The sequence below is a fragment of the Vicugna pacos genome, chromosome 2 (genome assembly GCF_048564905.1).
Source record: "Vicugna pacos chromosome 2, VicPac4, whole genome shotgun sequence".
NCBI lineage: Eukaryota > Metazoa > Chordata > Mammalia > Artiodactyla > Camelidae > Vicugna > Vicugna pacos.
The window spans coordinates 77,794,557-77,921,468 of record NC_132988.1 but is presented as its reverse complement, the minus strand read 5'-3'; the positions used below and the strand labels follow the sequence as shown (position 1 = coordinate 77,921,468).

Here is a 126,912-nt window from a genome sequence, read left to right as displayed (position 1 = left end):
ATTTCCACCCAGTACATGGGTTCTTTCCCTCTTAAGTATTGTGAGCCTCTCACTTCTGCCCCTGCCTTTTTTAATGCTACTGGTTTGAAGTCTCCTGGAGGGCCAAGACCTTTGTTATCATCTTTATATGCCACACAGCACCTACCACAGTTTACTGCACAAAGTAAGAACCTCTGTGAAAAGTGAATACTACTCAAATTAATAATTTAAAGATTCTCTTTAAACACAACTTAAATATTGCCTCTCCCTGCTCCATTTTCAGATCCACAGCTCAAATGTAAATGACTGGTTAAACTGGAAAGAAATAATTAGCAATATTTATAAGTACTGAACTGATTTAGTCAGTTTTCCTCACCTGTCTGAGAGGCATCCATTGGAAACTTTTCAAATAGATCTATCGTCTAAGTTCTTTGTGCCTTAACATTTTAGACCATGTATAATATGGACACACCTCAGAGATATTGTGGGTTCAGTTCCAGAATACCACAAAAAAGTGATTATTGCAGTAAAGTGAGTCACATTAATTTTTTTGGTTTCCCAGTACATATAAAGTTATGTTTGGACTCCCGGGCTACACTGCACAGATTCCATTTGTTACAGCTAAAAAGGCTGTAAAAGAGCAGCTGGCCCACCTGCTGGCTGCTTGTGCGCAGCCACTGAAGTGTGCTCCAGAGGTCCATGGTCCAGTCTTCAGTGTTTTAAAAATCCAGAAACCCAGGTTTTATTAGTTTCCCCAAGTGAATAAGGCTGTAAGAGAGCCCTGATTCTTCATAACCGATTTATAAGAGGCTGATTAATAATCCCAATTTAAAATATTAATTTAAGATTAGAGCTAGCATGTTAGTGGGGTACTTTTGCAGAAACTCGAATGCCTATATCTGCAGCCCAGGACCATCTCCCTCGCCCCCAGTCAGTGTCTCTCCAGGCCCATTCAATCGAAAGGCTGTACCAAGGGTAATGATGGGAGATGTGTCCTAAAATATATTAAAGTGGAGAGAAATTGAAACAGTTCAGCTCTAGAGAAGAAGAGAAATGTAGATTAGTGAGGAAAGAGTGGAGAATAAAAAGATTCAAAATACATTTAAGAACTTCATATATAATCAACATGTTTTTTAGGGTTTTTTTTTTAAATCATTCTTTTTTTCTTCCAGTTTTATTGAGATATAATTGACATACAACACTGTATACTTTTGGGGGGAGGGGGGAGATAAATAGATGTATTTGGCTCAATTTAAAGCAGGCTTTCACTAAGATTGATGTTTGGTTTCCTTCCATCTGTATTGTGAAACCAAGGTCTTGGTCTTTAATTTTTGTTCTTGGGTTTTTTCTCAGCATGGTCACTGGGGAGTAGGAAGGGAGTTTTGCATGAATTAGTCCAGTTCTTCATATAGCTCTGAAGTTCACCTTTCAAGACTCCTGCAGCAAGAGGAAGCCTTCAGAAACTGGAACGACCTTGGAAAGTTGCGTTCATCCATCACTTGGGCCCTAGCAGGTGCAGTCCAGAATGACCTCAAGGGGGCTTCAACTTTTATAGTCAACAGGCTGCACTTTAGTTGTTCCAGCCTGTGCAGACACACTAAATCAAAATTAAGTATTAACGATGGCGGCGTCTGTGCCATTCTGCTGGGGAAACTAAAATGCAGAGAAACGAGGCTCTAACAGCTGTCAGTAATTGGGTCACTGCCTTCTCCTGTGCCCTGGCTTCCTCGATTTACTCCAGCACCTACTATCATTTACGGCCCTGCTGCCAAAAAGGCTCGCCTTTGCCAAGATATTGGGCTGGAGGAACATGAGTTCTTGCAGGAGAGGCTAAAAGTCCTTGAGACAGGCACAGAAGAAGGACATGAGTGAGGTGAAGGAAGAGGTGAGGACTCTGCGATGCCTCACTCAGAGGTACCACGTGTAGAACAAGCTCGCAGGGGCTGCATCTGCCCTCCTGTTACTAACGCAGCGTGTATTTTAGGTGGAGGCTGACTTGTGAGGTGACCTTTTTATCTTCTCCTTCAGAATGAGCATATTCCAGCAGGTGCTACCAAAACTTCTTGTCAATTCAGCAGAGAAGGAGTTCTTCCCATTATTTAGTCCAAATGCGTAATTGGTGTATTAATTCTTAATGGCTAGTGGTCCCACTCATCCATAGTAGTCAGCTGGATTCCTCTATCTGATACAGACGGCTAAACGGGCTAAGACCAGGCGTCCCATCCCAGATTTCCCCTCTTCCACAGTGAACTTCAGTGATCTCTGTTGAATAAGAAAGTTGAATTTCGCTCTTGGAAACAGACGCCCTGGCTGGTCTCTGCTCAAATTGTAGGGAAATGGTTCCAATGATTCCAAGACATTCTCACAAACTTTCTAATCTCCTCTTCATTCTGCTAAAAACCCTTTTCTCTTTCTTAAAGAAATCTATTTGTTCTTCCCATAAAAGTCTTTTCTCCGCCCTCCCTTTCTTTTACTAGTTGAGATACAAATTCTAACCACCCTTTTGTGTTATCCATTGCTGAGCCCTCCCAAGTATATGCAAATAAACGCTGTCTTTTCTCTTGTTAATTTGTCTTCTGTCAGTCACATTCGCAGTCCTTCAGGTACTGAACCTAAGAGGGTAGAGGAAAAGTTTTTCCTTTCCAACCAGCCAATGAGAGGCACTGGCAGAAGATAGGGCAGCACATCTGGCTCTGTCTCCTTCAAGTTTCCAGCTTCTGCGAGATGGTTCCTTGTGGCCTCAGCTCCTCGGGCGGCCTCGTGTGCGGTTAGTTCCCACAGAAGGTGGAGGTCCTGGCTCCTGGACTCCTGCCTTCCCCCAGGGACCACCTCCTTCCTGGATCTCTCTAGCCCTGCAGGCAATAGCAGCTTTCCATTGTTGCTCTATATGGCTTGCCTCTGTGTCATTTGACTTTTCCACACTTTTGTGTTAGTTGTCTACATCATATTGCCTCAACTGAACTGTTTGGGATGGGCTCTGTTTTCCAAACTGCACCCTCTCTGATAAAACAGTCACAGCATGGCCCTCCTCACCACCTGCAGGGCCTTTCCACTGTCAGCCATCCTTAAACTCTTCGCAGGAACAGGAATCAATGTTTTAAGGACAGTAAGAACTCAAGAAGCATGGACTGGCTGGCAAAGGAAGTAACAACTGAGCTGTCTGGCCATGATGTGTGTCCATAGCCATGAGTAAGGAAAAACACAGAGAAGAAAGATGGAGTCCAGAGGGCTAAAGGGAAATATTGGGGCCAGCTTCCAGAATCTGAACACTGCTGAAAATCTTCCTCCGATCCTACTGTGGAAACTAGAAGGGTATCAATTTAGGAAAGATGTCAATCACAGAGTTTGGTACCTGCTGAATTGCTTTACACAACTTATACTTTCTATTGAGGGTCACCTGTGCGCTGCAGAGGATGTAAAGGTGAGTCTGACAGGATCCGATCCTTAGGAAACATGTAGCTTAGTAGCAGAGAGAAGGCATCCTCGTAAATAACTATAACAAAAGTGATTAAGGGGTGGATCTTAAGAGCAGAGGTAGAAGCTCAGTGTTGAGGGAGATTAGAAGAGGATGTTAAGACCATTTCCCTGATCCATTTGGGGGAAAAAGGAAAGCATGGAGAGTGTGCAAGTGCTGTGTGCCACTTGCTTGCTGAATTCCCAAACATGGCTTGGACGACTGACATAAACAAAGAACTCAGAATATGGCTTCAGGCATGGCTAGATCCAGGACTCAAATTTTCTTCCCCAGAAAAAAACCTGTCTCTTTTTATCTTAATTCTGCTTCCCTCCCCCTACCCCCACAATTGCTTCCATTCTCAGTCAGGCTTATTCTCACAGCTAAGTAAAACCAACCAAAAAAGAATTCCTCTTTCATGCTTTTCATGGCAGCTAGAAGGATGAGCGATCGAACATATCCAAGGCCTACAAGACAACCCCTAATGCTACAATGGTTTGGGTCATAACCCCCTCCCTGGCCTGACTGAGAACGATAATCAAAGTGTTGTTATTAAATTTAGAAGAAAAAAAAAGGAGGCTGGCTGCTGGGCTGGTACAGAGATGTCTTCCACTTAGAGGACTGGGTCTAAGTTCATCTGAGAATGGCAGTGTTCTGTCCATGCATCAGCAAACATCACTGCAACATGCATCAGACAGCAGACTACATCAGGCAAGGCTCATGTAGTGAGAACAGAAGGCTTACGGACATCCCAGACCAGTTGAGGCTCAACTATCTGTTTGGGTTGTGTGTCTTGACAATTTGTCTAGGCTAGTACCTTTCAGTGGTGGGTGGTTCTAGTCCCCATGCCACCCGGGACGTTTTTAGCTGTCATTGGTTGTGTGTGGGGGATGTCCTACTGGCATCTAGTGGGTAGAGACCAGGGATGCTGCTAAACATCCTACAGAGCACAGCACAGTTCCCACCAGGAAGAATTATCTGTTCCCAAAAATGTTAATAGTCACACTCAAAAAATCCTGGTCTAGGCAATCAGAAAAGAGTATGTTTCTGCTGTTTTGCCAAAAAGGGAAAACTGTAATCTTGACATTTGCTGAATATTTTTTTGTTGTTGTTCATTATCTGACACAAATTAAGTGAGTTGGTAATTACCCCACAGTATGTATGAGGGTGAATAAGAGGCTTAATTCTTGTCAGAAAGACCCTCCCTACCACCATTTTAGAATTTCTTTCTCTGTCTCTTTCAAACATATGTAAATCTTTTAAATGGCTAAATAAGCTTCTTGCTGGTCTCACAAAGACCTGGGAGCCATCTCTATGAAATTTTTCATCAAGGAAGACAGCATCGTCTCTCCCACTTTCCCAGGAGGAGACAGGCCTCGCGGTCATCTGCCCCCCAAACCCCGACTGCACCTTGCAAAGCCGACCTGCCGCTGGGACGGCACCCTCTCTGCTGTGAGTAATGAGGTGGCTTCCTGTCTCCGCCACCTCTTAGCGGGTAGACTGACATGCACTCCACATCCTACTTCATGCTATTCACTGATCCAATTGTTTCCTTTTTCTTCTTTGTAAAGAGGTTTTCTGGGTTGTGAAGAGACTTTTGTTTTTAATTCTGTTTCTCCACCAAATGCCAGTTGGTGAGAGTGGTTAAAGGGCAAACTGTCAGAGACACGCATTGCTCCGTGGTTTTCTGATAAGGGTATTTCACGCCAATTTGTTGTTACTTTCCTTTCATCTTGATTCACTTCACGATTAAATTCTCTGTTGGTTAAATGTTCTTATAACCTGTCCTTAACAAAATTATCATAAACATTAACATTGTTTTCAGATAACTTGTATGAGATCTTAAAAATCACTTTTGGTTGATAATAATGTGCCCATGTTGGTTCATTGATTGTACCAAATATGCCACACTGATGAGGGATGTTGAGGGCAGGGGAGTATATATGTGTGAGGGGGGAGGGCTATGTGCCAACTCTCCATATTTTCTGCTCATTTCTGCTGTGAACCTGAAACTGCTCTAAAAGAATAAAATCTATTTTAAAAAATCTCCTTTGTTCCAAAAGGAAGTTTTGCTGTTTCACATTCCTTCAAACAAATCATTCTATTCCTTTCAAAATTTTTCCTTTCTTTTACTAATAGGAGCTATACTTAATAAAAATAATTCCCATAGCTGGGCTCTAGTGATTAGCTTGTGTATTTTTGTGAAAAATAAAATGAAATAAAACGATCTCTGGCTTCAGGTTTGGAAACCAAATGTTGAACCTCTGCATAGATTGCAAAATCCCAGAGGAAACAGCTTTGCCTTCTGCTACCTGCATAACCATCCAAAGAACAAGGAGTGCTGAATGTGCAAGAAATACTTAAAAGAAATGTCAAATCTGGATAGAAGGTAGAACAAAAATAAAAAAAAAAAAACAACAAAATCCCTAGCTAACAAAAGTGGTCTCAAGGACATGGACTATCTTCTATTTCTAATTACTTACTTTTGTTTTTTAAATATTTATTGTGGAGAAAAGAGCTTTTTTTTTTATTATAATACTAACATTCACTGCTGAAAATTTAGGAAATAAAGAAAAACCAAAATAAGGAAATTTATAAGTGGTCTCCTCCAGAAATAACTCATGCTGACACTTCGGTATGTATTCTTTTCTTCTTCCTGTGCAAATATCTACATTTTAATAATGTAACTGAATATGCTGCCCATTAGTCCTGTGGAAGAGAGAGAGGGGTCACTGTGGACATCTGGGATTCACACACGCTCCAGCAGTTGCTAGAATCGGATGACAGCAGTAATGATCACGCCTTTTTTGGGCAGAATCACCCATCCTTGTTAAGATAATGTGCTGGGATGTTTACATTGGTACAAAGTCAAGCCACACAGCCACAAATGAAAAAAAAAAATAGCTCTCTTTTCCAAAGCCTTTATAGAGAAGGAAAAACTTTTCCCCCTCCTCACTTATGTTTAATGCCTGGGACCTGTGAACTAAATTGACCGAAGAGTAACAGGAGAAAAAGTTTTACTGGTATACCCACAGAAGCCAAGAAAAGAAGCATATGGCTAGTTAACTGGTTAAAATTGGAGGCTTACATGTCTAACAGCTTCTATGGGAAGAATAAATGCATTTCTTTAGGACAGACAAATGGATTTTTAGGAGAATAAATGTGAGATGAGAAAGTTTGTAATAATGTTTGTTTAGGCAGGTACAGTGGCCTGTCCGTCCTCTTCATGGTCATGAAACACCCCTTGAGAGGGGATGTGTGGTAGATTTACTCTTAGTCTCTCTCCTGGGAGTGGAAACCACCCCAAAGAGATTTTATGGCAGCCTCATTTCTCAAAAGTTTCTGCTCTTGGTCAGATAAGGGAGCTCTGAGAAGGCTTTTTCTCTACATCTGTTGAATCTCAAATGTCTTCAGCTTAAAATACTCTTTAGACCAACTCAGGGCTCTGAGCAGGTCCCCACACCTTCAAAAAGGGAAAATCAATAACATGGTGGATGCCAATACTTTGTGAATCATGGCACTGGGCTGGGTCCACAGGTTGGTTCTGATTAATCCCATTCTACAAAACGTCAACTAGAGGCTCAGAGAAGTTAGACCATGGACCCAATCATCTGAGCGAAATTGTATTAGAGGATCTTTGAACCATTCTTCTTTTATTCAACAAATATTTGGTGACTGAATCCTATGTGGCAGGTTTTATACAGGCACTGAGGATGCAGATAATAAGTTGCTCCTGCCTTCAAGGCACTGCAGCATAAGGGGAAGTCAGAGCAGAGTGCTGACTGCTGTGCAAGGAACAAACAGGTGCTGCGCTAGGGACGGGTACTGTGCACACAGGTAGAGGCAGGTGCTGGAGAGACACGGAGGAGGAACATCTGCATCAGCCAGCTGGCTGTCAGCCTTCTGGCTGAATCCGGCCCTCACATATATCTTGACCTATACAATTGTTATGGATTGAACTGTGTCCTCTAAAAAGATGTGCTGAAGTCTTAACTGTAGCACCTCACAATGTGACCTTCTCTGGAAATAGGCTGTTGCAGAAGTAACTAGTTACGATGAGGTGATAGTGGAGGAGGCTGGGCCCTACGTCCTGTGTCACTGATGTCCTCATAAGAAGATGATGTGAAGATACAGGGCGAGAATGTCACGGTGGAGGCAGAGATGGGAGTCATGCGTCCTCAAGCCAAGGATGGCCCAGCTACTCCTTGAGTTCAGACTTCTAGCCCCAGAAATGTGAGAACACATTTCTGTTGGTTTAAGCCACGCAGTTGTGGCCCTGTGTTCCACAGCCCTAGGCAACAAATACAACAGTGCAATATCTAAGAAAGTCATTTGATGACGGTGGTGGTGATGCTTCTTTCCCATACTGGGTCTCCTCTTTGCATGGAAGGAGGGAGCTCTGAAATTCCAACGCTCCTGACTATCTGATCTTCTCCACCCCTCCCTCACTCTTCCCCAGCCAAGGAGGAGTAAATTGCAATTGCTGAGTCTGGGATAAGGAGCAGGGCTGGGGTCCTAGGTCCCTTGGCTCAGTTTCCTCTTTGAATGACTCTGCCCTCAGGGCAACTCTCTCCTGTTCAGATCTTCTGGACTATGAATGGTTTCGGGCTGACCTCCCTTTGGGGGTGGGTCTTTGGGTGGGTTCTCCAGAAACAGAACTGGAGGTGTGCAATTGCTTTATTGGGGGAGAGCTCTCAAGAGACGCAGGGCAGGAGAGGGGAATAGAATGAGGCAAGCACGTGGTCTCCACTGGAGCCCGGCTCGGTCTAATCCCACGGAGAAGCTTGGGAGCACAGACTGCAACACAGAATTAGTTCTTTTGAGGCTGTTTGTTCCATCGTTCATCAGTCAGTCACTGGACAACTCAGGGACGGGCAAGAGCATGGGAGAGCCTCCAGGGCAGACCAGGGCAGCACCGCTGTGGCCGTGGGCCATTCTCTAGCAAAGGCAGCAAGTGTGGGACGTTATCAGCCCCCACTCCCAGAAACTAAGGGATTGGATCACACACACACACACACACACACACACACACACACACACATATCCCGGCCACCTCAGAGACAGGAGGAAGGAAAAAGGGCACCACCATTAGAAGAATGACAGCCATTGAGGATACAACAGAAACTGGTTAGAACCTACTAAGCCCAAATGGCAGAAGATCTGACTTCCAGAGGGTATCTCTCTAAATAAACCTGTTTTCACTTTACTATGGCTCGCTCTTGAATTCTTTCCTGCAAGAAGCCAAGGACCCTCACTTGGTGGAGCACGTCCCCTGGGACTCACTTGAAACCTGGGACATGACCATCCTCTCACATCATGTTTTCGGGCGGCAGCTCCACTCCAGGGAGCCTGCTGTGGTCCTGCGCTGCTTCTGTCTGGGTAGGCAAACGTGTGTATCTGGGGGAAATAATCGGGAAGAACCACAACCAGGAGCAGCCCCTTCCCCCTGAGGTGCCTTCTAGTGAAAGAGTCGAACAAAGTGTTCTCTGCAATGGAGGTGACGCAAGGGTCTAGCCTGTCATCACCGAGCTGATCACAGAGTGGATTTTGAGCTTGATGGGGCAATCAGTCGGTAACTGGCACACACACTAAGACCACATTTGGACACTAAACCTTCCTTGGCTTTTCTTCTTTTCCTCCATTCTTTTTGAGTGTTTATAAGACTTATCCCCAGATTCACCTCGCTCTTTTGCTCCGGCTGGTAGGGCTAGGCTGGCTGGGTGCGTGCTGCAGTCCTCACACCGCCAGGAGGCTCTGAGCCGCTGACGGGGACAGAAGTGGCACGACGAACAGTATAAGAAAACCCATTTTGTGCAGCCCTGAAAGCCGGGCCCTTTGGAGGTGCTGGAAGGAATAGGGCTGAAGCCAACAGACAAATGCTGCCAGACACCTGTCCTAGAGTGATGCCTGCTTGAACTGTACTGAGGAAAACAATGGCGCTCTGATTGTTGGGTTTGGTCTCAAAGGCCATGCTGCTGGTGACTTTTCTGGAGTCTATTTGTTTGTTTGTTTAGTTATTTAATGAAGGTACTGGGGATTAAACCCAGGAACTTGTGCATGCTAAGCACGCACCCTGCCACCAAGCTGTACCCACCGCCCTGGAGTCCGTTTTAAGGGTGTCAAAGTAGACACCCTTAAAAGGTCTCTTTTGGCCTTAAACAAAACCAAAGGTCATAAATGTTGATGATGCAAACATGGTAGTAATACTTTCTCATAAAAATATATTCATATTAATTTTTATTTATACTAAAATAGATTTGAAAATAGATATTCAGAAAGTTAGCAAAAGAAAATAGAATAACATTATATTCTCCAAATAATGTCTTTTTCATTGTCATAAAGAGAACACAGTGTTATTATTATCACCCGAAGATACAGAGGGGACCGTGCAAAGCACCAGATAAGGTTTTTTTCCATTCTCTTATCTGTGTTGGTTGACCTCCAAAGTCAATTCCAAGTGATGTGCTCAGCCTGAACTTACGACTTTAGAGCTGAGTGAAGCTGACAGGCACAGAGCTCATTATACTCCTCAACCTTGCAAACAGAAGACCCCAAACTGCTCACTGGTAACATATACTTCCTATTCCTATATGTTAGGAAATAGATTTATATTACCTGGCTTGCTGGATTTTTTTAATGTTTTAATTGTGCATTTACATGTATCAGAAAAGCTATTCATTTTTTCCAATGATCAATAGAAAAATGTACTAAAATTCAGCAAATGGGATGATTTTAGAAATTATTATTCTTATATTCTTCCATTTCTGGGACCATTACCATTTAGAAGATTACTGGTAATTAGTGAAAACCATAATATATTATATTTAGTGAAAGACGTCACTGACCTCATTCTATGTATTTATGTCTACTTTTGTGAATGAAACAAATGCTTTTAAATATTTGTTGCTTTGATGATACAGGTAAGTCTAGTGAGTAGATTGGGGAACATTGTGGAGTCTTTGAATATCAGCGCTTCATAAAATGGCCCGTTCTTAGTCTTCTTCCTGTTCGACTTCTTTGAAATCCCTGATTCTGTCAATCCATCCCGTGCTCTTGTTTATTCTTGGGCTCCATAAAGATGCTGATTCTCTTCTCTGTGCACTACTTCGTATTTTCTGTTTGTGCCTCTTTCCCCTTTGAGCTGGTATACACCAGACAGTCCCCACTCTCTCCTCGTCACTATGATCCTCGGATCGAAACACAACTTACTAGTTGTAGTTTCCAAATTCCTGCCCCCAAATTACTTTTCCCCAAAGGTTTCCATAAACACCCAGTGAAACTCTCCTCTCCGTCTACAAGCCTGCAGCTGGGGCTCTTAGATAATGACGACACATCAGAAAACCTGGGCTCAAACCCCAGATTTACTCCCTCCTTGTGTGAGCTTGAGGTTGTCACCTTACTTCTCTGAACCTCAGTTTCCTACAACGGAGATTCCTACCCTGTCTTGTGTGAAGGTCACATGAGATTATTCACATAAAAGCACACTGTAAAAGAATAACTGTTCCTCATCAAGATTTTACCAAAATGCAGGTATTTTTGAGGATAATTTATACTTACTGTTTCATTTGATTCTAGCAACTCTGTAAGTATATATTCTTATTTCACAAACTGAGAGAAACTGGAGCTTAGAATGCTTAAGTATTTCACTCAAGGCTGCAAAGCTAGTACCAGGGCTGAGATGAAAACTTGTGCTTCGTTCCAAAGCCCACCCCCAGCAACAGTGTTCTTGGTTGCAGGTGACAGAAACTGACACTACTACGACAGAAGGACAGTGGGGGTAAACAGTATTGGCTTGAGGCCTGAGGACTAGACTTGGAAAATTAGCTAGAGCCAAGGCAGTTCCAGGGAATAAAAAAGAAAGTACATGAAGTCATCTTTGAGCCATGACAGTTGGGAGGGACACTGTGACACCCGACACTGCTGCCATCTCAACAGAACATCACTGCAGTTGCCAAGAACAATGGCTGGTTCCAGATTCAAAGCCCCAGATGAGCATCAGGTTGAGGGAGCCTGGAACAACACGGCCCCATCCTGGTTACAGAGGGGTGGGAGGGGTGTCCTCCCATTTCCTCTCCCCCATCAGAGGGCGGGCACTGTGACACGGCAGGCAGGGACTCCTGCACACGCCCCTGCCCCACCCCACACACACTCACACACTCCCTTTCCTTCCCCCCTCCTCTGAGAAGGTGAAGTGTTTTCTCTCTTGTCCGAAGCTAATATCTTCCACTTTCTCCATCTCTCCTCTGATGTCCACCTCTCCTCTCTGCTTGTTTTCACTCCCCTCACAAAGGAATTCAAATCCGTCTGGTCCCTACTGAGGAGATCCTCACGATGGAGCTGCCGGTTTCCACCATAAATTCATGATTACCAACTTCAAATGGGCTCAGCCCTGCCCAGAAATCAGACTACATTTCTCTGACCAACTCCCTCTTCCATTCAATAGAACAGCTCTTTCAAACCTCCATACTGGTCAGAACTCTGAAAGATGTAAGGATCCATCGTCCTCCAGGATGATGAGAAAAATACACCTTACCTGTCTCAGATGCAAAGGGCAAATGATTTCATCAGCCCCCAAAGCTAGAAGTGAAGCCAAATGGAGTCTGAAATATCATATGATATCCTTTTATGTGGAATCTAAAAAAAATAATACAAGTGAACTTATTTACAAAACAGAAGCAGACTCACAGACATAGAAAAGAAACTTACTGTTACCAAAGTGGGAGGGAGGGAGTGATAAGCCAGGAGTTTAGGATTAGCAGATACACATTACTGTATATAAAATAGATAAACAACAAGGCCCTACTGTCTAGCACAGGGAACTATATTCAATACCTTGTAGTAACCTATAATGGAAAAGAATCAAAATACATTATATATATTACATATATATATATATATATAATATATATATATATATCTGAATCACTTTGCTGTACATCAGTAACTAACACAACATTGTAAATCAACTACGCCTCAGAAAAAAAAAAAAAAAAAAAGAATCTGGACCCTGGGGGACAGCAGAGGAGACCAGAGCAAGGAGGGAAGTAGATTTGCAAGTGAGCATCCTACGCCACCTCCAGGCAGACTGAGGGACGACCCAAGTGAAAACATAAAGAAATGTTTTACCATTCATGCTGGTGATGGTCTGAACCTACATGGGTCTTGGGAGCAAAGCAAGAGAGTTACATAAAAGATACAACTTTATAAAGGAGACATCATCACATATCAAATGAATAAAGAAAAGCATATTCAGAAGGTGATGTTGAGATAATTTAAAATTTAGAGAAATAAAAAAATTTAGAGAAATAAAAATGATTTAGGTTCTCATTTGAGTATCACCAAAATAAGCTCAAGGTACTTTAACTTATATAAATAGAACAAAAATTAAGAAGCTGTAACTGAAGAATTAAAGGAAAGATGGGCTAATTGACTACATTAAAAAAATTTTTAACTTGTACGTTAAAATAAAGTTAGATTCGGGAAAAGTGTATTTGTTATGAGAAATGCTGGGGGCAAAATAATTTAGTTGGCAAAGGATTTGTAATGGGATGAATTGTGTTCCCATAAACTCATATGTTGAAGCCCCAACCACCCAGCACCTCAGAATATGACTGTATTTGGAGACGGGGCCTTTAAAGAGGTAGTTAAGGTAAAATGAGGCTGTTAGGATGGCTCTCAATCCAGTATGAGCAGTCGCCCGATCAGAAGAGGAGATGAAGACACAGACACACAGGGGACCACCTGAAGGCACAGGGCGAGGACAGCCGTCCACAAGCCAAGGAGAGAAGCCTCCATAGAAACCAGCCTGTCAACACCTTGACCTCAGACTTCTAATCTCCAGGACAGCGAGAAAATACATTTCTGTGTTTAAGCCACCCAGTCTGTGGGACTTTTTCACGACAGCCCTAGCAAACAAATGGAGACGTATGCAGATCTTTTACAGAAGAGAATGCAGTTCATAAACTAAAGTACCCAAAGCCAGAATGGAAATTCTTACGAAAGAGATGACATTTGAGTTTGGTCCTTAAAAAATGAAGAACTGCTGACACCCAATGTGCTTGTAATCATTATTTGGAGTTGGTCTGCTTGTTTTTAGAGAAAAACACTTCATCTGTTGCCAAAAATGAGTAAATCTGAAACCCCAAACTTAAAGCTGTAGTTTTTTTTATCAGTGAAATAAGCACAAGCAATAAACTAATTGAAGCCTTCTTCAAACAGGAATGTGTGTCAGATGCAGCCTCAAAGCTGTCTGTATTGCTTTGATAGGGTTCTGTGGCGAGCTAATCTTAGGGGAACAGATGACAAAGCAGATTAGGTGCATTGAATCTATTTGCATTGAATCCCTGTTGCTGTAGCGCTTTTGCCATGGTCAGTTCCGTCTCACACGGATGGATACGGTGCACAGCCGTGCAAGGGCATCCTGACTCCCTTGTGCGCCCTTGAAAGCTGCAGAGGTGGGAAAACCAAAACCACGCTTTGCTTCCCAGACTGCCTTGCAGCTAGGGTCCTAGACATGAAGCAGATGACACCGTAAGACGCAGGCACACCTCTGCGGCTCCTTACTACCTGCGTGACCTGGAGGTGCTTACTCTCTCTGTCTTTTTTTTGTGACAGGTTTAGGATCAATTTTTGTTATATTCATAAATATAAACGGGACAGACTGAAAACTGTCAGATTGTCTTTTTAATGCAGTTGTAATTATTTATTAGAGACTTAAAAAATTTTTTTAAGTGAAGTTGATTTATAATGTTAGTTTCAGGTGTACAGTAAAGTGATTCAGTTATACATATACAGAAATATACGTTTTTTCTTTTCAGATTCTTTTCCATTATATGTTATGTTATGACAGGAACTTGAACATAGTTTCCTCTGCTACACAGTAGGTCCTTGTTATTTATCTATTTTATACATGGTAATGGTGCTTGCTCTCTGTTTACCTCCGGTTCCTTTTCTGTAAAACAAGGAATAATAATAGCATCTACCTCATAGAGTTGTTATGAGAATGAAGTGAGTTAAATTATATAAATTCCTTAGCCTGGCACATGGTTACTTTCAATCGATGTTAGCTTAATTATAATCTTTGTTGTTGTTACTTCGCAGGCAGAAGCGAGGTAAAGGCCATCTTCCTGCTATGAAGCTATCTTCCTCTGGCAAGAACCACCCGCCAGTCCTGCAATACGTTTTTGAGACTCCTCGCAGAGGCCCAGCCTAGTCCCTGCAGCTTGTAAGTGCTTAATTATCTTTTTAGAAATCCCTTTCTGCATAGGATATGTGAAATGGTATCTGTTTCCCACAACTGAATCCTGAGGAATCCACCCACGGGAGCCCCTTCAGTCTCCCATTGTCCATTTACAGTTGTGGAAATGAACGGGAAAACCGGCTTAGGAGAAGGTTGCACAGAGCTGTGTCAGTTGTGGCTAAGTCCAGGCTGGAACCCAGGTGTCCTGCTCAGGGCTCTTCTGTAGATCAGACTCAAGGAGGGTGGCCTGTCTAGACCAGATCAGCCAGCTGATCCTGGTGATCTCGCCCCGCCTCCTCATAGAGCCGACATCAGAGAAGGGGGAGGGAGGGAACTTACACTTACTGACGTTCCCTGTGTGTAGGACACTCCTCTAGAGGCAAGGGACCGATCTTATTCCTCTTGTATCCCCAGTACTGGCACAGTCTGTCTATCACATGCCTGTCAAATGTCTGTTAAAAGATCTGAACTGAGCTGTTTTACAGAACTCACACATCTCCACTGGAAAGTAAACGTTTCTGAGGAAATCAAGGGAAAAATGCCAATGTGCTTATGTCTCTGCATGTTCACTTGGGTGTTTTAGGTTGAGCTTACTGTGTGCTTTATTTGGTTTTAGCTGGGAATGAAAATCCTAACACAGTAGAATCTGATAAAACTGTTTCGACCACGGCACCTCTTTCATTTAAGATTGCATTACTTTTCTCCTAAATAAGTTCAGTTAAAAAAAAATTCAGATTCTGTGACTACTAACTAGTAAGTGTCCTTTTGTTCTTAGTCAAAGTTCTTGGGGGGCAGGGTGGAGGATAGTTCAGTGGTACAGCGTATGACCAAGGTCGTGGATTCAATCCCCAGTCCTCCATTAAAAAAAAAATCTAATTACCTACCCCTGCCAAAATAACCCAAAAAACAAAACTAGAAAAAAAAAAACTCATCCTCATACTTTTCGTGGGGGTGTATAACTCAGCAGTACAGCATATGCTTAGCATGCACAAGGTCATGGGTTCAATCCCCAGTACCTCCATTTAAAAAAATATTAAAGTTCTTTGGGTTACAAGTAAGAGAAACACAAGCAAAGTAAACATAAACTGAATAAGAGGGTTTATTATAAAATGCAAGGTCACTCCATAGATTGCAAGGACAGGATGTGCCGTCAGGTTCACAAAACATGGAACCAGGAGCCAGAAAGCTCTCAGATAGCTGCTCTGTCTCTCTCCCAGGCTATCTAAGGTGTATCTACCTTTGCTTTCTCAGTACACCTACTTCTCTGTCTCATCTCTCTGTCTCTGTGTCTGTCTCAGTGCCTCTCTGCAGACAGGCCCCTTAGGCTCTACAGGTGTGTGATGCAGGATGGCTGCCCCACAGCAGTAGCTTCAAATCCCTGTTCAGAGGGCCTCCCACTTGCAGACCAGGGGTCACCCTCCTGGATCTCTAAGTCTTAATTTCCCAGAAAGGAATGACTAAGTTCAGATTGCATTCCCATCCTTGATCAGTCAATCAACTGTGGCAGGAAAGCATGGGCATCACAGAGTAGGAATTTACTGCACAGAATCAACTTTGCAGACAGATGGGAGTAAGCAAACACACCATAGTATATGCCTGACAATATCCCAGGGAACAAAGATTTTGTAACTTTAGTGTGAAATTGATATAACTCTTAAACTGCCTGCATATAGGAGTATCCATGCTCCACATTTAAAAAATTATACTCTTTGTATATGAATGTGTAATCACTTGCAGCAACTTAAAATTACCCACATTAACTCTGTGGCTTTAGTATTTCCCTTATACAAGCGGTATGACATGGCTACTCTGAGAATAGTTATCAAAGTAACTAGAAAGTTAACTAATGAGATAATTAAAAATAGAATCCTAGATGTTGCTGGGTGGCTAAATCATGCTCGGCATGCAAATTAGGCCATTTGGAAGGGACATCCATTTATTTCGGCCACCAGGGCACCATTTAAGGAATTATTGTTCTGGTTAGTGTGGGTAAATAAGACACTAGTGACTGAAAAATTTGAAGCTGTTTCTAAAAGCTCTAATTTGCACCCAGGGAATACCAAGAAGAATCTGGGTGGAATAAACAGCCAGATAAATAATGCAAAACAGAATCTGGGCAAAAGTGTAAGTCATATTTGAGAGCTCAGGTACTGATGCGAAGATTTAAAGTGCGCTTTGTAGGACGATGACCACAGCAAATTGATTGACACGGGGCTTTGACATTGGGCTGTCAGGATCTAGGGCATGAGCTTCCACAGAGGGCTGAGTCCCAAGACGGCAAATAGGAGGTTTGGAAGGAGGAGCAGGCCCCTGTCCTCACTGGGTTCCTGGCACCTCCTCTCTATACAACCTGCTCTCACCACTTCCCTAAAGCAAGGTTCATCCACTGTGGCAGTATAGACTATCAACACAATTTTTGTTTAATGTCCTCATGGGTAGTTTCTAAGCACAGAAAGTTATTTTATTTCTAAAAATGAGTATTTCCATTATTTAAAACCTGATTATTTCTTAAGCTTTGAAGAAGTCACAGTTTTTAAAACATAATTCTCTTTACAAATCTAGGCAATTTTAACATTCACCTTAAAGGTAGATTTTTAAAAGGAGTTCCCTTAAATATTTCCAATGACATTTATACTTTTAACATATTTGATTTACCCTTCGAGTACTGCTTAAACAAATAAAACCAGTAAAACCCTCCCATATTCTTAGGTACGTTAAAATCTAATAAATTAAACTTATAACAACTCAACTTAAAATCAGGAGCTGAATCCATTTCTCAGACATTTAACTGAGAAATATCAACCTAAAAATATTATGAAAATAGGCCAAATTCTCTTAAATATCTAAATATCAAATATGCACAGTTTCTTTAGCCCAAAGACTGCGGGGAGCCGATCGTGACGGAGGGCTGCCGAGCACAAAACTTGGGCGTAAAACCCCAAAGTGCAGGGCGCCAGGCTCTGAGATTGAGGCTGCCGAGCACAAAGGTTGGGCCTAAACTCCCACAGTGCGGGGCGCCCGGCTCAAAGGTCAATTGAGTAAGAACAATCTCTGTCCCGCCACCTCTTTTACTAAAGAATGCACCAGGTGCGCTAATGCCTGAGGAAACATCTTTGAGCTATTAAGTTACAAAAGACCTTCGGAGGGAGAGATACAATTGGCACATAAATCAGTGATCCTTTTAGAGAACAATCACCTGAGTTGAATGTATCACCTGAGTTGAATGTATACGAGTCACGAGGTTAGGCTTTATTGCCTACGTGCAGGAATGTATGAGCTAATGGGTTAAAATCATATAAAAGAACCACCTGAAATAAACTCGTCGTCCACTCTTGACCTAGCGTCTTGCGGGCTAGAGTGAGACCCTCTCAACCCCAACTTTTCTTGTCTTGCTGTCTCTTTGTTACGTCTTTCCTTTTCTCAGTCCTGCAGCACAGATTTCTGGACCTGATCGATTGTCGGCTGGCTCCGACAAGTGGCGCCCGAACAGGGACCTGAAATCTGGAAGGAGTTTGCTGCAGTGACCGCCGCGGAAGAGAACGGAGAGCTCTCAGATTTAAAGTGAAAGTGGGTTTCCGCGGGGAGTGTATTTGAGAGTATGGGGCAAAATAATAGTATTTGTACAGATGCTTAGAGTAATGTTAAAAGAAAGAGGAATTCAGGTTACGGGACAGCGTTTGGAGCGATTTCTTGTTTTTGTGGAGGGGATTTGTCCTTGGTTTCCGGAACAAGGTGCTGTTGATTTGGAGGCTTGGAGGGTTGTTGGAGTTCGTTTGAGAGACTATTGTACTGCTGGTGGTCCGGATGGGATGCCGGCTGCTGTTCTCCCTTTGTGGTGGTTCGGCCCAGCCACTGAGGGAGAGAGGTTTGGTACTGTGAAAATGGAGAATGTTGCTGCAGTGGATGCAACCGATGGTCCTTTTGATTCGGAACTGGATCCAGCTCTTGTGTGGGGAACGCGCCATCTTGTTGAACTAGAGTGGAGTGCTGTTTGGCTCCTTGTCGGCCCCTCGCGCGGTCTGCTTCGCAGTGGGGCGGCTTCTCGCGCATTTTTCCGGTTGGGCAGCTCACCTCGAGTCCCTCTTCGGCCCCCCTCGGCTGGCTTGGAGGAGATTTTTAAACTGAACTTTAAAGAAGAAAAGAAATGAAGCTTGGGTGGCTGCTGAAGCTTGATTCCTAGAAGAACATCTTCCGGCTTTGTGAACACCACCTCAGAAGATGATCACAACAGCATCCCAACATGCACTCAAAAAAAGATTGGAAATATCTTGGATATCTATCCCAAAAATTGTGTAATTGGACTATTGATGTTACATTCATTTGTAAAAAACTGTTTCAGTGGCCGGGATCTGATTGGGACTATAAATCTGGACATCGAATAGCTGCACCTAACGGAACAAAATGGCTTTGTGGAATTAATATTTGGCCCTGGTTACCTTGTGGTTGGGTAGGACGCTGTACGTTAGGATTTGTTATAGCCCCTGGTAGAATTGTAAAATCTGTACAGGGGGTTCCTGCTAATATGCCTAATTTACATGCTCGATGGACTCGATCAGCATTTAAATGGTATGACTATCTAGCTGCTATCTTTGTCCCTTCTTTAGGAACTGTGGATATTATGACAAAAGTTAATGCTTTGACTAGCTTTGTTTAAGAGTGGCTGGTGGAAACATGCTTTGGTGATTGTCATAATAATTTTGATCCTGATTTGCATGGCCCCTTGTATACTCTCTTGCTTATTCATCGTCCTCCGCCATATAGCACCTAGGTCTTTATTTAATAAAAATAAAAGGGGGAGTTGCGGGGAGCCGATCGTGACGGAGGGCTGCCGAGCACAAAACTTGGGCGTAAAACCCCAAAGTGCAGGGCGCCAGGCTCTGAGATTGAGGCTGCCGAGCACAAAGGTTGGGCCTAAACTCCCACAGTGCGGGGCGCCCGGCTCAAAGGTCAATTGAGTAAGAACAATCTCTGTCCCGCCACCTCTTTTACTAAAGAATGCACCAGGTGCGCTAATGCCTGAGGAAACATCTTTGAGCTATTAAGTTACAAAAGACCTTCGGAGGGAGAGATACAATTGGCACATAAATCAGTGATCCTTTTAGAGAACAATCACCTGAGTTGAATGTATCACCTGAGTTGAATGTATACGAGTCACGAGGTTAGGCTTTATTGCCTACGTGCAGGAATGTATGAGCTAATGGGTTAAAATCATATAAAAGAACCACCTGAAATAAACTCGTCGTCCACTCTTGACCTAGCGTCTTGCGGGCTAGAGTGAGACCCTCTCAACCCCAACTTTTCTTGTCTTGCTGTCTCTTTGTTACGTCTTTCCTTTTCTCAGTCCTGCAGCACAGATTTCTGGACCTGATCGATTGTCGGCTGGCTCCGACAAGTGGCGCCCGAACAGGGACCTGAAATCTGGAAGGAGTTTGCTGCAGTGACCGCCGCGGAAGAGAACGGAGAGCTCTCAGATTTAAAGTGAAAGTGGGTTTCCGCGGGGAGTGTATTTGAGAGTATGGGGCAAAATAATAGTATTTGTACAGATGCTTAGAGTAATGTTAAAAGAAAGAGGAATTCAGGTTACGGGACAGCGTTTGGAGCGATTTCTTGTTTTTGTGGAGGGGATTTGTCCTTGGTTTCCGGAACAAGGTGCTGTTGATTTGGAGGCTTGGAGGGTTGTTGGAGTTCGTTTGAGAGACTATTGTACTGCTGGTGGTCCGGATGGGATGCCGGCTGCTGTTCTCCCTTTGTGGTGGTTCGGCCCAGCCACTGAGGGAGAGAGGTTTGGTACTGTGAAAATGGAGAATGTTGCTGCAGTGGATGCAACCGATGGTCCTTTTGATTCGGAACTGGATCCAGCTCTTGTGTGGGGAACGCGCCATCTTGTTGAACTAGAGTGGAGTGCTGTTTGGCTCCTTGTCGGCCCCTCGCGCGGTCTGCTTCGCAGTGGGGCGGCTTCTCGCGCATTTTTCCGGTTGGGCAGCTCACCTCGAGTCCCTCTTCGGCCCCCCTCGGCTGGCTTGGAGGAGATTTTTAAACTGAACTTTAAAGAAGAAAAGAAATGAAGCTTGGGTGGCTGCTGAAGCTTGATTCCTAGAAGAACATCTTCCGGCTTTGTGAACACCACCTCAGAAGATGATCACAACAGCATCCCAACATGCACTCAAAAAAAGATTGGAAATATCTTGGATATCTATCCCAAAAATTGTGTAATTGGACTATTGATGTTACATTCATTTGTAAAAAACTGTTTCAGTGGCCGGGATCTGATTGGGACTATAAATCTGGACATCGAATAGCTGCACCTAACGGAACAAAATGGCTTTGTGGAATTAATATTTGGCCCTGGTTACCTTGTGGTTGGGTAGGACGCTGTACGTTAGGATTTGTTATAGCCCCTGGTAGAATTGTAAAATCTGTACAGGGGGTTCCTGCTAATATGCCTAATTTACATGCTCGATGGACTCGATCAGCATTTAAATGGTATGACTATCTAGCTGCTATCTTTGTCCCTTCTTTAGGAACTGTGGATATTATGACAAAAGTTAATGCTTTGACTAGCTTTGTTTAAGAGTGGCTGGTGGAAACATGCTTTGGTGATTGTCATAATAATTTTGATCCTGATTTGCATGGCCCCTTGTATACTCTCTTGCTTATTCATCGTCCTCCGCCATATAGCACCTAGGTCTTTATTTAATAAAAATAAAAGGGGGAGTTGCGGGGAGCCGATCGTGACGGAGGGCTGCCGAGCACAAAACTTGGGCGTAAAACCCCAAAGTGCAGGGCGCCAGGCTCTGAGATTGAGGCTGCCGAGCACAAAGGTTGGGCCTAAACTCCCACAGTGCGGGGCGCCCGGCTCAAAGGTCAATTGAGTAAGAACAATCTCTGTCCCGCCACCTCTTTTACTAAAGAATGCACCAGGTGCGCTAATGCCTGAGGAAACATCTTTGAGCTATTAAGTTACAAAAGACCTTCGGAGGGAGAGATACAATTGGCACATAAATCAGTGATCCTTTTAGAGAACAATCACCTGAGTTGAATGTATCACCTGAGTTGAATGTATACGAGTCACGAGGTTAGGCTTTATTGCCTACGTGCAGGAATGTATGAGCTAATGGGTTAAAATCATATAAAAGAACCACCTGAAATAAACTCGTCGTCCACTCTTGACCTAGCGTCTTGCGGGCTAGAGTGAGACCCTCTCAACCCCAACTTTTCTTGTCTTGCTGTCTCTTTGTTACGTCTTTCCTTTTCTCAGTCCTGCAGCACAGATTTCTGGACCTGATCGATTGTCGGCTGGCTCCGACAAAAGACATTCATGTATAGGTGTATTTTCCCTAAACACTCCCATCCTTAATGCTTTCTGAGGTTGAGAGATGCTCACCCACCAAGGAAAAGATGATGTCATTCCACACTCTTTGGGAATTACCTTCTCAGAGGCTTGAAAGGTTGCAGAACAACCAGAATTTTCAGCCCGGTCAGCTTTTCTCACAACCTTGACCTTGGTTCCTCTCCCTTCTATAGTCGTTACAGTTTTTATGCCATCATTTAAGCAGGGGTGGTGAATAACAGGGCTGACTTTTCCATTAAGCAGAGTGGCACACTGTCTGGGACCTATGATACTTTTAGGTTCCCATGAATATATTCTAATTTCTTTTAAAATCAGAAGAAAAATATTAATATAATATTCACAGTAGCGAATATATAATACCAAATCAAGCTTGGAGTGTATTCATCTTTATATTAATGCAGTAGTAAAATACAATTTTTAATATTTTTTTACCTCAAAGGTAAAAATACCCAGGGCCTATCAAAGTCATAATGTGACCAAAAAAAAAAAAAAGAAGAAGAAGAAGAAGAAAAAAAAAGTCATAATGTGACCCTGGCCACTTAGCCCCCTTTACTTTCCTGGGTGTGAGTTCTATCTAACAGGCTGTAATTCTTAAAATCAGTCTACAGGGTTCTGACACCCCATCTAGACGGGGCCCCTCATGCCGGTGCATCTTGTATTTCTCTGGCTCATCAGGTATTTAAGTTCCTGAATTCTCAGAATTTTGCATTCTTTTTTTATTTTTACTATCTTGAAGGGCATATGACTCTTACGTATGTTCAAATGCTATATACAGTTAACAACATTTTGGACAGTCATTTCATAAAGGAAATTGTTCAGATGGCAAATGAAGCACATAAAGAACCTCATTAGTCATCAGAGCAATGAAAATTGAAACCACAGTGAGACAGAAGTATACGTCCTATTTGGGCATATAATGGCTATGATTCTTAAAACTGACACTGACAGTGAATGTCGGTGAAGGTGTGGAACAACCAGGACTCCCATACATTGTTCATAAGAGTGTGAAATGTTACTGTCACTGGGGAAAAATTTGGGGCAGTTTCATAACGACCCTATGACCCAGCAATTCCACTCCTGGCTATTTACTCTAGAGAAATGAAAATGTATATCCATAAAAAGACAGATAAGAATGTTCTAAGCAGCTTTATTCATAATATCCCCAAATTGGCAACAATCTAAAATGCCCATCGATAGAAAAATAGATAAACAAGCTGTGATATATTCATACAATGAAAACTACTGAGGAAAGAAAAAAGAATGAATTCTGATACAACAGTGTGAATTAATTCAAAAAACATTATGCTGAGTGAGAGTATTACACAAGAGTATATAATATATGGTTCTAGTAGTAGTGTTTTGTTTGTTTGTTTTCTTTTGTTTTGCATCAGGCTAAACTAATATATGGTGAAAAAATTCTGAACAGTTTCACCTTCGGGGATGGGAACAGGGATTTACTGGGAAAGAGTTTGAAGGAACTTTCTGGAGTGATAGAGTTTTGGGTTCACACGTTTGTCAAAACTCATCCAATGTTACACATAGGATTTGTGCATTTTACTTATTGAAAAACAAAATTCAATGGAGTAAATTTTAAAGATCTTACTGGCTTTATTCAATGATTCATGAATCAGGCAGCGTGCCATCTGGCAGATAGAAAAGAACTCTGAGGAGCTGTACCAAATGAGAGACTTCTATAGGCAGAAGGGAGCAGGAACAAAGAAGTTATACTTGGCAAAAAAGCAGGTTGGTTACTGCAAGGTCGCTTTGCTTTAGGGGATGGCAAGTGTCTCTCAGGCTGATTATTTAACTAGTGCTGATCCAGTGATTCCTGACTGACTGATTTAAGATTCCATTTCTAGGATATGCTGAAACTGTATCTGTCTGTTTAGCAACATGAAACTTAGCATAAGTGACTTCATTTTGGGCCTGTTGTCTTGTTTTTAACACACTGTATGTATATTTTACCCCAAAACAGAAAGAACCACAAGCAAACATTGAACTATAGGTGGTAACATGCATGTTGAAGTCTTTAAGAGTAACACTTTCTGTGGCTTACATTGCAATATCAAAAAAATAAGATGATGGGCAGAGGATTTAAATAGTCTTTTCTCCAAAGAAAATATACAAATGGCTAATAAGAACACGAAAATATGTTCAGCATCCTTTTTCATTAGAGAAATGCAAATCAAAACCACAGTAAAGTATCACTTCACACTGACTAGAATAACTGTAATAAAAAAGACAGACAATAATAAGTGTTTGCAAGAATGTGGAGAAATTAGAACCCTCCTGTATTGCTGGTGGGAATGTAATATGGTAGAGTCATCATGGAAAAACATTTTTTAAAATGTTAAATGTAGAGTTATCATATGACTCAGCAATTCCACTCCTAATATATGTAATAGATATATATTATTATACATATCTACCCAAGAGAATTGAAAACATGTCCACACAAAAACTTGTGCATGTATGTTCACAGAAGCATTATATATAATAGCCAAAATTGAAAAAACACAAATATCTGTCAACCAATAGATGGACAAATACAGGTGGTATATCCATACAATGGAATATTATTCAGTCATAAAAAGGAACAATGTATTGAGTCATACCACAACATGGAAGAAAAAGCCAGACACAAAAGGCTACACCTTGTATGATTCTTTTTGTTTGAAAAGCCCAGAATAGGCAAATCCATAGAGACAAGAAGTAGATGGCAATGTAGAGTGACTGCTTAATGGCTATAGGATTTCTTTTTGGGGTGATGAAAATGTTCTAGAATTAGATAGTAGTAATGGTTGCACATCCTTGTGAATATATCAAAAACCACTGAAGGATGTATTTATGATATGAGAATTGTATCTCAGTTAAAAATATAATGGATTGATGGATAGGATAGAGGTATGGTTAGAATAAACAGCAAAATGTTAATTGTAGAATTTAAGTGGTTACTCTATGGGTATTTGTTGTATGAGTCTTTCAGCTTTTCCGTATATTTGCAACTTTTACGATAAAATAATAGAAAAAAAATGACCAATTTACACAACTTTTAAGTTTATTGGTTGGTTTATTCTACCAACATATATCAAAGACCCTTTTAAAAAATAAAAAACAAAATATAAATAGATGATAGGTGATAAATAGATGCTATAAACCTTTGATGCAACATGTTATATGGTGACATGTTACCTCTGATTCACCTCACAGAATCTCCTTAACAAATTTAGATTTAGGCTTTTGGAAATAAACACCTTTTTTTTTTTTTTTGGCTTTGTCACATCCCTCCCTGAGGAAATGAGCCTGGCTGGGTATTTGTTCTATAGGGAAGACTAGAAAGAAAAAAAACAAAACAAAATAAAAACATAGGTTGGTAAAAGTGTACAAACTTTCAACTATACGATAAATAAAGTCTGAGGATCTAATATAAAACAAGACTATAGTTGATAACATTGTATTATGTACTGGAAATTTACTTAGAGAGTAGAATTTAAATGTTCTCTCTCTCTCTCTCTCACACACACACACACACACACACAAAATAAATTTGTGAGGTGAGAGATAATTAACTAGGAGAGGAATTCTTTCACAATGCATACATATATCAAATCACCATGATGTGCACTTTAAATATCATACAGTTTTGTCAATTAAACCTCAATAAAGCTGAAATTTAAAGAAAAGTTTTTGAAAAGGACATATAATAATATATATAAAACAGCAGTTCTTAAAATGTGGTCCACAGTCCACAAAGGGTCCTGGACATTCTTGAAGGGGATCTGCAAGGTCAAAGTTCTTTTCATAATAATAGTAAGATGTTATTTGCTCTTTTCATTTTCATTTTCTCTTGAAAGAACAGTACAGTTTTCCAGAAGCTCAGTAGATGATGTTGTAACAAACTGATTGCAGAAGATGAGATAAGAATCCAGCAGTCTTCTATTAAGCCAGACAGGAAAGGATTTGCAGAAATAGAAAACAATGCCATCCTTCTTACTAATTGTTTTTTTTTTGAAAATAGACTTATTTTTCACAATAGTGATATTTACATTGGTATTAAGTGTGTTTATTATAGTCATTTTTAAATAAACAAATCCTTCTAATTTCTCAGTTTTAATATCTAGTACTTTTAAATATCACAGATATAACCCACAAAAAATTACTTGGGATGCCAATAATTTTTAATTGTGTAAAAGGGTCCCAAGACCAAAAACTATGAGAACCACTGCCAAAGTTTTATTCTGCCAAACATCTAATAATGCAGAAAACTCTGCTGCCACTGAAGTGGAGCATGAAAACATATTTATTGAATGAAAAGGTATCCTCTTTATTGTTAGCTGAGTATGCTGTAATCCCATATTTAATTAAAATAAATGTGTGTATGTATAACCATGGGAAAAATGTATAGAAGGATGCATGTCAATTAATGCTAATTATTTCTAGACTGTACGATAATAATATTTATTTTCTTTATTCCTTTTCTTTATATATTAATTTGAAACATTTTTTCAACATTCTTTCACTTTTTTATTTTTCAATTAATTAATTATTTTAGGGCAGGGAGGTATTTAGGTTTGTTCATTTATTTTAATGGAGGTACTGGGGATTGAACCCAGGATCTCGTGCATGCTAAGTGCACACTCTACCACTGAGCTCTGCGTTCCCCCTAAAACATTTTTATTGCAGTAAAAAACACATAAGATAAAATTCACCATCTCAACCTCTTCAAGTATACAACCCAGTATTGCTAAGTGTGTTCACATTGCTGCAAACCAGATCTCCAGATCTTTCACATCTTGCAAACTTGAAACTCTATGCTCGTTAAACAACTCCCCACGCCCCTAACCCCCAGTCACTGGCAGCTGCCATTCTACTTCCTGTCTCTATGAAGCTGACTAGTCTAGGAAACTCATGTAAGTGAAGTCTTTTTTTTTTTTTTTGGTGATTGGCTTATTTACTTAGCATAATATCCCCAAGGCTCATCTCTGTTGTAGCATATGACAGGATTTCCTTCTTTTTTAAGACAATGATATTTCGTTGTATGTATATACCACATTTGTTTACATTTATTCACTAAAAAGACATTTGAACTTCTTCTACATATACCAGTTTTTTTTTAAAGAACTTGAAATCATTTTAGAAACAGAAATAAAGTTATTTCCATTTTGGAAAAAGAGAACACCTACTCCCTCACGAAGCACAGGTAACAAAAAGAAGGAAAGGGAAATACAAAGGTCTGTAACTTGGTTGACCAGCCTGTTGTGCAGGATTCCTGGGAAATTAATCAATGATGAAGGAAAAGATTGGCCATAATCCTGTCGATGAAAAATTAATAGTCAATCTAAGAAAGAAGTGGAAAATTTTGTTTGAGCCAGATTTGAGGATTATAACCTGGGAAGAACATCTTAGAAAGCTCTTAGAAGTCAAGGCACAGCCGAATAAGTTTTTTGAGACAGAGGGCTGTACATTAAATGACATTATCATTGACAGTTTACAAAATCCAGATCTAAGCTCATCGTGACCCCATACAGGATCAAGAAGGAATGTTATCTTTCAAGGAGTTGTCTTGTTGATGCCAGGAGACTGTTGCTCTTCATGGCTGAGCAGGTATTTCTGCTGATGGGGAGGTTTGCTCGAGGCATCATGCAGATACACAATGCACAGTAGCAGGGAGAAAGGAGGCCAAAGGACAGAGAAAACTTTATATGCTTAAATTTTTCTTGTTTTGCCATAAAATAAGAATTTTATTTTACAATCCCAATATCCATGAAGAAGAAATAAGGGTTTGGCTGCTTCTCTGCACACAAAATATAGAAATCTACCTAGAAGCTGTAATTTACCCTAATTTGACCCTTTCACTCTGGACATTGGAGTCTTCCCTACCAGCTCTCTCACCATACACTCTCCTCTCCAGTTTAATACAAGAAGACTCATCTAGACAGTCTCTGACTTCCTCACAGGCTGTATGAATATGATCAGGGAGTCTGAACATTTACCATGCTGTAAGGAGAATTCTGTCCCCAGAGAGCTAAAACCATTGTAAAATCGCTCATTGCATCTTGCTTTATAGACAACCTGATGGTATATTTCTAGTATTCTTTTTTTAAGTGTCCATAAAACATTTTAAAAACTTTTTATTATGGACAATTTCAAATATACACAAAAGTAAATAAATAGCATGAAGTACCTCTGTTACATTTATCTGTTGCTGTGTAACAGATTATCCCAAACTTTGTGATATAAATCAAGAACCGTTTTATTATGTTCATGGATTCTGAAAGTCAGGAATTTGGAGAGTGCATAGCGGAGATCCTCCAATATATACGTGTTCAGCAACACGATCATCTCTGGAGCAACTGCCACACCTGCAACTTTACCTTTGTGTGACTTTTACTTATTTTTTTAAATTATCGGTTACTGCAAGTATTGAATATAGTTCCCTATGATATACAGAAGGAATTTGAGGTTTGCAAATACTAAGAACTATATGTAAAATAGATAAAAAACAAAACAAAAGGGCTCTAGCTGGGATGTGTATAAGCTGGAACTTGCCGTAAAAATATAAGTTGTCTAATTATAAAGTGTCTCTGAAATGACAAGCTCTATTAATATTACCGTGTATTCCTCTCTCCTATGTGCCTGCATATTCTTATCTTATGTTCTTCACTCTTACCTGGTGTAGGGGATCAAACTAACTTGGATCCAGGAGCCAGGAACTCATTTGATCTCAACCAACAGATCATCGACCATCATTTATGCAAGTCGTTTTTCTTCACTTCCTCATTTATGTTTTCCCAGTTCCCATATTAGTAACTTGTATGTGGACCACACTGGCCCACATCTCAGAATGTCACGAGGATTCACTGTTTAGAAAACTTGCAAAGATCAAATTTTTAAATCACCCAAGTATTCCAGAGAAAGTGGTGTGACTTCTGCCCCATGACAACAGGAGCATGAGTAGGGTGGGGTGGAATATAGGAGCAATGTCATGACAAAGGAAGAAAAAGAACCCAGGCATCTGTTCTCCCACCTCCATATCTGCTGCCATATGATCTCCTGGGAGCTTGGTGTTTATATGTGAATTTTTTTCTTATGTACAATTGTAGGTTATAAACCTGATTCAGGTTACAAAATAGTAACTGATACATACACATAAAATCTCCAAACTGTAACCTTCCCTGATTAAATATACATTCAACTTTTTAATTGCTCAAGAATAGACAGATCTACGCAAATTAGATGTAAATTTCAAAACAATCCATTTTTATTTATTGCTTTAGTGGTGGTGCAATCTAAGCAGAAAATTCTAGGTGTTTTGGTGTCGTTTGCTTACTCAACATTCCTTGGATGCCTACTAAGTGCCAAGCATAGAGCCATGAGCTTCGGTGAGTGCAGCAAACAAGGCAAACCCCATCTCTGCTTCCACAGAGTTTATAACCGAGCAGATGAGGCCAACATGGAGCAATACAATACTAACAATGTGGTAAGTTCTAGCAAGTTCAGGATGCTGTAAGAGTGTGTGTCATGGGGGAATTCAGCTGCCTGGAGATTCAGGCAAAGCTTCTTTGAGGAAGTTACATTTCAGCTGAGACAGGCTGCCCATCTGCTCTGGGTTGTGCAACTGCCTTCCCATCCTGATTCTAACACTTGAACAAGTCAGTGTCTCAGAGTTTGGGTTCTCACATGTAAAGTGAGGATAATACCCACATATCAGTGTTGTGGGAATGAGAGCCAATACAGGCAAAGCATCCCTTGTGGCATCAGGCATGTAGTGAGCCCTAAGTGCATGGTGCTTGTTATAATTACATGTCAATGTAGGCATCAAAGGAAAACTGAAGAGAAGTTTGGCCAAAAGCTAAAGATAAATGTACAGAGGGGAAATTTGGCAAAGGCTCCAAATTCAAGGGACGGTTATTACCCCTCACTTGTATAAAGGCTTCACGTCCTGAGCTTCAGATGTTGGAGGATCTAATACCTTAAGGCTATGCTAAATATTGTTTTCATGAGAAACTGATAAGAAATTTTGGAGTTGACCTCTTTCTAGCTGTGGGTTAGCTATTGCCCAGGTCAGTTTTGTGGGGGTTTTTTTGTTTTGTTTTGTTTTTCAGGCCAAAGTAAGATGTCTGGGAAACAGCTCTCTGGCCAGAGAACACATGGTTAATCAACTTTTGGTAGGCTCAAGTGACAGGCAAGTGTTGAGAAACCAGATGAGGAGGGGAAGCAATGAATGCTCACTGGAGGTTTTAGTTGAGGGTCAGAGACCTGGCGCCACCGGCGGGGACCTGGAAGAGGGAACTGCTGGTGTCCTCACCAGCGCTCACTGGACAGTAAGCTTCAGGAAGCCGGATCCAGGATGCCCGGCGCTCCTCCCGGGCCTCCCTCCCCGGGCCTCCCTTCCCAGGCCTCCTGGGCGCTTGGATCCTGGCCATGTCTGCACCCTTCAAATGGGTGTGGGTGATTTCATAAGTGGACGCGACCGCCACCGAGGGGAAAGCGTGCAAGGAAGTGGCGGGAGGCGGGGCGGGGAGGAGAGGGAGCAGTGGGAGGGATGCCGGGCAAGAGTGGGAGGGATACAGGCCGCTGTGGGAGGGGTGAGGAGGAGTGAGAGGGTGGAGGAAAGGAGAAAAGGACGCCGTGGCTGGCCGGGAGGAAATGCGCGAGGTCTCGACTGTCGCTGCGCGGCCGCTCGCGAGTGGGGCAGCCGGGTGCGCCCGAGATGCTGCTGCGCGGGAAGCCACGGCTGCCTCTGCTGCCGCCGCCGCTGCTGCTGCTCCTGGGGCCGCTCGGTCCCTGCTCCCCGGGCGCCCTGGCGGGACCCGCGCCAGCTGAGGACGCCGTGGAGCTGGACTTCTCCACCGAGCGGCCAGTGCACCTGGTGAGTCCCGCGTTCTTGTCCTTCACCATCGACGCCAACCTGGCCACGGACCCGCGGTTCCTCACCTTCCTGGGGTAAGTGCCGGCCTGCGGGTGCCTGTCCCCTCTCCTGCCCTCCTGACATCCGCGCCGGTCCCCGGGGCCTCTCCCCTTTTTAAAATCTCTCTCTCTCTCTTTCTCTCTCTCTCTCTCTCTCTCTCTCTCTCTCTCTCTCTCTCTCTCTCTCTGTCTCTTTCTCTTTCTCTTTCTCTCTTTCTCCATCCGCCCCACCCCGCCCCCCTGCAGCCGCCCTTAAACCGCGCTTTCTCGCCTTCATTCATTCAGCAAGTGTTGCCTGAGCGCCAACTAAGGGCTCGGTAATAGGGCGAAGTTGGAGAAAGAAACTCCCACCTGCCCCGGCAACTCGCCAGAAGGAGGGGTCTTGGCTTGGAGGGCTGTGAGCGCCTGGATTTGCTGGGCAGCGCAGGACAGTAACATTGTGCACCAGGCTTCAGTCTCCTAAACTGTGTTAGGAAAGTTACAACTACAACAAAAAAGATGGACGGAAAAGCCTCAAAGGAGAATAAGCTTATTTATTCCATATATATATATATATATATATATATATATATATATATATATAAAATTTTTTAAGAAAACTTTTTAAAAACATTTTTATTGAGTTATAGTCATTTTACAATGTTGTGTCAAGTTAAAATAAACTTTTAAAGAGCAGTTTTAGGTTCACAGCAATACTGAGCACAAGGTACAGAGATTTCCCATATTACACTCTTTTAAAACTGTTTAATATCACATCCATGAGACCGAGGACACTATTGCAGTGACTTCAGAGCCTTAATAAAAAGCTGTCTTTTCCAGATAAGGCTGTAAAAGGTGGCACTGCTTTATTAGCTGTAATTTTTTCCTTACCTGAGAAAAACTGAACCTAGTGCAGATTCACTGGCCCCTGCCTGTGAGTGCAGGCTGATCCCAAGATAGGGAGCTGCAGGACCGACCCAGGTCATCCAGGCCACTCATCTAGGTCACGAGAGCCTCCAGAGACCGCCACACCTCAGCCAACCCAGACAACTGGAATCCTGTCATTGCCAAACACCTGCAGGCTGTCCTTCCTGTGCCCACACTTTCAGCTGCCATTGCTCAGTTCAGTCATTCATGATGCAAATAAAAGCAGACAGCCTCATGCTTATGAAGCTTGCAGCCAGACCACCCTTGATTCCCAACGCTGCCAAAACTGGGTGGCTTAGTTTTTACAGGTTGCTTGACAGCTCAAAGCCTTGATTTCTTTCCCTGCAGAATGGGACTTCTAAAACCTTCTTGTAGGACTGTATGAGCATTTAATGAGAAGGACTTAACACAGTGTTGGACAATGCTCAAAATTTAAGTTAATTGCTTCTTCCTGGAAACTGGTGAATATTTGTTAGGCATTCACCAGTTGTCTGTGTTTTTCATGCAGAAATAGTTAACCTCTATCTTTCCCCATGTGGTAAGAGAGCAGGAATTTCCTGGTGAGACAGCGGTCTCACTTTTTGTCCTTCCCCTTGGGGATAGTGAGCTGATACCAGGCAGCAGTTGGTTGGGAGACAGAAAGATTACTCTGGAGAAACACTGAACTACTACAAGGCACCATATCTGAGGACCCCAGGCCTAGCTTAGGATGGGATGGGGGGCAGTGATAGGGGAAGAGAGAGTGTGAAGTGTCTTACTGCAAACACAAAGATTAATTGAATGACCATTTACTAAAATATGAGAACTAAGTCTTTTTATGCTGCAGTAGCCAGAGTATATACCCTGCTCCTCCCCAAGGAAGAACAGCTGGCGATCCCCTCCTGGAGAAACAGGTCCAAAGGAAAATACCTACAGTATGACTTTTGAGGTTCAGGCCTGATCACCCTGAAGTCAAGCTAACCAACTCACTAGCACCCCCACCCCTCTACCCACCTCCGCACACACACTGGGAACCTCCAGTTTGCAATTTAACCAGGGTGATAACTTTGCCTCTTCTTAAACATGTCTCTTACGTTCCCATAGCACTCTTTCTCGCCTCCCTCCCACCAACTCTCCCAGCCTCCACCTTTTTGTTAAAGGCTGGAGGATGATGAAAACCAAAAGAGCATAGCATGTAATAAATAAAACTTTTTTTTGGTTTTTTTGGTTTGCAAAACATAGTGCATTCCTGTTCATGCAGCCTTCTCTCCAGGGCTGGCTCCTGACCACTCCAGGTCCCTTCCCAGCTGTCTTCCTTGCCTGCTCCCTAGAGGCATCTGCAGGCACAGGCACACTATTCCCAGCTGAGATCTTAAAGACTACAGCTCAAGAGGCAGGAGCTCCCTCCCCTTCTCGTCTAAGACCGAGCTTCTGAGTTAGAGTCTGAGGGTTCATCTCCCCAGGAAAGTTGGCACAGTGCCCAAAGTGACCCGACCATCTCAGAAGACAAAATATTTAGCTTCCATTTCAAACAACAGCACGGGACTTACCATCTGTCACAGGAGCGAGGGGGTTGAGATGGGCACAGTTGTATTTCAGTTCCTCAAAAGTGAAGCTGCTTGGGCGAAGATGGCAAGATCTGAGCAGGTGAAAGCTGAGGTACTAAGGAGAGGATCATAAGCTAGCCGACACTAACTGAGCCGTCGTCAGGGGCCAGGCCCTGTTCTAAGCACCGCCTAGGTACTAATTTAGTCTTGGCTGCAAAACTGTGAGGTTAATACTATTATTGTCCCCAATTTTTTTAAATGAAGAGATCCAGGCTTAGGGAGATTCAGCGATTTGCCTGTGGTCAGCCAGCTATGACATGGAGTAGTTTGATTAGCAGATGCTAATTTTGCAGAGGTGAGAGTGCACAAAAAGAAAATCAAGCAGTTTACATTTTTTAAAAGCAGCAGAGTAGGGATGGGAGAAAAGACTGTCCCGAAATAAACTGAGGACTGATGTAATGAAAAGAAGCACTGACCTTGGAGTAAAAGAATCAGGGCCCACACCTCTACAGTATTTCAGAGAAGCCTAAGCAAATAAAATCAGATGGCAGAGATTCAGTTTCCCATGACGGCAACCAGATGTGGTGGCGTTTTTCTTTTTTTCACATTTGCAATTCGAGAACATGGAAAGAACTTAAGTGCCAATGACAGAGCAATCTAGACTCAGAAAGGAGCATCTTTTCAGTTTGCCTTCTTCCCAGTGGTAACTCACCAACAGCCCAATCAGAAACTTCCTAAGCCTGACTGTGGGCTGAGCTCTGAAGAGGCTCCCACCCTCAAAGGTGGGAGAGCCGAGACCAGCGCGACTCGGTAGAAATAGAATATGAGCCTTATGGGCACACTACGCAATGTAGTTTCAATTTTTCTAGTAGCTATGTTTAAAAAAGGTAAAAAGAAACAAACAAAATTCACTTTAGTAATGTATTTTATTTAACACAAAATATCCAAATTATCATCATTCAGTATAATCAATACAAATATATTAACGAGATATTTTACATTCCTTGTCGAACCAAGTCTTCAGAACTTGGTGTGTATTTTATATTCACAACACATCTCAATTCAGACAAGCCACATTTCAAGGGCTAGCCACCTGAGTTAGCGGCTTGGCAGCGCAGTCCGCATTTCAACCAAGGCACGTATACAAGCACAGTTCACCAATTCAAGGCAAAAATCAGAGCGCTGAGTCAGGGGTGCAGATCATAAGTCCTATAGAGCAAAAACGGGTGCGACACAGAGGCTGCATTAATCATGCAGCTGTGCTTGCTTTTCCTAAAGATTTGCTTATTTTATTTCAGCAAAGCCCAGCCCTTTTTGCAATTCGATAAATATTTACTATCAATAACTTTCAATCGTAAGATTCCTGCATCTTCATTGACAAAGTTGCTTTCCCTATTTGGAAAAGCACTTACTAATAACGTGAAGCACGCGTTTTGATAACTGATGTTGGAAATAACTTTAGGCCCTCTGTGAGCCTGTTGCTAAGAGAAATAACCACAGCCAGAGACACGGAGAACCGAGGATGATCACAAGACATAAACTCACATTTTCTGACTCCTGAGACGGGCTCTGCCCCCAACTGAGCCATGATCAGTGTTCTCTTCCTTCTCAAACCTTTCATTGTGCAGCCCGAACCCTCTGCATGGTAACGGTTCTCCATCCTCCTCCGAGAATACTCCTGCCACTCTGTGCCCTAGCTAAAACTCTTCTCTGAAGACGCCAGTGGAGAAGTAGATGGGGCTACTTTGGAGTAGAAGCTGAGCATTCTCCCACACTGCAGCCCTGTCCCGTTCCCCAGGGCTGCTTCTAGACAACTGCCCACAGGGATGAACTCCAGTAGTTCAAATCCCCATTGGCATATCACCCTGGGCAAATCACAGAGCCTCCTTTTGCTCCATCTCCTTATCTATAAAATGAGGTAATAATGGCATCTCATGATTATTAGGTTGTTTGGGGATTAAGTGAGATAATCTATGCAAAGTGTCCAAAACCTTCAGTCTGCATAACCTGCGATTAGAGATGACTGTTCTTGTCCAGGGCGAGGCCACTGTCTCCACGTCTGACTCTGCTCCTGTGCTCCTCATCACTATCCTCTGCCCTCTCTTACTCCTCCTTATTGATTGACGTTTGGCACTGATCTCAGTTTGTTCTCCACTCCCACGTCCCACCATCATCCTAGACGACTTCAAATCCACTTGACTACACAGTCTCTCAGTTTCTTCACACCCACAACTTTTAATTATCTTCACTCAGTGTTGTACTAGAACCAGCTTGCACCAGCTTGTGAAATGTGTACATCTCTACCCAATTCCATATTCAGTGACATCAACACCGGTATTTTGAAATCAGCCCTGGTATGTATATTTACACCATGGAAATTGGCAAGTGCAAAAAACAGACCACCATTCCCCCCGCCAGAGAGCCAGCTTCCTAGCACACACCACTTCACCCCTTTCTTTTTTCTGTGTATCATAGAAATACTCTATCTTTGATCAATTTTGTCTTTATGACAAGTTTGCAGCTGTTTTAAATTCGGTCTTTGTCAGAAGGCATCAATATTGTATTCTAAAAATAAGAAAATATTCCATTGTAAAGAAGATAAACAAAAGGGTCCTTAATACCAATACTTCAAAACATGTGATTTCCTTTACTTGGCAAGAGTCATAGCACTGGGATTTAATTATGTTCATAGAACAGTATTTGGCCCCATTTGGGCCTTTCACCAAGTTGAACTCGATTGTTCATTCACTTATTAAGCACCAGCTGTGTGCAGGCACATACCCGGGTGCTGAGCCAGACAGAAAGTCCCTGCTTTCATAGAGCTTACCCCAGGGATGAGCGCTGGGAGAGATGGTAAACCAAGGAAACAAATCTGGAAGCTAATTCCAGAGGTAAGTGAAATGCTATGAAGAAAATAAAAGCAGGGTGATGTGTTCGAGAGTGACCTGAGGTGGTCCTGTCACCACTCCTGGGAACCAGGCTCTGGTCCTTGGGCATCTGATCCAGGCCGTGCACACACGCACATCCTGGGGTACTACAGCTGCTCCCTGCTGCTCGTTTTCCCTTCATTTCCCAGAAAGCACCAGCCTCTCCCTTCTCAACTGTATACAGATACCAGCTACTCAAATCTAAATGAGCTTCCTCTATCACCAAACACAATCAAAATGCCCAGGACCAGAATCAGTGCCTGACCAAAAGCAGTGGAACAAGGCCAGCCCGGAGTGACTCAGAGGAAGTTCCATGTCAGCTTTAGGGCTGCGTCTTGGTATCTGTGGGTTAGAGGGTAACTAATCACTGCCTTCTAGACTGAGAGGACCCTCCATTCTACACTTCTCCTATACGAGTCTTCTGAGCTCCAGACACACAGGGCCAAGAGCCTGGTGGACATGTCTTCTGGTGTTCCAGTGGCACCTCAAATTCTACAACACTGGACCCCACCCTTGCCTTCATCCCTGTCTCCAATCTATGACCCAGTCTTCATCTCAGCAAATGATATTACCATCTTCCAGGATGCTTCCCAGGATAATCCTTGACTTTCTCCAGCATCCAATTAAACACCAAATCCAGAATTTCTATCTCCCCATGTATCTTGAATTTATCCACCTCTCTTCATCCCCACTGTTGTTTCCATGCCTCAGCCCATCACATTAACTGTCTACATTAACATGGCCACAGTCTTGGTCCTTCTATTCAGTTATTTACACTGCAGCCAGAGATTCCTTTCTAAAATAGAAGTCTGGTGAGGTCCCTCCACTGCTTTAAATCCTTCCATGGCTCCCCATTACCCTCATATAAAGTTGGAGCTCCTGGACATGGTGGCTGACAAGCCCTCCATGATATGGTCCTGCTTGCCGCTCCAGTGTATCTGCTCCCGGCAACTCTCTGCCCCCAATCTCTAGGCGGTAGCCATACCATCAGCTCTTCAGTGGTGCCCTATTCCCTTCTACCTCTGGTCCTTGCACAGACTGTTCCTTGCACCCGGAATACTGTCTTCAATCCCACCTCACTATCTTTGATCTGGATAAGATTTATTCCTTTTGCATGTCTAACAGGGATGACATTTCCCCTGGAAAACCTCTAATCACTTCCTTCTCCCAGGGCAAAGTCTGGGTTAGGATCCCCTTTGTATGTTCTCATAACATTGTTTTGGAATTGCCTGTTTACTTGTTCATCTATATTGTGAGACTATAAGTCATATGAGAACAGCAGCTCTCGGTCTTGTTTGCCACTGTATCCCCAGCAACTAGCATAATGCCTGACACGGGGTTGGCCTGCAATGAATAATTATTGAATAAATTAATGGATGGCTGTGTTTCCTTTGAGTAAATCTTGGTGTCTTCACCTATTCTTTAAAAATAGAAACACAAACACACAAAATCACCTTGTATGATTTAAAATATTGTGTGCTTACTACAGAAAACATGAAAAATACATAGAGCAATAGAGAAGAGTCGACCACCCATCCTACCACACCATAGTGACTACTGTTAGCTCCTTCTCTCTCTCTATTTTCACTCTTGAAATCACATTGTGTCTACACGTTGTTCCTTTTATTGTGGTAACCACAGTAGAAGTTGTGCTTACTTAAAATGTAGAGTTCACTGACATTAAGCACGTTCACACTGTTGTGCAACCATCACCCTCAGCCATCTTAGACCTTTTTTATCTTCCCAAACTGAAACTCTGAACTCATTAAACAACAATGCATTCTTTCTCACTTCCTAGAGTTTAGTTTTATTTGGGTTCTTTGCAAAGTGGAAGTGGCTTCCTTCTGAATCCTTGCTTAGTCCAAGCTAACATTTCCATTCATTTTCAAGAGGTTCTGAGGATTTCATGGCAGAAGTCATCCTTCCCAGGGTTCTTGGGTACTGTCAGGTATTTCAGTCAATTCCACGTTGATAACATCCCTGACATCTCACTTGTGCCAGGATCCACAAGACATTCAAGAGCCCATGAAAATATTTCAAGTTCTTTTAAGATCCAAAGGAAGTGAACTTTTAGGTCAAAAAAAGTTTTAATATGTGATATTAACATATTTGTCTTTATGTAAGTATCATCATAAAATATAATTTTAAAAAATTTTGTGGAGGAAAAGGCTCGTGAAGGCAAAAGTGCCTAGATAGTATAGTAAAATGCTCCCATTATTAAGAGAAAAAATGGTGAGGAGGAATCACTGAAGTTGTAATGCAGGTAACTCATCCTTTGGTCAATTTCTGCCTTTTAATTTCTCTTTCCTAAGCAAAAATAAAGAAATCTTCGAAAATTTTTACATAGCATTATATGTAAAACAGAAGAACACATTAAAATTTTAAATTTTAGATCATGTCTTTAATTTCTAGGATGTCCAAAAGTACTGGTAATTAAGAAGTTCTCCTGGAGTGATTTTCTGATTTGAAATAAACCCATATGTAAACTAATTATTTGGGCCATTTTGAGAACCACACAGCATTGACTTTATGTGTGTTAAGAGCTTTCCAGAGAGCAGTGTGGCCAGAATCCCATGTGTGAGGCTTCAGAAATACATGGCAGGTTGCCCTGCTACCTGCGTCTTCTGTTTTCTTAGTTTTTTTCACTGAAATATTCATGACATCTTCATCTCTCTGAGAGAAGGAATGATAAATAACTCTAATTCCCTTCTGCAGCATTCCGTACCATTCTGAGCACATCATAGGGACCTATCAGGAGCATTTTTGGCTTGATGAGATACACATTGAGAATTTCTTAAATTGGAAGTGTCTTAGATGTGTAGGAATTAGAATCTTACCTAGTTCTAGGTCATTTGACTTAAATTTGAAAGGATGGTTTTCCTTGGAGTGGAGGTGAGGGTTGGTTAGGGAGAGAAGTCATTTATGAACTTCTCTGGAAACATAAAATTTTGAAGACAATCGATTTTTCAAAGAAACAGAGTCATCTTTCCTGAAGTTTCCACTCTCTTACCTCTTTTCCTCCATTAATCACAAAAGGTTTATGAGTTTTTTGAAAGTACTGAACACTATCCTACTTGTCAAGTTGAAATATGAGCTCTTGCCTGAGTCAGAGCTCCAAGTTGCCTTCAGGTGCCTAGAAGAGCAGCCTTGCAATGAGGGAGACTCCGATGGAGATGGTACCCCTGGTAGAGAGATGACTTCTCCCTCCACGGCTGGTACAGTGAGGTATTAAGAAATGGGTCCATCCAAGAGAGAAGGGAGTAGATGCATTTGACTGGATTGTCTTGGAAAAAATCATTTTAATTTCTTGCTTGTCTTCAAAACAGTTCTCCAAAGCTTCGTACTTTGGCCAGAGGTTTGTCTCCTGCGTACCTGAGATTTGGTGGCACCAAGACGGACTTTCTCATTTTTGATCCCAAGAAGGAACCAACCTTTGAAGAGAAAAGTTACTGGCAATCTCAAGGCAACCAGGGTGAAACTTTTTACAGATTACCCATATATCTGAATTCACTTGAGTCAGTCATGAGCATTCTCAGAGAAGTGTTATTACCCACATCTAACAATTAGTAAGGGATGAAGGGCTCCCAACTGACCCGTGGAGGCACCTACACAGGAGGAGGAAGCAGTGGGCAGCTTTCCCCCTCCTGATGTTTTCAAGCTTGTGAGACCTCAGAAAAATAACCAAACCAACAAAAGGTGTGCTGGGCATAACTGAGGGTTAATTGCACTAGAAATAGAATAATGATTGTAGCTGAAGAGGGGCCTATACGTAGAAATGCACCAAACTGAAGGGAGTATTTCCTGCTGAAGACACAGCCCTGGATTGAAATCCCTTTATTCCGAAAATAGAATGTGGATGAAAGGTATAACAAGGGAACGTGGAGATGTGCTCTGCTTCTAGGAAGGAATTTTAAGACTTGATTGGTTGGGCAAGGGTTCTCAAACTTTACTGACTCTACACAGGCACCTGGGGTGAGTGTGAATATTTGGATTTCTGGGTTCCAAACTTAGGCTACAAGTTTAGCAAGTTCCTCAGGCAATTCTGATATTAGAAGTCTGTGGACTTCATCTAAGAAACATCCTAGGGAGCTACGAGGATTTGCCTGGTGTCTTTCATAAGTGATAGACAGACATCAAATAGAAGTTAAATCATTATCTAAACAATTATTAAAAATACCGTGTACATCACTGAATTATAATAATGTATACATGATGTATACACTAATGAACAGTATTTCATTATTTTATATACTATGTATTTTCCTTCTGTTTATTTTCTGCAGTTAGGAAGTACTTAGAACAGTTAGTAAGTGGGCCAAAGTTGATAGAATAGTAATTAGAAAAAAATGAAACAAAGCAGAAAGGTCTTCTTGGAAGAATTTGTTGGGTTATGTTTAGACCTAGCCCTTTCTCATCAGTCATATGCGTTCAAAAGGTTCATAAGTTTTGAGAGGAAACTGTCCTTGTGCATCAATTTTCTTCATCCTAGGGGCAGGCGGAGGGTCACTGGGATTATCCAAGTGCTTCCGAAACATCCTTTGTGAGCACAGGGATGGATGAGGCCCCGGCTGCCAGAAAGCCAGAATGTGCAGCTTCCCAGAAAGGAAGTCACCGGGTCAGCCTGTCCTGGCAGCGGGTGCCTGCAGCCCTGCTGCCTTGTGATAAAGAGCATGGTCTGCCTGACCAGGCAGTGTGGGTTTGTCCAGGCACACATGCTGTGGTCTTAGGAGCTTTGATGATACCAAATTTGAAGGAATAAATGTCAACATTCCTTGTCCTACCATTTTGGCAAGAGGAAATCACCACAAAGCAGATACAGTCCATGTAAAACAAATGTCTGCATATTTTCAAAGTGAACCTTTAAAAGAACTGAACTATCTTTTCTTTTTTCCCTCAGTGGTGTTCCCTAGTAATTTCAAGTTTCTGAGGAGCCTTCTGAGTTGTGAAATAGCTTAAAGTTATGTCCAGTATATGCCCAGTGTTTCTTAAGAAACCTGCCCTTTGGATGGTTTTTGTGTGTGTGTGTGGTGATTGGTTAGCCAGCACATCTGACATGGTGTAACAGAACATATCTTTCTCTGATCTCACGCCTAATAACCAGAAATTCAAATATGCTGTTTTAGTTACATAACTAACTAAATAAATAAATGTATGGGATTTCAACCTTATCACTGTGAAACAGAGTCCTTAAATTATTTACTCCATTTGCAGATATTTGCAAATCTGGATCCATCCCTTCTGATGTGGAGAAGAGACTACAGCTAGAATGGCCCTTCCAGGAGCAACTGCTATTCAGAGAACAGTATCAGAAGAAGTTCAAGAACAGTACCTATTCAAGTAAGAAATGAAAGGCACCCTGCAGGTGTCCTAGCCCCCAGAGTATTTGGATGGCTCGACCTTGGGCTTAAATCCAACCAGTGCTGTAGCAGTTGTGTAAAGCTGCATAATCCTCAAATGTTAACAAGAGTTAATGGGCATTCTTGAATCCCAAACTTCTGTTGTTTTTTTTTTTCTTCAACCTGACTTTGCCTGCTAGCCACGGAGTAAAATATAGAATCATTCATTCACAAGCTAATATTCACCCTTACTGCTCTACAGAGCTAAGGAATGAAGAAATGGATACATTCCTTGTGTGACAGTAGAATACAAAAGTGTGAAGAGTGAAATGTGAAAACCATTCACATCTCATGTGCATTCTGTCTCCACTCCCCTATGAAGCAGCCCCTATGATGTGTTGTGTAGCATCAGGGCAGGGCAGTGTGGGCCATACTAGGCAGTCCTGGCCATCAAGCAGCATTCTCATTTCCTTTCCCTTGTGGCTGTGCAAACATAGGACTAGCTCAACCAATCAGGAATTTATTTCCATTCACAGAAGCAGTTTTCCAGTGTTTAAAATGGGATCACAGTGTCATGCAGGGCTTTAAAACAACCGGAACAATCGTTATCTAACTATAAAATAGATTTTTATCTGAAAGTTGGTGTTTTACATCCAACTAAGGAACGATGTTGCCCCAGATCTCAGTTAAGGGACTCTACAACTGTCTTCTTTTGACTTTTGAAAAGTAAGTGATCTTGAAGTTAAATTGGGTTAGTCAACATTTCTAAGAGTACATTATTTGACAGTAAATTACTTATCTTTGTAAGATTTTACTATACACTATATTTACTATACAATAGATTTTTATTTGTATATAGGGGGGGAAAATGACACATAAGAAATCAGAAAATACGTTATACGCTAATAAAAAATGTAGTCCTCTAAATTACTTTTTGCATTTTAAAACAGGAGGCAGCGGGGAACTACTCTGATCTTAATAATATGATCTATGGTGAAATTTGGCACGACAGGGCCTTCTCAGATCCCACTAAAGGAATGACAGAAGTCCAAGAGACCTACAGCAGTAAGGTCTCATTTGTAATAAATCGTTATGATATAGTCCTGTTAGAAGAAGACCCCATGGTCTTTGGTAATTTATAGATTTCCACTTTTTTGGAAGGGGGGTCATCTTAAATATATACCAATTTACCTTAAATTTTTCTTTAAAAATGTTTGTTACCTCACATGATCTTTCTGGAACCAAGATGGTAGGTTTTCAACATCTCTTTCCAGCCTCTGGGACTCGGGCCTTCGTAGTTTCTACACCAGGGAAAAGCCCTTGTTTTACTAACTCTGTTGCTGGGTCACTATAATTCCAGCCACCCTGCTGGCAATGCTAAAATGTATGACAAGTACAGATTGTTCATTTGCATTTGGAAACATTTGACTTCTGCTTTGAAATTTTCTATTTTAATCTGCATGGTTTAGCAACATATAGATAGAAATCTACTGCACTTAGTCTGGGCACCAACTCATGATAGGGGTACACATCTAAGATGCCAACACATGTCTCCACGCGTGGTTCTGTGTCTGTGGCCGTGGTTGGTAATGCCTGAGTAACCTGCAGTGGCATCGCACAATAGATGACATAGCGTCTACTGTGTTCATTGCTTAGTTGATGACCTGCATCTTTAAAACAGGTATCCTAGAAGATATAGGTAAGTTTCCTAACTACAGGACCCACTGGATGGTGTGCTTCACTTAAGTAGATGACAAAAACATTCGTCATGAGGATATGAATTCACACCGTAAACGTGTTCAGGCAGGGAAAGGAAGCAATGTTACAGATGTAATTCTGGGTGTGACTGCAGAAAGGAGGCCTCTCTATTAAAACAATCCTATTTCATAAACTGATTCTTTGCTCTCCTTCTTCTCCACCTTCTTCCTCATCATCCCACTCCCACACTGGATGCTGAACACACTTATGTAAACGAAAATGGTGTAACAGTCAGTGCCAGTGTTTAATGTGCCATTTAGATTTTCTTTGTCCTAGGGATCTTTCACCTTCTCATATAGTAAGAAAGATGAGATTGGATAATGATTGGAAATTGGATAATTAATTAGCTGTGAGTCTTCTTATTCTTATTTTGAGGAGGGAGTAGGCTGGCTGGGTTTTTTTTTTAATTGAGTTATAGTCAGTTTGCAGTGTTGTATCAATTTTTGGCATACAGCATAGTTTTTCTGTCATACATGAATATACATATATTCGTTTTCATATTCTTTTTCACCATGAGCTACTACTACAAGATCTTGGCTGTATTTCCCTGTGCTATACAGTATAAACTTGTTTATCTATTCTATATATACCTGTCAGTATCTATAAATCCCAAACTCCCAGTCTGTCCCTACCCACCCCCCTTTCCCCTGGCAACCACAAGTTTGTATTCTAAGTCTATGAGTCTGTTTCTGTTTTGTATTTATGTTTTTTTTTTTTTTAGATTCCACATATGAGCAATCTTACATGGTATTTTTCTTTCTCTTTCTGGCTTACTCCACTTAGAATGACATTCTCCAGGAACATCCATGTTGCTGCAAATGGCATTATGTTGTCAGTTTTTATGGTTGAATAGCATTCCATTGTATAGATATACCATCTCTTCTTTATCCAATCATCTGTCAATGGACATTTAGGCTGTTTCCATGTCTTGGCTACTGTAAATAGTGCTGCTGCGAACAGTGGGGTGCAGGTGTCTTTCTGAAGTAGGGTTCCTTCTGGATATATGCCTAGGAGTGGGATTAGTGGGTCATATGGTAAGTCTACTCATTTTTTGAGGAATCTCCATACTGTTTTCCACAGTGGCTGCACCAAACTGTACTCCCACCAGCAGTGTAGGAGGGTCCCCTTTTCTCCACAGCCTCTCCAGCATTTGTCATTTGTGGACTTTTAAATGATGGCCATTCTGACTGGTGTGAGGTGATACCTCGATACCTCATTGTAGTTTTGATTTGCATTTCTCTGATAACTAGTGATATTGAGCATTTTTTCATGTGCCTATTGATCATATGTCTTCCTTGGAGAATTGCTTGTTTAGGTCTTCTGCCCATTTTTGGATTGGGTTGTTTGTTTTTTTCCTATTAAATCGTATGAGCTGTTTATATATTCTGGAGATCAAGCCTTTGTCAGTTTCATCTTTTGCAAAAATTTTCTCCCATTCCGTAGGTTGTCATTTTGTTTTGCTTATGGTTTCCTTTGATGTGAAAAAGCTTGTAAGTTTAATTAGGTTCCATTTGTTTATTTTTGCTTTTATTTCTATTTCTTAGGTAGACTGTCCTAGGAGAACACTGCTGATATGTATGTGAGATAATGTTTTGCCCGTATTTTCTTCTAGGAGGTTTATTGTATCTTGTCTTACGTTTAAGTCTTTGATCCATTTTGAGTTTATTTTTGTGTATGGTGTGAGGGAGTGTTCTAGCTTCATTGATTTACATGCTGCTGTCCAGTTTTCCCAACACCATTTGCCTGAGAGACTGGCGTTTTATTTTTAAGAGTGGACTCACGGTCAGTATTGTACAGCCCTTATTCTAGGAGATGTTACTCTTATGTTATAGAGGGCATATGATAGCATTTAAAGCTACATAAATCCCGAGTGTAATAGGAAAAAGTTAGGAAATAGAGGAAGAATAAAGTATGAACTGAATAAACACTCTCAAATGCAAACATTCTAGTTTTTGAGAATGCCGTAATCTTTGTAGAGGGTCTAGGCAACAACAGTGCTTTATATCTGTAAGAGTTTTTTACGGTTTGCAAAGGGTTTTCACATGTGCTGTTTCAAGTTGGTTTTGTGAGGTAGACGGATGATGGTACTAGTTCCAGGAGTGTAGATGCACAGCTGAGGCTCATGCAGGTGGAGGGGTCACCCCTGATCATTCAGTCTATAAGTGGGAGAGTGGGGCCTGGAGCTCAGGTCTATGATTACTGATTTAGGACCCTTTCTACATCAGGATTTGCAATATATGTCTAAAATATAGCTGTGACTAAGGCAGTCACAGGGCCTTTATAACAGGCCCTAATAGCTATGTGATATTGGGCAAAATGCTTTATTTCTTTGGGTGTCAGTTTCCTCATAGAAAAATGAGGGTGGGGTTTTGGGGAGGCCTCCATGATCCCACAGGCCCTCCCTCTTCTCCACTGTGGCTCTAAGATCCCATGGAACGCTGGCCTGCAAGACCCAGAGAGCTTTTCAGACCTTGATGTCTGTAGCTCGGTGATGACAGGCAACAGTTTTGTGGAAGTAGGTGACAGCAAATACCAAAACACCTAAAATAGCTTGCTAGTGTCATTACTGCCCCTCAGCCTGGTGGCAGTATTAAGTCTAGGGTCTCACTGCTGTAGTAATCCAAGTTAATTCAGGCTGAAGACAGAAATAAAACAGAAACAAAGCCACTTTGTAGGAGAAAGGGTGTAAGTTTGCCAGATAGAGTTTTTGGGTGTTTTTTTCTTAAACTAGGAGAATTAAGAGTGAATTTCTGTTTAACAGATAACTCTAAACATACATTAAAATCACCAGGACCTATTCAATAATAAGTGATTTAAAAATGACATTCAAAAATACATTGTTGCCACTCTCAAAAAGTGATCATAGGCTAGTTAAGGGTTAAAAAACTGAGTTCAAAAATTCCAAAGATTTGTGCTTGCTTCGGCAGCACGTACACTAAAATTGGAACAATACAGAGAAGATCAGCATGGGGTCTGCGCTAGGATGACTCACAAATTTGTGCAGTGTTCCATATTTTTATGTCTGAATCACTATGTTGTGCACCAGAAACCAACACAACATTGTAAATCAATTATCCTTCGATTAAAAAAAAAAAGAATAAAGCAATAAATGGTGTAAAAAACTCCAAAGCTTTAATGGTCCCTTAGTGACTCAGTAATTTTTTTCACAGCACATCTAGCCCAAAAGAAATGCCAAGGAGTTACATTTAAGCTGTTAGATCCAAACAACCTAATATTAATAGTTCTTATCATGCCCAATAGATGTTAGTGTTCCCTTGCAAATTTGAAAGATCCTGCAGTGCCCCTCTGAGTAGGGTTTCCTGGTTTAAATTTTAATTTCAAATAAACCATCATTTCTTTAGTGTAAGTATTTTGCAAATATTACACGACATACACTAAAAAATTATTATTTATTTGCAGCTCAAATTTAACTAGGTGCCCTGTGTTTTTATTTGCCAAGTCTGATGACCAGCCACACCAGTGAATTCACTCCCCAGGGCACCTCAGCACAGAGTTTGGAAACCACAGCCCTAGAGCCCTAGGTCACTTTTTAAATGTAAAATTCCATTCATTTTGAATTAATATATTATATACTTGAATTTTTTTAAGTTTCAAATGTAAAGAAATTTACCAAGCTATTTTTATGTTTGAGTTTGTGAGCAGAGATTTTTAGATTATGAAGAGCAGGGTTTGTGTTGACTAATGAAAGTCTGGCCTGTGTGTGTTGAGCACTGAGTCACACACTGCAGTTTCCTGAGTTCACCTGAGGTCACGTGAACAAAACCCAAGTGCCAGACCAAAGCCTCTTGTACCTTCTATGGGACTTGATTCAACAGCTGAAGCAAATAAAGTCACATTGTTGTGCTTTTTTTTTTAATTTGCCAATCCAATTTTGTTGACTCATTCATAATCATAGGTCCCCAAAAGGACTGGAATTCCTTCCATTTAACAACAGAAATAGTAATTCATTACAAAGAGCAAATCTGGAGATCTTTGTCACTGTGGTATCGACCTAATCATGAAATGGCAACATTTTTCTTTTAGGAAGCTCAGTGGATATGCTGTATAGTTTTGCCAATTGCTCAGGCCTGGACTTGATCTTTGGTCTAAATGCATTACTGCGAACTGCAGATTTGCACTGGAACAGTTCCAATGCTCAGGTGCTCCTGGACTACTGCTCTTCCAAGGGTTATAACATTTCTTGGGAACTAGGCAATGGTAAGTGTCCCCCACCCCCATTTCATTTATAAGGAGATTCCCCTTTGGTATTATTTGTTCCTATTTATGACTTTCTTTTTAATATTAGCAAATATATCATTTGCCTTGGAATATTTGTGCTCAACAGTGTGAGTCTGGAATGACTTGTGGCAGAAAACTCCTTTCTGTATCCTGATTCCTATCACTTAGCCCAGCTTCCATCACATTTGAGCACTTCCACAGCTCGCAGGTTCCCTTGAGATCTTCAGGGTCACTTAGTCCTCTTACGCTTGACAGATTAGACTTCAGCAGTTTGCTTTTACCCTTCCCCTCCTTCCTCTGTTCTCAGCTTGTCTTAGTCTTAACAACCCCATCCCAACACTCATGATAGGTTCAAGCTGGAAGTTCCAGTATAGAATCCTACCTGGGTCGAGCTCTTGATTGTCTCCTTCTTCACTCTTTTTCACAAGAAATTTATTTATAAACTCTAACTAAAGTGTTAATGACTAGCCACATTCATTCAAACATATTTACCGTGCTTTGTTCACACATCAGCCAATGGGAATGACGATAAAGTGGGAAGTGAGAGGGAGTAGTGTCATGTGCACATACTATATTCCAAGCACTGTTTTGAGCATTCAATAAGCATTAGCTTATTTTTTCTTTACAATCACTCCGAGGTGAACACTATTATGACCTTCATTTCATAGATGACAAAAGAGGCACAAAAAGGTTAGCTAACTAGGTGTGTGATGCTGGGCAATTATTAGTTACAGGAATCTTAAGAGAAGTTAGGATTTGAACCCAGGCAGTCTGGCTGTAGAACGAGGTCCCTGCTCTCTTGAGACTTCTGTTCCGGAGGTAGGAGCCAGACGGACGGGAAAACAAGCAAAGAAGTGATACATGTCCATAGTGGTATGTGAATGATAAAGTCCAGCAGCAGATTTGGGGATCAGGATGCTGAGGATAACTGGCAAGCTGAAGCCCTGAAAACAAAATAGAAGGAAGGGCAGAGGCAACCATATCTTAGAGATGAACAACTTCACAGCAGCAACTACATGAATAATAGGTTGTCTGAACCCATCCTTACCCATCCCTGTGCATCCCTCCCTCCCTACTTTTCTACCCTACTCATCCCCAGCTCCTTCTGCTCTTCAGAGTAAAAGAGTCATGTCATCATGTGGGCCCCATTTTACAAAGAGAAGGTCTGATTTCAGGGTGAAGGAGAAGGGTAAGGTAATGTGGGGAAGTAGACTGGACACTTTCCATGCTTCCCTCCCGTCTCTTCAGCTTTGCTGCTTCCAGACTCACTTGCACATATCTGTGAATAAACATTCTCAGTAAGACTTAATTACATTGTAGTAATCGTTTTTTCTTGAGGGGGGGGTGTTGGTTTGGGGTTTTTTTGTTTTGTTTTGTTTTGGGGTTTTTCGGGGGGGGAGTGTGGTAGTTAGGTTTTTATTTATTTTTTGATGGAGGTAGTGGGGATTGAACCCAGGACCTCACGCATGCTAAGCATGCACTCCACCACCAAGCTATGCCCCCCGCTCTTTTTTGGGAGGGTGGTTGGTAATTAGGGGTTTTTTTACTTATTTTTTGGTATTTGGTTTTTAAATGACTTCTCCCTACATAATCTTTTAACTAAATTAACTAAATACTGGATACAGACTAGTCCCAGAATATCCATTGGTTTAATATTCCCATTATTAATTCCAAACTGTTTTATTACCTCCTCATACTTCAGTTATATAACTTAAATTTTTGTTTTCCTAGAATATTTTCTTTATAACTAGACGTTTTACTTTCCTTGCCTTTAAATTCTAAGCTTTTGTAATATGAAAAATTCTCTTTTTCTCTTAGATACTGTTTTTATGTTTGCTTCTAAATAAAAAAAGTCTAGGTAAGCAATTATTTTGAGAATTGCTATCTTTCAGAACCTAACAGTTTCCGGAAGAAGGCTGGTATTTTCATCGATGGATTGCAATTAGGAGAAGATTTTATTGAGTTGCATAAACTTCTAGGAAAATCTGCTTTCAAAAATGCAAAACTCTATGGTCCTGATGTTGGCCAGCCTCGAGGAAAGACTGTGAAGATGCTGAAGAGGTAAGAACTAGAGGAAACAGAACCACTTCTCTTAAAAATAGTGTTTTTTGTCGGTGGAGAATCCTCAATAAGCCACCTATTATTAAACAGTTTGTTGCCTGATTAGAAGGGTTATCAAAAGAGGGAACACTGACAAGCTCAGAATACCAAAGATTTGGGGGCAAATGGCACCTGTGATAAAATCTGTCTCAGAATTAGGAAGTTTGTGTTGTTGCCTTATCCTAAAGTAGTAACTGGCCAATTTCTAGGGAAAAAAAAAACTCTTGTGTATATATTGCATGTATAATGTTGTTCATATAAGGTTTAAGTGACAACATAATAGATTATTTTTTTCCTAGTTTTCTGAAGGCTGGGGGAGAAGTGATTGATTCAGTTACATGGCATCAGTAAGTATGTCTCCTACTCTTAATACTAAGAAAGTAAACTTAGTTTTACTTATTACCTAGTTTTTTAAAAAGTGGTTTTATTTAACTGCTAGCTGACTTTATAGTTCAGATAAGAAACACATAGTGTTTCAAGCAGCATCGTACTAGGATTTTAATATTAACAAAACAAAATTTAAACTTATTTTAAGTAATGGGGTGGTTTCTACAAGATCAAGGCAAACCATCATTTAGGTCATGGAACAAATAAGTAGCTAAAACCAATGTATTTGCCAAAGGATGGATAACCCACTAGTACCTGCACTTACGACTATGTCTTCTCAAGACAGAGTAACTGGTGCCTTTCATCTTATTCTCTCCTTAGTAGAACTTCCTCCTTTTTTTTTTTTTTTTAATAGCAGGAGCGTGAGAAGAGGTAGAAAGGTGGCAAGGGCAGCCAATTAACTTAAAAGCAGGAAATAAAGTTTGTTATTTTTTTCTGAATATTTTCTGAATAATTTAGCTACTACTTGAATGGGAGGATTGCTACCAAAGAAGATTTTCTAAACCCTGATGTATTGGACACTTTTATTTTATCCGTGCAAAAAATTTTCCAGGTAACAGTCTTTTTTTTTCTTTTTAATGTAAGAGCAGAGTCCTTACTTTGTGGACCAGCTAGTCCTAAATTTTATAGGTGTGTAAATTTACCCGTTTTCCCAATTTTAAACAACAGGCACTAGGTCTTATTCACCTTTGGTTCCCCTTAGCGTCTGGTCTTCCCCACGTATGCTGATTAGAAACGACAAATGCTTCCAGTGGCCTTTCAGTAGCATCATCTCTCACAGGTCATTGGAATGGGGTGGTTTACATTCCTTCCACACCTAGTATTCTAACAAAAGCTAATTGCCCAAGATGTAAATGACTGTGAACATATTTTGTAACTGTGTTGGATGGGTAGGTCTGGGAATACAAGGTTTTGAATGTTGTTAATCTTCAACACCATACTTGATCAGCTTGTTTGCAGTTACCATGGACTTTCCATTTTCTAGGTCGTTGAGGAGACCAGACCCCACAAGAAGGTCTGGTTAGGAGAGACCAGCTCCGCGTACGGGGGTGGAGCGCCCTTGCTGTCTAACACCTTCGCAGCTGGTTTCATGTGAGTGAAGCTGCGCTTGGCTCAGAGGTCCGGCTGCAGCAGTCTCCTGGTCTTCCATTCAGCTGAAATAGCTCGTCAGCCAAAAATCTGGTCAAAGACAGTTTCTGTGGCTGAGCCCCAAGATTCGTGCGAGATTTCACAAGAAAATGATTTACTAAAGCTGGCTGGACATTTTAACATATGCCCGAATTAATCACTGCGTGAATGAACTGCTTTAGAAGTTTTGTTCCTCAATCATGGCCCGTAGATACGTCAAGGATTCCTTTCTCTAAAGCTGTTGTAAAAGAGTGCTTCTTGACTCCGAGAAGGATACTTAGCACTTGTAGCTCTGTTCATAGATTCCCAAGAAGTTTGGGGCCTCGCGGTATGTGGTCACACCAGAGGGGCTACCGATGACTTTCGGGATTTGCTAAATCATCCCATTATCTAACTACCACAAACTTGATTGCTTTAAAACCAACTGGTTTATTTACATTCCACGACTCTATTAACACCTTTACTCTATAGTTCTATATCTTCACTTTGAGTTTTATTCTCTTTCCTCTCCTACTCTCATCCTTATAAGGCCCGAATAAAGCACACATCCTTTATGCTTGTGGGGGCACGAGGAGTAGAGAAAAGAATGGAGACGTTTGTTTTGCCATTAACTAAAGTTGATGGGGGAGGAGGTATCCATAAAGGTTTGGGCATGATTCTACTTATTTCACATTTTACTACTCTGGCCACAAGCAGCCTTTTCTTCAGACCGCACATGGGGACAGGGGTGCGGAGACTGGAGGTGGGGGGCGGATCCCTTAGGATGCAGAATAGTTGTCTCCAACTATGCTACTCCAATGGGTGGCATTTATCTACTCCACCATATAGAAGTTGTCCTACCCTGATAGGGGCTCCTGTGGCATATTAGTAATCTTCTGAGATCTGTTATCATGCGGATGTGTGGGAACATGTAAAGGGTAGGACAGTGCCTGTTTCATCTGAATGACTTATTTGTAATTAATAGCACTTTTCTGGTTTCCTGTCAATTCTTCCCACATGGAGGAATAAACCAGAAAAGTGTATAATTAAACTGGAGCTATTTCGTTTCCCAAACCTGACGCAGGGTGGGCCTCACTCTCTTCCAGGTGGCTGGATAAACTGGGCCTGTCGGCCAGAATGGGCATAGAGGTGGTGATGAGGCAAGTGTTCTTCGGGGCCGGAAACTACCACTTAGTGGATGAAAACTTTGAACCTTTGCCTGTAAGTCACCGTTATTCTCCTCTTTCTGTGAGTAGATTAGAGATTGTATTAACCTTTTATGAACAGTCCATTCTCTCAATAGATTCAATGCTCTCAATAACTAGCCAAACCACGGAAAGATGACTTGGAAGAAAACTTAGAGATCACCCATGCTAACATTTTTGTGTCTCAGGAGAAGAAATTGAGACCCAGAAATCATGTTTTTAATGTGGGTCATTTGAGGTATGGTGTGGAATTTTTTTTTTAAAGGGGTGCATTGAAATTTTATGACTCCAGTTTTACAAGACAGCAAACCTGAATCAAAAAATGGTTTTTTTGCAAAGCAAATCAAGGTTAAAATTGCCTACAGTATCCAGAGTTTAAAAATTTTTAATGTCATGAAATCAGAATTTATTTAAGATAAGCCAGTACTATGTATTTGTTCAAAAATATCACCTTAAGATTGGCTGTTTTGTTAATACTCTTCAAGGTATTTATGAATAAAATCTCATCTCTACCCTACTTCCAGCTACTTCTGGTGCTAAATCAGGAAATGTAGCCTTTCTATCTAAAAAAGCCACCTGGAAGATATATATATATATATGTCTAAAAATTGGGATAGCATAGATATAGCCCTGAGGAGTATGACCTTGATTTTTATAGTCTAAAATAGCACTTGAGAATATCTATTTTCTAAGAATAATTCCTAAAGGAATTATTTGAAGACTGTAGGAAAGCTAAGAAGGTTTGCAAAAAGCACATGCCAAAATACAAGCTGGGCTTCTCTGGTTTGTAGTCAGATTTTCCCCCAAATTGCTTTTAACCTGTAGTGGTCCAAGCTCATGGAGCACACGGTTCAAAACTTTTAAAAAATTTTTTAGCAAAATGCCTTTGCACAAAATGGAATCTATCTTCCCCAAGTATATTATGACTCATTTATAGAGGTAAACCAAACATGATAATTTCGTTAGACAAATATCCAATATCTACTACTGGCTCTTTCTTAAATGGACCTTGAACAAGGAAGGGAGATAAATCATTTCTTCACAATTTGCTGTGAGTACAATATTTAGAAATTAGCCAGCTTGTCCTGTCACTCTTTGTAAATAGTATCAGTTATTTATTATGTTATCTAAATCTCCTCAGCCAAACATAAACCTTTGGCTTAAGAGTCCTTTGTGTATGCATTAAATATACTTCCTCCTCAAGGTTCACAGTCAGCTAGAAAAATCTGCAGGACACCTGCAGGATCCAAGGGAATCAGCCTTAAACCCATTGGACATCTGTTTTCTTACTTTATTTGCATAACAGTGCTGGAAGTTGGCAAGGCAGGTATCTTAGATCCATTTTTCAAACAAATATGTTCAAATTGAGATGAGGTGGTGTGACCTGCTTGAGGTCACACAGCTGTTCCATTGTTGATCTAAAGAATCCCTTACAAATCCTGGCTCTGAGGCCTGTTTTCTTTCTACCCCCAAGTCCTTGAACCATGCTGAAGTTATGTCTCGTTTGAAAACATTTGATTCTCCTCTTGTCTCTTGTGAAAATTCTGAATTTAAGCAGAGAAATAAAAACTGCTTGCCTGTTGAGGCTACCTTAACCTCAGCTCAAGAAAGAAGGCCTGGGGTATACATATATAATTGAGTGAGTTTTAAAAAACAAATGACTTTTTATTATGGAAAATTTCATAGTAGAGAGAAAAGTATATGAAGCCCCAGTCTTACTTAATCCATAATTTTACCCACCCCTCACCTCCCACCTCCTGGATTACTTTGAAGCAAATCTCACACATATCACTTTATCCATTTCAGTATGTATCTCCTTTGTAAAACATAACAAAATATAATTATGATACTTAAAATACTGAGGATTAATTCCTCAATATCATTAAATAATTAGTCAATACTTCACATCTTCCTTATTGTCACAAATGTTTTTTTTTTTACTGTTTTACTCTTTTTCAAAAATTTTATTTAGCAGATGTTTTTAATAGTTGGTTTATTCATATCAGAATCCAAACAAGGTCCATATGTTGCATTTGATATGTCTCTTAAGTCTGTTCATCTTTAAGTTCTCCTTCCCTCTCTTTTTTGGTCCTTGGGAATTTATTAAAGAAATCAGGTAATTTGTTTCATAGTGTTTCCCACATTCTGGATTTTGCTAAATTTATTTCTGTGGTATCATTTAGCATGTTTCTCTGTCCCCTGCATTTCCTGTAAACTGGTATTTAGACCTAGAGGCTTCATTTTTGCTTGTATGTTTTGTTTTGCAAGAATTCTTCATAGGTGATATTGTATGCTTCCATCAAAAGGCATAATGTCTGGCTGTCTGTGTTTTTTGATCTTGATAGCTAGTGATATTCATTGCCTAAAGCATTACTTTATTGGCAGGGGTGAGTTATAAGGTTTTAGAGGAAATTGTTTTAGTTTCTTAAACAGATAGAAGTTTTATTTCAAAAACTTGTGTGTACCTGAATGTGTGTGTGTGTGTGTGTGCATATCTAAAAGTTTTGCTTTGAGCTTTGCTTTGAATTCCTGGATGACAGACAACAAAGAACATTTAAACTGTCTCTGAGCAATGAGTTGTATTCTTGAGATTATCTCCTGGCAGGCATAGACCTCTGAATTGTGGAAACATAGTCCTTCAGTGATAAAAAGCAGCAAACAAGATATGGCCCTCAGAGTCAAGGTGGTAGCCCAGACAAAAAGATGAACCTTTTAAAATACCTCTAAGATAACAGTCACAATCTTTGTAGGGTAACTATGTGCTTGACACTATTTTTATTAAAGAAATAAGGAAAGATCTATTTTTGTCCCTCCCCTCCCCAACCACCACAACTAGGATTACTGGCTCTCTCTTCTGTTCAAGAAACTGGTGGGCACCAATGTGTTAATGGCAAGTGTAAAAGGTCCAGACAGAAGCAAACTTCGAGTATACCTTCACTGCACAAACATCAACCAGTAAGTGTGTAAAACACCCTTTACCAATCAACAGTTTTTAATTAGTAAGCACATAACTTCCTACTCTAATACCCTGTTGTCTTCTATATATATATAGTGGGTCTAAAGTATGTCATTTTTCTTTTTTTTTTTTTTCATGCTCATAGTAATATGGTGCCAGAGTCTAGCTAAAAAAAAAAATAGGTTAAATGTAGGCATTTGCAGTCCAGCAAAAGTCTGTACAATGGTTTAATTATCATAATCTATAATGAAAATATATACTGAATTTAAATAACTAAATAGCACAAATGTAAGAACACATAACTAATTTTATATGAATGATTCATTCATTGAATGACTATGACTGAATACAAATATGAACTTATATGAATGATTGTATGAATATACATATCCCTTTGCATCATAGCTGATAAATTTAATAGGAGGAAGAGTTAAAAGGAGAACAATGACGCCAGTAACACTCATGCTTCCAAAAGTTTCAACACAATTTCTGGAGTTAAGAGGCTACAGAGGTTTTTGTAGTCCAGTATTCTGGTCTTAAGTAGCAAAAAAAAGTTCCTAAATCTCAGAGATTTTTCTCTTCTTGGTTTCAATCTGTCTTTCCAGATAGAATGATACTAAAATACTAACTCTAGCTAAAAAAGCCACCCACTATTTCCAATTCCAGTGAGCGGGAACTCTGTTTCTGGTGAGTGGGCTCCACTAGGAAGAAGTGCGGAATGGTTTGGATGGATTAAATCCATTGAAAAGTGTCAGTAGATTTAATTTTCTTGTTTTAGTCTTTTCATAAGGCTAGGGAAAAAACCCGTTTATATGGTTTATAATTTGAATTCACATGAACCCACATAATTTCCTTCTAACTTTCCTATGTTTGAACATGTATGGGCTGTCTGGCTTCCTCACAACTCAGCCTGGCAAAAGAGCAAAGATCTCAAAGTGCTCAAGCCCAGAAGATGGTACTGTGAAGAGCAATATCTTTAGCATGTTTTCAAAACAGGACCACATCAGTGGTCTAATATTATCATAAAAGGAAGGATACAGAAAGGTCCAGCGTATAGATGTGAATACTCAGTACTGCCCGTGATTATGTTTGTAATCAACTACTTAATTGCTTAAATTAGATACATATTTTTATTGAGTTAATCTATTTGCTTTTAGCCCAAGGTATAAAGAAGGTGATTTAACTCTGTATGCCTTAAACCTCCATAATGTCACCAAGCGCTTGCAGTTACCGTATCACTTATTTGACAAGCAAGTGGACAAATACCTCATAAAACCTTCGGGACCTGATGGGTTACTTTCCAAGTGAGTAATTTTCCTGGTTCATTTCAAACTTTGACCAAAAGTGAATTTTATTGGCGTTTACTAGGACACAGAGTGTTAACCGGGAGCAGAAAGAGAGTGAGAGAGACAGAGAGAGACAGAGAGACAGAGAGAGACAGAGAGACAGAGAGAAAAGAAAAGAAAGAAAAGAATGAACTATTTCAAGTTCTAACAATTCTTAATATTCAGGAAGTTTATAGTATGTGAATACATACTAATCCAGGTGTAAGTCACCCTAAGAGTCCAAAGCAGAAGGATAGGAACACAAACTAGCAATTATCTTAGGGAAATGTTTTTATTTCAAAGCAACTTGATATATCAAGAGCCATTCAATGCATTTAGATTATTTGCTCTAAAAAGACGTAATTCTTGGTTACACAGTCACTAAGTAAAACATACCTATGTATAATTGCTATATAAATGCATAGGAATTGGTGTAAAATATCAGTGAGCTGGGTATGATTCTTTTACAGTATTACAATTGCTTTACAATTGGAAAACTGGTGAAATTGTAGATGTTTCATTATCCTAAGTTCTCTTTGATAAGTATACATCACTTATGTATTTCCCTCTTTAAAATGTTGCCAAAGTACCTGAGATACGTCTCATGAGTTCACAGCCTGCACACTTGCTCATGCTAATAATCTCAGAGGGTTAAACAGCAGTTGCTTTTAAAAAAATATTTTTTTACTTGAATAACTTGTGTAGCACCCATAGAAAGTCCTGCATAGTATTTAATAAATACTTGAGGTGAATATATTTTAATATAAAAGTAGTATTTTACATTATCTCAGATAATACATTATCTATTTTATATATCACAGATAAATTTTGCCCAGCATCTCCAACTCTGCCAAATCTGTTGCTTGCTAATTCCTTCCAATGCTATTCCATCCGAAACTTGACAAACATGTCTTCCATTTCTTGTCATCGTGTAACTGACTTCAAAATATGAAACAACATCCTACCCTCAGATAAAACTCTGCCCTCATATCTCAGCCCGATGAGGAAATATTCAGCATGCTTTCAGCTTACACTCAGTATATTGTTAGCATTGTTTTGCTACATTTATAGCTGATTAAACAGTACAGCCAGATGGATTGGGTATTATCTTGCCCATGATTCATCATCTTAACCCACAGCAGTATTAATTTACAATGATCAGATTTACCTTTAAACTCTGTGGCCTTTTCTAAGCATTGCTGAAACCTTTCTGTGTACCCTTGTAAATGCAGAATTTCATGCAGAAGAGCCCTTGCTACCACCAGTTAGAGATGTTTGTTTCTGGCTTCCTGATGATGGTCATGTTTCCTCCCCCACCTCATCAAGGGGCTGCTGTGACAGAGGTGCTAGAGCAAGGCTCAGGGTGTATGTGGGCTGAGGGTAACTGCAGCGCAGGCTCACCAGCCTCCAGCACAATCATGGTCAACAAGTCTCCAGACACAGAGCCCAGTGCTGGGAGCCTAACCAAGATTAAATGGTTTTTTCTGCTGACTGATGCTTAGTGAGGATACAGTGTGAGAGATCTTTAAAAATGAAAACTTACACTGACAGGCATATGTAGAATAGATAAACAGGATGATACTGTATAGCACAGGGAAATATATACAAGATCTTGTGGTAGCTCACAGCGAGAAAGAATGTGACAATGAATATATGTATGTTCACGTATAACTGAAAAATTGTGCTCTACACTGGAAATTGACACAACATTGTAAACTGACTATAAGTCAATAAAAAATGTTAAATTAAAAATGAATAACTAAATAAATAAAAATCAAAACTTATAATAATACTAAATCGAAAACAACTAAATGTCTAACATTAGACAGTTTAGTAAATAAACTAATATACTCACACAACAGAATCCTGTGCAGCCATTAAAATGGTGTAGTGGATGAATGTTTAATGGTGTGAGCAAACGTTAGGATGTATTAACGGAAAAAGAATCAAGTTTTAAGAGACTTTGTACTGTATGCTCATTTTTGTTTAAATGAAAATATGCATGTCGACACACATATACAAAAGAGATGAAGGAATATACATCAAAATATTAAAAATGGTTATGATGAGTTAACAGGTTGCTTTTGTTATATTTATTTATCTGAATAACAATGACAGTAGATAGTACTTTTACAGAGCTTACTGTATGCAAGGCACTGTTATAAATGTTCTACATATAATACATGTATTACATATATGACATAGATATAACTCTGACATTACCTAAATTTTCAACAGTAAAAAACTTGTTCGTATTATAAAAATTTCATAATACAAAAAGCATTTAAGAAAAAAGTAAAAGAGATATAAGCACCATTTAAAATTATGAAACTATCAGTAGGACTGAAAGCAGAGTAAAGCTTTTCTTTATAAGCTCTTGTTTACATTAGATTTATTACTGTAGACATGTACTAATTTGATTTAAGTAATAATAAATAAGCATAAGAAATAACACTTGTCCTTAATTTTTTTCATTTTTTTGACTCAGATTTGAACTTCAGTTTCAACAGTGAAATGCAAAGAAAACATAATCTTTTTGGAATCTGTGGTTTAGCTAAGCAAAATCATTTTTGTCTCACCACAGCAATATACATGCTACCAAAATGGCTTAATGACATAAAATGAATGCATTCCTCCTGGGGGAAGGGGAGTTGGTGGGTTTATGGACATACTTACAAGTGGGAAATTTCATTGATCATCATTTTTTATGTTCAATTCATGAAATTCACATTCTATTCCATATATTTATTTGCTTTATATAAAAACGTTTCAAGGGAAGGGGGAGGAACAGGATAGAAGTGGAGGATTTAGAGGTACAAACTATCAGGTATAAAATAAGCTACAAGTATGTATCGTACAACATGGGGACCATGGCCAATATTTTATAATAACTATAAATGGTATAACCTTTAAAAAGTGTGAATTACTATCTTGTATACCTGTAACTTACAATATTGTACATCAACTATACTTCAACTTAAAAAGTATGACACTGTAAAATAAGTATATGAGTAAAGTTAAAAAAAATTTTTCAATTACTTACCATCCAAAAGAAAAAAGGCCACCAATCCAGAAGTATGTCATCTTCATCTTCTTTATACCCCATCATCTTGGCTAGTATGGAATATTATGTGTTCCACTTCTGTAAAGGGCCAGATAGTATGTATTTCGGGCTTTGCAGGCTGTGTGGTTTCTGTCACAGCTACTCAGCTCTACCAGTGTAGGTCAGATACCTACCTGATACAGTGTGGGAACACACTGTATAATATAGGCTGCCACAGAACATCTTTTTGGTCTTACAAAGATCTCATGATTTTATAGAGTGGGGGGAGGACATGCAACTTGGCTAACTTGGATGTATCTTTCCCCTTTGCAGATCGGTCCAGCTCAATGGTCAAACTCTGAAGATGGTGGATAACCAAACCCTGCCAGCTTTGACCGAAAAACCTCTCCGCCCAGGAAGCTCACTGGGCCTGCCAGCTTTCTCATACGGGTTTTTTGTAATAAGAAATGCCAAAGTTGCTGCTTGCATCTGAAGATGAAAGACATAAAGTGGCCCCAGGGATTTATTTTTGTCAAGTGTATTGATAAGAGAAAAGCAAAACTCAAGCTATAGGAAGGCGAGCAGATGCATTACAGATCAACTCATGGGAGCATTACAGAGCCACTGGGACACTCTCAGGCTAGATTTAGCACAGTATTTTGCTCTAAGTAGACCACTGATTTAATAATAACACCCAGTGCCAAACACTATGCTTGTACTTTGCATGTATTATTTTTATTTAAGGTTATTAAAAACGTATACAAATGTTCCCAATACAGCCAGGAGGCAAGTAAATGAAGGATATATTATTTTAAGAAAGTGCTTAGATGTTTTTATTTTTCAAAAAACCCAGTTATTAGAAGATTGCCGGATTCTTTCCTCCCTATGCTGTCTCTATGGGCTGCTGTCAGTCAAAGTTTACTACCACAACCTTCAAATCATCTATAAAAGAGAGACAGTCTCTTTGCAGCTTAACAGAGAGCTAAATTCAGCCACTGCTTCTCTTCTCTCTGTTCTGGTCGTCTTTGTCAGAGGACAGATGCTTAGATGTAAAAGTATTTTTTAAAAAATGATTAATGACAATTCAGAGGGAAGGGATTATGTAAACTTCAAATAAAATTTTTTCAAATGTCTGTAAGTGAAATTGATTTACCAAGAGGAGAAAACTTAGCTCAATACAGTATAACCATCCCGGTTAATGTTTACCTTTAATCTACCTTAACGTTCTTGTTTTAGTTGGCTGCAAGTAACAGAAAACCTTGATTCCAGTGGCTTAAACCTCAAGAACATGTATGAACCCACATAACGAGAAGTTCAAGCACAGTGAGCTCCACAGCTCCGTTTGTCATCCCGGAATCAGGCTCCTTCCATCTCTCTGCTCTGTCACCTTTAGTGTTGGTTTGATTCTCAAGCTGCTGGCATGATGGCTGTAGCTATTCCATGGGCCTGTACGGCAGCAGCCAGAGCAAGAAGATGAGCAATTTTTTCTTTCTCCTTCATAGACTTGAAGGACCCTTTCTCAGGGGTTCTCTTAGCAAACCTCTCCTCATGTCTCCTCGCGTCTTATTGGTCAGGAATGTGTTGTGTGGCCACTCCCCCCAGCCACTGCCAACGTCAGTGAGATCCCTACCACTGTCTCCTCTGGAATCTTTTGGAATGAAGAGGCTGTTGGGAAGGCCATGACACTGACCACTACAGTTCTGTGCTTTTTATCAGTGACAGAATGTGTTATTTTTTCTCCTGTGTCTTAATTCTTAGAAATATAATTCTTTTTATATATATTTATGCCTGCTGTGAATATTGTCACAATTAAATTTAAGTACATTTATAAGAGCTAAAGCTTGAACTCAAAGTTTGGATGCTTTAATATCCTTAAGTTTTATACGTATGTGGTTTTTATATTTTCACATTTGAAATAAAGTAATTTTTATAACCTCAATATTGCATGATTATTCTTTTAATAAAGCTTAAACTTACAGAGCCCTTGTTTTCCTTCACCACTTTGTGTACACCGCCTACCCTTTATTTGTCCTTTCAGCCTCCCTTACACCAAAAGTTGACTTTGAAGAAAAGGGATCATCAGACATAAACACGATTTCCTCCCTCATCATGTAGATTCAATCATGATCAAAGTTCTGTCCTATTTTTATTTTCCGTGTCCCCTCTGCCATTTAAGAAGTTCAAGGCTTAATTTTTCACTTGTATTATTGTAATAATCTCCTAATTGTTCTCCCTGATTTGCTTACAATTCTTAAATGGTTCTCCACTTCTATAGCATATAAGGTCCTCCATAGCCTGGCACCTGCTGTTTCCTTCAGCCTTAACTCATTACTTTCCCCATGGATTCTGGTCTCCAACCCGCACATGGGTTGAGAAGTCTGGACCTACAGCCTCTTTAAATTTTGTTCCTGTAGCTTTTAACTTTTGTTCCTGTGTTGCTCCTTCTGCTCTCCACCTGGACTTCTAACTCCCCCTCTATGTGGCAGACTTATATTTCTTAAGATGCAACTCAAACAGTTCCAATGCCTCCCCTATCGTTCAGGTGGCTTGAGTCACATTTTCTTTGCTCCTACAGCAGTTACGACGTTTACTGTGGCATTCTTGATGCATCTTAATTGTGTCTGCTTATCTTTTTAACTTGACTCTATGCTTGTAAGAAAGAGGTACAATATCTTATTCATCTTTGTATTCCCTGTGCTTAGCATATTGTCTGGCACACAGTAGCCCTTCAGATGTTTCCTTAATGACAGAGAAGAACATTCAAATTTGAAACTACCTTAGATATTTTGATTTCGTACACACAGAAAAATTTAGTGGTGTTTTAAACCTCAAAAGGTATTGTCTGCTATCATCAAAAAGTCTTTTTAAAATTATCCCGAGAAAGTTCTTACTAGTGGTGGGTGATTATGTGAAGAATACGGGCATGGTTATGTGAAGAAAAGAATGCTCTCAGTTGTATATTAATGAATATTAAGTGCAGTATTATTAGGGTTTTCTTAAACTTTTTTAGAGGAAGCTTCTTGCTTGTCATGTTAGTGAGAATTTTGAGCCCACACACTTTAATTTAATCAATCAAATACATATATTTTCTGCAACTTATTATATTGGCTCAAAATTATTTCTGTATTTTAGTTTCACCTTTGTGGTTCATTTCATCTCCATGATAATGGGAGTTTCCAAGTCTTGCTGTGAAAATTGTGTGTGTCAGTCTGTAAATGCACCCATTTTCTCTTTCTTTTTTTAAAACTTCTGATGTGTCTCATCAACCTGTAAAAACACCTCATAGTTGGTAAGTCTTTTAATTATTCTTCTAACCTGAATTTTGATGACCAACAAAACTAACATAAATACCATCTATTTTATCTGACAATGCAATACAAAATCAAAGCAGGAGCATTCAAAACTAAAATTAAATGGTAATGATGAAAAACAGTAGAGATTCCTTAAAAAAACTAAAAATGGAGTTACCATATGATCCAGCAATCCCACTCCTGGGCATATATCTGGGGGAAGCTCCAATTCAAAAAGATACATGCACCCCAATGTTCATAGTAGTACTATTTACAATAGCCAAGACATGAAACAACCTAAATATGCATCAACAGATGACTGGATAAAGAAGTTGTGGTATATTTATACAATGGATTACTACTTAGCCATAAAAAAGAAAAATAATGCCATTGGCATCAACACGGATGGACATGGAGATTGTCATTCTAAGTGAAGTAAGCCAGAAAGAAAAAGAAAAACACCAGATAATACCACTCACATGTGGAATCTAAAAAAAGAAAAAAGATGCTAATGAACTTATCTACAAAACAGACTTGCAGACATAGTAAACAATCTTATGGTTACTAGGGGGAAAGGTGGTGGGAAGGGATAAATTGGGGGTTTGAGATTTGCAAATATTAACTAGTATATGTAAAATAGATAAACAACAAGTTTCTTCTGTGTAGCACAGGGAACTATATTCAATATCTTGTAGTAACCTATAATGAAAAAGAATATGAAAACAAATATATGTATGACTAAAACATGCTGTACGCCAGAAACTGACACATTGTAAACTGACTATATTTCAAACTATATTCAGTATCTTATAATAGTTTATAATGAAAAAGAATATATATATAACTGAATCACTATGCAGGACACCAGAAACTAACACAATATTGTAAATTAACTATACTTCAGTTAAAAAAAATTAAATTAAATGGTAGTGAAAGAAATAACTAGTTTCCACTGTAGAAGAATATGTTACACATGATATGGAGACCACCTCATGTACTGTGTGCCTTAGAAAAACGTAGTGTGACCATTCCTGTACTCACTCCATCTCTAGGTCAGAGATTTGTGTTTTTTTCCCAAGGGTAAGGTACTTCTGTCTTGTCCTTTTCCAATTTTATACCATTCTCTATTCTACAGACTTAAAGGTTGGAAAGCCCTGGAGCAATTTAGATACTTAAATATTTAACAGTATTCTTAAAAAATCTTCCCTATTATTGTCATTAAATGCTGTAAGGTTTTATAATATCTTTGATTTAAATTGAATTTGTTCCTTATTTTTATACATTTGATGATAGTCCACTAGTTTTTTAATTGGTTTTTAGGTTACTTTATTAAATGCAACTTATATATTTATTTAAATTCTCATAGACCTTTCAAAGAACAATAACAAGCCTAGTTTATCTGATTTTGCAGCACTCCAAACTTCAGGCATATTTGCATATTTAACATAGTCTTCCTAAACGCACTTTAAAAAAATTCTTATACATCTAATAAATTTACAAATTTACTACAGCAAGTTCTCTAAGCATTTAAACATCTCAAAAAACAAACAACATTGATAGAAAAACCTATACATATACAATTTGTACAAAAATGTCATTTTCTCATGCCAAAGTTACAAATTTACCCCCATAGCCAGAGTTAACAGAATTACCAGTTCAGGTTCTCTACACCAAGTAAGGTAACAATTAGCCTTTTTTTAATTAAAAAAATTTTTATTGAAGTACAGTTGACTTATAATGTTGTGTTAGTTTCTAGTGTACAGCACAGTGATTCAGTTATACATATTCTTTTTCATTATAGGTTATTATAAGCTATTAAATATAGTTCCCTGCTCTATGCAGTAGGGCCTTGTTTATTTATGCTGTATATAGTAGTTTGTATCTGCTAATCCCAAACTCCAAATTTATCCGTGACCTCCCCTTCCCCCACGGTAACCATAAATTTGTTTTCTATGTTTGTGAGTCTCTTCTGTTTTGTAAATAAGTTCATTTGTGTCATTCTTTTTTTTAGACTCCACATATAAGTGATATCATAATTAGCTTTTGATTAGAGTCTAGAAACAGGCTATAGAACCACTAGTGTGTTGGGTTCAACCCCTTCCTATGCTTAGGTGTCAGATGTTGGGGTCAATAAAAGCAAAGCCTGAGATAAGGACTTGGGGTCCACTGGTTTATTTGAGAGGTGCTCTCAGGAAGCAAGCATGAGAGATCAGGGAGAGTGAGATGGAGGAGATCAGGGAGAGTGAGACTGAGATCTGTTGTTGGGTTTGCTGAAGTAGACAATGAGAAATCAGTTTCACCAGTACTGCCGATAAACATGTGGATGCTTTTCATAATTTTTCCCTGATTAGTCTCATATTTCTTAACACCTCTCATTTTATAGTCACTTTATTGTCAATTACAATTTTGGTAAAGAAAACCAACTTCACATAAAATAGTTTTAAGGACTGAAGCATTATAGTTATTGATTCTACTATTGAAGCTAGAAAGTCACTTTTACAAATTTAACATCTATTTTGGCAGTCAAATGATACTTTTTTAAAATCTAAAACACCTCTAGGACTCAGCTCCAAAATTCGGATGAAAAATAGTAGAGAAGAAAAATTGTTCTAAAGATCAAATATTAAGATGAATGCAGAATTGCTTAAAAAATGTAAATCTGTAAAAATGAATGGTGCATATAGAGTGAAGTGTTTGGCTGATTCATCACTTAAGCAAATATTTGTGGAATGAATGAATTCATTCACCAACTACTAGGTGTTATGTTCCCATATTAGGCAGGGTTCTCCTGAGATTTATGATGTATTTTAAGGAACTGGCTCACGGGATTATGGAGGCTATAAACCCAAAATCTGCAGGGTAGGCCAGCAGGCTTCTGACGCAGGAAAAAACCAATGTTGCAGTAAAGTCTGGAGGTCAATTGCCTGCAGAATTCCTTTTTGCTTGGGGGAGATCAGTCTTTTGTTCTATATATAAGGTCTTCAAATTATTGGACAAGGCCCACCCACATTACAAAGGGCAATCTGCTTTACTCAAAGTCTATCATTTTAAATGTTAATCTCATGAAAACATCCAGAATAATATCTGACCAATTATCTGGGCACCATAGCTCAGCCAAGTTGACACATAAAATTAACCATCCTGCTTCCAATGGGTAATAAGTTTAAAAAAACAGAGAGCCCCTTCCCCCAGGTATTCACAGTCCAGATTGAGGGACCAGAGCCTTGTAGATTTGTTTTGTTTTGTTTTGTTTTGTTTTGTTTTGTTTTGTTTTGTTTTGTTTTGTTTTTGAAGAGACAATCCAGTCTCTGCTATTTCTTAATAGTTCATAGCAGACAGTGCCTTGGCAATAAAGTCAAGGGGGACCCAGAAAGTTGGGGATCCCCCCATGTGACTGTTCTATTGTCCCATAAATTTACAGAGTGACATTTGTGTACTTCCCTCAGTCTCCTGTACATTTCAATTGGCCCACTTTTTTTTTTTGAAACCCATCACCTCTGGGCAGTGCCAGCATCATAGGTATGACCTATGCAGTCACTCAAGAGTCTCTGCTCAGAAGGACCTCGTACTTGGTTTCATGTCTTGCAAGAGCCATTTTGAAAATTACTCTGCATTTTCATTTTGCACCGGGCCCCCCAAATTATGTAGCTAGTCCAGTCTCAGGGTACTGGATAAAGAATGAGTCACTGAACCTTCAAATCTGAAGTTCATATCCATCAAAACCCCCAGCATCTATTTTCTCTGTTAGATTTACGTCTGATCTCACTCTCTACCATTTTTTAAACACTTATCTTCCCGTCTTTCTTATACAACTTTGAACTTTTCCACCCAGGCACTATGGTTTATAAGCATTCTTACAGCTTTTCTGAAAATCAGCAATATAACTGAGTAAAAACAGAAATATCTAATGCTATTTTAGGAATCTAGCCCAAAGAAATAGTATGGCTGAAAATTTACCTAAGAGCATGGTTAGGGGGAAAAGTTACTATAGTATTGAAAAACTAAAAACTGTCTAACTGCCCAAGAGAATGGCTAAATAAATCATGATATATCCAAATGAGGGATTATTTTACAGCCATTTTTGGAACAATATGTAGTGACAGGGAAGATGCTCATAATACTTTAAGTGAGGAAAACTGAGAAAACTTTCTACATAGAGGTTACTCTCAGAAGTTATGGAAAAGATTTAAAATTCCTAGAATGGAATACAGTATCTGCTTAACAATAGTGTCAGTAACAAAGTTCAGATGTTTATGCTTTCAGTCTTGTTCTCTACACTTCAGTCCAACAAATGTATCATTTCCTACCATAAGAACGACTCTGTGAGGGATGCCACCAGAGACTCAAATGTGAATATATCCCATGGGTTCATTCCAGTTCTTATTTTACTAGAAGCATTTGATACTATTGACCACTTCTCTTTCCTGAAATAATCTCTCTCGGCTTCCATGACACCATCTCTCCTGTCCTTACACTCATGTCTCTAGCTGCCCCTTCACTGCACCTTTCTTGGGTTTCTGTTCGTCTGCCTATCTTACATGATGGAGTTTCTTATATGATGGACAAATGAATCCATCTCAACCCTCTTGTCTCACAATCCATTCTTCCTGATTGAAATCAAGTACTATCACCCTATAGTTACAGGAATGGGCCATGGTCTCTTTTGTTCTCTGCTGAATTTTTAATATTCATCTTTATTAATTTTATCCTGAATGTGAACACATGGTGTTTAGATCAGAGACAGATTATCACTGTTCACTGATAGTGAGGTTCCCCACATCCCAATCCTTACTCCTGGAGCAACACAATGAAAGCCAGGTCAAATGCCCTCTGCATATAAGCCACAAAGTCTGTATCACAAGTGAGGAATGGAGGAAAATGGACTTTCTATGCTTATACACAGGAAAAAAAGGCAGGTGCCTCCCCTACTCTTCATGAAAAGAGGGAGAAAAATCTTTGCTCATTGGAGACAGGATGGAAAGGATCGTGGGCTCTCACATTAACTTTCCGGAAGGTAAATAAAATCTCTCCAGGGCCTCTCCATGCTTCCAAGTCTCATTTTCTTTGAAATGTCACACCTAGGGAGATAGTGTTCCAGTCTTTCCGGCACCTTGGCAATTTGTGGTATAATAAAAAAACATTTATTTGGTCTTTGCCCCTGGTTCCTGGCACAAAGCCTCAGAAGCCCTTGGAATTTCCTGAGTAATAGGAGTGTCTTTTGTATTCACAGGAGTCCTTTTCTACCAGATATGAGTTTATGCTAATGAGTTGACTCAAGGTGGACTCTCAGATAGTTTTGAGGGAGAGATTGGCCACCTACTAAAACTTTCAGCCCCACTCCTGAATCTCAGGAGAGAGGAGGGAGGCTGGAGACTGAGTTCAATCACTGTTGGCCAATGATTTAATCAATCACACCTATGCAATGAAGCCTTGATAAACTCTGGAACAAGATTCAGAGAGCTTCCTGGTTGTTGAACACACGGATGTGCCAGGAGGGTGGTGAACTTTGACTCTATGGGAAAAGAAGCTCCTGTGCTTGGGACTCTTTTGAACCTTGCCTTATACACCTCTCTATCTGATTATTCATTTGTATCTTTTATAAGAAATTGCAACCATAAGGATAGTTCTTTCTTGAGTTATGTGAATCATTCTAGAGAATTATCACACCTGAGAGAGGGTCAGGGGAAATCCCTGAATTTGTGATCAGCCACGTGAAGTGCAGTTAACCTGAGACTCCATTTGTGGCTGGCGTCTGAAGTAGCGGTGGTTTTATGGGACAGAATACATAACTTAAAGGGTCCGTGACAGCTCTGGCCAGTTAGTATCAGAACTGATCTGGCCACTCTGGAAGTTCCAGTTTTCTCTGTGCCTCCCCTGAGTTCTTTTCCTCAGAGATAGAATAGCACACAGCATTCTTACTTCACATATAAACCTCCTCAAAATGATGAAAAGCAAAGGAAAAGGTGGGCTCCTTCTCTCAAAGGTGGAATCTTTCCCTCAATTCTATAGAAATACACACTGAGGGGCTTCCAAGAAGTGTAACTAAGAATCACGTTACTCAGGTAATTTCTACTTTGGGGACAATCTAAGTGCTTGATACTCCTACAGAAATCCATCTTTCCAAAGGCTAAGACAATGTCAATTGAATTTGAGATGCCTTTGTTGATTTTGAGAATCCTGGTTTTAAAAAAAAAAGGCACTGAAACTGTTAAAAGGTAAACTAAGGCGTAATAAACATTTTAAGGTTTTTTTTTTTTTTTAAATATTTATCTATTCGAATAAGGCTGCACCAAACTGGAAGTGGTTAGGAACACTCCTCGGACAGGAGCCAGGGGAAAGACATATGCAAAAAGTGTGGAAAGAGAAAAAAGAAAGAAAAAGAAAGTACTTGATTGGCTGGGCTTTAAAGCCTAGTTGGCTCTTTGTGACTGGCTGTCCTTAGCATTCTGATTTCCTAATCTTGAGGCTTAGATTTGGGTTTAGTAATTTAGGCAGCCACAGCATAGAATCATGTCAGTCCTGTGGCCTCATTTAATTAACTTCATAAAACACATGGAGGAGGATGGCTCTAGGGTCAGGAGGCCCCCTCTAGCAATGTTGGCCCTTGGCCTAAACATCTTACCTATCCCCCAAGCACAGAAGACACCCTATGAAGACCCATATCCCCAAAGAGTACCCTTATTCCAGGGCCAGTGCAGCCTCAGAAGCTCTCTATTGTCCTCCAGTCAGGGCTGCAAGAACTCCTGCCCCTGTACAGCAGATCCCACCCAGCAAAATATTGTAACTTTTGCAACTGGGAAAGGACAGGTAGGAAAAGCCCAGGCCGGATGGCTGAGTCAGCAAGGGCTGCCACTTCAGAACTTCCCTCATTCCCCAGAGGCAGGCATACATGTCATTAACTGAGCTGCTTATCTGATATGAGTCTGTTTGTTTCTGGCTGTGGAAGAGAGGCAGTGTGTGGGTTACTGTTAATCATTGCCCTCCAGTTATGTGTCCTTAAAATGAGCTCATCCGTTTCCAACTTCTGAAAGAGTAAGCTGCAAAGCCAGCTGGCACAAGTAGGCTTCAGGGTGCTACTGCTCTGTCTCACCTTGGAGCATGTCTTTTATTTTTACAAGAAATATCCTAAGCTGAGTCTAAGTGACCTGATTGCAAACATTTGCCCTATTAGTCTGTTACTATAAGGAAGGAAGAAGAGAATTTATGCACGTAGAGTTTCGGTTAGGACTAGAATTGATTTACCTTTAAGTCCTCTTCTGATAATATATAATATTTTTATACAGAATATATATTTATGAATATTTATATATCTATATAATATTGTCCTATAAGAAAAATATGTGGTCTTTGTCTCCAGTTCCTGGCACAAAGTTCCTAAAACCCTTGGAATTTCCTGAGTGGTTAGGGTGTCTTTAGTCATTCAGAAGGAGCCCAGATGAGTGCACCTGAGTTTATGTTAATGTTGGAAAGTCCCAAAGGATGGAGGCTGGTTGCCAGAGGAACCAACCACCTGACTAGTGGTTTGAAACTTTTAGCCCCACTCCAGACCTCCAGGGAGGGGAGAGGGACTAGAGATTGAGTTCAATCACCATGGCCAATGATTTCATGAACCTTGTCTATATAATGAAGCCTCCAGAAAAACCCCAAAAAGACAGGGTTCAGAGTTCCAGGTTGGGAATCACGGGGAGGTGAAAGGAGAGTAGTGTATGCCTAGAGAGGGCATTGAAGCTTTGTGCCCTTTCCCACGCACCTTGTCTTATTCATCTGCTCCACCAGGCTGTTCCTGAGTTATGTCCTTTTGTAATGAACTGATAATTTGATAAGTGAAATCTTTTCCTAAATTCTGTGAGCTACTCTGGCAAATCAATCAAACCCAAAGAAGGGGTCTTGGGAACCTCCAATCTATAGGCGGTGTAGGGGAGAAAAACCTGTCACCCTAAAATGTGTCTCTTTGGGAATGGGGATTATTTTAGGGTGGTTGTGTTTGTAAGAAACAAACAGCTCAGGAAGAGCCTTGACCTCCCCTCCCCTCCAACTGCCTAAAAGACTTTAAATAGAGAATCTGTTCCAGGAAGGGAGTTATCACCATAGATAACTACAGTATGATGTGAGCTAGGTGTGGCAGACAGAGAGAAATCTAGCAAAATCTGTTTGTTAAAATTCTCTCTGTGTCCTGTTGTTTTTGTATGGTCCAGCAAACATTTGTTTACCAAAGATTTGCTCTTTTCATTCTTTCTGTGAATAATCTTTCCCTTTGAAGTCCCAGACTCCTATCCCCTTCTCTTTAGTGCAGGAAACCATATATACTTCATTTTACCTGACTGTCTTTTTGATACCTTCATGTTTGGATTCCTCATTTATATGTAATTAAATTTGATTTTCTTCTCTTAATCTATCTCATGTCAATTAATTCTGAGACCAGCCATAAAAACCTATAAGGGTAGAGGAAAACTTTTTTCCTCTCCAACAATGGTAGGTAAGAAGCACAGGGAACAACCTGGACTTTCCATGGGCTTCTGAAGGGGTGGGGGCAGTCTTAAAGGACTGAGCCCTCAACCTGTGGGATTTGAGGCAAAGTCCAGATAGATCGTGCCAGAATTGAGTAAAATTATAGGACACTCGGGTGTCACAGAATTGCTTGATGTGTGGAAAATGCTACATCTGGGGTCACAACTCAAGAAGAGTATTGAGAGTATTCACATACAGGAGAAAGTATGTTCTTCCCTTTACAAATCTATAATAAAATATCCCAGTGTCTTGATCCCTTTGTCTACAATTGAACAAACTGTGAGCTAGTTTTGTAAAACTTATTAAGAACCACCCCTCGCCACCACCATCGCAGACTTAAAATACCACAGAATCACTGGATTTTAAAGAAACCAGCAGACTAACCTAATTCCCTAGAATACTAAAATCCAACTGAATGACTTCCCCACGGTCACTCAGTAAGGGGTTAAATGGGATAAAGCATGCAATGTGCCTGTAACTGTGCCTGGTACACAGCCCCATCCAAGAGGTGCTCCGACCAGATGTTCCAGCTGCAGTCTCTTAGCATCCCATACACCCGCTGCCTGCCGATTAAACGATCTCCCTTTAATTGACTATAAATTCTCAGACTTGCGTAAAGAACGCCCTTAGTTTCGAGGACTGTTTTAGTTTACATTCTTGGATTTGGCCGCTTGGTGCTTTTTTAGCTTTGAAAAGGAAACACCTGGCAGCAAATCAGTAGTTTGGGCTCAGTAGGTGTTTCCCAGTGTGTTTTTTCATCCACTGGTACAACTGCTACGTATCCTGATAACAGCATTCCTTTACCTGAGAGACTCCCTTACAGAGGGCAAGGTGACCACGGTATTCCCTAGTTCACGTTACTCCAAAGGCTCGAGCCGCTCCGCCGCCGCCGGAACCGGACAGGCACGCACGGCCACCCCGCGGGCGTCACTGCGCATGCCTGGCCGTGACCTGACGCTCGGGAGTGACGTGAGGCCCCCGCCGGTCCACGCTCTCCGGAGCTCCATGCTGGGCGTGTGCGGCGCGGGCCTGGCGCGGTCCCTGTGGGCCGGGACGCGGGCATGGCAGTGGGGCTCGCGCGGCCGCTCTCTGGCCCTGGCGCGCGCGGCCGGCGGGCTCCGCGCGGGGGACTGGCGGCCCTCGGAGGGGCGCGGGCCGCGGGGGCCGCGCGGGCGTGGGCTGCGCCTGTCTGCCGCGGCGGTGGTGAGCTCGGCGCCCCGCCCTCTGCAGCCCTACCTGCGCCTCATGCGGTTGGACAAGCCCATAGGTGAGTGCGGACGCGCGCGGCGGTCCAGGGGGCCGCGGGCGGAATGGAGATGATGCCTGAAAGCCGGCGTTGGGCCGCCAGGCGCCCGGTACCCTCGAGACTCCCGGACCCGGCGGCCTCCGAAGTCGGCCGGCTTTCGCACTCTTCTGAATCCTTAGCGCCTGAATAGAGCAAAAAATTCTCTCATTCCACAGTCTTTGTTTAAGCAGTGAGTCTAACAGAAATTCCATCCTCGTGTCGCTACTTTTGCGCAGATTTACTGTATGGAAGCACTTCCACGTTTATTATGTTTCATCCTTCCTTTAATCCCGTAAGGCGCCCAGAGCAATAATTGAGACGATAAAGACGCTGAGGAAACTAAAGCTCTTTGGCAAAGCCAGACCTGGTGATGCTGAGTTTCCTACTCTTTGCCTGCACCATCCGTAACACAAACATTTAATTTATTTGAATGCAGCAGGTACAGCATTTATGGACTACGTATCAGCTCACGGTCTCTTCCTAACGGAGGGTTTCCCTGACCGTCCTATTTAAAGTATCACTTATCACTTCACTCTGTCTTTACTCCCAGCTTTTCTTCTTAGCACGCACCACTAGCCAACCTTGTGACTTTATTTGTTGATAGACTTCTCCTGTGCAGTATAAGCTGCACTTATATGGGACTTTTATATCTAGTGTCTAGAACAGAGCCTGGCGGTAGTGGTTGAATAAATTAATTCCTACAACATCGCCTAGCCTTGGGGATAGAAAGAGCTATGGAAACTCCCTACTTCCAAAAAACTCCCCGTCTAGTTCGGAAAGACAGTATTGGGTGAGCTGAGAAAGTACAGGATCAAATATAAGTGATACGGATATGTAGGTAGAGCAGGAAAAAGAAATTATTGTGACTCTTCATTGCTGGAAAAAGTCAAGAAGAAAGTGTACCTCAAAGGACAGGTAGATTTTGCAGAGGAAAGAAGAGCTCTTGACTGGTGGAGGAAATATTTTGCAAAGACCTAGGGGTGGAGTGTTGGAACACTAAGGATATAAGCTGGTCTGGAACCCCAGGTGGGCATAGAAAATAGTGGGAGTCAAGGCTGGATAAGAGCTGGGCAATTTAAAGTATTACCTATCACCTCACTCTGACTCTTTCCCCCCACTTTTCTTCTTAGCACTGAGGGATGGACACTGGGGAGGGAGAGGGAGGAGGCTGAATTCCAGGTAATCTGGATGATGACATTTACCATTGCAGTGAATGAAAGTACATTCAAATGCCTGGATATATTCCGTCCACTTTTGTCCAGCCAAGACCCCAAAGTAGGCCTGGTTTTGGTATTCTAGGTTTATGCACTACCAGTTTGAGATTAGAGCACAAAGAATTTATAACAGTCAACAATTAAAGTATAAAAGCCAATTAAATGATAGGCGCAGTCCTGCCATCATGACCCCTTGCATTTTGGGGCCAGACAAGCCCAGTTTTCGTCTGAAGCCTGACTCTTACTCTGTTCTTGTGATCTTTGTCCCTGTAGTGTAGGCTGTGGGCATGTAAGAGCAGCAGCTGCTGTTAGTCCCAGTTCCGTGAATCTCTGGCTTCTCCCTTAGTGGCTAGACCACCCTACTGCATAGTAAGAGGCTATAAAGGGGTTATGTATGAGAAAGCTCTGGAGCCAGACCTCTTGGGTTTGAAATCTCCACTCTGCCCACTTGAGGGACATCTGGTAAGTTACCTTACCTCTCTGGGGCCTTCACTTCTCATCTGTAAAACAAAGACTTAAGAGAACTGACTTTATAAGGTTGTCATGAGGATTCATTAATATACATTAAGTCTTTAAAACAATGTCTGACGTAGTAAATGCTTGCGGATGTTAGCCATTACTTGAAAAGTAGGAATTGGAGAAGATTGGGTCAATAGTTATTATGCAGGTTAAGAAGATAGCAGCTGGCCTGCTTTGGTTCTAAATGAGGTAACTGCAGGATTTTTCAGACAGCCTATTAATAGTACTGTTAGAATTCATTCAGCAAACATTTTTTGAGTCCCTACTATATGCCAGGAACAATAAATTGACAGTAGTAAAAGTCCAGGTTTGATATTTCTTTATTTAAATTCTTTTGTGGGGTAATTTTTTGTTTGTTGTTTTATTTTGTTGAAGTTTGGTCTCTTTATTTTCAGAAACCAAAGTGGGTTTTGTTGTTTTTCAGAATGAATACAACTTCCTACAACCATGACACAAACCATGTTATTTCAGGAAGTTTCAGCAGGTGGCACTCTTTCCACTAAAAATGGTGGTGTAATTTTTGTTTTACTGCATTTATGTCTGATTATGTTGTCTTAAAGATAATGTGTAATTAGTGAAAGAATCCTAGGCTCAATTTACACAGGCTCTTTGGTCTGCCTATCACCGCTGAGAAGGCTGCTTATTTTAATCTCTCAGAGAGTTTTTTCCTTTTTCTGTACTAAATATTTATTTCTGAAATTTATTTGTATCCTTACCATCTCTGCATCTTTCTTCACAGAAGAGAACAGAATGAAAGTGTCATAGGGAAGACAGAAAAAAATGTCTCTGAGAATCAGAAGGGCAGAAGAATAATAAGGACGTAAGCATCTGTAAAGATTTAGGTCTCCAGGGTGATAGCACTGGCCTTAGGATATAGACTGGAACCAGGCTGCTTGGGTTTAATTGCAGCTGTGCCGCTTTTTGCATGTGTGGCCTTAGGCAAATTATTTTCTCTTTGCTTCAGTTTTCTGCATTTGTTAAATGGGTATAAATAAAAGTCACGCCTATCTCATAGGTTTGTTGTGAGAACCAGAAGTGTTGTATGACAGCCCCTGGCACACAGTAAGCACTATGAATTTGTTATTGTCATTATTGTTTTCATTATTGCCATCATCACGAATATTGTCTTATAACAACTCTGAGAGACAGATGTTCTTTCCCCTCACATGTAGATGAGGAAGACTGAGCCTTAAAGTTTAATATACTTTAGCATCTAGTGTCACTTACTAGGGGCAGACATTGAACCTTCACTACAGGTGTCATCTGTAGGGGTGCCCTACAGAGTCTTAGATCTGTGAATATGTTATCTATAATACAGACTTACGGCCAGGGAAACTTTGTCCCTGACACAGAATGCTATAGGTGATTACACATCTTTCTCTCTAGAATTCTTTTTTAAATGACACCTTCAGTTCTAGTTGCACCTGGAAAATAATGTCTGTGAAGTGGTGTTCTTTCTTTTTTTATCAGGGCAGAATCAGCTAGATACTCCTCTGTCCCTCTGAGCCATACTGGTAGGTCCAGGGAAAAGGAAATGATTAAATACATTATGTTTTACTTAACCTCTGTGCATCTGTTTTCTCATCTGTAAAATAAAAATAATAATAATGCGTACTTTACAAATAGGGTGTTTTTGAGTATTAAATGAGTTTGTACTCATAAAGCATTTGGAACACTGCCTGACATTTCATGAACATTTAGAAATGTTAGTTATTGTTGTCCAGGACAACCTGAATTCAGGTCTAGACTAGTCATTTCTCATTTTTAGTCTCTCCTTGCCTTTTCAGCAGTGTGAGGCTAAGCCCCTTCTGGAAGAGCCTCCCTGGGTTTTCCCTGCTCCCTCCCCAGTTAACTTGAGTGGCACCGTTTTATGCCTTTATAGGATCCTGCACTTGCCCTGTTGTTGAATTGATCTGTTTCATTGTTATTTTTTGTTTAACTGTGTTTCTTCCTTTTGATTTATAAGTTGTGTGAAGACAGAAAACAGCTCTCTTCTTAGTCACCGTTGTATTTCCAGTGCCTGCCACAGCTCTGGCACAAAATACACATTTTATAAATATATGCAAGTGAATAAAGCTTAAATTTAATGAAGCTTAAATACGATTATTAAGACTTTGTCATTTGACCATTTTGCACAGGCTCTGATGTTTCTTTAGCCACATATCCTATTTCCTTTTGGGGGAGGAAGAAGTTATCCTATACCCTTCTCAGTTCTGACTGGCCTAAGAATTAAATTGACATCCGATTACTAACAGAAAATCAGACAACAATTTAGTAGCATATATGTATGGGAGAGACCCAGGAAGACTGAGTAACTCACCAAAATACCCTCACCTTAAATACCATCCTCAGCTAAAGGCACAGGAGGATGTTGCGGGGAGTGGTTTCAGACTTCAGAGGGGAGGGAGGTAATTCACATTGAGCTAGAAAAACAAAGTTTTGATAAACAGTAATCTGTGGTCTCTAGGCCCCACCAAATTTCCCCACCACACCTCGCCCTTATTTTTTGCAAATATCTGGTGATAGCTCTACTTCAGTAACAAAAATTAAGTGTTTTAATTTTTTTCTTTCCAGGAAGTTGAAAGAGGTATTTATTGGAGCACCAGTTGCAAAATGTAAGGAAAGTAGACTTAAGAGTCCACAGAATGTTAGTAAGTGCTGCCCATGGACTATATATTTAAGCCATCTTTTTGCTGCTTAGGAAATAAAAGCCAAAATGTTGAGTTATTTTGATATGAGGACCTTTATCTGAATTCTTTTAGGCAGTTAAGGAAGGAGGTACAGGAAAACTTCTTGAATCTTCTGTTTCTTAAAAATAATCAGCCTCAAGTTATCCTCATGCCAAAGGGACACACTCTGGGGTGACAAATTTTACTCCTCTACACTCATATTGCTAAATGGGAAAGGAAGAATTTACCTAACACGCACAATATCCAAACATTTGTTGAAAGACTTTCTTTTGAAAATAGGGTATCTGCTAAAGTTCATGTATGAAGTCTCCTATCTCTACAATCTATTTGGTTTTAGCTTAATTTCATCTAGTTTATAGGCTAAGTACCAGGAACTAATCCCATTTGTGCGTGTAGTAGCAAAATATTAAAAAAACAGTAGGTTAATAACCTCCCTCCCCCAAGACCATTTTATCATATTGTATTAACAACAATAAAGGTTTTATTTGCTTTTTTGGACAGGTAATAATACATGCATAGGATACGAAATTCAGAAGGTGCAAGGGTGTAGACTGAAAACTAGATTTCCCACTCCTGTCTCCTACGCAACCAGCTTTCCTCCCCAAAGGCAACTCTTAATCAGTTTCTAATGTATCCTTCCTGACATGGTCTACGAACATATATTCAAAAATACGTATCTGTTTTATATGTGTGCGTGTGCGTGTGTATATACACAGATACATAAATATTTTAAAAATTTTCAACTTGTGCTCCATAAGAGTTGGGCCATTTGCAAATTCATCAGAAATACATGAGAGTATCTAACTCCCTAGGATGTGTTGTCAGACTTTGGTTTTGCCAATCTGATAGGCGAAAAATGTTGTATCAATGTAATTTTAATGTATATTTCTCAAAGTGGAGTATATTTTCATTGATATGAGTCATTTATATTTTCTACTATGTTTTTTGTCCATTTTTCAATTAGGCTATTGACCTCTTTTCAGTTTCTAGGAACCTTGCATAGTAGAGACAATAGTCTTTTGTTCTATGAATTGCTAGTTTATTTTCCCAATTTTGTCATGTGTTTTTGATTAGGTATTCCTTACTTCATTGGGATGCAGTGTTCAAACAAATGAAGGCAGTTAACTAACTTGAATTTATACCCTTTTTGTCTTTTTATTTTTGTTTAGGAACCTGGCTGCTGTATCTGCCATGTACCTGGAGCATTGGCTTGGCAGCTGAACCAGGTGGTTTTCCAGATTGGTACATGTTATCCCTCTTTGGCACTGGAGCTGTTCTGATGCGTGGAGCAGGCTGTACTATTAATGACATGTGGGACCAGGACTACGATAAAAAGGTAGATTCATCCTGGAAAGGAACAGAGAGGCTCCTCTCAATTCTGCAGATTAAGATGGTGGCATCATGTTTGAATGCCACATAAAGCAACAGGGTCATTTAGTGTCCTCACTGAAATCCAGCATAAGAAGTGCCAGTATTGGTTGAATAGCTGGTTTGCCAAGTGCAGTGTGCTTCCTTTCTCAACACAAAAGCGACCATCGGGGCAAGGTATGTACTTCATTTTCACAAAATGAATTAGAATTTGGGAGGCCAGAGTAAGGAAGTTAGGAGTGAAGGTAAAAATTCCATCCTCAACCTTTGGGTGTCTGAAAGAACTGTCATCTCTTCCTTTGATATGTTGGAGCCATAACAGTTCATATGTTCAGTTAAATCTTAATTTAAATGAACTGAGGCAGCCCTGTTAGCAGTTGCTCTAATTATTTCTTTAAAACAGCTAATTTTATTATTTTCTTCTCCTTAGAAAAATAATTCATTGTTTATTCCAAAAAATTCAGACAGTATAGAAATAGAAAGGATAGAAAGTAACAAGTTCTCCTTATCACCTCCCCCTCATCCCCAGAGGAAACTTCAGATACAGTATGACACGTTGTATTCCTCTGGATTATTTTCTATGCATGTTCTAATGCATGTGTGTATATTCTTTGTTCTTCAACAGACCGTTATTTTCTCAAGGGAAATGTCCATCTTGTTTGCCTTTTGTTACAGCAGTCATAGTATAACAAGTACAGGGTCATTAAATGCTTGAGTAAATTCTCAAGTAAACTTTCAGTTTATAGGAAACCTGGGTGAATTATGTAAATAATCATATAACACTTACATAAAGTGAATAATCTACCCTAGTTTGTCTTTCATATGTCTGAATTTCCTTAAGCAAAGCACACCTATAATGATTTTTAGTGTGTAGAACAGTATCACACCAATATATTTTTTAGTTCAAAAAACATTTGTTGAATACCTGCTGTGTATGAGACAGTGCAGGTATTGCATGGATGAAAGACAACACTGCTAACCTCACAATTTAGTAGCTATCATGAGAATGGTACCCACAAGGGAGTTTACTGAAGACCACCTACCTTAGCCCAAGGGAGGAGGTCTAAGGGAACTTTTGGCAGGGTTGGGGTGGGGCGTGACCTTTGAACTCTGTCAGAATCAGATGGCAAGAGAAAGCTGGGCTGGAGGGTGAAGGTGACTCCAGGCAGAGGGAACAGCAGATACAGAGGCATGACTGTGAGGTCAAGAATATTACACTTGACAACTGCAGCTTGGAGTTTGTGTGTGGCTGAAGATAGGATGGTGGCAGGAACTGCATGGTAAAGGCAACTCTGTCCCACTGACCCAGTTGGGCTGTCTGACCATGCCAGGAGGTGCATACTTTCTTGATTTGGGGATTCACACATCCTGGTCAGTTTTCATTCTGCATAACCATATGAATGAGGCTTCCGCCATATATCACTTCAGAATAATTATTGAACACATTTAGAGTAGCCTAATGTCAAAATCCTGGTTGTGAAATTGTACTGTAAAGTTTCACAAGATGTTACCCTTCGGGAAACTAGATAAAGGGTTCATCAGATCTCTGTATTTCTAGAAGTACAGAGATCTAAAAAGAATTTCCTGTGAATCTATAATTATCTCAAAACAAAAAATTTGACTAAAAAAGAACATACTCAAACCAACTTTTTCTACTTTTTAAATTAACAAAATATGACCATTTTAGTTTTCTCTTAAGTGATTTTTTTTCTCCTTAGATAGAAAGGAATAGATATCTTACATCTCCCCCATTTTTCTCTGATTAGAAGAATCCAGAGTCTGTGCTGACGTACAACAAAGCATTTAAATGAGTGTTTTTTATAGCTATTGCGGTGGTTTTTCTAACATGAATTTTAAAATGTTAAGTGCATCTCTTTCAAAGGATGGGTTAAAAAACTTGATCAAATTGTAATGTTTACATTACAGTTTCTTAAAGGCTGTATTTCATTAAGGATATATTTATAGCTCAGGGTTTTGCTTAATAGATGACTAAACTGCTAATACATTAAATGATAAGTGAATTGCTATTAGGGTACATGGGTTAAAAGTGTTTTGTTGATGTTGTATATAATCTGCTAGCCATGTGATAAACATTAGGTTGAATAATCATTGAAATAATCTCAGCACACAGGTGTTACTTGGTTTTGTAAGCTGTTTCATAAAAACCACATCAAATATGTTTCTTGGTCATCGTGTTAATTCATTTTTAGTCGTTTGATGGAGTGCTTGTTTATCCTCAGCTTTCAAGGTTAGCTAGGTAATTAGCATTGCAGGGAAGGAGCAGTGTAATCTTGTGGTTAGTACTGTGGTTGGTGGGACTGACTCACTGTGCTACTGTAGTATCTGTCACCTTGGAAAGTTATTGAGCCTCTCTGCCTCAGGTTCCTAAAACTTAGAAATGGCCAGAACTTATGAGTGGCTAAAAGACAGTTGTTCCAAGGAGTCAATGGTGCGACGCATATATAGCTCTTAGAGTAGCAGCACGCTGGAAACACTCAGATACTGGCAGGAGTAGTCATCATATCCTAAAACAAATAGAAGAGCATAGATGTTACTTCCACTTGAAACTACAGGGACCAAATCAAGGATAAGAGATCCAGTTCTGGTGCTCTGATCAAGATGAGTCATTACAGTTTTTGACAAACTATTTTATTGCACAGCGAAGCATGCTATGAATTGGGTCAGCAAACTTTTTCTGTAAAGGACCAGATAGTAAATATTTTAGGCTTTGTGGGCCATACCATCTTCGGTGCACTACAGCTACTGCACTCTGTGGCAGTGTGAAAGCAGCCACATACACCAGGTAAGCAAATGGGTGTGCCTTGGTTTCAGTAAAATTTTATTTCTGGACACTGGAATTTGAATTTCTTATTTTCATGTGGCGCAATACATTATTCTTTTTAAAATTTATTTTCAACCATCTAAAAAAGTAAAACCCATTCTTTGCTCATGGGCTGTATAAAAACAGGCAGTAGGCTGGATGTGGCTCGCAGGCCATAGTTAACCCTTGGTATAAATCATACAAAAATATGTGATAATAGTTAACATTTAGTGCATACTTACATGCTTCAGACACTGTAGTCACTCTTTGAAGTAGGTGCTGTTACTATCTCTCCCCCTCTGTTTTCCTTTTAATAGACAAGTAACCTAAGCCCGAGGGAGGTTGTGTAATTTGCCAAAATTCACACAACCAGTAAATGATAGACTCAGATTCAGACACTGGGCTCTCTGGTCCCACATCCTGAGTTCTTATCTTCCAGCAATGTTGAAAATTTTGGTTGTGCTCTTTATTTGTGGTTGAGTTTAGAATAATCACGTTTCATGATCTCTTGGAAGGAAAAGAACAATTGATATGTATTATTTATTCATGTAATTGCTCTGTCTATTCATATGCTCACAATGAGTTTGCCCTTTATATTTGGGGGCAGTTAATACAAGATCACAGCCCCATTCCTACATAGACTGGCAAAAGCACTCCCACTTGCAAACCCAGATAATCTGTCTGCCTTCCTTCTTTACATCTGATTTCTGATTGCAGTGTTTCCCATACTCAAAACATTCACCTGGTGTTAGCCTTATCTGACATGCTCTGCAGTTTTCTCTTTGCTGAGAATTCTCATTATTATTGTCTCTCTCTTGTCTATGGAAATAGAACATACACCTGCTAAGCTGGGTGGTTAAATAGCTAGATAAGGAAGTTGCTTTGTCTGGTTTGTTCGAAGGTGGGGATGAGAGAAGGAAAGAAAGCGGAATGAGTGGTGGGAATTTTTAGTTCTTTTCAAAGCTATTACAAATATGAAGTTCTGATTCCTGGCAGTACTTCCGATGTTCACCTTTAATTCATAATTCATAATTCATATTTAATTCAATATTTAATTCATATTTCACTAATATGAATTAGTGCCTACCCTGAGCCATCTCTTGAGTAAATGTTTAAATAAATGATTGAGCTATCATCTGAGGCTAAGGTATCTGGTTTTTGTTTATTTGTTTGTTTTAATGGAAGTACTGGGTATAGAACCCAGGACCTCGTGCATGCTAAGTGTGCACTCTACCACTGAGCTATACCCACCCCGCTAAGGTGTCTGTTTCTATGTGTTAAGGTTACAAGAACAGCAAGTCGCCCAATAGCTGCTGGAGACATTTCAACTTTTCAGTCCTTTGTTTTTCTTGGAGGACAGCTGACCTTGGCACTGGGTGTTCTTCTGTGTCTGAATTACTACAGGTATAGTAAATGTGTTTTTCATGATCATGTATAAAATCTTTCCTTTGAAATAAAAGATTTAGGTATAAAATAAAATTGAAATATCTGTATCACAAAGCTGTCTATTCCCTATCAAGCATCTGTAAGTTAGCAACATAAATAAGTCGCCATGTGTTTGTAAAGTCAAGAATGCTTCAGCCAAAGGAATGAATAGATGAGCATTTTTATTCTGCACCACCTCCAGTACTTGTGTCAAGGATTCGAGGCACTTGCCTAGGTTTTCTAGGTGCATGCGTGGGAGTGTGTGTCTATGCCTATATATACAGTTACACACATAGTTATAAATAATTATTTATTTATCCTGACAGATCTCTGAAGAGGGGAGAGACAGAAGAAATTACACTCACTTTGCAAAAAGAGGAACAGGGTCTTTCCCAGAGTCATGTTCCTAATCAGTGACAGAATAAAAGAGTGGTAGGACTCCTTCCTGTATCTCTTAAACAGATGGCTGCTTACATAGTGCTTCAGTAAGACAAAAAAGAGGAGTTGTTCAGCAGATAACAGTACTTTATATAGAGACAACTTAATGACTTACCTTGCACTGATAGCGTCTGTCAGGTGAAAACACTTTGAAAGGTCATTCCTGGAGGGGTAGTGTTAGGTGAGCTGTGATGTCCCTAAGAATATCTGATGTTGTCATCCTTTCGTCGGTGCTTTGTGACCTGATCCTCTTGTAGAAGAAGAAACACCCTGTCTTGTATGTAGGGAGGGGTATCTGGACTCTGATTCTCTATTAGGCCATCTCAGTTTATTAGCTGTCTTAATGTTTGAAAAAAAAATTTATAGAAGCAATAGCATATGGTGGGTAATATGTTGGACTCGGAGCCAGACTGTCTTAGGTTTGCATCCTGGCCCCACTACTGACTGCTGTATGACAGTCGACAAATTACTTTACCTCTTTATGCTTTAGTTTCCTCATCTGCAAAAAGACCAGTAGGATAAAACTACCTACACATTAGGGTTGTGATAAAGATTATGAGTTCACACACTAGAGCTGTTAGAACAGTCTTAATACGTGAAAGCGGTATATATGTTAGCTATTGTTATTTTGTTTGGCTGTTTGTAACATTTAAAATATTTTCTAATCATCCTTTATCCTAATTAAAGTCCAAGAATCAAAGTCTAGGAAGAGCATTTTACATGAGAAATATAATTTAAGATAAGTCATTTCCTAATTAGTGTTACTGTTGTTGTCTTATTTAGCAGTTTCTAAGAGATGGTGATATTAATCTTTTTAATGTTTTTCCTTGATATTTTAGTATAGCTCTTGGAGCAGCATCCCTGCTTCTTGTCATCACCTACCCGCTAATGAAAAGGATTACGTACTGGCCTCAATTAGCCTTGGGTGAGCTTGAAATAACTATTAATTATATCCTTTGATAACCCCAAACTAAATTTTTATTTATAATATTGTACGTATGTATGTGTGTGTGTGATGTGGCAAAATATTGTATGTATGTATGTGTGTGTGTGATGTGGCAAAGATAAAAAGTCAGTCATGAAATTTTCCAAACCAATAATCGATTTTCATATTTCAAAGGAGATCAGATAGCCAGCTAAGAAATCCTGCATATTTACTAAGATGATCATTATTATAATTTTCCAAAATGCTTTTTTAAAAATCTAGGTATGTCATGGAGAAAAAAATTAGCTCCTTGATCCTATCCCTCTCTTTATGTAGTTGATCTAAATTCCCTGAAGACTCTGGGGACTGGAGTAGAAAATGCTCTGAGGCAGGAGAACAAGAGTTAAAGTCTGTGTTAGCTTAGGTGGCTCCCTTCCTGTGGAGTCTTTGTTAGACCTCCCAGGAAGAAGTTAGCCAGTCTCTCCTGGGCTCCCCTAGCACTCTGGTGTGGCCCTGAGTCATTTCAACAGCAGTGATTCAACAAGAAGATATTTCGAGCCTGCCCTCTCTCCCCATTGTAAATGCCTAAAAGGTAAATCATTCTTTACGTGTGAATGGCACAGTATCGAACATAGCACTTGGCACATTGTAGGTACTGAATAAGTATTTGTTGGTAGAAAGAGGAAGTTAGGTAGGTAAGTCAAAATCTGTTGCAGAAATATCTACTCCTAGACTTCTCTGTTCTATTCCTAGAATAGTCTAGAATATTCCTAGAAGTATTCTAGTTCTTTGAACTATTTTTTCAGTAAATAAAAGTACCAAAAGACACTTTAAGAAATTGATGGGAGCCTGACTCGTGAGAAAGTGGTAAAATATTTATCTTTTTCTGAGATCTCCTCATTTAATGTTGTGCTTCTTTTCATTATTTAAAAAAAAAATAGGACATGATATTCTCAACTGACTTGAGAACCTTTTGGTTAAGGGAGGATAAGCATTTCCTGTCTATAAGATTATGTTAAGAAAGATGGTAAACAGGTTATTGCAGTACAGTGTAGTGACATGCGTGAGTGCTGTGGCACCACAGAGAAGCACTTCATCAGCTGGGGAGGTGGGGTTCTGAGTGGAATAGGTAGGAGGAGAAAAAGGATTTCTGAGAAAAGACATTTGGGACTCATTGAGTTTGAGGTACCTAAGAGACTTGTAGGTGGAGATGTCTAGCAGGCAGTTCAGTGTCTAGTCTGAAGCTCATGGAAGTGATCAAGCTTACACACAGAGATTTAGGGGTTGTCAACATGTAGTTGTTTGTTTGTAACTCAGTCCTCAGAGAGGATGGACTTGTAGAACAAGTGTTCCTGTCTGTACTCTTGTTTCTGTAACTTTAAGGGGAAGCAGAGGGATAAGAGAAAGAACACAGGAGTTTGACTGGGGTAGGTCTAGGTTCAGACCCCAGCATCTACTGTCTGTTGTCTGTGCCGCGCATCCTACTAGGTAGAATAAATGTTGTTCTCATGAAATCACCTATTTGTCAGGGGATAGTATTCTTTCTGTTAGCTATATTATTTTAATTGTTAACTAACCTCTCTGGTTCTGTGTCCTTTTTCTTTTTCTTTTTCTTTTTCTTTTTCTTTTTCTTTTTCTTTTTCTTTTTCTTTTTTCTTTTTCTTTTTCTTTTTTCTTTTTTCTTTTTTTGGTAAAATCTAGCTAATAACTACCACAGAGGCTTGAGAAACTTTAGGGAAGAAACATGAGAAAATAGCCTACACAGAGCCGAACACATAGACGTACCCAATACATGCTGATGCCCTCTCCTTCCCTTTGGAATTCTCAAGTATATTGAGACTTTTCCTCTCTTTCTGTTTCACTAACTGTAGGGTTGACTTTTAATTGGGGAGCATTACTTGGATGGTCTGCTGTCAAGGGCTCCTGTGATCCATCTGTTTGCCTGCCTCTGTATTTTTCTGGAATTATGTGGACTCTAATATATGATACTATCTATGCCCATCAGGTAAAAAAATATCCTTTTTCCTAACTTTGGTTTAATTGTTATTTTTTAAGAACTTTAAAGTGAGAACCAAATTAAGGAAAAGTTTTTTCTTTAGACTTTTTTTTTAATTGAGAAAGACAGTGGTTTGTTACATTATATAAGTTTCATGTGTACATTATATTTTGACTTCTGTATACACTACAGCGTACTCACAAACAAAAATTTAGCTTCCACTCACAATACAGTTCACCCTCCTTACCCATTTCATCCTCCCCCCACCCCCCCCTTCCATCTGGTAACCACTATTTGCTGTATCTATGTGTTTATTTTGTTTGTTTGTTTGTTTATTCATATTCCCATATAAATGAAATTGTACGGTATCTGTGTTTTTCTGTCTGACTTATTTTACTTAGCATAATACCCTCAAGGTCTATGTTGTTGCAAATGGCAAGATTTTATCTTTTTTTAATGGCTGACTAGTATTTCATTGTACTTACATACTACATCTTTATCCACTTACCTGTCAGTGGGTACTTCCATATCTTGGCTATTGTAAATAATGCCATGATGACTATTGGGTACATGTATCTTTTTGAATTAGTGTTTATGTTTTCTTCAGATAAATACCCAGAAGTGGAATAGCTGAATCATATGATAGTTCTATTAATTTTTTGAGGAATCTCTATACTGTTTTCCATTGTGGCTGCACCAATTTATATTCTCTTTTCTCTATATCCTTGTCAACACTTGTTATTTGTTGTCTTTTTGATAATAGCCATTCTGACAGGTGGGAGGTGATATCTCATTGTGGTTTTGATTTGCATTTCCATAGTAATTAGAGATGCTGAACATCTTTTCATGAGTCTGTTAGCCATATTTGTCTTCTTTAGAAAATTTCTTTAGACAAATGGCTATTCAGATCCTTTGCCCGTTTTTCAGTTGGGTTACTTGTTGTTTTTTGTTGTTGAGTTTCTTATATATTTTGGATGTTAACCCTTTACCAGATATGTGATTTGCAAATATTTTCTCCCATTTGATAGATCATCCTTTCATTTTGTTGATGATTTCCTTTGCTATGCAGAAAGAAGCTTTTTAGTTTGATATAGTCCTGTTTGTTTATTTCTGCTTTGTTTCCCTTGCCTGAGGAGACATATCTAGAAAGATATTGCTAAAACTGACCTCAAGGAGCATACTGCATATGTTTTCTTCTAGGAGTTTTATGGTTTCAGGTCTTACATTTGGTCTTTAATCCATTTTGAGTTAATTTTTGTGTATGGTGTAAGGTAGTGGTCTAGTTTCATTCTTTAGCACATGGCTGTCCAGTTTTCCCAACACCATTTGTTGAAGAGACTGTCACCCATTGTATGTTCTTTGCTCCTTTGTTGTAAATTAATTGTCCATTTATGTGTGGGTTTATTTCTGGGCTCTCAGCTCTGTTCCAATGATCTGTGTGTTTATTTTTCTGCCAATACCATGCCATTTAATTATTATAGCTTTGTAGTATAATTTGAAAACAGGAAATTTGATACTTTCAGCTTTGTTTTTTTTTTTTTTTTTCCTCAGGATTACTTTGGCTATTTAGGGTCTTTTGTGGCTCCATACAAATTTTAGGATTTTTTGTTTCATTTCTGTGAAAAATGTTGGTATTTTGATAGAAATTGCATTGAATCTATAGACTGCTTTTGGTAATATGGACATTTTAACAGTGTTAATTCTTCAAATTCTTGAACTAGAATAACACTCCATTTCTTTATGTCTTCATTTTCATTCAAATGTCTCATAGTTTTCAGAGTACAGGTCTTTCACATCCTTGGTTAAATTTATTCCTAGGTAATTTATTCTTTTCTGTTGCAATTGTAAATGGGATTGTTTTTAAATTTCTCTTTCTGCTAGCTCATTATTAGTGTACAGAAATGCAACAGATTTGGGTATATTGATTTTGTACCCTACAGCTTTATTATATGTGTTTATAATTTCTAATAGTTTTTTTGGTGGAATCTTTAGGGCTTTCTATGTATAAAACTATGTTATCTGCAAATAGTGAGAGTTTTATTTCTGCATTCCAATTTGAGTACCTTTTGCTTATTTTTCTTGCCTAATTACTCTGACTAGGAATTCCAATACTGTGTTGAATAAAAGTGGCAAGAGTGGGCATCCATGTCTTGTTTCTGATCTTAGAAGGACAGCTTTCAATTTTTCACTATTGAGTATGTTTGCTATGGGTTTGTCATACATAGCCTTTATAATATTGAGGTACATTTCATTTTTACCCACTTTATTGAGAGTTTTTATCAAAAATGGTTGTCAAAATTTGTTAGGTGCTTTTTCTGCATTTATCGAGATGATCATGATTTTTATCCGTCATTTTATTAATATGGTATATCACATTGATTTGTGGATATTGAACCATCCTTGCATCCCTGGAATAAATCCCACTTGATCATGGTGTATGATTCTTTTAGCGTATTGTTATTTTCAGTTTGCTAAATTTTGTTGAGAATTTTTGCATCTATGTTCATCAGAGATATTGAACTGTAATTTTCCTGTTTTGTATTGTCTTTGTCTGGTTTTGGTATCTGGGTGATTTTGGCCTTGTAAAATAAGTTAGGAAGTGTTCTCTCCTCTTCAGTTTTTTAGAAGAGTTTGAGAAGAATAGGTATTAAATCTTCTTTGAATGTGTGGTAAGAATTCACTTGTGAAGCTGTCTGGTCCTGGATTTTTGTTCTAAGGGAGGTTTTTGATTAGTGATTCAATCTCCTTACTAGTGACCAGTCTATTCAGATTTTATGTTTCTTCATGATTCATTCTGGGAAGGTTGTATGATTGTAAGAATTTATCCATTTCTTCTAGGTTGTCCACTTCATTGACATATAGCTGTTCGTAGTTTTCTCTTATAATTTTCTGTATTTCTGTGGCATCCATTGTGATTTCTCCACTTCATCTCTGATTTTATCTATCTGAGCCTTCTCTTTTTTTAAGTGATTGTAGCTAAAAGTTTGTCAGTCTTGTTTATCTTTTCATTCATGTTTCACTGATTTTCTGTTGTATTTTGTTCTGTTTAGTCTTTTATTTCTACTTTATATTTTTATTATTTCTTTCTTTCTTCTGACTTTGGGCTTCATTTTTTCTTCTTTTTCTACTTCCTTTAGGTGTAAGATTAGATTACGTATTGAGATTTTTCTTGTTTCTTGAGGTAGGCCTGTATTGCCTTTGCTGCATCCTGTAGATTTTGTTATATCATATTTTCATTTGTCTTCAGGTATTTTTTTGATTTCTCCTTTGATTTCTTTTTTGACCCAATATGTTCTTTAGCCTCTACATATTAAATATGTGATTTTCTCAGCTTTCTTTTTGTAGCTGATTTCTGGTTTCATGCCACTGTGTTTAGAAATACTGCTTGATGTGATTTCAGCCTTCATAAATTTATTGAAACTTGTTTTGTATCCCAGCATATGATCTATCCTTGAGAATGTTCCATATGTACTTGAGAATGTGTATTCTGCTGCATCTGAATAAGTCTATTAAGTCCATCTGATCTGATGTTTCATTTAAGACCACTGTTCCCTTGTTGACTTTCTGTCTTAATCTATTAATTAATGTAAGTGAGGTGTTAAAGTCTCCTCCTATTATTTTGTTGCTGTGAATTTCTCCCTTTAGGTCTGTTAAATATTGCTTTAAATATTTTGGCCCCTAGGTAGGTTCATATATTAATGTTACGCCTTCTTGATGAATTGTCCCCTTTATCATTATATAATGTTCATCTTTGTCTCTTGCTACCTTTTTTAGCTTGAAGTCTATTTTGTGTAATAGGAGTATGGCTACACCTGCTTTCTTTTGGATGCCATTTGCTTGGAGTATCATCTTCCATTGTTTGATTTTGAGCCTATGTTTGTCTTTAGAACTGAATGAGTCTCCTGCAGATAGTGTATAATGGTTGTAGTTGTTTTTAAAACCATCCAGCCACTGTGTCTTTTGACTGGTGAATTCACTCCATTTAGCTTGATGATTGATAAATTATAACTTAGTACTGCCATTATATCTTTTGTTTTCTGGTTATTCTATATCTCTGTTGTTTCATGTTCCTTATGCTTCTGTCTGCCATTTTAGTTTGGTGATATTTCTGTGATGTTTTTCTCAATTTTCTCTTTTTTTATGTTTCATGTCTCTGCTCTAGATTTGTTTCGTGGTTTCCACAGGGTTTGTACAAAACATCTCATAGATAAAATAGTTCTTTTCTGCTGATAGTATGTTATCATTTGCCTGTACAGGTTCCATCCTCTTCCTCTTTTCCCCTTTTATCTTTTGTTGTTGTTGTTGTCTCAAAGTAGTCCTTTTTATATTTTAAGTTCATTATCAAATTGAAGTAGCTATGGTTATTTTTACTTTTTTCCCTTTAATCTTTATGCTATCATTAAATGTTTAAAACCTCTTCTGATACAGAGTTACTGTTTTCTGATTCTATTTATCACCTTAATCAAAGTTCGGTATATTTTTGCCTTTTCATTTCAGGTAGAAGAGCTATTTCAACATTTCTTGTTAGGCAGATCTAATGGTGATGTACTCCCTTAGCTTTTGTTTGTCTGGGAAAGCCTTTATTTCTCCTTCATATCTAAAGGGTACTTTACTGGATAGAATATTCTTACCTGACAGGATTTATCTTTCAATATTTTGAGAATGTCTTTCCACTCTCTCCTGGCCTGTAGTTTCTGCTGAGAAATCTGCTAATAGCTTAATGGGGTTCCTTTTTAGGTTACCATCCTTTTTCCCTGACCACCTCTCAAATTCTTTCTTTTCCATTGACTTTTGACAGTTTTAATATAATGTATCTCATTGAAAGCCTTTTTGTGTTGGGGTAATTAGATGTTTTCCTAGCTTCATGGGCTTGTATATCCAGTTCCTTCCCCAGCTTTGGGAAGTTCTCAGATATTATTTCTTTAAATAAACTCTGTTCCTATCTCTCTCTCTTAACCTTCCAGGATACCCATTATCCTAATGTTGCCTTTTCTAATGGAGTTCTAATGAATAATTCTTGCAGAGTTTGTTCATTTTTAAAGATCTTAGTTCTCTCTCCTCTTCTACCTGAACCATTTCTAAATTTCTGTCTTTAAGCTTGCTGATTTTCTCTTTTGTACAATCTGCTCTATTTCCAGTGCTTTCTGATACATTCTTCATCTTATTTATTGAGTTCTTCAGCTCCAGAATTTCTGTTTGGTTCTTTTTTAAAGATTTCATCGCTGTGGTAAAGTGTTCCTTCTGTTCATTACTTTTATTCCTGAGCTCACTGAACTGCCTTTCTGAGTTCTTGTAGCTTATTGAATTTCTTCATGATGGCTATTTTGAACCGTCTGTCAGTTCGATGGCAGTGTTTTACTTATTTTAAATTTGGTTTCTGGATTGTTGTTACATTCTTTTTGTGATACTGTGTTACCACGGTTGACGAGTTGTTCCCCTGCCAGCTCATTTGAAGTAGTAAACATCTTTCTTCTTTAGGTAAAGCTTTGTTTACTTTGATTCTAACAGTTCAGTGGGTTGGTAATTGGAGGTCCATCTTCTGGTTTTTAGTAGGTGGTGCTATAGCACTATTTCGGTTTCTCTTACTTGAGCTGTCATTGGCCACATTTGAGAATCGACACTTTGCACCCTCTGCCACCTCTGCCAGGGTGATGCTTTTGTTGTTACTGCTAGTGCCTTGTTGCTACTGGTGTCACAGCTGCTGCTGGCATCACCACTGGGGGCACTGGGATGGTGGGTGCCTCTGCTGTGTTGGGTCAGCTGGGTTGTGGGCACCACCACAGCAGCAGGAGATGGGATAGTGGCCAGGGTCGCGGGCACTTGCCACTGCAGGCTGTGGGGGTAGAACTGGAGTCATGGGCACTGCCACAGCTGTAGGGCCTGGGTTGTGGACCCCACTGCTGCAGGCTGGGCAGATGAAACCAGATTTGTGGGTGCTGCTGTGGCTGGAGGGACTCAGGTTGCAGGCCCAGCCACTGCTGCTGCTGGGTTCTTGGGGGCTGCAGATTCAGCTGCTACAGCTGGGCAACCAAGATCACAGGCACCATCTCCACTGTTCCAGCTCCTCTGTGTGTTCCAGTCCACCAACCTTTAGATGTGCAGATGCATATCTCTTCAGCGCCCTGATGTGGTAGGCGGACACCTTTGCTGAGTTACAGATGTTTTAGTAGTTGTAGACTGAAAGGGAGAGAAACAAAGGGAGCATCTCCTGCCACCATGATGCTGATGTCACCTCCTTGAAGATACTCTTTTTCTGAAAAAAAAAAAATCTTTCACAATTCCATGGCAACAACAGAATATTTTTGAAAACTATTCTCACTGACAGTTTTGTGATCCACATGATTAAGGACACAGTTTGTATCCTCAAGGTGCTTGTAGTTTGAAAGGAAAAACATATACTAACCCCCCACTCACTATTATTATTTGGATTTGGGACCCCAGAAGATTGCCTATCAGGTAACTGTCTCTCTGCCTGTAGTTAGGTACAGTGTTCAGCGTGAAGCCTCTGATATCATGTGACCATGATTACAGCAGTATATGGAAATGCTCACAAATAAAATTGCCAGAAGAGACTAGCCAGCCAGATCTGAGTGTATTATCAAGCCTAGCTCTCCTTAAGCAGAAAGAATTTGATGGTAGAGAAAAAGGAATAAATTGAGCTAGAAGTGAAATGTGAGTGGATGTGGTTAGGAGTGCAAGTGAGCATTTTTCTCCATCTGTGATTTTTAGCAAGACTGAAACTACAATGTACAGGAAACTATTGAGATTTGAGAACTCTGAAGTAAAGAGGAGCTACACGAAGAATTAGAGTTGAGTTTGACTTCTAATTTAGTAAAAGAACAGTTAAAAGTCATAGGGGTATAAGTACAATGATACATAGAAATAGACCTGGAAGATAATTTTAGCAGTAACATTTAACTTTGATTTGGCCTGCACATTCGTTATTGATCAACTGTGTTTCTGAGTTACTGTCATTTTCCACAACTTACAGTATATCTGCATGTTTTTTTAAAGATAGTTTCTTCTGGATTTAAGCAGTAGTAATGGTTGCACAACCTTGTAAATATACTGAAACCACTGAATCACATGCTTCAAAATGATGAGTTTTATGATATGTGAATTAAATCTCAGTAAAACCCAGTCTCTTATTACTTTCTGATGTCAGGACAAGAGAGATGATGCTCTGATTGGGCTTAAGTCCACAGCCCTGCGGTTTCGTGAGGACACCAAGCAGTGGCTCAGTGGCTTCAGTGTGGCCATGCTGGGGGCTCTGAGCCTGGTGGGAGTGAATAGCAATCAGACTGCACCCTACTACGCCGCTCTGGCTGCTGTAGGAGTCCATCTGGCTCACCAGGTTTGATCTTTTTCTTATCTTTCCCTCATTTTTCCTTGGCATAAGTTATAAAAATTATTTAAACAAAATGCCCTCTGTCTTTACCAAACAAATTATTTCCTAAAACAACTACCTAGCTTGTACTGCTTTGAACCACCTCCTCCCTGCCCCAGTTTGTCATATTAAAAAGTTAGCTGTATTATTTTAGAAAATAATATAAACCTAAACCTAGAATTTTTTCCTTCTGATTTTCCTGGAATTATTTCTAATGCATGTCTAAAAAAAAATTTGAACAGTGTCTTAAGGTTGCATGTTGAGTTGAATTACTCTGAAAGCAAACTGACTGACACAATTGTATTTTTTAAATGTGGGCTTCTGTTGACGGTTAGCAAACTAATCATTCAGATGTTTGGGTCCCAGTGGCATACAGACCAAGGCCAAATAAGACATAAAATGCTAACATGTCAGAGTTCTGGCTACACAGTAGGAAACTGTCAGAATATTCACCCAGCACCCCAGCTCCCACATGGTTATATTGCAGATCTACATTATTGACTTTTGTAAAATGAATGAACTAAATCGAATTTTAATTAAATAGATTGCTTGTAAACGGACTGTATTTTTGTATATATATTATATATATATATAAGTTAGTGTTATTTTATTTGAATAAAATTGAAAAGATGTTAGTCAGCCTGTATTTAGGTGATCATTGCAAGTTACTTATCAGTGTGAGCAAGTCTTATATAACATGGTATAAATGAAACTAAAATCTGATGTTCATAAACTAATCCACATGCTGTATCACTTTCATTGTTTTCCTCATTAGGAAAGTTAAAAGATATGAATTAGTGATTCTCCAGATCTCACCATTTGCCTCATTAGTATTTCTCAGCATCCCTTTTTGGTCATAACTCAACTCCATGGGAGCTGTCATCATCAGTTGATTGTCTGGTCAGGATAATGAATCTTTAGCAATATTTAAGCATCTGGATTTTAGCAGAGGAAGGCAAAAATCATGAGGATAATCACAAATATAAGAAAATAGTTTGGAACCCATCTTATATTGTAAATTACATTTGTGGCCCTCTGTCCAGTCATTGACGCAATGCTTTAAGACAGACATAGCCTTCTAGTATTTGAAGAGAAGGAAGTCATGATGATTTTCAGTACGCAGTCCCCATAATAAACAATAGTTGGAAATAAGGGGTGCTGATGTTTAAGCCTAGGGAAGAGTGAAACAGGAACATAAGAGTTTCTCGGTGTATTTGTGGGTGTATTTTCTCGGTGTATTTTGTGGAGAAAAAGGAGTATGTTTGTTCTGGGTTGCTAGCTGCAGATCTAGGTTTTTAGATCCATTTCTCTGTGTGGAGATGGAAGAGAGATTTTCACACGTCCATGAGGGTATTTGCAGGTATCATAAATCACCTGGGGGGAGGGGTCACTATAGGCATTTGGTGGGTGAGGGCCAGGTATGTTAAACATCTCTTGGCTCACTGGACAGCCCTGCACAACAGAGACTTGTCCTGCCCAGATGTAACTTGTTCTCCTGTTGAGAAGCATTGCTCTGAAGGACAAAGGCAGAACTGGAGGGTAAGAATTGTAGGAAGCAGATTTTGGATCAGTCAGTATAAGGGAGAGTTTTCTAAATAGAATTAGAAATGCATTTGCTGCCTGTCAGTGTTCATGCTGCCTGTCAGTGTTTGTGCAGCCCTCAAGTGCAAGTTTTTGTGACACAGCTTAGATGATAACCATTGAGAAATATGGTGGGATTTTTCTACATTAGGAAACAGCCTGGGGGTACATCAAGGGCTTCTCATTGCTTAAAACTCTGTAATAGCTTCCCACTAAAATCTGGGACAAGACAAGGATGCCCACTATCACCACTCCTATTCAACGTAGTCCTGGAAGTCCTAGCCACAGCAATCGGGCAAGAGAAAGAAATAAAAGGGATCCAAATTGGAAAAGAAGAGGTTAAAGTGTCATTATATGGTGATGACATGTTACTATATTTAGAAAACCCTAAAAGGTCCACACAAAAGCTACTAGAGCTGATTGACGAATTCAGCAAGGTAGCAGATTACAAAATCAACGTACAAAAATCAGTTGCATTTCTTTACACTAACGATAAATCAACAGAAAAAGAAAGTAAAGAAACAATCCCCTTTAAAATAGCACCCAAAGTAATAAAATATCTGGGAATAAATCTAACCAAGGAGGTGAAAGAATTATACACAGAAAACTGTAAACCATTGATGAAGGAAATTAAAGAAGACTTTAAAAAATGGAAAGATATTCCATGCTCTTGGATTAGAAGAATCAATATTGTTACAATGATCACACTGCCCAAGGCAATCTACAGATTTAATGCAATCCCTATCCAATTACCCAGGACATATTTCACAGAACTAGAACAAAGCATAATAAAATTTATATGGAACCATCAAAGACCTAGAATTGCTAAAGCATTACTGAAGAGAAAGAAAGAGGCTGGAGGAATAACTCTCCCAGACTTCAGACAATACTATAGAGCTACAGTCATCAAGACAGCATGGTATTGGTACCAAAACAGACATATAGACCAATGGAACAGAATAGAGAGCCCAGAAATGAACCCACAAACCTTTGGTCAACTCATCTTCGACAAAGGAGGCAAGAATATACAATGGAATAAAGACAGTCTCTTCAGCAAATGGTGTTGGGAAAACTGGACAGCAGCATGTAAAACAATGAAGCTAGAACACACCCTTACACCATATACAAAAATCAACTCAAAATGGATTAAAGACTTAAACATAAGACAAGATACAATAAACCTCCTAGAGGAAAACATAGGCAAAACATTATCTGACATACATTTCAAAAACTTTCTCCTAGAAGAAATAAAAGCAAGAATAAACAAATGGGACCTAATGAAACTTACAAGCTTCTGCAGAGCAAAGGAAACCAGAAATAAAACAAGAAGAAAACCTACGGAATGGGAGAAAATTTTTGCAAGTGAAACCAACAAAGGCTTGATCTCCAAAATATATAAGCAGCTCATACGACTCAATAAGAAAAAAATAAACAACCCAATCCAAAAATGGGCAGAAGACCTAAACAAGCAATTCTCCAAGGAAGACATACAAATGATCAAAAAGCACATGAAAAAATGTTCAATATCACTAATTATCAGAGAAATGCAAATCAAAACTACAATGAGGTATCACCTCACACCAGTCAGAATGGCCGTCATTCAAAAATCCAAAAATGACAAATGCTGGAGAGGCTGTGGAGAAAGGGGAACCCTCCTACACTGCTGGTGGGAATGCAGTTTGGTGCAGCCACTGCGGAAAACAGTGTGGAGATTCCTCAAAAGACTAGGAATAGACTTACCATATGACCCAGGAATCCCACTCCTGGGCTTGTATCCAGAAGGAAATAAATCTACTTCAGGATGACACCTGCACCCCAATGTTCATAGCAGCACTATTTACAATAGCCAAAACATGGAAACAGCGTAAATGTCCATCAACAGGTGACTGGATAAAGAAAAAGTGGTATATTTATACAATGGAATACTACTCAGCCATAAAAACCGACAACATAACGCCATTTGCAGCAACATGGATGCTCCTAGAGAATGTCATTCTAAGTGAAGTAAGCCAGAAAGAGAAAGAAAAATACCATATGAGATCGCTCATATGTGGAATCTAAAAAACAAAAACAAACAAACAAACAAAAACAAAGCATAAATACAGGACAGAAATAGACTCATGGACAGAGAATACAGACTTGTGGTTACCAGGGGGGTAGAGGGTGGGAAGGGATAGACTGGGATTTCAAAATTGTAGCATAGATAAACAAGATTACACTGTATAGCACAGGGAAATATACACAAAATGTTATGATAAACCACAGAGAAAAAAATGTGACAATGAGTGTGTATATGTCCATGAATGACTGAAAAATTGTGCTGAACACTGGAATTTGACACAACATTGTAAAATGATTATAAATCAATAAAAAATGTTAAAAAAAAAACTCTGTAATAGTGTTATTTTCTTCATATTGACGTGTTTATTTGTGATGCCAAAAAGTCCACACTGAGTCCTAACACAGTATATGTTCTTCCCTTATAGATTTACACTCTGGACATCCACCGACCTGAGGATTGTTGGGAAAAATTCACCTCGAACCGAACAATAGGACTAATGCTCTTTTTAGGGATTGTCCTTGGGAATTTGTGGAAAGAAAAGGAGACAGATGAAACAAAGAAAAATATAGATAATAGAACAGAAAATTAGCAAATTAAGTTTATCCAGGGACTTTTGAAGCAGAGTTTTACAAAACACTCTCAGGTCCTGTTATCACATAATTAGATTTGAATGAGCAGTCTTATGTTAAAGAATTACAAACTAGAAGGTAAGACTTGGAGCATACTTGCCTAGATTTTAGGTTTGTACTAGTCACATTCTTCCCCTGTCACAGAAACTGGGGACTCTTTAGGACTTGAGATGACCTGGAGTACTTAAGTTAATGCATTCTTCTCATCATAATTCTCATCTGCAGTTTTGGGAATTATATGAGTTTTGGCACTTTACAAAAAACCTGGTGCATGTCTCATCTAAATGAATGTCTCTATAGGAAAATAGACTCTTTTTAGGGGAAAATAAAAGAAGGTTGGGGTTTATTGTTCTTTATTGTGACTTTTACTTACTGCCAAAAGCTGTAATTCAGAAAACCATTCTGTATTTTATATTTCAGGAGAATTTAAATAAATAAATGAGGATTTTTACCTACTGTCCCCAGACGTACTGCCGTCATTCCCAGCCCTGACATTGATTTGAGAGGCCTCTGTGTGCAGCCATAGGGACTCGATGAGCAGGCAGTCACCAGAGACTGTTTTAATTTGCTTGTTTATTTCTTTTATCTCATCTGGTTGTAATTTATAGGGTGGCGGCATGTTGGTTAGGCATACTAACTTTCTTCCCTTGCCCCCTTCAGAATATTCTCAGTATTTCTTAAGACCTCTCTCCTTATAGAGGTCATTCCTCTGCTCAGAGCCCTCCAGGATCTTCCCAGGTCACTCAGTAGAGACTAAAGTCTTGTCACCTGCTGCGCCCTGCACAATCTGGCCTTGCTGTAATTGCTCTTCTCATGGCCCTCTCCAGCCCTGGTGGCCTCCTCACTGCCACTCGGCAGTCCAGCTCAGCAGGCTGGACAGACCCCTACCCCAGAGCCTTTACAAGTGCAGTTGCCTTTATGCTGTCCTTGAATTATGTCTTAGTTCTTCACTGTAGGTCTTTTCCTAAATGTCACCTTCTCAAAGAGGCTTTTCTTAGCCATTGTTTCTAAAATTTCATACACAAATACTACCTACACTTTCTGTATTATTGGTGTTTTCTCTTCAGAACTTACCACTGTTAACCACCTAAAATATATTCTGCTTGATTTAAGTGGCCGTCATGACAGTGGGGTGTAGGGGAGACAGTCATCTTGTGTATGCAAGTTGTGGGCAGCAGTGATCACTAAATTTCTCAGTGATGATGATAATGATAATGATGGTGACAATGCAACTGACGTAGCACTTACATACTCAAGGCACTGATAAATTAGCTTAGGAAAGTGTATTTAACTCTTCATTCAGAAGATACCAAACCGCTGGGACTTAGGACAGTGGTAGCAGCTGTAATTATACTCTGCTATTGCAGTGAGTTGAAGGGGAGAAGAAATAGAAATATTATACCCTATTTTTAGGGAAATATGATTCATTACTATTTTATCTAATTCTGACACTATACCAGGACAGATAAAATTTAAATCTTTGTTGATTTCTGTTTTCTTACAAATATCATCCTATCCTCTCCTGCTTGGAAATTTAGCATAATTTACATAATTTTCCTAGAAAATACGGTAGTAATAAAATAGAGTGTTTAAACAGATGGGAGGATATTCTTCAACAATGAGTGAAGTGAGAACCAGGAGAAAAATTGAGCTTGGAAAAGAGTTAATGCCTTTAAAAATACACCATTTCTCACAGCAGAAAAATGTTGATCTCTGAATGCCTTTTTCCATGTGTGAGCTCTAGAAGAATGTTGGCCCAGGATAAGTGGCAGAGATGCAGAGCCAAGAGGAATCTGGTCAGCACAAAGAGGCCTGGTGTGGCAGCTCCTTTGTTTTACCCTGGAGGAAACCTTAAGGCAGAATCGCTTCTCCACTTGGGAAAAAGCTCCAGTGTCTAAAAGGCAGTGATTCTGTTGAGGGCTGGCTCCACAATTTGCCAAAAGCTACATAATTATTCAGGACTGGCTACATAATTTGCACATCACCCTGTATTTTAAAATGCTTAAAATAATTATTCCAAGCACTGGTTCCAGTTAGAAGAGGGTAAGTGCAGTGTTTTTCAAATATATTTCATTTTCCTAAATTAGTTGATGAAAGTTAATGTGGAACAAATCTTAGAATCAATCTGTGAAGCTCCTGCAGCCATTTGTGATAAATGGAGACTATAAGTAATATATATATAAATAAATATAAATATAATAATAAAGAAGAATATAAAAATTCAAGATTATCTTGCTCTCAAAAAGCAACTTAAAACTTAATTGAATTATTTTAGTTCCTTTTCATTTCTCCCCCTAGGTAGAAAGGCTGAAAAAATAATTTAAATGGGTAAGAGGGAAATGGGGGGAGAAATGAAATAGATCATTTGCCTCTAAAATCATGGACTTTAAACCATTCAGGGCTGGAAGTAAGTATAGCCATTACCTACCTTGTGTCAGGGTTGTTTATCTTCTGCATAACCATGATGGGTACTGTAACTTAAGTGAAATTACTGGTCTTGCCTTTGGGAATCCATTCAATGGGGAGGGCCCTTGCCCTAGTTTTCTACTGTAGAGTCACCGTAAGGTTCTAAAGAGAAAGCATGTGAAAGAACTTTGTAAACTGAACACTTAACCTAGTACAGGTTTATGATCGGGGTGGAGGTGAGGTGGGAGCTACAGGAAGTCTGGCTTATAGAGGCTGAAATTTACATCACAGGTGCTACCTCTCCTGCTTCTGAACCTTTTCTCTGAATTGCTTTATGCCTCTTCCAGATTCCAGATTATACCTTCAGTTAAGCCCTACCATTTCCCCCAAATCAGCGTACATGCTTGCCCTTGGGCTGGTCTCTCCACTGTCAACAGGCCTTCTGCCATCACAGCTGTCCTGGCAGCTGTAGGATAGTGAGGGCCTGGCCTTTGGAGCAAACAGGCCTGTGTGTGAATCTCCGTCTAATTCTTGCCAGCCAGGAGACCTCAGACAAGTGATGGACCTCCCTCAGCCACCGCATTCTCATCTGCCAGACCTGAGTTGTGAACATTAAACAGAGTTGGCATATGTTAAAGCCTGTTGTATTGCCCCGAAACTCACACAGTGAAGTGATTCAGAATGTAGCCGTGTTTGGTGATAAGGTCTTTAAAGAGGTAATTAAGTTAAAGTGAGGCCATTAGGGTGGGCCCTAAACCTTATGACTAGTGTCCTTTAAAGAAATCTGGACGCACAGAGAGACTTACACACGTGACTGTGGAGGCACAGGGGGAAGACGGCCATCTACAAGCCAAGGAGAGAGGCCTCAGAAGAAACCAAGCCCTCCAGCAGCTTGATCTCAGATTTCTGGCCTCCAGAACTGTGAGAAAGTGAATGTCTATTTTTTAACCACTCAGTTTGTGGGATTTCTTGTGGCAGCTCAAGCAAACTTAACACAAAGCTCTAGTCCTGAACTGCACAGAAAAGACACTCTACAAAAGCAGTTCACTGGAGAGCTCTCTTTCCCCTCCAAGCCTGCCTTTTTGTCTCAAAGCACAAGTTTTAGCCCTTCTAATGTCCATAACAGTGGTAGGCTGACTACAACCCTCCAGAGATATCCATGTCCTAATGCCAGAGCCAGCAGATACATTACCTTACGTGGTAAAGGAGCTTTGCAGATGTGATAGAGAAAGATCCTGAGATAGGGACATTATCCTGGTTTATCCAGGTGGGTGCAGTGTAATCACGAGCATCTTTACAAGAGGGAGACAAGAAGGTCAAAGTGAGTAGTAGATGTGAAGATGTAAACAAGAGGTTAGGGTGGGGCAAGGAAGGGCTCACAAGCCAAGGAATGCAGGTGGCCCACAGAAGCTGAAAAGGCAAGGACACAGATAATCCCCTCAGAGCCTGTGGAGGGAACCAGCCCTGCTGACATCTTGACTTTAGCCCAGTGAGACTGAGTCTGGACTTCTGACTTCGAGAACTATCAGATCATAAATTTGTGTTGTTTAAACCACTCAATTTGTGGTAATTTGTTATGTCATCAACAAGTAAACTAATACAACAACTATTCAAGGTTGATTGACCTATCCTCTGAACTGCCAGAGCTCTTGGTTGGTTCCAGTGGCACAATGGCTAAGAATGCGAGTCTGGGTGACAGCGCACCTGGATTTGAATCTCTCCTTTACCACCTGCCAGGTACTGAGCTCCCTGTGGTTCAGTTTCTCAAATGGAGCCGATAACATTACCCTTCTCAGGGATTTAAAAATCATCTCTTTTTGTCTACTAGAATGCAGATTCTGTGATAACTGGGACTTTGTCTTATTCACTAAAATAGCCCCAATACAGCACAACGTAGGCATTCAATAAATATTTGTAATTTATCGTACATCAGTGAGCTAACATTTGAGTACTTGCCAGACCCAGGGTTAGGTGCCACCATTAAAAATTATTAATGGTATTCAACAGCATATTTTAAAATTCACAATGTGAGGCACTATAATAAAAATAGATTTTCATGTACACCTGATTAAAACTATGTAAAAATATATATACATATAATGAAGACCAAAGAAACAAAAACAGATTTGTCATGGGTAATAGGTTAATATAATATTGCTTTACAATAACATTAGACAGGCACTGGTCCTAAGTGTCATGTTTTAAGCTAATCTATGAATGTAACCTTTAGCTCTTTCCATATTATTTTCACTTTTAAATATTTGCATTTAAAAAGTAAACATTAAGATAACCTATATAGAGCCCCTACAAAAACACAGGTTATTATTTTAATAAATTCTTTCCAAAATAAAGCATAGGATTGAGTTCTAAAAGGACTGTAACTGCAGCCTCAGACTTGCATGTCTTCCTTTAAGCAATAATTGAAGAAGAATTACAGTTCGAGAAAGGAAGGAAACCCTAACAGCACCAAAGTGGAGACATCCCTTTGGCTGTGTAAAGCAAGCATATCCCCATGTCACTGTGCAGCCAGCGTAGTTTCTCAACCAGTGATGTCCGGAGGCCTCGTGATGTTGGGCAGTGACTGCCACCTCTTGCTCATTATGAGAGATAGATGGCTAGGAAGAGCAGCGCCACCTCGCTTGTCCTCAGGAATAATTGATAAGGAGCATGAAATTAAAAGTTGCCCGTAGCTTGCGCCTGTCTTTTTAAAATAATATTTACTACATTCTTTTTCTAATGTAAAATTAGCATATGTCCTTGTGGGAAGTATAGGAATATAGAAAAGCACAAAGGAAAAAATAAAATGCATTTTTAACATAGTCATTTACAGATACGTGCTGTGAGCAGACTGATAGGCTTCTAGACTTCTAATAGTCATATAAGCATATTTTTGATAAAATTGGAGCCACACTGTATTTCTTCAAAAATCTACCTCTCTCACTTAATATTTCCCCATGTCATTAAATCTTCCTTCAAAATAGGAGTGTTTATTGGTTGCATAGGTTTTTATCATTTTTTACTATTATTTAATTAATCTTATTATTGAATACATACAGTTTCTACCTTCTTCCCTCCCTCACAAACACCAGTGCTATGAATAGGTTCCTACCTTTGAGCACATCTCTGATTTTTCCCGTAGGATAGATTCCTCAAAGCAGTATGTCTCTCTGTGCATGTATCCAGGGATTATAGGTGGGGTAGAGGGCTGGACATGGTGGTACACACATTTTTAAAGTTTTGGACACATTTTCTCAAATTATTTCTAGAAAGGCCTATATTTTTACCTGCAGTCCATGAGGGCCTCTTTCCTCAGACTAGCCAACACTGAGGCATAATTTTTTCATCCTTGCCAATTACATAGGCAAGAATAATACATTGTTCCTCTTAACATTTCTGTGAACAAGTGTAGTTGAACGTTTTTCAAAATGTTGTAAGACATTTGTATTCCCTCTTTGTAAATTGCCTGCATGTCTTGCCCACTTGGTTATTGCTGTTAATACAGGCCACCTGCAGCTAATATTACCAAAACCTGGTATTTGAGATTCTTAGACTGTGTGCTCATTTTACAAGGTCATTATTTTGTTAATAGTTACGGGATTTTCTGTTTCATGCTTTAAACAGACCTATCTCTTCCATGGAGAATGTAACATGTTTCACATATTTGCAGTTCTCATTAATGTGTACTGCTCAGCCAACTGTCAAAACATTTATTGAGCATCTCCCATGTCTCAGGCACAGGCTAGTTGCTGCAGATTCAGAGACGGATTATATAGATATTTTCTATGGTCAGAAAATGTACAGTCTGCTATATAGAGCTGTGCTGTTCGATGCAGTAACCACGTGAGACAATTAAGCACTTGAAATGTGGCTCGTCTGAATTGGGATGTCCTATAAGCATATAATACACACCAGATTCCAAAGATCTAGTTTGAAAAAATCTTATTAGTAATTTGTTTCTTGATCTCAAGCTGAAATCATTTTCATGTATTGAATCAAATACAGTATATTAAAATTAATTTTATCTGTTTCTTTTTACTTTTTTAACATAGCTATTAGAAAAATTTAGATTACATTAGTGGCTAATGTATTTCTGATATATGGCAACACACTATGAAATTATCCATATTTAAAAGATTTGACCTATAAAAACTACATAAACTCAGAGCTTTAGTTTCCTTATCTGCTAAACATAGGAAATGAAATTTAACTTCACTTGGTTGTTGTGAGGCAAAACTGATAAATTTCCTGGCCCATGATAGAAGCTCAGAGAATGTTAGTTCCTTTCTCCCTCTGCCCCCCTGCTTTGAAAGGTTAGCAGCTATGGAAAAAGAAAATGAAAACGTTGAAATAAGTCAGTATATCAGCACCTGAAAGTCCATGCTACCAACAATATTATCTTTGGATGCTCTTTGATGAGTAAGTAGAGCTAGATGATGAATGGATGGATGGATGGACGGACAGATAAACAGACCAATACGTGCATAGGTATTCAGTTACTCATCCATTGACCCTTTAATCATAAAATGGGAAAAAACTTACTAGCTTTCCTTCCCTTCTCGGCATTGAGCTAGAATATTAAGAACAGTGCTCGGAACAGCATGAGCCCGCACTAATTGCTTGTTGGGTGAATAAATGGAACTGTTGATAGAGATCATCTAGTCCATGAATCTCTCTAACTTTGTTAAAACCAAAACAAATACATTTTTTAAATAAAATCTTACATAAATCCCCAAAATATAAATTACAAGATAAAACAGGGACATGGCCCTTTGACCTGTGAAGGTGGCTGAATCCTCCCTTCTGAGCCTCACTTTCTTATTCAGTGGTGTTCCTGCTCGACTTCTGGGGAGCCTTGCAATTCTCACACTACCCTGTTTGAAAACCATTTATCCCTTAATTTTGCATGGAAGGAAACTAAAACCTAGAGAAATAATTAACCTATAATCAGAAGAAGTTATTGACAAATGAGAATTGAGGAAAGAATGAATATTTAAGTCCATATAGTTGCCAACTGTCTGACTAGGAGCCAACTAAACCTTTCCAGCTTCAATTACTTTATATTTAAAATGGGGATTAAAATAATATCTACCTCATGGTGGTGGTGTAAAGATTGCATGAGAAAATGATCTTGTCCAGGGTGGTGACTTTGAATATCATCTGTACATTGATTTCTTCCAAATGTGTACCTGCAACCTAAGCTTCCCCTTTAAACTTGAACTGGGCAGAATTGAATGTTGAACTGCCTGCCTGATATTTCCCCTTGAATGTCAAATATGGACCTCCACCTCAACGTGTTCAAAACTGAGCTCCCCATCTTCCCCCTCAGACCTTCTCCTCCCTCCCTCTGTACCATCTCAGTAATGGCATCCACTCTTCCTATTGCTCTGGCCAAACTCCTGGGACTGTACATGACTCCTCTTTCTCTCACTTTCCACATCCAAGGCATCAGAAGAGCCTCTTGGCTCTACCTTCAAAATGCATGCAGAGTCCCACTTTTTCTTAGCTCCACTGCTACCACCCTGGTCCAAGTTACCAAACTCTCTCCCTGGATTAGTACTTCCTAACTGATCTCCTTCCTTTTCCTTTGTCCCCTCTCACTCTGTTCTCACCACAAGAACCTGGGTAATCCTGTTTAAACACAAGCCAGCACCTGCCATGCCTCTCCTCAGAATCTCACAGGAGCTCCCAAGTTCTCTCAGTATAAAGCCGGTGTCCTAAGCATGGCCGTCAGGTCCCGCGTGATGCAGCTGCCTGTTACCTCCTGACTCTCCCACCGCTCTCTCCCCTGCTTCACTGCTCCAGCTCCACAAGCCTCCTTGTAGTTCCTGGGATGCTCCCTCACCTCCTTCAGTCTTGACCCTAATAACGCCATCTCATTTCTCAAACTGCACACTCACCAAAAACAGACTGCCTTCCCTCTTTCTGCTTTAGTTTTTTCCACAGCAAAACATATGATATGATTTGTTTTATTTATTTCCTTTATTGTCTGTCCTCTCTGTCTAGAATCTAAGTTCCATGAGGGCACAGATATTTCCTGTTTTGATCAATACTTATCTCCAATGCCTAGAAGAGTACCTAACACAGAGTAAGCACTCAATAAATAGTTGTTCAAAGAATCATGTGTGTAAAGCTTTAAACAGCAGAGAACATGCTCATTAAATATTGTGATTGCTTGGAGGCATTTTCAGCTTTCTTTTTCCTCTTCAAATTATCTTTTCCCAGAAGCCATCCAGGAGGAACTATTCACTTAAGAGATATAGCTGATTTTAAAGTTCTATTTTAGGAGAATGATTTTCACATTCAAGTTCCTAGGCCTGAGTTTCTTAATGATTTGAACTTCTCAGGAGTGGGAGAATGTGGAACAAAAAATAGAGAACTTGTTAAAATTATGGATGAATTTTAAAGGATATCCTACCCACTAATAAAGTACAAATTCAACATAATGAAATGGAAAGTAATTATGCAAACACTAATTCAGTTTCTGTTTGTTTACTCACCAGTTTGAAACTGTAAGAATCCTCTTTTAAAAATTAAAGTTATTGTTAGTTATTATAAAATACTGGCTATATAACTGTCAATGTGTTTTAAATTGTGTTTAAAATTTTTTTAACAAAATAAAAAGTTAAAACCAAAATTATTGATTTTTTTCTTAGGCAGCACTGAGCATTGTACCAAAAGGAAATTATCATGACTCTTACTTCCTTTATGCTTAGGCAATAGAAATACTGGCACTGTGTCAGTGAGAGTTACTAGGATCCAAGGCCAGGTCTTGTTTCAGGAATGACTCATAAACTCTGCTTTCAGTTTGCATTGTTTCCTTGACAAGAGATAAGGGAAACTTCAACACTTTAGCATCAAGAATGAATTTATGTCTCTGATGAGTATTTTAGAACTAAAAATAAATACTCAATATTTTAAACAAATTCACTTGAAAACATGTTACAAATAACATTTTTAAGCACAAATTAATTAATTACTAGTTGAAATTGTTAAGATCTCAGGATATGCAGAAGAATGTAGGGAAAAGTTTTATAGTTTCACAGTTTTCCCCCATTTCTGCATTTGTGTTTCTGAGTGTTCCTGGCTGGCCTTCATTGTGTTTGCAGGGAGCCCCGCCTCCAAAGTCAAATGTGAATGAAGTTACAATAACACGTGTGGATGTGCTCCAGGAGGAAGGAACGGGGACAAAACTAGGTTTGTCCCTAGAAACAGGGACAAACCAAGCAAATTCAAGGAACAAGAAGGACAGATTTCTGATTTATTTCCAGAGCCGTGCTACATTATAACACATGGTGGCGAGGCTGCTGGTGGAAATGCAAATGGTGGTGTCACTTTGGAAAACAGTTTGGCAATTTCTTGTAGTTAACTCTGACTTTTCCACATGATCCAGCAATCCCATTCCCAGAAAGCTACCCAAGAGAAAAGGAAACAGGTTCACATGAAAACCTGCAGATGAATGTTTACAGTTGCTCAATTTATAAAATTTATAATCACCCCAAACTGGAAAAAACCCAAATGTCCTTCAATCGGTAAAGGACAAACAAACTACGGCACATACGCATGATGGAATACTACTCAGAAATACGAAGGAACAAATTACTGATCCAGGCAGCCACATGCATGGGCCTCAAATGCATTATGCCGAGAGAAAGAAACCAGACTCCAAAAGCGATGTACTAGAGGATTCCATTTATATGACGCTGTGGTAAAGGCAAAGCTATAGGGATAGAAAACAGAAACCAGTGGTTGCTAGAAACTGGAGGTCCGGGGAAAGGTTGACTATAAAAAGGCATGAGGGAATTTGGAGGGATAACAGAACTGTTTATGTCTTGATTGCAATGATTTTACACAATTGTATGCATCTGTCAAACCTCATAAAAATGTCTACACATACAAAGTGAATGGAAATTGTTTTCATCAAGTTGAGGTGAGAATAATCAAAATGCAATCACATTGTTGTTATGCTTATTAAGTTAAAAGCTAAAATTCTATCCGTCTGCATGTGGACTTAGGTTTCAGAAGAACCATTCCTTTTCCAACACCTAGAGTCATTCATATAATCAATATTTATCAAATACCTACAATATGTTATGCACTATTCTACGTTCTGAGAGTACTTCAATGAATAAGATGTGTTCCTATCTTCCTAGAGCTTGCATCTTAATGATAAATAAGTGAATAAATGCGTAGGTAAATAAATATACTATTTAAAATAATATAATTTAACATAGTGGTAAGTTGTCATAAAGAAAAATAAAGCTTAGTAAATGGAAAGAAGGTTATGGGGAAAGGAGGCTATTTTTTATAGAGTGCCAGGGAAGAAATTTCTCAGTGGCAGTTGAACAGAGGTTTAAATGATGTGATACAGAGACTGTGTATTAGCTGGGGCAAGACTGCTCCAAGAAGAGGGAACAACAAGATTATCAGCCTTGAAACAGGGATGAATCAAGCAAATATGAGAAGCAACCAGATTGCTGGATTTCTGGTCTTGTTTCCACATCCATAATCGTACCACATTATGAATTCAGATCATTTTACTTTACACTTATCAAAATTATTATACTGGGGAAATTTTGGTCTATTTTTCCAAAACTGGTAACTCAGAGGTACAATCATGCACAACTGCTGTCAAAAGAAAAAGTGTGTCAGTGTTCTTAGTCGCAAAACGGCCGATCTAGGCAGACAATTTATCAAGAGAATATCAAAAATCTCGGAGAAATGAGGAACCAGGTTATTGCCTCTTTGCTCAAAATTCAACCTGCATTATCTGCTCTACAATAATGGAGCTGGTCCCTGTAAGCATTCCTTCTTGGCAGGGAGCATGATTTTAAGCTTTGTCAGTAGAAGGTGCTGGAGGGACATTGCAGGAGGAGGGGGCTCCTCTTCCCTGATTCAGGGTTTCTATTTGCTTCTTGCTTCTACACATGGCTGTCAGCAGCATGTGGTAGGGATATCCAGTAACACTCCTCACCAGCTACTATGTACTGAATTGTGTCCCCCACCAAATGCATATGTTGAAGTCCTAAATCCCCAGTACCTCTGAATGTGACTGTACTTGGAGATAGGTCTTTAAAAAGGTAATTAAGGATCCAGCAATCCTATTCCTGAGCATAAATCTCAAGAAAACTCCAATTTGAAAAGACACATGCACCCCAGTGTTCATAGCAGCACTACTTACAAAAGCCAAGACATGGAAGCAACCTAAATGTCCATCAACAGATGACTGGATAAAGAAGTCGTGGTATATTCATACAATGGAATACTACTCAGCCACCAAAAAGACTGAAATAATGCCATTTACAGAAACATGGATGGACCTAGAGATTATCATACTAAGTGAAGTACATCAGACAGAGAAAGACAAATATCACATGATATCACTTATATGTGGAATCTAAAAAAAATGACACAAGTGAACTTATTTACAAAAGAGGAAGAGACTCACAGACATAGAAAACAAACTTATAATTACCAAAGGGGGAAGCAGGGGGGTGGTGGGTTGGGGGAGGGATAAATTAGGAGTTTGGGATTAGCGGATGCAAACTACTATATACAGAATAGATAAACAACAAGGGCCTACTGTATAGCATAGGGAATTATAGTCAATATCTTGTAATAACCTATAATGATAAAGAGTATGTAGGCATATGTATGACTGAATCATTGTGCTGTACAACACAATATTGTAAATCAACTATACTTCAATAAAAAGCTATAAAGAGATAATTAAGGTTACAAGAGGTCACTAGGAGGGGCCCTAATCTGATATAACTGGTGTCTGTTTCAGAGGAGATCACACAGAGGAAAGATCATGTGAACACACTGGAAGAAGTTCACATCTACAAGCCAAGGAGAAATGTCTCAGAAAAACAACAACCCTGATGACACTTTTTTCTTGGACTTCTAGCCTCCAGAACTATGAGGAAATAAATTTCTGTTGTTCAAGCCACCCAGTCTGTGGTACTTCGGTGTGGCAGCCCTAGTAAACTAGTAATACCAGCTTTGCACATAAAGGCAAGCTCTCCGCCCTGACACAGCCCAGCAACCACCTTGCTGCAGCCCTCCTGACATCAGGCCTCATGACTGCCAGCTGGAAGATGGGTTCTTGTGCCCTAAGACCCTGCACAGTCCCATGCGCCAACCTCCATCCTCCTGCACTCCAGTGTTTGCCATCCTTGCCCACATGTACCCCAGAGGATGTTTACTCTTGCCAGTCCTGACCATGGCATCCTGGCCAGGTTCAGCCCTCCTCCCCCAAGAAGGGTGTTAGCCTCTTGTCTGGTGTCTAGAGACGCTGGCTGAGCACCACCCAGCAGATGGCCGAGTACCACCCACCATCATCCAGTGGGCTGCAACCACTCCTTCTTCAACAAAATTTGAGCCCCAGCTCGAGGGCAGGAACCCATTCCAAGTTTGTTTCTTCCTTGGGTACTTTTCTCAGCCATAGTTATTAATTGTTACAGTTAATAATACTTTATATTAAACTTTCCCTTGTTTATATTATGCTTGGATTTCACTGCAACATCTAACTGGTAACAGAATCGGTTCTGGGAGTGGCCCTGAGAGGCAGACCTGCAAAGATGGGATTTGGGAGTTGGTTTGATGATGCCCTTGCATTTGAGCACAATGTTGAGCTCCTTGCCAATGGGATATGAGAAGCTAGTAATTCCTAGTGTGCTGGGACACCATAATCAAACTATCTCCTGTGGTTGATTGTAACAAAGTGCAAACTGAAGCAAACGTCTTAGGATCCAAGTGGTGGTTGCACCTGACTGTTACAGGAGTCAGTGATGACTATAGGCAGTGTGGTGTGAGATCAATTTTTCTGAGTGTACTTGAGCACTTACAGGAAGAAAATGACCAATCTTTTAACTCTCAGCTCAAGTCACTGTTGGAGAATCAGAAAGCTTCCATGACAGACCTTAAAACAATCTTTTCCTTTTACACAGAGGGCTGATTCCTGGAAATTAAACATAAAATTTAATTGTTTGAGTTGCTGAATTAAAACAATGGTGGAATTTACAGTTTCTGATCATCTCCTTACCATGGCCGCAGCTTGCAAACCAAGTCCAGGCAAACTAGCCTTCCTTTGCTTAAATGCCTGTGAAAACCTCATCTGGGGCAGATGTCTTAAAAGAGGTCTTCTATTCTCCTCAAGACCCAACCCAGCTTTGTGACTAGATGCATAACTTAGGTTAAACCCCGTGGTATTCCAATAGAACAGGTACACACAAAAGAACAGGTACACAAGAAATAGTTTATGCACCAAAAGAATTGCCAGTTTTTTAATGTATCTCATCAGAAACTTGACGAACACATGTGGAAGATTATTCTAAAGATGTAAAACAAGAAGAGTGGAATATAACACTTGGTCAGGCCAGATTTATTGGTATGAGAGCACTTACCAGAGAGCTTTCCTGGCATAATGTGGAGGAGGGAACGCAAAGGCTTGGGGAGATAGAAAAAATTGAACCTGATTTATTATATGCAATCTGCACATCCACCTCCCAGGTATGTTCCAGGAAGAGGCACTGAAGACAATTCCCTTAGGGAAAGCACCTGCATTCTTGGAAATCTCTGTGGTTGCTGTCTTTTATAGGCTAGGTGTGACCATAAAGGATGTCACCATCAAGAGGGGCCCACTGATTTCAGTGGAGATGATGGGACCTTGGGATAGCTGAGGCCAAGTGGCAGCATTTAACCATCAAAGACAAGGTATGTGGACACATCTACCATAAACAGCAGCCTGTCATAAGGTTTGATCCATGTTGCAGGGAAAACTCTAGGACTGGTAGCCAAAAGTCTGACTTGAGTTGTCCTAGTGACAAGTCACTGCCTTTCACTCAGTTTCTCAACCTAAGTGAATTTACAGACTCAGAGGTCCTTGAATGGAAAGTATCTCTTGTGGCCCATCTTAACTACAGCCTCACAGGGAGAGGAATTCTGGGGCCCCACATCTGGCAAGAAGCAGGACAGGGATTTGAGTTCCAGCCACTACTCTTAACCACTGTTATCTTTTATCTCCATTCAGGGATCAAGGTGATAAAACCGTCCACCTTGGTCCAAATGACATGTAAGTGCAGCTGAGGCACACCACAATGTGGGTGTTGAGGGGTGCACATGGCATTGTAGATCCTCAGTGGCAAATCTGCAGTTGAGGGAGGAATCATTATGGCTGCTTCCCTTCTTCTTTCTTTGGGAGAAGACATTCCTAGGAATCTGTAGGTGAAAGACAGTACCTGGTGCCTGTTTGTTCATGTTGCCTCTGCACTAGTAAACGCACACCTTTCTCGTCTGGCATGTGAGACGTCCTTAACCCCCCAGCTAGGGGGACCGAAGTCCTGGTTTGCCCAGAACTGAGGTGTTTCCTATGACTTGGGACTTTGTGTGCTACAACTGGAGAAATCCTGAGCAAACCAGACCCCTATATTCTAGTCACCCAGCTGTCATTCCAGCAGCTGCATTGCCTAGAAGTACAGAAAACAGAAAGATGAATTGCTCAGATCTTATCTGATTTTGACCCCACTCCATGATATAATCAACTGTGTTAATTTTTTGGTGTACTCTAAATTGTGTATATCTTCTAGCCATTAGGATTGATTCCAATCAGAAGATGGTAAAACATTTACCATAAATTCAACAGATAAATAGTTAATGTGAAGCGACTTCATAGCCCCAAAGTACACTGTCTGCCATAGACAAACGACTTCAAAATAATTCCTTCAGAATTTTCAGACTATCTTAACACCATTAAAGATCTACAGCCACTGAGGGGAACAAATAGTATGTAGGTATATTTAATGCACAGAGGATGCGAAGATTTTCTTTCAACAGCCACCCACTGACCATTTTTTCTCTAAAAAAGTTATTTCAGTTCTCTTTTTTACCCCTTTATGCCTTCATACAGAATGGCTGATCATCAGTTAAACGTCAGAAAGGCAGGCAGAAGATAAAGGACAAGAAAAAGTAATTTTTTTTCTCTTCCAGAATCACAATCTTAAGGATTTTAAATTTCAAAACCACCCCAGCAGCCTTACCTTCAGTTAACTAATGGAGAGAAAGCATGTGACATGTTAGTTAAGTATAAAAGTGTGTGTTACTGGCTTGCTTCTTAAAATAAAAAATAATACTAAAGTGGAGAAGATTCAAAGTCTCACAATCGACAGGTCTGTCGGGAGAAACTGATGATAACAGCCACCACCTACTTGGTGTTGCTGTATTTCAGGTACTGTTCTAAGAATTCTGGGCCTATTAATTCATTTTATAAGGCAGGAAATGGAGGAAGAGGGTACAAGGTCACACAAGTGGTAAATGGTGATGCTGGGAGTCAGCCCTCCGTGATCAGAGCCCAGAGTCCTTGCTTTAACCTTGAGGTAAATTGCCCCTTCACTGGAAATAATACAGTCATATGCGAAGGAATTGAGAAAGACTGTATCAGCGGTCAAAACAATTTTGAGCCAGGACTGAAGCAAGAAAGTAAGAACCACTTTCATTTATAATAAAGGCCTAGAAACAGGAAGTGGTCTTTCCCAAATGGTGTGGGATGAGAGCAATGTGAAACACTGAAAAGGGGATCAGCCATCCTGGCCACAGACGTTAGCTGTTATGGCCGGTTCCTTAGAGGGGAGGAACTGGAAACTGACATCAGGACCTTCAGAACTGTGAAGCGTGTAGAATGGATTCAGTCATTCTTAAATCCCTTTGTCTTCTTCACAAGATTCTTTTTTTAAATTGAAGTATAGTTGATTTACAATGTTGTGTTAATTTCTGGTGTACAGCATAGTCATTCACTTATACACACAAACACACACACACACACACACACACACATATTCCTTTTCAGATTTTTTTCAGTATAGGTTACTCCAAGATAATGAATATAGCTCCCTGCACTATACAAAAGAAATCTGTTGTATATCTATTTTATATGTAGTAGTTAGTATCTACAAATTCCAAACTCCCAATTTATCCCTCCACCCATCCTCCTTTCCCCCCTGGTAACCATAAATTTGTTTTCTTTTTCATAATCTCTTGAATAACAGAATCTCTCTGGGAATATTTGCATGTTAATAACTGGACAGAATGAACCCTACCTAATAATTACCACCTCTATCTTGATATCTAGTCTTCTGTATTTCATGTGTGTGGGGTGTGTGTGTGTGTGTGTGCGTGCGCGCAGTAGGTATCAAGAGTATGGACAATGTGACATACATGTGTTTGTTAGTTTTCATCTAGAGACAGTAATTAAGCATGTGCAGTCCTCTCATCGGGAACTCGCCTTCCGGGGGTATGTAGAACGCCTTTATCAGGTCTCCATAACTCAGAGGACTTACTACCAGCGGTACAACTACTGCTCTCTCAATATGTTGATTGTTAATAAGCTTAAGAAATGATAGAAATAGTCTAACTGGTAAAATGAGAGATGTTTAAGTCATGTATATTAACTAGCAATACTGTAGAGGTACATCTTCCTTTATATGTACAGGAATATATGAATTTATGAGCCCAGCAGCCTGCATCTTTCACAGTATTCTCCTTGGCTCTGGCTCTGGTGTAGACCTGAAGATTCTGCTACTTGTTCTGACTAGTGAGTGAGCTGAACCTACCTTTAGGATATTATTGCATCTGCCTTGATTAACCCTTTCATGCAAGATATTTGGCCGTGTGTCAGTGGTGCTGACAAGTGGTCATCCATGAAAAAATCCATTCTGCCTTCCTTCCCAGGTGCTTGGCTACACCAACTTACAGCCCACCTAATGGATAGGTATAATCACATGGCTATGTTTTGTCTGATGGAATGTGAGGAAGACAATGTGTGCTTAGATTTTGGGGTCTAAGCTTTAAGACCACGAGTATGGCTCCTCCATGTTCTCTTTCCCTTCTTGCCCTTTGGACAGTTAGGACATTGGCCATGCAGACAACAAAGGCCCTGGAGATGGTGGAATACCCTGTTAAAGGAACCTGAGTTCCCGAGTAATTACCTGGAATAGAGGCCACCAGCTGACTTCAAAGGTTCACCTTAGACTCTTTTTAAACTACTATACTACTGTCTCTTTGCTGCATCAGCTCTTCCTTACTTCAGCTAATACAGTACCTAATGGATTGAGCTGAGTTTATAGGAACAGGGAACCTGCTTGCTAATAATGATAAGCAGAGCAGAATTTAGTCTGAGGTTCAATACTAGAGTAACATGCAACTTTTAGTGCATTTGGGGTTCAACAACATGAAGTGCTCACCTACTTCTAACTTTTGGAGGCCTTCAACATCTTCCAGTAAGAATCAAACAGTGGTTAACAACTTAGGTCAATTTGCAACAAGCCTAGTCTGAGCTCAGTGACAGACAGGGAGACATCAAGGATAACTCAGGTATCTGGCTTGGGCAGCTGGGGGACAGAAATGCATTTTCTAAAGGGAAAGAGGATGAGTTCAGTTTTGGATGTGTTGGGTTTGAAGTGCCTGCAAGATTTCCAGGTGGATCCAGAGTGAAATATTCAGGCCTAGAAATCAGAAGAGAGAGATATCTAGTTTTGATACCTTTGGAAAGGTTTGGGAACCACCTACTTATGGGAAATTACCTTAGGAGAGGCTATGGAGTGAGAAAATCAGAAGGACTAAGACAGAGTCTTAGACAGAGCCTTAGACAGAGCACGCATTTAATGGAGAGGGAAAGATGAGGAGCCTGCAGAAGAAATGGTGAGGTGGTGGGGCATTAGAAATCAACCTGGACATTAATCTCCTGGAAGACAAAGAGGGGACCTACAGGAATGAATTAATATTTCCAGCTGCCAGAGAGAGGTTAAGTAAAGTAAGGGCTGAATTTGGAGGTGAGATGACAGCAAGAACCAGACTCCAGCGGATTGAAGGTAAGAGTTAAAAAAAGAAATAGAGGCAACTTTTCAAGAATTTTGGTTCTGAATATGAAGAAAGAAATAGGCCAAGAGTTGACAGAGGTGGACCAGCCTAAGGATGTTGTTATTCTGTGTTGAGTTCATGTGAGAGAAATTTGAGCATGTGTAAATACTGATGGGAAGGATCCAGTGGAGAATTAGGGTGGAAGATCTGGAGGAGAAGATGGTTGGTGGACTAAAGTCCCTGAGAGAGCAGGAGCGGAAATACAGGCAGAGGATATAATTTTTTCAGCTCAATATTTGAAAGCCAAATGTCAGCTGGAAACTCTAACCCCTCATCCTCATTGTGTCTAGATGTATGGCCTCTATTTCATTCTGCACTGACCAAGGACTCAGCACTCATTCCTTCTCCAGTTTCCAGGGGGAAGAAATCTAGTCACCCAGGCATTTCATAATTTTTATAGAATTCACTCAGAATTTGGAGGATCCATAAAGAGGGTCCATTGTGCAATGCCCAGCACGATAGCATCACGTGTGTTCCCTTCAGGGCTAGAAGTCTGTGGGACCTGGAAGACATGCCCACCTGGGTCCTGCACTATACTATGTTCCCTTCTGTGCTATGTTCAGGGTGCCTGAGAACTCAGAATTATCTGCCCAAACAGCCCTAAACCTACTTCAGGACTTTTGCAGCCTCTTTCCCAGCTCATTCCTCCCCAGGTTAGACTGCCCAGCTGGAGTACACACCCATAGTCCCCAAGGGTGCCAAAAGGACTCGTGTTTTATGGAAGCAGGGTTGTCAGATGACGGCATCAAGAAAGTATTTGTAAATTGAAGTATGTACTTTTTAAAGAAATAATGCTTGCACACTTAGCAGACTACAGTGTAGTATAAACATAACTTTTATATGCACTGGGAATCCAAAAAAATTTGTGTGACTCACTTTATAGCCATATTCGCTTTACTGTGATGGTCTGGAACCAAACCCACAATATCTCCGAGGTATGCCTGTGTACTCTTGCCCCACACCCAAAGGGGTTCTGGGAAATAGACTCTTGTAGGAAGGGTGGGGTTGGTGAGCCCTGATTTATAGCTCTTACCAATTTCTGTGATATAAATACTCCTTCCATGGGTTATTTCAAGCTAGCAACATGACAGAGTTGCACATTTGACTCTCTTGAGCCACATCCCTGCCCAAACCCGCAAATATTCAGGGCTGGACTGACCTGCAGTGCGCCAACTTGCTTGGCTCTCTTCTTACCCTACTCTTTCTCTTCCCCTTTTTTCTTCCTTTTTCCCTCTTAGGAGCGACATAACTTCCTCTCCTCATTGATGTGTAATAATTTTACAGTCATATTCTGTTATTTGAGTCTGGTCTTGGATTTTACCCTCACTCTCACTAGCTTTTCAAAGTGTTTCTTCTAAACAAATGTGCCTCTCTTCTCTAGAGTACTTCTTCCTGAAGTTCTTCTCGAGCGTGTTCCACGGCAGACTGGCTTGTATGATAATTTGGCCTGGAGATAATTCACCTTAATGATGATGATAAACTCAGAGAGGATGTTACGAGGCTTTTGAAACTGTAAAGCTGCCCCTGCTTTGTCCCAGTTTACCAACTCTTCAAAAGCTACGGACAGTTCATCCTTGTTGCTTACTACATTTGGAGTAACAGCCAAAGAAATGAGTCCCACCTAGGGGAATCCAGTATTCATTTCATTCTGAGGCTGCAGTTGTTATTTGCAACAGGAGACTCCCACTTGGGTACCTGCCTTCAAACCCAGGTTCTGAGAGCCAGTTTTAAATTACCTTGTAGAGTCTGTCTGCTGAGTGATTAACTATCTCATTTCCCATTATGGAGACAGTCCCTGAAGAGACGCTGTGTAGACACCAAGCATCATATTTGTCTTTATTTTAATGAATATGTAATTTAATTAGGTACTTATTATTAAGCTAGTTGATTGTTTAATAGTTGCGGAATACCTTTAATACTCAAAAAAATGAAAGCAAATATGAAATTCTAGAAAAGTGCTGAAGACCATACGTTAAAAGTAAGTCAATAATGAAGTTTCTATGAATGCATCTCTTTGGAAGCAGTTCTACTTATGAATCTAAGAATCTTAATAAACATTTCAAGAATAGACTATAAAAATAAGACAATTTTTTGACAAAAGCCTACATTTTCTAAGATTTAGTAGTTGGCATGGGATTTATCTCATTATACTTCTTCAGGTTTTATTCTTCTAAAACTTAAAGAAAAAGAATTACCTCTGTTGGCATTACATTCCCAAGAAAAATTATATGCAGATAACTTAATTCTAGATAATCACCCCTCTCCAACAAAGAGTGGAGGAAGGACAAAGATGGTAGACACAGGTTACATATATTAATCTCAGTGTGTGTCAGGTGCATATCAATTTTAAAAATAGTCCCTTCATCTTGTTGGATCTTTACATTCACAAATTTTGAACAGTATATGTGCCAGCTTAAATGCTCAGTCTCTATCTCTTCTGATTATCACCAAATCAATTTATCCAATACTTAATATTGGTAGTAGAATAAATTAATGTGGGATTGACAGTGCTTTCTTTGAACTAGTAAGTAGAATCTAGGGGTTGGGTGACATTTTTAGTAATTCTAATCTTAAGAGAAAGTAAATAATATTAGCTTCTGCCAATCATATAGTCTTTAGCCTCATAAGCTGTTTCAATATGCATTATGATTCTAATTATAAACTCCCTGGAGACAGAAGCCATGTATACATTTTATCTGTCACTGTGCCTAATAGGACATTCCAAAGCTTCCTGTTCCTAATCCAGATTTTCATTTGTCTTTTTCTGAGGAGGGTTAAGAGGAAGCTATTTTTCTTAAAGGTTTGTATGATGGGAAGATAACTAATGGTGCAAAAATCCTATCCTTATTGTAGGAACAAGGAAAGGAGTTAGGACAAAGAAGTCTTAATGGCAAAATTAACAGACAAATTAGGGGACAGTTTTTCATAGCATTGCAAAATAAGATAGTCCTCAGATCATAATCTAGTAAAATACCTACCTTGTTTCTAAGAAAAATTTTAACTAATATTAAAGAATTGGAGTTACAGAAAAAAAATAGTATTATCCATGCTAAATACACCTATACACATATAAGTAGTTATTGGAGGAGAAATTCTTTCTACCCAAGAACACCTTAGAGATGTCTATTTCTCAGTCATTATTCTCTCTCACAGTCTCCTTTCAGTAGTTATTCCAGAGGTAGGTCTGGATTCCTATGGCAGCAGGATATTCATATAACAGGGTGGTTCACCATGCCCTCACTGAGACTTTAGTTAGCGACATTCTTCAAATCAGAGGATTCAGTGAGATAAGGGCTCCATATCTCCTGACCTCAAAACAGACTTGCCAAAGTTAAGAAAACAGCAGTGACACTTCTGTGAATCCCTACTTGATGCCTGCTTATTTTTCTCCTCCAAGGATAGTCCTCTCTTGTGACATTCTGATGCCTTGGATAGAATATTCAAAATTTCCTGGACCTTGTCCTTGAATGACCTTAGCCATTTTTCTGTGGCAAATCCTATATGACGCTTGTGATCCTGAGATCAGAGCCAAGTATCACAAGGGGGCCTCTGGTCCACCACACAGGGCAATAGCGGTTGTTTTTGCTGAATCTCACTTTGGCAATTCTTTGAAATCCATCAAGGGAGGTCCAAGCTCCTTCGCTACCTCAGCCATCAACTTCAGTGCAGGTTATATGTTGGATTTCTCAACTCTAAGTGTCCTCACACTCAGAGCAGCAGACACGATTGGAGGTTTCTTTCCAACTTCTTCGGACACCCTCATAGCAAAATGTGTCCACATTCAGTTGTAGTTGATTTGATCAAAAGAGTAAACGAATAACGTGTACAGAACAAGTCATGTCTCCTTGAAATCTGGTGGATATGAGGCAGCTCTTTTCCTTATATGGTGTCCATAGTCAAAGCTCTTACACCAACCCTCCAGCACTGGCTTTAGGAGTTCCACAGTTTCCTAATAACCTCTTACTGCCCCCTCCTTTCTCCTTATTTGTGAAGTTTGTGGGGTAGAGGCTATACTGATGAAGTTTTATGAAGCTTGAGTACACCAGTTTTAAGGTCTATGGGCTTTACACACATGGTCCCAATGCTCATCTCAGAGCATTCTAACCAGCAGAGAGGAACTCCACATTCACTCACTATTGATTACCTCAGGATCTTTGGCTCCAAGAGGCAAATTCTACTCTTTCTTTGCTCTTAGTTATTTTTACATTATGCTGAGAATACACAGGGAGGCATGTAGACTGTATGATTCTATGTACATAAAGTTCTAGAATCAGCAGAACAAATCTATAGTGCCAGAAATCAGATCAGTGGACACCTAAGGTTGGGGGAGGACTGCAATGTTGAAAATGTTCTGTATCTCAGCAAGTGTATACATTTGTCAAATCTCATCAAGCTGTCCAATTAAATGTATGTGTTTTATTGTATGTAAATAATACCTCAATAAATTTGATTTTTAAGTCCTTTTGAAATTTTTTTACAAGTATCATATCATTCTGAGGATTGAGCTTCCTAAAAATTGCCTTTCAATTCAAGGTCACATTTGAAATTTAATCATCTTCCATCTTTTGTGAATGTCCTTTGATATCTGAGTTTACTAGAGAATTTACTAGGCTGCCAAGTATGTCTCTTTAGATAACTCTTCCTTTTCTTCTTATCCAAGATCACCCTTGTTTGCAAAATTTAGAATTTCATTTCTAAGTACTTCTCCCAAATACTTGTCATCTTACCTTTAGGAGTCTTTATCCCAGGAGTCCTATCAATTATCAAAAAATTTTAGATATTTCTTACCAAAGTCTAGGATGTCTATCTGATCACGTCTAACTCTCTTTGACTTCATGAATTCTAAAATAACTTGATCATTCTCTTCCCATGAATTCATGTCACTTGCACTTCTCTGACAAGTTCCTTCTTGTGGCCAGCATTTGGTACTTACTTCCTCCACTTTTGGGGGGAGTTGGGGAAGTAACTACATTTATTTATTTTTGTTGGAGGTACTAGGGATTGAACCCAGGACCTCATGCATACTAAGCACGTGTCTACCACTGAGCTATACTGTCCCCACCTCTTCCTCTAAGTGTCTGAGAAAACTCCCACTTAAAAAAAACTGGTGGCCCTTAGAGTATGGTGTTTTTAGATAAAAAGGAACTTACAGGTCAGGGATGACCCATTCACCTATAATATGCGACATCTAGGATTTTGAAGGGCTAAGCTGTTTGCCCGAAGTCAGACATTTAATAAAACACTGCACTGAAACAGCATCTTTTTGTAATATTGGGCAGAATGTTTATTTCCCAAGGGCAACCAGCTGAGGGCTGAGTGGTAACTAAATTTAATCTGTGCTCTGCTTCTTTGCCAAGCTGTGAGTTTTGCTTAGTGCTGAACCCCTCCTCAGAAGAAAGGGCCCCTCTCTAATTTTCATAAAAGAATCATTTGACTAATAAGTGGTTCTGATCTGCCATTAAACTTTTCTTTCATATCATTTCAAAATTTAAATATTTTTTAGAAAAAAATTTTCATCAGGAGGAAATTTTGAATTTTTATTTTAAAAGAATTAGCATCCTATAACTTTATATTTCTAACAATTCTTATCACACCTTTTTCAAATGCCATTTTGTGAATTCTTAAGCCACAACATTTACAGATTTGAGGCATTTTGCTTCAATTCCTTCAGAAATGGGTGCGTGGCTGCAGATCCAGTCCAGGAAATGGCTGTGAGGGCTCCCCACAAGCAATACGCCCCGGTGAGTGCTTCAGGCTCTCCTAGCTGCTAGCATCACCATTCACAGGCTGAGACGGGCACAATGGTGTGTTCTGTGTGTATGCAAACACTCCGTAATATCCCTTTGTTTCTTTCTCTCTTTTTTTAAAACTCCTGATTTCAATGTAATCGATAAAGAGACTTGGTTACAATAACTAGAATTACGACTGATTACTTTTAACTTAACATACCAAATGATCCTAATCAACTTAATACTTGAGATGTCTCAGAGTTCCTCTGAAGCATTTCAAAGTTAGCTGGAGGTCCAAAGAACTTCTTAGAATTTGCCAAACAACACTTATTCACTGAACCAAAAATTTCAAAAGCAAATACAGATCACTTAAACACAAAGAATCTCACACAATCTGTTATCAAAAGCAGAATTTGAAGGAAACTTTGTTTTCTTAACAGAGAGAATAAAACTCCAGTCTTGTATTAGCCTACTGTTGATGAAAATTAATCAAAATTTTATTTGAGCCAAATTTAAGGATTAGAACCTGGGAATAGCAACTCAGAAGGCTCCGAGAACTGTTCTGCCCATCAGATGCCCAGACACAGTTTTGGGACAGAGGGTTGCACATCAAACGACATAGTATTGTTAGTTTACATAATCCAGACCTGAGATCCTTTCAAGATCAAGGAGGAATGTTATCTTTAAGAAGCTGTCTTATTGATGCCAGGGGCAAATCGCTTTTTATGGTTGAGCAGGTATTTCTGCAGATGGGGAATCAAGGAGTCAATGCATAATGTAGGTATACAGTGCACAGTTGGGGCAGAGGAGGCCAAAGGGCAGAGAAGAATTTTTACGCTTAAATTTTCTTGTCTTGCCGTAAAATATGAATTTCACTTCACAGTTCCCATCTGTTGGTCAGTACTCTTTTCAACAGAAAGCATCAGGTGATCACAGATTTGGTCCCTCACAGCTAGGGTGGCTGCTTGCCTGCCGCAGGGCCCATCATGTCCCTTAATGCTGGGTCCTAATGGCCCAGTTCTCTCCATTTTGAGGGTCATGCTAGCAGGATGTTCAGCAAGGACTGGCAGCCAATTCTAGGTTGTCCAATGAGGGACTTATGCCAATTTTCCTCTCACGTGCACTGTATATGTCCATTATTTTATGGATAACTATAGATGTGACCTACAATTTCAAATCATTTAAACACAGAGGCTCTAACGAAATTTACTCAGCAAGCTTTGAATGATAATAATCAAGCTATTAGCTTGCTCAGTTCAGAAGTCTCCATGATGAGAAAAGTGGTCTTACAGAATCAAATGGCCCTAGGTGTTTTAACTGCTTCCCAAAGGGGAAGTTGTGCTGTAATATGTAGTGAATGCTGTATCTTTATACCTGATGAGTTTTCGAATGTAACCTATCTTATGACACATATGAAGAATCAGATTTCTGCTGTGAACAATTCCCTTCCCAGTTTAGGGGAAATACTAGAAAAATGGTTTGGTTCAAGAGGATCTTGGCTTAAATCTTTGCTAATGATGATGTTGGACCTATTGGCAATTTTAATTACAGTTTGTGGCATTCAGAAGGTGACTCATAAGGTGCCTTTCATGCTGTGTGTCACCTGTTCATACTAAGATAATGATGTCCCCTTCTTTCTTATACAAGAGGTTGCATAATAGATGCACTCTTCTGAACTTGCTTTTTTAATGTAACAATATGATCTGGAAATTATCCTTTATTATTTCATCAAGATCTTATTCTGTTTCAACAGCTGCAAAGCCAACGACCAACATGTTGGTTGGGGCTGCAGTCATCTGAAGGCTCGTCTGGGGCTTTCTGATCCCTTTATCAGGGTAGCTCACTCCGCTGTCCAGCCCATTAGTGTTGGTTGTTGACAGAAGTATCTCCATGTGGCTGCTGGAGTGTCCTCACAACACAGCAACTCAATTCCCCCCAAGTGTGTGATCCAGAGAGCGAGATTGAAGCAGCAATGGCTCTTATGACTTAGCTTAGTCATGCCCCATCCCTTCCAGAACGTTCTACCTGTTAGAAGCAAGTCACTAAGTCTGGCCCACATTTAAAGGAAGGTAAATTGGGCTCCACATTTTGAAGGGAAGAGTATCAAAGAATTTGTAGACATATCTTAAAATCACCATAAACCTCCATGCAGGGTTCTACTTACCTTGCACAGATGTAATTCCAGGAGGGGTGCTTTAATTTCTTTATGAAAGTAACAAGATTTATCAAGAGTTTCTAAATGTATATAGCTCCATTTAATTAAGTTTCTAAATGTATATAGCTCCACTTTTTACTCAAGATCCTGCTCCTAACGTTAGGGTAACGATTTCCCCAGGGATGTTCAGCAGAAGGCTAAAATGGGCCAAGTGCACAGGAAAGGTCAGATCTCACAGGAAGGACTTTACATGGTGGTCCTCAGTGTAAGGACATTTTTATCCTGCAGCAACTGTGGATGCATTAGTGAAGTAAAATGGAAAATCTACATACTTTTTTAATCTAGCATGCAACTCCAAAGAAATTTTGAACTTAGGTAGTTGGAAATAGGCTAGGCTACTTTGGCTTATTTCCTCTCATCTCCCAGAGGTTCCTTTCCGCCTCTCTGTCCTCAGTGGTACATCAGTGGAAAAGTCTCAGAAGTGCTGGCTTTAGAGCACACATCTGTATTTTACCCATGAGGGACTGGTGGGAACCTTTCCTCTAGTCTTCTAGAGTGTCTAAAGGAAACACTCATGTTCTTATGTAAACGATTCCAATTCTGCTGACTGTGCCCCACCAAAATTTGAAGGGGGTGTTTGTCAAGCTATTCTAGGCTTACGTCATATGCATTGAATGGGCTCCCTTAGTTCATAGTTCTTACTACTATTTGCAGGTTTTCTTGGTCCTTTTTAATGTGATTGTTCGATGTTTGACTTAAGTACCATTTATCTGTTGATTTCTACAAAGCTGGTGCCCTTTAATAATGTCTGGAAAATGCAGGTCTTGTTGTCCTTGTTAGGCCAGGAATGGCACCTCATGGTAGTGTGTGATCTTCCTGGGTCAGCCCTCCCTGTCCTGGCAACCCAGCAGACCACTGCTCCAGGGAGAGGACACACTACAGCCAGATGCCATCACTGGGACCATCTGCTCCTTTGGGCAGGGAGCTTGATTGGGCTCCAAGATGGAAATAGATTTCCCTCACTTGCAATATCCTAACCAGTGCTGAGTTACCGAATAGACAGGGTATGCATTTTGACTAGTACTAAAGCAGAGGCATCCAAAAAATATTTTTGGTAAGATAATTAGATATTTCCTTTAAAACATCAAATTTGTCACCATAGGAAAAATCAAAACTTTGACCACCTTATACTTATTTTATGATTTGGAATAGATTTAAAGTCTAATTACATAGAAAGGAAGGAAATCTCTTCATGCTCAAGGTCTCTACTGGTCTTAATAGGTCCCTGCTCATATGATACACCAAGCTTGCCCTATAATACACCAAGCATCCTTCCCTTGCTGGCTACTGCTCAGGTTAACCCTGGTGTGATCACTCTCCTTTGTACTCTGGAACTAGAAAAGTCACAAATTTGAGGGCAGGGGAGGATATACCTTGGTGGTAGAGTGCGAGCTTAGTCCTGGGTTCAATCCCCAGTAACTCCATTAAAATGAATAAACAAACCTAATTATCTCCTCCCTCAAAAAAAAAACACAAACAAACAGAAAAGTCACAAATCTGGGAGCATATCAACATTTTCCTTCATGGTAATTAATCCTTTGATGGAAATATACTTGTGGTCTATTCCCTTTGGTGCGGCCATGGTTAGGTTCTTCTATGAGAACTAAGATCACAGTTCTCTGTCATCTTAGTTTCTACCCATGGGAAAGGAAGTGCAGATAGTAACTGAGAGCACAGCTACCTAATCTAAAAATAAAATTTCATACTTCATTAAATTATGAGTGTTGGCAACAAACCCCAGTAGTTTTTAACAGAGTCTATCACATTTCCACAGGTAGAAATCACACATATTTTCATGTCCAATTCAGTTGTTAGAAATACCTTGAAATCACTTCTTTCATCACTACTTCAAAATTACTAAGGTTTTTGGCTCCTGGGTAGATCACCTGTGGTTGCAGTCTTTTTGTGTATAGAAGCTTTTGAGCAACTATGATCCCAGATGTTCCATATTTGATGCTGGTTGTCCAGAGATGTCCATTGCTTCCCTACTATTTCATAGCTACAAAATTCTCAGTCCATTTCTTTGAAAAGAGAAAGCTGAGAACATCTGGAAACACTTGGAACTCTCTCAAAACGTGTTTCTATCATAATGGCAGCAAAGTGGACCATGAATTTATGATCATTTTCTTTCAAGTTATACTGAAGATGTTGATCTATTGATCTTGGACAAAATACTTATTTCAAATAGAGTAGTACTTTAAAGGTCAAGTAACTCTGGTGTTCCTTGCAAGAAGGTCCCTGTGTTTGCTCTGTAAAATGAGGTATGGAAACTGTCATTTCATTTGCAACAATACATTTTTGTGAAACAGTCTTCTTAACCCTTGTAAATAACAAAACAAAATATCAAAATGGATTGAATGAAATGTGGTTTTTTTCTTATTACTCAGATATGGCAAGGCCAATGTATCAAGAGACATTTGCCATTGACATAGATGCTTATTGTATTCATCTACTCTGCTGTTAAAACACTGCAGACTGGGTGGCTTAAACAACACAGTTGCTTTTCTTTGTAATGCACTGTATTCTATTTTTTGAATTTAAACCATTATTCTAAGAAGGGGCCCAAATGTTTCTCTAGCTGTACACAGCAGAAATAGATTAAGTACCAGACAGGTCAGTGTTCATACCCTGCCTCACCTACCAGCCGTGGGGACCACAAGCAGTTGCCTCGCTTTTGCAAGCACTGGTTGCTCCAACAGTAAAATGAAAATAGTCATAGTGTGTATCACAGGTGTGTTGTAGGGATTAAATGAGATCATGCACA

General features: G+C 39.7%; 2 protein-coding genes, 1 long non-coding RNA gene and 1 other non-coding gene across 4 annotated transcripts; 3 read left to right on the top strand and 1 right to left on the bottom strand.

Moving 5' to 3' along the window:
- The first annotated feature begins 30,603 nt into the window (after positions 1 to 30,603).
- Positions 30,604 to 61,687, top strand: HPSE (heparanase). Its single transcript, XM_072942434.1, has 12 exons — positions 30,604 to 30,969; positions 39,619 to 39,764; positions 41,504 to 41,629; positions 47,431 to 47,604; positions 49,518 to 49,686; positions 50,025 to 50,072; positions 50,572 to 50,665; positions 51,098 to 51,204; positions 52,326 to 52,440; positions 55,261 to 55,379; positions 56,538 to 56,684; positions 60,082 to 61,687. Exons 1-12 carry the CDS (start codon positions 30,737 to 30,739, stop codon positions 60,239 to 60,241), a joined length of 1,638 nt encoding a protein of 545 aa, XP_072798535.1. The 5' UTR covers positions 30,604 to 30,736; the 3' UTR covers positions 60,242 to 61,687.
- On the top strand, positions 46,298 to 46,404 carry LOC116276859 (U6 spliceosomal RNA). The gene has a single exon (XR_004186374.1). It is a non-coding gene; the product is annotated as a U6 spliceosomal RNA (small nuclear RNA).
- Positions 48,258 to 72,454, bottom strand: LOC140687049 (uncharacterized). Its single transcript, XR_012061086.1, has 3 exons — positions 72,351 to 72,454; positions 59,749 to 59,847; positions 48,258 to 48,569 (listed from the first exon to the last, which is right to left on the bottom strand). It is a non-coding gene; the product is annotated as an uncharacterized lncRNA (long non-coding RNA).
- A 58-nt stretch (positions 72,455 to 72,512) lies between these two features.
- On the top strand, positions 72,513 to 98,342 carry COQ2 (coenzyme Q2, polyprenyltransferase). Its single transcript, XM_072942423.1, has 7 exons — positions 72,513 to 72,813; positions 78,424 to 78,590; positions 82,726 to 82,847; positions 84,146 to 84,231; positions 86,103 to 86,236; positions 93,393 to 93,581; positions 97,682 to 98,342. The coding sequence occupies exons 1-7, from the start codon at positions 72,552 to 72,554 to the stop codon at positions 97,844 to 97,846; spliced, it is 1,125 nt and encodes a 374-aa protein (XP_072798524.1). The 5' UTR covers positions 72,513 to 72,551; the 3' UTR covers positions 97,847 to 98,342.
- The last annotated feature ends 28,570 nt before the right edge of the window (positions 98,343 to 126,912 follow it).

What these genes read in the sequence shown, in the direction of transcription:
- HPSE (XM_072942434.1), top strand. Translation starts at nt 30,737, where the DNA reads ATGCTGCTGCGCGGGAAGCCACGGCTGCCTCTGCTGCCGCCGCCGCTG. An exon ending in GCAATCTCAAGGCAACCAGG is followed by an intron (nt 39,765 to 41,503) that starts GTGAAACTTTTT and finishes CTCCATTTGCAG; the next exon opens with ATATTTGCAAATCTGGATCC. An exon ending in ACCTTCGCAGCTGGTTTCAT is followed by an intron (nt 51,205 to 52,325) that starts GTGAGTGAAGCT and finishes ACTCTCTTCCAG; the next exon opens with GTGGCTGGATAAACTGGGCC.
- COQ2 (XM_072942423.1), top strand. Translation starts at nt 72,552, where the DNA reads ATGCTGGGCGTGTGCGGCGCGGGCCTGGCGCGGTCCCTGTGGGCCGGG. An exon ending in CTGTGTCTGAATTACTACAG is followed by an intron (nt 82,848 to 84,145) that starts GTATAGTAAATG and finishes TTGATATTTTAG; the next exon opens with TATAGCTCTTGGAGCAGCAT. An exon ending in ATACTATCTATGCCCATCAG is followed by an intron (nt 86,237 to 93,392) that starts GTAAAAAAATAT and finishes TTCTGATGTCAG; the next exon opens with GACAAGAGAGATGATGCTCT.